The sequence below is a fragment of the Notolabrus celidotus genome, chromosome 7, assembly GCF_009762535.1.
Source record: "Notolabrus celidotus isolate fNotCel1 chromosome 7, fNotCel1.pri, whole genome shotgun sequence".
In the NCBI taxonomy this organism is placed as follows: Eukaryota; Metazoa; Chordata; class Actinopteri; order Labriformes; family Labridae; genus Notolabrus; species Notolabrus celidotus.
Window position 1 is genome coordinate 17,418,945 of NC_048278.1, and position 144,179 is coordinate 17,563,123.

General features: G+C 39.8%; 4 protein-coding genes across 9 annotated transcripts; 1 reads left to right on the forward strand and 3 right to left on the reverse strand.

The window, feature by feature from the left end:
- Positions 1–22,933: 22,933 nt before the first annotated feature.
- LOC117816051 lies at positions 22,934–26,865 on the reverse strand. The gene is made up of 4 exons (XM_034688140.1): positions 26,701–26,865; positions 25,263–25,743; positions 24,227–24,363; positions 22,934–23,868 (listed from the first exon to the last, which is right to left on the reverse strand). The coding sequence occupies exons 2-4, from the start codon at positions 25,733–25,735 to the stop codon at positions 23,693–23,695; spliced, it is 786 nt and encodes a 261-aa protein (XP_034544031.1). The 5' UTR covers positions 25,736–25,743; positions 26,701–26,865; the 3' UTR covers positions 22,934–23,692.
- Positions 26,866–28,768: 1,903 nt separating this feature from the next.
- rab11fip4b (RAB11 family interacting protein 4 (class II) b) lies at positions 28,769–96,843 on the reverse strand. The gene is given in 17 exon segments (XM_034688780.1): positions 28,769–31,066; positions 31,747–31,890; positions 32,352–32,432; positions 33,976–34,134; positions 34,308–34,445; positions 35,588–35,669; positions 35,947–36,087; positions 36,423–36,526; positions 36,949–37,048; positions 39,326–39,361; positions 44,034–44,168; positions 45,673–45,858; positions 46,286–46,536; positions 89,184–89,233; positions 89,236–89,262; positions 91,712–91,799; positions 96,517–96,843. Coding segments are annotated over 17 exon segments (1,992 nt in total). The 5' UTR covers positions 96,670–96,843; the 3' UTR covers positions 28,769–30,949.
- Positions 95,977–109,589, forward strand: LOC117816493 (leukocyte immunoglobulin-like receptor subfamily B member 3). 6 transcript variants are annotated; one of them, XM_034688782.1, is made up of 14 exons: positions 95,977–96,064; positions 96,680–96,859; positions 100,425–100,455; positions 100,842–100,905; positions 101,344–101,492; positions 101,591–101,753; positions 103,718–104,095; positions 105,348–105,629; positions 105,720–105,743; positions 106,154–106,255; positions 106,379–106,409; positions 106,787–106,836; positions 106,997–107,031; positions 109,018–109,589. In XM_034688782.1, the coding sequence occupies exons 2-14, from the start codon at positions 96,762–96,764 to the stop codon at positions 109,114–109,116; spliced, it is 1,506 nt and encodes a 501-aa protein (XP_034544673.1). In that variant the 5' UTR covers positions 95,977–96,064; positions 96,680–96,761; the 3' UTR covers positions 109,117–109,589. The 6 variants fall into 6 exon arrangements, with proteins under 6 accessions (XP_034544673.1, XP_034544672.1, XP_034544675.1 ...); XM_034688781.1 differs by lacking the exon at positions 95,977–96,064 and having other exon boundaries at positions 96,246–96,859; XM_034688785.1 differs by lacking the exons at positions 95,977–96,064; positions 100,425–100,455 and having other exon boundaries at positions 96,248–96,859.
- A 6,367-nt stretch (positions 109,590–115,956) lies between these two features.
- On the reverse strand, positions 115,957–122,409 carry si:ch211-207j7.2. The gene is made up of 3 exons (XM_034688582.1): positions 121,181–122,409; positions 118,791–118,864; positions 115,957–116,598 (listed from the first exon to the last, which is right to left on the reverse strand). The coding sequence occupies exons 1-3, from the start codon at positions 122,310–122,312 to the stop codon at positions 116,512–116,514; spliced, it is 1,293 nt and encodes a 430-aa protein (XP_034544473.1). The 5' UTR covers positions 122,313–122,409; the 3' UTR covers positions 115,957–116,511.
- Between the last annotated feature and the right edge of the window lie 21,770 nt (positions 122,410–144,179).

A 144,179-nucleotide genomic window follows, 5' to 3' on the forward strand; every position in this document is an offset into this window, starting at 1 on the left:
AAAAGGCACATCAGGTGCATTAAACACAACAGTTAGCAGAAGCCTAGAAGAGCTCTGTAAAGTATTTTCATGCATTCATGCACAACTTAGCACACATACATACACTCCAAGGTTCTATGCAACAAGATAAAAAAGACAGTATATTCTTATTCTCACGTACACATATTTAAACAGGCCGGGAGGTTTTTCTCTTTCCCTTACAGGCAACTGCTTCCTTAAACAGATTTATCACTAGCGTTGCACAAGCCATTCGACTAGCACTGTTTGTGTATGTGTGTGTGTGTGTGTGTGTGTGTGTGTGTGTGTGTGTGTGTGTGTGTGTGTGTGTGTGTGTGTGTGTCATTTGCAAGACATAGTGACCAACTGGGCCTCTGTGATATATCTTGTCTTTATGTGTCAGAAGGCTGTAGGCTGGAGCTATTTTGATCAGCACAGTGGTTAGATATGTGATCAGCAGGATGATACCTTAGAACAAAGCAGATGCTATTCTAGAGAAGAAACTGTGCTGGGCCAACATACATGCCCTGAGGGATCCCCTCAACAATGCTAGCTTTTAAGCAGACATTTAACTAGCAGGATATGACTTACAGCCAACATTTTGACCTAATACAATGAGAAGTATGCCAAGAAAACTTGCTGTGTAATTAACAACATATTAAACCATCTGTGTGAAGTTAGTCCCAATCTCTTGTTTTCGGTTTTTGTCCAATTCTATATTCACAAAGTTGAACGCTCTCCAGAGAGAGGTGAATGTGACAAAGAGTTGATATCTCTGACAGCAACTATCAGGACTGTTTTGTTATGCTCTGTGAGATCTGTGCCACACAGTACAGGAGGCGAGTGATGAATAAAGAATGGAAAGTAGTAATAAAGCAGAGAGGAATAAACGTTGAACAGAGACAGAGACTACAAGATCACACAAGATGGGTCCTACAAAACTCCCTTTGCACTTATTATTCAGAGAAAGATCAAGTGCTGGATTGTTAGAGAAGCAACAGTTAGGAAGATGGAGGAATTATAGAGTAAGATAAAGAAACTAGATGAAGAGGAGGAAGGAAGAGATAGACTGGTGGATGAAGAGAAGGCTTCTCATTCACTGGAACTTGAAGTACAAAATAACACCAGTGAATATAGAGTTACCTGCATACGTGCACGTCACACAGTACTCATACTATTGCATCGCGTGTAGTTCAAATACTGTTCCTTTCGAGTAGCTCAGAGAGAAAAGTCGAGATTGGAAGCTGTTCAAGACATGAATATGCTGAGGTTACCATTTGAATGCTCTGGAGCGACGTGATGACACATAAAACCTGAACGAAGAGCCAAGTGGTCAGGCATGAAACAACAAGAATGATAAGTCACACAGAGAACCGTTGGTGAGTCACTCTGCAAAAATCAGTTCAAAGCTTCAGAGAGCCTGTGTGTTTATCAATATCAGGTTGAAATGATTTGGAAATAGTTAATTCTTTGATAATGAAGAACAGGTAGTGGACTTTTAATTATACCAAAAGTAAGAACTAAGACCTACGGTGATGCAGCTTTTTATTATCACGGCCCACACCTGTGGAACATCCTCCCTGAAGATCTGAGGGCTGCACAGAGCATCAACATTTTTAAAGGCAAACTCAAGACCTACATTTTTAGTCTCGGTTTTAACAGAGTTTTATTTTTATTCTTCATAGTATTATTTATTTATTTATTTATTTATTATCTATTTCAAATTTTAGCCACTTTTATTCTACTTTATTTATTTATGTATTTTTTATTTATTTTAAGTATAGCATCTTATGTTCTTTTAATGGTTTAATATTTTAGTGTTTTATTATCTAAGAAATGTATTTTATTTTGATGATTTTGATTTCCTGTGTTGAGTTTTAACATCTTGTTCTACCTCCAGTGTTTCCTCATCAAGATATCATGAGAGCGTTCCCTCAGTTTGTTCAGCAACTTCTTTTTATTTTTTCATTTATTTATTAAATTATTTTATTTTTATTGTTTTTAATACTATTGTTGCATATATTGTGTTCTTAACCTTAAGATTGTGGGGTGGATCAGGGCTGGGTGTGGGATCTTTTTCTTTTTCTTAATTTATTCTATTTTAAGTTGTTTTTATGTACAGCACTTTGTGTTACAATGTCATTGTATGAAAAGTGCTTTATAAATAAAGTCTGATTGATTGATTGATTGATTGATTGATTGATTGATGATATGATAGAAAATAAGAACTTCAGCAAATTGTGTTCATTATAAACCCTAAAAGAAAAAACTTCATATCGGCCTTTAACTCTTACTTTGTATAAAATTTAAATTTACTGAATCACTCATCTGATTATAATGGTTAATTTTCCCTTTCATATTGCTCTCGGTATGTCAGTCTTCTTTCTCTAAACATTCGAACAAATAAAAGAACAGTTTTCTCTTTTATATGATTTCAGAAAGGTGATAAAGCGACCATGACAAAAACATTTTCCCAACCTTGGTTTTCATGCTTTTTTTCTTTTAAACATGTTTACACTTGTGTACTTGACACTTTGCAAAAGTTAACAACGATGGTTGGATTAAAAACAAAATATATCTAATTTGAAACTTAAATAAAGGTTATACAAATAAGTGTTAAATGTACTTAAAGATAAATATTTAATCTGGGAAAGCTAGTGATATCATGGGTGTCAAAACCAGAGGGAACAGTTTAAAATATTGCTTATTGTTATACTGAAAGAAAAAATAATGATATCTGTTAAAATAAATCGTAAAAGACAATATAGTTTGAAAAACCTTTGAAGAGCAAACAAGCAAAGAGCTGTACTTTTTATATACGTCATACGTTTTTTTATATTGTACCAAAATCATTTCCATTTCAAAAGGAAAAGTTGAGTTAATGTGAGGAAACATTTAATAGTAACAGAAGTAACAATTTTATTCACGAGGCTGCCCGACAGACTGGAGAGTCTAATGCATGATTTCCAGCTCTACGATTAAAACATCTGAAGTGTTGAGAAGTTGAACAATCAATTGTAAGGAACAAAATGATTAGATTTGTTTAAACTTTTACACTTCTGTAATAGCATGATCTGGATCAAAGTCTTTTATAAAGTACCAATCAAAACCAGATACAAGATTGATTTCTTCATGAATTTGTTATGTCAGTCTAATAGGAAAGTAAATATCAAGTCAAAGCCTATTTTTCTAATAATGACAATAACAATAATGGTAATTCTAATAATAATAACAACACAATAATATAAATAATAATGCTTAAATTAAATAAATACTAAATAAAATACTGATTATTATTATTATTATTATTATTATTATTATTATTATTATTATTATTATTATTATTATTTTTATTATTCTAATTGTCATTTTAAGTAGCAGTAGTAGTATTGGTCGTATTATTAGTATTTTTATAGTATTATTATCATTGTCATTATTATTTGTAGATCACTTTAAAAATGTTAGGTTGCAAAGTGCTTTACAAAGGCAACAAATGATAAATCAGGAAGGTCAAGTGTAATGGGAACCCAAGAAATAAGTCCTATAAGAAAAGACATGAAATTTGTAAGAAGTCTAGAATACAACATTTTCTTGAAGGAAATCTAAAATTTAAATTAAAGTAAAATCAGGTACAGCTCTTTCATGAAAGTGTGTTTTCAGAAGGGACCTAAAAAAAGTCCCCTGATTCAGCAGACCTGGAACCCTTGGGGACATTGTTCTAGTGTTATGGACCCCACACAGCTGTCCTCTTAGTTTTCATTCTAGAGTTTCCAACACAAAGAAGAGCCCTGCCCGAGGATCTCAATGTGCATTTTGACTTGCTCAGTCCCAACAGGTTTGATCTGTAGCCTCGAAAAAGTCACGGGACAGCTCTGAAGGGAGTCAGGCAAATCTTAGAATAAAAGAGTGATGTGGTCATGTTTTTTTGGTCCTGGTCAAAAGTCTGGCAGCTGAGTTCTGTAAGTCTGGAGATGGTCAATAGATGTATAAAATTGAATTAATTTCAAATAATTAAATGTAGATATTTTACCACATGAGGACTTTTTTTGTTAGTCATTAAGTATAGTAACCCCTAAGATGATATTGTTTTTGTAGGCTGAGTGTCTTTTAATAAAAAAGCTGAAAGAAAAAGGAGAGTTGAAAGTGCTCACTGTGGCAGAGACTTGATAAATTCAAGACCATTAGATTGGTAACATACAGAATTAATTCCATCAAAATCTTATCAGAATATTTTTGGACTAGTTCAGAGACTCTAAATACGGCTATGATCTCTGAACTGCTTGGCAGAAGCATGCTGCCTTCAACCGGCTCCAGCACAACATCGCAACACATGAGCATGTATGACTGGCTACATTTAGAAACATAAAGCTATTCTGTCTATCTTTAATACGTTTTTCACTGTAATTGCCCCAGTTCATCTGAAATAGAATGAATAGAATCATCCAGCCAACCAGCCAAGTTCTAATAAAGGAATCTTCTGTCAGTTTCACTGTTTTCATCAGACCTCAGTTTGAGCTTGGAAGTGGGAGCAGAGCCAAGCACATTTCTCTGAGTCATCAGAAGGGGGGGAGGAGAGGGAGAGAGGGAGGAGGAGAAAGAGGAGGAGGTGGAGAAAAAGAAGAAGAGGAAGAAGAAGGGGGAGGAAAAGGAGGAGGAGAAGCAGGAGGTGGCAAGTCTGGAGTTTCCCTCTCGCTCTTGCAGTGCGAAGGCCGACACCAAGCAGCAATAAGCGAGAGCTCTATTGTTTCAGGCCCACTGGCAAAGTGAGCCTTCCTGAAACCCAGCAAACAGCTATCTCACACACACACACACACACACACACACACACACACACACACACACACACACACACACACACACACACACACACACACACACACACACACAAGGGAGACCTGCCAAAACGCTGCTCACATAGAAACCTGCCAAAATGGAAGAAAGCTGTTGTGTGAGAAGTTTACAAGGACTTTCGTAGAATCTGTTGTTTTCTTTGCCTGGCAGCATGACAAAAATACTCTCAATACGATCTTTAAAAAAGAAAAATCGAAGAGACAGAGTGGTATGCAATTTTAACTGAAACATTCAGAGCTCAAATAAAGACCCAAAACCTATAATAAATACTGACAGTTCTAAAAACAAGCAAATTGTGTGTGTGACAACCAGTAATTACCAAATAATACACTACTCCGTGTCAACAAATGACACCTTGAAGAGAATTTGTGGTCTTATTATGACACTTGTCTAAACTGCATGAATATATGTTTTCAGCCGTGGTGTGAAAGCTGCAGGGAGTATCCTGGCAGCTTTCTTATGCAGTAATGGCCTGTGGCTTGACGTGGAAAAAGGCAGTAGGAAGTGTAACATAGACAGGGAAATGGACTGTGTCGTCACATGATAGACTTTCTGAGAAGAAAATGTCTCTCCTTCTAGGAATCAGAACAGATTTGTGGAGCTGATTTCACATGAAAGGCACAACTGCTTGAAGCAGCATATCATCGGGTTGAGGTTGACAGGTTGGCATCACCTACCAGTTTCACTTCAAATGATGTATAACTGCAGGTTGTGATGTAAGACAGCATCAGTCTTGGCGGATGACTTACAGCCCTGTTTGTGTAACAACAGGTAGAGGACAGAAGAAAAGACAAATGAATGACAAGGCAGGACAAAAGGAAGCGCTGAACTATGAAGAGCAAGCCTTCATTTCTCGTCTTGAGCTCTATCCAAACACTCCGCAGGTTCTCATGTCCCGCTAGACCAGTTGGGTAGCTCCACTGTTTGTTTTCCACTCCAACGTGGGGACACATTTGGACAAGGGTGACAGCAGAGTCTATTTTCTCCACCTGGAAGCTTGGAATGGAGCGGAGGGGAAACTCAAGACTGGTTTTACCCGCTTCCTGGAAACAGTAAAGTAAGCAGGAGGCCCGCTGTCAGGGAGAAGGGTAGGGAGAGAATGTGAGGCATAGAGTTTAAGAGAGGGAGAGAGAGACCTAAACCACTGGATGACAGATTAGAATATGTGTGAATACATGAGGGGGACTGTTATGTGCGTGCCTGTGTGTGTGAAAGAGAAAATGATGGAATAGTTGGAGCACGTGCACCAGCCACGAGATGTGCTGATGCCCACAAAGATCTGTTTACAGTGAGTGCCCCTGATGACCCCCCAGAGGATGCAGGAGCCACTGCCAACACACACACACACAAACACACACCCACACATAGACACTCACATATCACCCAGGCCACATATCTCAGCAGACATGGATACAGGGTGCCTGAGGGCACCTGTTAGAAACATCCGGAAGGCTAGATTCCAGACAAAGCTTGTATCCCTGTCGTAGCTCTAACTAACCCAGCCTGGAGTTAAGTGTTAGTGGATGAGCGACACGGCAGAAAGAACGAGACTAGAGAGGCGATGCAGCCTTGCTCGCTACAACACAGCACTGAATAGCTTTCTGAAGTATTGTACGAGCGGATAAAACAAGCAAAACAAACTAGGGAAGCAATGGAGGCCAAACAGAAGTGCACGTGTGGGAGATGAAGGCAAGAGAGGACAGACAGATGACAACAGCAGAGCAAAGGTTGAAGAAAAAGGACAGAGGGAGAAGGACTCAAAGGGCGATCAGGGCATGAATCGGAGATGGGCCTAAAAGCTGTAAAAAATGGAAAAACTATAAAAACCCTCCCAACAATGGTTCCACTGTTGTAGGAAAATTGTAGCATTCTGGGAGATACGCCTATTGACTTTATTGCTGTTAAATAAGACTGAAACCGTCACATGTTTCTATGCTTAATGTGAAGCCACAGCAGAAGCTTAGTGTAGCTTAGCATTAGGACTAAAAATGAGGTTTAGTTTGTCTCGATCCTCTAAAGATCCTCTAAAGATCATTTATATCATCTTGTGAGTACACTAAACAACGAAGGAGGACTGTACTGCTTCTGCCAACAAATAAAGGGGTTTTTAAAAACAGACTTTTCTTGTTATATTTAGACCTGCGTATAGTGAAGGTCAGAGTTCCTCAGGCAGGTCTCTCCACAGAAGTTTGGAAGAGTCAAAACAGCAAATACTTCTTAAGTGTGAGATGGATACTCTCAGCAGGTTTGTACAGTATCTCAGTGCACTGGTTGGTAATAAACAGGGGTTCTTATTTATTCTGGGGTCAGGGCATCAAATGCTTTAATATGTCTGTGAAGGTTCTCAGCCATCCAGGTCATGATAATTCAAAGCTTGATCCGTAGGGCAACTGGACAGGTACAAAATCTTGAAGACATTTCACCTCTCCTCCGAAATGCTTTTATACTAATGAGTAAATTAATAGCACAATATCACAAGAAAAAGAAATATGCAGCTCTTGTAAGGCCATTAAACCAGATGTGATCTCTTTGTTTTTGTCAAGAGTCCTCCTGTCAAATTTAACAAAACTTGGAGTCTGATTGTTGATTTCTGATTAATCTGCTAAAACACCAAGACAGTAGAAAAATATAAATAACAATTTGTATCATTTAGAGGTCAGCACTGAATGTATTCTAGTAATATTTTGAGTTATGTGGTAGCAGGACAGGATGGCTGAGGCTGTTCCACCACCATCCAGTCTCTGCACATACACACTGAAGTCTGCACAGCATCATATTGGTGTCTCCGTCTGTGATTTCACATTGTGTCACAGCGTTGAGGAAGCGTGAGCAGTATGGTGTGTAAACACACAGCAGGAGCTCCACATACACACAGCGTTGTTTCAACCTGCCAGCTCTGACGCTTCACACTGTCACCGTCTTCCACTCAAGCGTCTAATACAAGGGAGGACTGGATGGCAACGAACAACCTATCTTATTCATTACTAATTATTAGGAATGCTGGCTTGTCTGGGTTGAAATGAAGAAGACTAGAGGAAATCTATTCGAATAATGCATCTAAACGGGAGCAAAAGTGACAGATGATAAAGTCAGTCCTATTATTGTCCACAATTCACTGTTGAGGTTATTTTTGTTAAAATCTATCTTGAGCTGACTTATAAATCAGTGATGTCATCACAATGTATGTTTAGGAGCTGATTCTGAAGAAGGCGCTATGGCCAACATGTCAAACAATGTTGCACATATCTTTTTTCACCCACAAGGAAATCCAGGTACAGGGAACATTTTTAAACATCCATACCCCTAGACTGTATAAATAATGGACGTAGTATCCGTGACGTCACCCATCTGTTCCTGAGTGCTGTTTTGAAGCCAATCGACGGCAGCAGCCATATTGGAAATGCCGAACTCAACCAGGCATAGTGTGACAAGACGCGGAGTTTGAGCCTCCTAGCCAACAGCTATCTGTTCTCGTCCGGGAGTCAAGTCAGTCATGTCCTTATTTGGGCAAAACTCGTAATCTTAATATCTTCTGAACCGTCACGTTAGAAAAAAATTCACCCCCCTTACAGTGTGTGCCGATAGAGAAATTATCAACATAGAGCCAAGCCGTTTTTTGAACTAGGCTGTAAACATGTTTATTAATGCTGCAAAGACTGTCTGTTTTGAATTGGTGTGTATGTGGTTTCTGGTGTTTCTGCAGCCAGCCTCAAGCGGATGCTTTATGAATTGCAGTTTGTAACACTTCCGCATGGACTTCATAGTTTGAGACCGGAGGTTTCCGCTTGATCCATACCAGTTGAGTGATTCTAAGAGTAATAAAAAGGCACCATCATAGGTTCAGGATCCAAGTGGTAACTTGAGAACCCATGACAATGTAACACTTTTATGTTTTTATCAATTAAAACAAAGGAGATTTAATATGTTAATTTCTGACTTCTAAAATCACAGATTTTGTTACTTTGGGCAAAGCCAGGCAAGCTCTCCACTATACTTGAGTGTATCATGCCAGTGGTCTCAATAATATGAAAAGGATAGATTTAAGAATGTTGAAACTTTTCTAATCCGTTTCTTTGCAAGAGGGTAGGCACAGCAGGCTAGCTGTTTCCACCTGTTTCCAGTCTTTGAGCTAGGCTAAGCTAAGCAAGTTCTGTGGCTCAATATTAAAGCACAGACCTGAGGGTGGTATAAATCTTCTCAGCCAGGGAAAAAAGCAAAGAAGCTTATGTCCTTAAATGTTGAACTATTCCTTTAAATCCTCACCTCCCTCTTCCTCCTCCTCTTATTCCACAGATCAGCCCTGCTGTGCTTTTCACATTTGCACCTGATAGCCAGGTTTTAAGCCTGCCTGCTACATTTCAGCGATGGACCCTCTTGACACACATGGACGTGTACGCCTGCTGACTCACCAACCTGCTTGTCTGTCACTGTGATTAAGTGTGATCAATGCTGAGCCACAACCATTTCTGTGCTAATGTACGATAATAAGACCTGCACTAAAAGAAAGCTGGCTGTGATAAATAAGGCTGCTGAGACAAAAGGAAACTTAATGCGGGCTCTGAATCACAGGGCAGTGCTTTGATGCTATATAATGAACAAGGTTAAGGTCCAGGGTGTTTATATGGAGGCACACCAAAGTACACAGAAAAAACAGAGTGTAACTGTGTCCTTATAAGTGTGTATACAGCACTGTGTAAATATATGAGTGTATGGGAGCAAAGAACCTGTCTGTGAGTGTGACCACAGGGACCGAAAGAAATAAAGAGAGAGAAAGTGGGACAGACAGCAGCGACACAAGCTCTTAACTCCCTCCTCTTCCCTCCTGCTTCATCCTCCCCTCGTCCTCCTCTCTCGTCTGCCACCAAGGGGAAGCGAAGGAGGTCACCCACTCCTACAAGCACTCAATCAACCTGCCGGCGACCTTGCTCGTCCCGGATACAGTGCCCGCTCCCTCTGTTTATCTGCTGCCATCCTGCTGCCATCTCACTGCAGCCGCTGCCAGCTGATGCCGCCATCAGCGCAGAGGTGCCGTTCCACCAGATGCCCGCTTTTCTGCCAGCGTCGTGCCAAGTTTTAGAGGCAGACAGCTCTGTTTAACATCAGTGTAAAGTGAAAGGAGAAGTCTATGACAGGGAACATACCCAGGTTAATTAGTATGTGGGGGATCCTTTCTCTCTGTATTTGCATGTTGGAGGGCTTCTGGACATGGATTCATTCAAACTACAGGATGATTTCAGAAAGTGGACATTTGCCAAAGCAAAATGAACAGAATGAGCAAGAGCTGATCCTGAACGTTGTTGTGCATAATTCAATGCATATTAAGAATCATTCAGGAAAATCTGAAAATAACAGACACAGCTAGTTATTGATAACCTTAACAGAAATGTGCTGGGCTGTATCAGAAAATTAACTTTAAATTAAAGTATTTATCAAAATAAGTGCTGTAACTTACACTTGTCATAACTGATCAACATGACTTTCCTGATGATCAATTAATTGAATGGTATTTAGATACCAAAAACAAAACGATGAAATGTGAAATCTTTTATGTTTTTGATCAGATTTTTTGTGAACCAATTTAAAAAATATGTAAAACAGAGTAGCAGAATCTCCAAATAACTGAGAAAAAATAAGAAATTAGTGTTTCATATTTTCACTTATATTCATATTCAAAAAAATCTATCAATTTTGTGTTGATAAACATTCTTTGTATCAGGTCTAATCAGAAAACAACAAGTGCGGCTACAATAAGCTGACAAGAGTAAAAATGGCGTCACCTATGTGGAAGTTTTTCCCTTTTTTCGAGGATAACCCGACTGCACTTTGGAAAACTTGAGCTGCAAGTATTCCAATGGGAGGAAAAATTTGTCATCTGAAAGTCAAAAGTCATCTGAAAAGTCATCATAGAAACAATGATATACTGAAAAAAATGTGCTGTAGCTAGCATTAGCCAATAAAACAGTGAGCGCCAGAGTGTCAATTTGAGAACTGCAAAAGGTTTACCAGAGCTAAAGAAATTACTGACAGTAACAGAACTTGATGACCCACCTTTTCCCCAGTAGAAGGCCAAGGATTTCACCAGCTAATGGAGTATTTGGAACAGCATCATGAGTCCCTTTTACTTGAAGGCAAATCCCTACCTGCTCAGTATGATGAGATCTCTACATGCATTCACAGTCTGACATAAGTGACATACATTTTACCATGGACTTCTGTTGTAAGTGTCCATGCTCAGTGTCTGGATAAAAACTAAAACCTGAAAAAGACATTACTGCTTGCACAGGAGTACTCTGGTTCGCTGTAAAAAGATAAATAGATAAATAGAGAAGAGTGAGAACTTTATTTTTGGTGTTAACAAAGGTATTTCAGTTAGAATTAGTAAGTATAAATAATTTATTAGTTTGCATTTTGTAAAATGTGAAACAAATGTTGGTCTACTTGTCAGTATTGGCCATCAGGAGCAGGTTATTATTGGTTATTTGTATCAACTCAAAAATCCAGTGTTCTTACCCTAGACTGTATAAATAATGTATGTAGTATCCGTGACGTCACCCATCTGATCCTGAGCGATGTTTTGAAGCCAATCGTTGGCGGGAGCCATATTGGTAAAGCTGAATTCAACCAATCTTAGTGTGATGTAAAATGGCAGGGTTTGAGCCTCCTGGCCAACAGCTGTGTTCCCGCCTGTCAATCAAGTCAGTCATAATAATAATAATATTTAATACATTTTATTTATAAAAGTGCTTAAAAAGTTTCTCAAAGACACTTCACACAAAAAAAATTATACAATAGATAAACAAAGGAAAGCAAAGCAAAAAGAAAAAAAGTAAATATCAATCAATTATATGTTAAAAGCCTTTCTAAATAGGAGGGTTTTGAGTCCGGATTTGAATGTGGTGAGTGAGGGAGAGAGTCTGAGGTGTTGGGGGAGAGAGTTCCAGAGGGTGGGGGCAGCGACAGAGAAGGCCCTGTCCCCTGAGGACAAGAAGTCATGTCCTTAAATTGGCAAAACTGGTAATCTTAATATCTTGTGAACCGTCACGTTAGAAAAAAATTCCTCCCTAGTACAGTGTGTGCCGACAGAGAAATTAGCTGTGTAGACCCAAGCCATTTTTTGAACCAGGCTATAAACATGTTTATTATTGCTGCAGAGATCGTCTTTCTTGAATTGGTGTCTGTGTGGTTTCCGGTGTTTCTGCAGCCAGCCTCAAGCGGATTCTTGATGAATTGCAGTTTCTAACACTTCTGCATGGGCTTCATATTTTGAGACCGGAGGTTGCCGCTTGGTGCATCCCTATAAAAAATAGTACTACAAATTTTCCAAAGCAAATTCTTTTCAGAAAATAAAAATTATATAAATAATCAAAGTAGTATGCTTTATTTTTAAATTATTTAAATTAATCTGAAAAAAAGACGGTCCTGAAAAGGAGTAACAAAACAAACGTATGTGATGTGACAGCAGCTTCTGATTTCCCTGAATGTGATTGACATGTCATGAGCTTCACATTTAAGTCTTACCACAAAATCCTGGCAGCTTCCCAACACAGCAGACTTCTAAAAACAAGCTGCCATGTAGGATTCTGCATGGCATTGCTACATGGAAGGTGCCGCTTATCAACTCTTAGAATTGTTTTTTTTTTACGAGCTAATTCCCACACTGCAACCTAACTTCAACTTAACTTAAGACCAATAAGCAAGAGCTGTTGTTCAGCGTAACTAAAGGGGAGTTACACAACTACTGTAATATCATTATGTCAGACTCGTATAACAAGACAATTACCCGATACTGTACAGAAGGAATAAACAGCTGAGCTCCACCACAGCTAGTACTAGGGTGAAAATTATCACACAGCACTGCAGATCTCTCTATCAGCTGTGACAGTCCGGTCACATTCCTTTGTTATGTGCTGTCCGATCGGTCTTCCCCTACGGAAAGTTAGTTATTACTGTGGATACAGCTGCAAAGATGGCTCCGCTGACCGCAGCTACAAAAGGCATGGAAAGACAACACGGGCCGAGACAGACCGGGGAGGAGGGAGGGCGGAAAAAAAGGTTGGGTTTTTCTGAATGGATGGCAGGAGGGCTGAAGAACCTGAAACTTAGCCGTGCATTAGCCTGTTTGTATATTTAGTGTGTGTGTGTGTGAGTGAGAAAAGGGAGAGGCAGACAGAGACAGGAAAGAGAATGTAATTCATCTCTAAAAGGGCAAGGATTCCTGGATGATGTATGGTGAGCAGAGTGCGAGTCTGGGTTTGTATTGTAGAAATTTTGGCGTGGGAGGTGTGAGCTAGCTAGCTACATCTCCTCTTATCGCTCCATGGAGCAATGTGGAGAATGAGGATTCTAGGCTCTGCCCTGCTGATCAAAGACACACAGAGAGGCTGATACAAAATCCTCACATTCCCCCCTCCTTCTGGCCTGTCTTCCTACTCTCCAAGCTCTTTCATTCACACACATGGAGAATCACATCTTGAGGAGACAGCATGTCACCTAATTTTACGAGCAAATGCTCTGCTCAGAATACAGAGAATGAAGTTAAGCTAAGCTAAGTTAGACAATTTAATGACGTAGTATTAATATGTTTATTTTTATTGGCTCTATTTATTTTATTGATAATGAGTTACTTGTATGGTCATGGACCAGTTTCTAGAGTTTTGAAAGTGAAATGTTCCATTCTTGCCTGTTTCAGGTTTTCAGCAGCTCAACAGTTCAGTGTCTCCCATGGTTTCAATGGGTAATAAGTTGGGACTGCAGGTAGTCCAGTTTAGCACCAAGACTCTCTGACTTCAGAGCTATGCAGTTGTAATACTTGCAGAATGTGGTTTGGCTTTGTCTTGCTTATATGCAAAATCTTCCATGAAAAAAGCATTGTCTGTGTGGCAGCATATGTTCCATATCCAAAACTTGTATATATTGTTCATCATTAAATCTGCCTTCACAGATGTGTAAGCTATTCATGCGATGGGCATTTCTGCATCCCCATACCATAGAGGTGGGTGATATACCGGTTTCAATACTTTCGCTGGTGTCACGTTTTGGAATAACAAGGATTTACTGTTGCAATAAACACCAGTTTAAAAACAGGTTTTGTTTTAGTATGTACAGGCTTCAACTTCGGTGCACACAAAACAGAGATTTACTTTCCCTAACACAGATGTAAAAAAGTAGTGGAACAAAGGGATTTGTGACTGACAAATCAGTGTTTCAGTGTTTACAATGAAAGACAATTTTGGCACAGTGATCAGGTAAGCTTGAGCTCCTTTCTCGCCATTTTGATGTCGGCAGATAAGAGCACTTTATGGATTTCCATCTCTAGGTCTGTACACTTGAATTTTTAATTTTAAGGTCATATTGCCTACCCCTACCATAACATCACAAATGCTGACTTTTGGACTGTGTGCTGATAACAAGCTATGGTCTCTTAAAAGAAGATGTATCAGTCATTCCCAAAAAGAATGTCAAATTTTTATTCTTCAGACCACAGGATAGTCTTTCACTTCACCTCAGTCCATCTTAAATTGGCTTGGACAAAGTGAATTCACCGGCGTTTCTGGATCATGTTTAAATAAGTCAGTTTTAACTTGCATTTGTGGATTCTGTGACAAACTGTGTCCACAAACAATCATGTTTGGAAGTTATTTTGAGCCCATGCAGTGATTTCCACTACAGAGTCATGTCTGTTATCAGTGCAGTCCCAACTGAGGTCTTAAATATTGGGGCCATCCAGTATTCCTCCAGATGCTCTGAATCCTTTTATGATATAGTTAATGATGTTGATGATGAAATCCCAATATTCTTTTCAATTTTACACAGAGGGACAATATTCTGAAATTGTTTAACTATTGGCTCTCACATTCTCTCTGTATGAGCCTCTCTGGAATGCCCTTTTTATACCCAGTCATTTTACAAACCTTCAACCTTAGATGTTCCCCAGTTGCTATCTTTATTATCTTTGTTTTTGTTGCATTAAACAATATTTTCAGGGTTTTGTTGTTCCTAACCCAACTTTTTTAAAAATGTGTTGCTTGAAATGAAATTCTAAATAAGCATTTTCATAAAATAATAACCATTTCAATATCAATATTACATATGTTGTCTTTGCACTATTTTCAATCAAATATAGGGTTAAAATGATTAGCAAATAATCCAAATCAGTTTCTATCAACATTTGACACAGCATCCCTACTTTTTGGAAATTCAGGTTCTGCAAATGAGCTGTATATTTGTAACTCTCAATACAGTACTCTAAATTGCAGACTCAGGAGTCTGACATTACATGACTGCATGTGTGTGTGTGTGAGGGTGTAAGCGAGACAGTGTGTGTGTTTTTGTGCTTATGAAGTCCCCATAGAATCCCAGCTCTGCTCCCCAGACCAACACTACATCTGTGTTAATTTAATAAAGAAACAGCAGCAAAATGAAAGCCTCTTAATAAGAAGCACGTCTCTTCTCTGTCTCAACATCTCTTGTCTCACTACTTCTTTCACTCTGCTTTTCCACCTCCCTATCTGCTCCCTTCATCACCTCCCTCTGTTCTCCCTTAATGCACATCTCTCTCCATGTGTTCATTTCTTCCCAGCCTCTCACTCATGTCTCTACCCACCCTCTCTTACAGTATGTGCATCTTCCTTATTCCTATTTCTCCATTTATCTCTCCTTTCATCTGTCACAGCCTCCTCCTCCTTCTCATTTCTCCCACCCTCCCTCCATGTCTCCTCTCTTGCATGCAAGTGGTGGGTCCTTGTTATCCAGCACCTTACCAGACATCCCTCGGCTGGAAAGCCAGACACCAGACAGCCAGACAGACAACCGCATAGACGGGACTACAAAAGAATGACCAGAAAGGGGAAAGATTGACAGCCCAGCACCTGACAGGCAGGAGGAAAAAGCAAAAAGATGTAGCTGGACAGAAGAGAGGCAGCACTGAGACGCCCAAGCGAGTAGTCTGACAGGAAGACAGAGAGGCTGTCAGTAAGTGACTGCTGAACAGGTGGGAAGGCAGGCGATCAGGAGGCAGACAGGTAGGCAGAGCAACCAGACAAGCGGGTCGTCACAGGCCGATACGTAGCAGCCAGCCGTGCTACGAGCACAGCATCCAAACAGGCCACAGGGTCAGTAGCTGTGCAGCTGACAAACACTGCCTCTGTCTGGGCCTGGCATGTCACTACAAGCATCATGTGATAACCTGCATGGAGGCGGATAACCCTTTAATTGCTTAGGGTTCAGGAAAAGACTGAAAAATGGATGTTACTCTTTCAACCTAAATAGTGGAGAAGAGTATAAAATAGTACATCTTTAGGTCGATATAGAAGTTAACGTATATAAAACATTAACAAACGTCAGTAGGAAATTTGCTACTTAAATTTTAGACTCTTCATTTTGTAAAACTTGGTCAAAAAGGCTTTTCTTTTTACCACCAACAAATTGTCATTTGTTATGTTTTTGAGCCCAGGTACCAAAATCAGAGCAGTTCAGCTTTTGAACTGTGAATATATGCGCTTCTTCTTTTATAATGGTTAAGTAAATACTTTTTGTTGTTGGGCAGTTTGTTCCAAATATAATGGACTTAGTTATATATTTTCTCCTTCCATGCCTGAGTTAATCTCATATTAAACATTCTGTTATATTTCCACCTCGTGTTATTATACATGAGATGGTTCTGATCAGAGGCAGATGTGAGAGCCAAATAACTGCACTGTCTATGTCTCTATAATTCAATGCAGGAGTGATTTCTGTCAGGCAAATGTATTTCCTTTACTGTGCCTTAATAAAAGCCATCATGTTACAGCAAGAATGTCTGAGGAATTGCAAAACAATGACATTCAGGAAGTGAATTTACCAGACGCAGGCTTGTAGGACTGGTGCAGTGCTCCAGTTTCACCATATGGTGAAGATTTCACTCCAGGCAAACGCCCTCTGATTCCAATCACTCTGACTCAGCAGAATCTGTCACCCTTCCTCTGTTCACCAGATGTGGCAACGGTTTCTGTCTTTCTAAAACATAAACAACCAATAAAGTGGCTCAGGGTCGAGGCCCAGAGATGATTTTGTGAAAGCAGACCTAGTTGGCCGAACTGACAGGAGCATTGCAGCTCCTTATTGTTTCATCACAAGGTTGAGAAACAGCTTGGCCATCAGGCGATTGTAGCCTTTACAGTCCCTGCTGCCAGCTACTCCACAGGCTGTTTTTTTTTTTTCCCTCGATGGTCTGTCACCCAGATCTCTACACCCTGGCTGTCTTCCTACTGGGTCGGGTCACATTGACAGGAAACCTTCATAAACCTCCTTAAAGAACCTCAGAGAAATCAATGTGTTCACATCCTCACAGCATAAAACAAGCCATTAAATGCCATCCAACATTTCCAGTTAGGAGAAGTTAAAGTGCAATGGAGTCGTTAAATTTAACACTGCCAAATTTTTGTGTAAAAATCCTGAATTAAAGAATACTGGCAAGGATCTGGTCTGACGGAGGCAAATCTTTGAAAAGGGCCTTTTAGTTTCCATCTTTTACCAATTTTCACCAGTGGACTGCAGATAATTGTTTTCAAATTTACCAGAATCCCTGCTCCCCAAACAGCCAATTTATTTAGGTTTTCGTGATGGTTAGCTCTGGCTGTGGTTAGCTAACCACAGGCATCTTCCTCAACTTGCCAGCACAGCATCACAAGATCAATGTAGGGAAGGCGCAGAACAAGACCGGACACACTGAAAAGAGAGGGAAAAACCATGACTGAATGTGAGTCACAGAGGAGAAATGGAGATCTAAGTGTCCCCGTCTGAACAGGGAGTAAAATTTCTCATACGCTGCAGGAGGTCAGTAAAGATGGAGAACGGGAACAGGAACTTTTTGGTACAGCACATTTTTCTTGCTGTTTCTATGTAAGTATGTGAAGGAACAAAGGAATGTCTTTTGTGGTCATTTCCTCTCAATGTTGGCCTAATTAAACCCTGCAGTCTTTCTGCTGAGAACTGATGCATCTTGTTAAGAATTAAAGAAGTACAGAACTTGAGTGCTGAATAGCTCTGGCTAAAGTGAGAGACTTTGTGGGAAGATTAGGAGGCGGTTTCTATTATGAATGTGATACTTCTAATGTTAAATCCATCTATTGTTGAGGCCATGAATTCTGCAGCTTTTCAGGCATCAGATTTCTTGACTTTATGGGGTGTTTGTGACCATGCCCTGTTTTATTCTTTCAAAACTGGAATAACATTTGAGACCTGCCTAAAACAAAATATCAGTTATATGAATATTTATCAATAACTGATCAATTAAAGCTCCTGTGAGGAGCTTTTTTAGCAGGTTGTTAATCAAATCGTAAACTATCTAGAGAGGACAGATAGCACACCTTATGAAAGAACCTAGGGACAAATAGATGGCCCTCTGAGATACCCACCTTAATATTAAATGCTGGAATACTAGACTGTGATGTAGCACAGAACACTCCACATCTAAAAATCCTGTCATAGAAAAATAACTACTTTGCTTAATCAATTAATTTATTATATCTTATTTTACATATTATTGTCATGAATAATAATAATAATAATAATAATAATAATAATAATAATAATAATAATTACTATTATTATTTCTTTCTCATAACTCTCATTTCTATATTTTTTATTTGAGAGACCACCTGTGTGTGGATGCAAGATGTGTTTAGTTCTTTATGTCCTTTATTATTGTATCTTAGATTTTGTTTTTGTTCTGTACTGCATTTGTGCACAGAGACATGTGTTGATATATGTGTATAAATGTATATGTCTAAAGTTGTTGTTAAAATCAATAAAAACAATATTAGAAAAAACAAACGAGTGTTACCAAAAAGAGTGACTATTTCTTTATTGTTATTTTTGTCTGAAACCATTGGTGGGGGGTGGGTGTCAAACTGCTGATACAGCCCTCTTTTTAAAGTCCCATGGCACATATTCTCAACAAATGATACATTTGAATGTAAAAAGAAGATGACAGCATCAGCACAGACCAAAGGTAACTAAACAGGAGCTTTAAAGCACTTCACCTGTGGTTTCAAATGAGCCAGCTTGTTTGAGAATCTCATCAGAAAAGTTTAGAATTTTTATATTACAGTAATTTAAGGCAATCTTATTGAAAAGCCATGACATTAAGAGAACATTCAGCTGTATATAAGTGGATATGTTGTTTTTTTCTTACTGTCACCAATTCCTATGAAAATACCAAAATAAAGTACTTCTTTGTGTGTCTCTCAGTATTTGCCGAGTGACACGGTGACTGTTCCCCATTTCTCCTATTTTCAACCATTTTCAAAAAGATTCAAAATATGTAGTACCTTTAAAAAAGGCTCTGAAATTATCTGAAAATGTAGTTGTAAGCAAACATTACTTAAACAGACTTTTCGGCTTTCTTTTCATCAGAGACTAAATAAAAAAGTGGATAAATAAACATTTTGTTCTTTGTTTTTACAGTGGTAGTATGGAGACAGAACCTGCCGAAGAAACAGAAGATTGTTTTTTTGTTGCCCTGATATTATCTTACATTAAACTAAATACACTGTATCATATCGTGTGTATAATTTGTCACTCGAGTTGAACATAGTCCCCACATGTACCTTCACTTAGGTCGACTATTTGGCTGCAACTTAAGCGTAATGAACGGGAAAGATTAGCATTTTAGGACAGCTGGAATAACTGTGATTTCAGTGACAAATGTTCATCTGTTTGCTTTGGTCAGCTGAAGGAGGGTGAACCGACCACAATATTCCTTCCTGTCTCCTTCTGGGTGTCTTCCTGTGCCAGGCTAACAAACCATTACATTGCCAGATCAATCAGACACGTTGAATGCTAAATGAATAGTCACACTGGAAAGAGATGAAATAAGTGGTGGTGATTCACTTCCGAGAAATGTGGCACTTAAGGCCTGAAACAGATTCTTCTTCCAGCACTGGAAAATATAACTTGTATTAGAATTTGAGTTTATCTGGCTATCAATACAACAAATAACAGTGTGCTGCTAATCCAAATGTGCATGCGCCTCTCTAATGTACTCAACTTCAATTAGAACAGGAGCTAAATGAGCTAAGCTTGACCCCTAGTATTACTGCAGGGTGGACGTAGGAGGGCAGTCAGTACAGACCTCCAGCACGTCTGCTTATTTGTCCAAACACAGGATGTGGAAAAAAGCTCCACTGAGACATATAGGGGCATTAATCACTCACCAGGATTACAACATGTATGAGACACAGTTTCTTAACTCTGATACCACCCCCACAAAATTATAATGCAGAAATTTAACAGCTTACTGCAGACTTCATTGGGAAATCCACCCTACAGCAAAAGCACATTTATTTTTGTTTAAATGATACTGGTTTATTCAGCATTTGTGAATTTGAAGCAAGCTTTTTCAAAGCTGGAAGTGAGGAAAGCACAAGCAGAGCTGTTTTGACAACAATGAATAACAGATGGGTTTTTGTCAACAGATTGATAGCGTTGAGAAACTTCCAATGAGCAAACAGGCACATTTTTTTATTGAATGCCATCTACTTTTTAAACAAAAGAGTTCACATGGAAGAGAAAACAGTGACAGTGCAGCATTTCCGGTCGAAAAAAAGCAGCTAGAGAGTCAATATTTTTCTGATTACTGGAATTTGGAGAGAGTTATGCATACTCACAAATATTTATTAAACTGTCTCAGATCAAACAAATAACATATGGGAATTCTGCTCTGGAGTGCATTTTTATCGTAGGGCAAGTTGAGTTCGCAAAGAATGATCATCGGTTCAGTAAATTAACAATGACATTACATTTGGGTCAGCTTCCTGAAAAAACTGATGCTTCAAACAAAAAAAGAGAGACAAACTAAGAGCGCCATTCATTCATTCTGAACCAAACACTCTGCCAAAGAGAGACTAGTGTGAGATCCAAGATGGCAGCTACCAGCTGCTAGATTGTACAGACAGTATTTTCTTTTCTCTTCTATGAAATAGCACCTTCTTTTTTAAAATGGATAACAATAAGTGACAGATCTGGATAGCCTTGAGGAATGAGAGAATTTCACCTCAACCACATATCCTGTGCAGGGGTTATGGGGTTCAAATCTATACAGACAGACACATAGACAGGCGCATTTACATTCATCCTCACATTCTTTCAGTGTAACAGTTTTCAGTTCACCTAACCCACTTCAAGAAAACCTGCCAGAAACACTGCAAACACTCAATTGTTCACATACAAACCCAAATCCATAGAAGTTGGGATGCTGTGTAAATGTTGATGAAAGTCTATTTTGACGCTTTACAAATCATTTAATTCTAAATAGAAAATATCATAATGTTGAAACTTTAAAAAAAAAAATACAATTTAGGAAAAATAGATGTTAATTTCAAATTTGACGTCAGCATTATGTTTTTAAAAAGTTGGGGAAGGGGCATGTTTATCCTCGTGCCATATCACCTCTTCTTTTAACACCATTCTGTAAATGTTTGGGAACCAAAGAGACCCGTTTCTTGATTTTTGTAAAGTGGAGGTGAAATTTTTGGGAGCTCAACAGATCGGGGTCTCCTTTGTCATATTTTTCATTCATGATGTGCCAAATGTTTTCAGCTGGTGACGAATCAGGACTGCTAGCAGGCAAGTTCAGCAGCGGAACTCTTTTACTATGAAGCCATGTTGCTTAAATATGTAATGTCTTTCCTGAACAAGGCATTATCTGGATGGCAGCATATGTTGCTCCAAGCCTGTAAATAAAACATAATTAGTGGTGCCCTTCCAGATGTGTAAGCTACCCATGCCATGGGCACTTATGCACCCCCTACCATCACGAATGCTGGCTTTTGAACTGTTTGATGATAACAAGCTCTGTGGTGCCCCCCATCTTTCGAATTGAGGAATTGGTTTGTCAAACCGCAGGACAGTGTTTCACTTCCCCTCAAGCCAGTCTGAAACAGTCTTGGGCCTTGAGAAGTTGCTGGATCATATTTATGTATGGTCTCCTCTTTGTCCTCTGGCATTTGTTGATACAGCGACAAACTGTTCACAAACTATGATTTTTTTAAAGTCACTTCAAGACCATGCAGTGATTTCCACAGAGTCATGTCTGTATTCAATGCAGCGCTGCCTGAAGGCCTGAAGATCAAAGCCATCCAGAATTGGTTTTTGGCCTTGTCCCTTTTGTACAGAGATTTCTCCAGATTCTCTGAACATTTTAATGATATTGTGCACTACAGTTTATGAAATCCCCAAATTCTTTGCAATTTTACACTGAGGAACATCAGTCTGAAATTGCTTAACTATTTCCTCACACTGTCTCTCACAGGGTGGTGAACCTCATCCCATCTTTACTTGTGAGCGACAAGTAAAGATTCCTCTCTGGAATGCTCTTTTTATACCTGCTCCTGTTACTAACCTGTTGCAGGTTTTTGCACCTTTCCTTCTCCATCTACATCACTCTGTAGTTACATTTGCTCTTAACATCAACAATGCAATTCACATAGAAGATGGGGGAACATCAAACGCTGCTTCATCTCTTTGAAAGTGATGGTTCTGATGTTGAATACTTTGGTTAAAAAAAACCCCAAAACAAACAAACCCAGAGCTCTGCTTATAACTCAACTACAAAGTCTCATCAGAGCACACGGCTGAGGATTGCACCAAAGATTATGACCTCAATCTATTATTGACACGGTGTCTGTGGACATGAATGATTAAGTATTATTAGATGGCATTAATCAGCTTAGTTACAGTTGTCTGCAACCCCATCAGCAGTTGCACTCTGAATGATAACTCGGGGGGTAAAAAATGGGCTTTGAACGCTGTGCAAGTAAGTGCTTGTGCCTCTCCAGTCCTTGGGAATGAACCCACTGAACTCCCAAAGGTGTGTGGAATAACTCAGAGGAAGCAAATTCTGATACCAACTGCTCCATCTAGTGGACAAAAGATGTCATTGCTTTTAAAATTGCCTTAAAGTTACGATCTTAGCCTGGTAAAGGTATTGCTTTATGTACTAAAATGGGACACAGGTGTAAATAGAGAAGCTAACAGATACACAGATAAATCATGGTGACAGATGAAGTAACAAGTGTAGATTAACTTGCAATTACTGACCACAAGGTAGAAGAACATTGGATTTATTGTGTGAAAATGAAACTGAATTTTTGAACAGGCAGGTAACTATCTGTGTTTGCTGTTACAATTATTTGTTCCCCAAATTAAAAAGCTGCTTCGTGCTTGTTGTAAAAATTTTCAATTTATAATCAATAAAATTAATCTGACAACTCAGAAGTTAAACGTATTCTTGGCATTTAAAAACAACCAAATACAAAACATTCAGATTAAAACATTTGTTTAGTTCTTTAAGTTTAGACTAGTGAAAATATGAAAGAATGAGATGGAAGTACAGCCAAAGCATTTTCAGAAAGCAGCAACAGAAACATTTAGTAGAAAGCTAAAATCATTTCTTAAGATCACATAAGCTCAACAGATTAATACAATGTTAAATGAATGTAAAATCTGAAAATAAATTACAAAATAAAACCTACAATAAAAGAATCAGCCAGACTACAAAGCAGACCCCTCCTACGATTACAACAAGCGATTTGATTTTGAAGCTTTGCAAAGATGATAAAAACTTAAGTATGTTCTGAAATCAATGGCTGTCACCGATGCTTTTGAAGAGGAAAAAAACCCTGATTTAACAAATATCCGTAAGTGTGGGAACTATCCAGAATCCCAAAATCAGTCATACAACCAGAAAATCTGCACAACGCCAAAAAAAGTGAACCACATTAACAGCAGAACTTCTAAGTTATTTTTTTGTATGTGAACATCATTGCTTGTTAAAAAACCTTTAACATAACAGCATACATGTGGCTTACTCATCAGCATCTGCAAACTGCTCTGGCTCGGTGGGAATGTTGTAGTGGGACCATTTGAGTGGGCGTGGGTGACGTGCGGCTGGGTTGTATTCGGCTGTCACTGGCGGGGGGACTGTGTCCAGTTGCCTTAGTGTCAAATCCCGCAAATTGAAACTGAGCAAATCGTCTGGACCTGCACGAGACACAGAAGATCAGTGAACACTTGTCCTGCTGCCTACACAAAGCTTCTTTACACTTGATCCTGTGATTTCCACTGAGTTCTGGCAAGGTAAGACATAACATTTTCCTGCAGCAGGTAAAAATCAAGGTAGACTTTAATAAGGTTGAAAATGAATGTGTCTTGTAACAGTGTTTTCTCATTTCTAACATTTTTACAGTCTCCTACCTTTCATTGCCGGAAAATTACAACTGTAATCATCCATGGATTCATGTTTTTTTTTATACATACTTTCAGCAAACAGTATATACTGACAAAGTATCAGTGCTGTTTAGGAAGTAAAGGCAGTAAAGTCTAGGTGTGTTTTCTTTACCATAGGGACAGATCCCAAAAGACATCTTTTCCCAGTTGGTCACAGTGATCTCCTTGATGTCCTTCTCCCAGTCTTCTTCCTCTTGTGGCGCCGTCGGTGGGGATATGGGTATCTTTGGCTTCTTGACTTTAGGGCCTCTGTAAAAGGTGTATTGGTCTCATATAAATTTCCATGATGTTGAATAATTTTTGCAGAGATAAAAAGGGAAATCAGGAAAACCTTTGAATCTAGTATTTGAGGTTATCTTACACTGTAATAGTTTCTTGTTAATACATGCTTATTAAATATTACACCACAGGGCAGAGGGCTCAATTATAGTTGTTCTACATTTTTGGGAATATTTTCTGAGTAGAAGGAGAGTAGGCTACAGGCTGTAGAAGGTAAGCTTGGCTTAGTCTGAAAACCTGAAAAATGGCTAGCCTGCTTCTGTCCAGCAGCTACAAACACCATTTAGACTGGCCGTTTACACCTTGAATCTTGCTTCTCTGATGCTGTTTCTAGTAAAATCCATTTGTAGTTTTACCCGGGGTAATGTGCTGGATTTCTTTTCTATGACTTGCTGCTCCCTATTTTCAGCCTTTCTGCTAAGCCAAGATAGCAAGCTTGAGCCTTATGTTTTATAGGCAGATGTGAGACTGACATACTGTATATCTTTTCCTCTATATATAAGACTATAAATATGACAGCTCTAAGGTTTTTGTTTTAAATGTCTATTCCTTAAAGATAACACTGCACAACTCCTTATACAGTAGGTAGTGAGAAATACAAACTCAGGGATCTAATGCTCTCTCCTGACAGATGAGGCTCATTTAAAGTTGGCAAACTCACCAGAGAAATCCTGTCTACTGTCAGTTTTCTGTGTCATCTGTCAGGCAGAACGGGTACACTTCCATTTTAACTGATGCAAATACCTAAACCAGCCTTGTCACAGCCAACACTAAGGTCATGTAGGTGGGATTGGACTGACAGCTGTGAGTAATTATGTATTAATGTGCACTTTGATTTATTCAAAGCAGCTGTGAGGTAGGTCTCGCACCTCTTCTTGTGTCTGAATCTCGTCCATGTTCCCCGGTTCTTTGTGCCTTCTTTGAAACTCTGCTCTGGATTCATTCGATAAGAATTACAGGGCAAAGCGACTGCATCCCCATTCACTGAGACACCACCTGGAACACCTGCACTGATGACCCTGCCAGATGCTGAGGCATCATTGAAAGCTGAAATCACCCTTCCTTGTTTCTTGGTTGTCCTTCGTGGCACTCTTTTTCCACCATAGTCCTTGCACTCATGGTTAATATGACCATTAACCATGCACTGTGGCCTGTTAACATTCTCTGTGCCATTTGATGTCCTCTCACTGGTTTTAGTAGCTGCAGTTGGGCAGCCATTGTGACCAACTCCATTTACCAAATCTGTGCCTGGAACCTGACCATTGACTTGGCAGTTGGTTTTACAGGAGTAAGGACGTGTTCCTCTTCTTCTGCCTTCATAGTTCATGTTATACTGAGGCATCACGTCACCTGAAATGCATAGGTCAAGAGTGTTATGGAAGTGTAAAGAGTGACAGAAAAAAGCAAACTTAATTTTGACAAATCTAGTAAACCATTATTTATTGATCACAATCAGTTTGATTGGGGTAATATTTAACTCAACATTCATGTTTTTGTTCTGGAATGAAATAATTGATTGTTCAATAATATATCTAACACTTCATAAAGTTCTATTTACAAAGAAATCTGTTTTAATTTTATTATTTTGGATGGATGTCTGCTTATAACAAAACAAATATTTATGTTTGGATATAATACCTTTCCATTCAATTACCCTCAATTCCCAGTTAATTCCAATTAATTCCCTTAAATTTCCATAATTCCCATGGAAAGTTTCCAATTTGGAATATTCCCAAAATTCCCCAGTTTAACTTCCCATGACCCCTTTGCAACCCTATTAGATACACGCAATGAAATGTAAATACATTGTTTCTTTGAGAATGATCTTGTTGAGATGTGAAGCTGACTCTGAAGCTTTGTAGAACAGACTCTCCTGTCGGATTTAATCCTATGATTTAATCCAGATAGTTTTTCCCCACCTTCTTGAGAGGTTCAACTCTGACCTCAAGTCAACTTTCTCCGGCTTGGCTTAGTTTAGCTTTTCCCCATAACTTCTCATTGTGCTTACTTTGATCTCCCTTTTGATAAAACTGTTCATTGTGTTAGTCTTAAAGGCAAAATGATTGTTGACATTAAACTTTAAACACTGATACAAACCGCTCTCGTTACATTGGCTCTAGCTAACTAACAGATCTCTGCCTGCTGCAGCAGCTTGCTAACGACTACCATTCGTTTGTTTCACACGTGGACAGAAATATCAAATCACTTTACAAAACACGAATTGGGATCACGCTTTCATAGTGACATACTTCCATATTTAACGCTATCCCAAAAGTTTTTAAACAAATTTAGCATGCTGCCGCTCACCTGTACCAGAAGCACGCCTCCCCGTGAGTAGCACACCACCAACCTGTCGACCAGCACGAGCAACAAACTGTAATCCGACAGGAGGTGACGCCAGAAACCACTCAAATACAACGCCATGTTGTTTCAGGGAATGAGGCACTAGAAGAACCCTGTAACAACCAAGGAACTAGCCCCTTAGATTAAACTTTACATTGTACAGAGTGAACAAATGCTGGAAAAAAAACTTTTTTATTCAGAATTGAAACCCATGAAGACTAACTAGAGAAGCAATGCTGGAAAGTTTGTGATCCATGACGCCCCCCTAGAAAATAACCTCTCCAAAACAACTAAGGCATCAACACATTTCCCTGATGCTCATGGACTCTCCAACACCATTATTTGTGCTAAATCGTAGCTATTTAAAGCTGCTGTTGGTAGTCACAGAGTAATTCAAGACACTGCAGCTTGTTTAAATTAATTCTGCTTTTGCAATCAGATAAGCCAAAACTTATCTGTTATTTAGGAGCTTTTCTGAAGAATGTCCTTCCAGTGTTTAAGTAAGATCTGTTGTACTTCAAACATGCCGTGTGCCATCATTGTATTGTTTTGTTTATTTGTAATTTATGTTCTGTGGCTCCATACCATGTGCATGGTCTGAGCATCAAATTAAAATGAATGAATAAAATGAATGAATTTAATGCACTTTTAACTTTTGGACAACTCAGAATCCTAATTTTTAACCTTTCAACCCCGCACTGCAACTTTTTTAGCTAGGTTAACCTGTGTATATTATTCTACCATTTGTATTGCCGGCCCTTCTTGTTTTAGTGCTTTTATAGTCAATCCCCAACACCTCCTTTTATTATTTTATTTGATCTTTTAATTGTTTTTATATCCAATTCAAAAATGCATTGTTGCTTGTTTGTGTCTGTTTTTTTAAATGTGACTGTAAATAACTCGATATCATTGTAAATGAGGGTTGCCCCTCAATGATCTCTCGAGTATAAATAAAGGTTCATTGATTGATTGATTGATTGTTCAGAGCAAGCGGTCTAAAAATATGAGTCCAATGCGAAAGTGTTAAAAACTGCAGTTCATCGAACATCCGCTTGAGGCTGGCTCCAGAAGTAACGGAAACCACATACACACCAATTTAAAAAAAACTATCTTTACAGCAGAAATAAACATGTTTACAGCCTGGTACAAAAGACAAGTGTAGTCTGGATAGCTCATGTCTCTATCAGCACAAATTCGAAGATATTGAGTTTCTGAGTCTTCCAATGAGAGGCACAGCTGACTTGATTGACAGGCGGGAACACTGTAGCTGTTCGATGGAGGCTCGAAGCCCGCCTCTTTACGTCACAATCGCTTGACACCAGCAATATGGTTGCAGCCGATGATTGGCCTCAAAACAGCGCTTCAGAAACAGTTGGGTGACGTCACGGATACTACATCCATATTTGATACAGTCTAGGGTTCAGGGAGAGGGACTTCGAATGTCAACACTATCCCTCCCAACCAGACTTCCTCTTAGCCCCCCAACACAGATCAGCGTGTGCAGTCTTGATAGTGCCGGAATCATAATCAATCTGAGGACATAGTTGGGGCCGCCCCTTAACCAATCAGGGCAGAGGATTGGAGATTAGCTATAATTAGTCAGTCGTAACGGGAACGAGGGGAATAATAACATTACTTGATACAAAGGCATTGGAAAAACGCAGAGATTTCGCAATAGTCTCAAATTACTCCACTTACCGTTGAGTACCGTTGGGCATTATGATCTTTCTCCAGACCCGGCAGAAAAAAAGCAACATTTTTTTTACATCATTCCTGCCAACAGCAGCTTTAATAACACCATATGCTTATCTTTAGTATTGTCGACTTAGCTCTCACACAAAGGCATGGATGTACCAACCTGGGTCAAAGCTTAGCAACGTTACTGCACACTTCATACTCAGCTAGTTGCTTACTTTCTAAACACACCTGAAAAAAACATTGAAATAGAAGAAATATCACAAATATATCAATAAATGGTTCGCTCTTTAAGTAAAATGAGACATGGAGACTAAAATGACAAAAACACAATGAATCAGGATTGCCACCAAAGCAGTTTTATTGCTATTAATAGTGACTACATCGCATTGGATAGTCCTAATAAATTAAAATGTAAGAGCTACAAGAAATGAGTTTGTGACACATTTTACAGCTTTATGTACCATTTATTCATTTCCATCCAGCTAGAGTCAAAAGATTTGTGAGGCAAAACAAGACACAAATCAGCAGGTACTGTTATAAGTTAATATTGCTCATAATGCTCACCATTTAGCTTAAGTTAGGAAGACAGTTTACTACCATATAAAAGCCAGTTTGAAGCAAGATGAAAAGCAATGGACTCACCGTGACTAACAAAAAAATGAGAAATGCATTAAAACATTTCCCATTGCATTAAAAAAATCTTCAAAGTATTTCCAAAATGCTAGCCTGGCCAGTGTACCATACAAAGCATTGTGCTCTACTGCTTTTCATAAAGGACACCTAAGCAATCACAAGTTCTTTCTTGTTAAAACTGTATAAAATAGTTTTCATAGTATCAATTCAAAAAAGACTGGTGAGTGGCACATGAATACAAATTATCACTATATAATTACAACATTTACAAGTCGAGAAAATATGTCATACATCAACATAGAATGTAGCTTCAAAAAACTGTCAATCATTAGCAACATCGTTGGGAAAAATGTCCTCAAAAGGCACAGACAGAAGAAAAGGTGAACCATGCAAATGAAAGAAAAACTCATTTTTGTGCAAGGAAGCAAAACTCAAGTTTAGAATCATTACATAATACAGCAGATTGTAATTGTTTCCCCTCTTCAATACAGTATTGAATACTGTACATGAGTTGTACAATGTATCTCATCCAATTACAGCCAATTTAAAGTCAGAGAATGTGAAATATCCAGATTTACATTCATGATATTTACAGTATCAGAGAGTTTCAGAGAGCCGTCTGGACTATAAACACAATCTGCAATTTGTGGGCTTCAATGAGATACCTAATCAAGTTCAATGTAACAAAAAGTGTCTCCTGTGCATGCTCACATACAATATCTGAGATGATTTTACAGAGCATAGAGACAATGGCTACCAGTAATCCACCATACACCCTATACATTCATAACCTTACAGTTCTGTGCAACATCATTGGGCTCATTGCTGGCAACAGTGTAGCTTTTCAAGCTAAGGCATTGCTAGCAAATAGCCACCATGTAAATTTAGAGTTCAAAGACACTCCTTGGTTGCAGCTTCTGTACCATACAGTGACACTCGACTTTTCATCTGAGCCAACTGAGGGCCACTTCTCAGTTACAAATAAAAATACTAATGTACTGATTGACACAGCAAGTGCTGTTGCATGTTTACTGGAAGACATGTTCTTGAAAAATCAAACTTCTCACCTTCGCTTGACCATCACCAACTTCACTTAAACCCTCGATTGCTAACACACATTGACCATCATCAGAATCCACTGCTTTTTCTTTTTTGATTCCTCTACCTTTAGACTTATCAGCTTCAAAGAGCTTTACACTTCTTTTTTTCTCCAGGCACTTCCTCTTCTTCTCTTACAAACGTGCCACATTCCTTAGAGAACGTCTATATGATGAAGGAGAAAACATGTTTATAGATGAGATAAAATGTGACTGGTCTACCTTCATGTCTCTTAGGGTCAGAGTCAGGTTTACAATCTGCTTTCAAGCTCTCCGTCCATTTTCCTAAAATGATTCTCCCTACATCATACCAAGCTGTTTGTCTGAGGATAATAGACTTCTTGTTATACCAGGATACAGTAGAACCCACATCAGGCTTGTTACATTATTCCAGCTTTATGTCAAGGTACGTATGTCCAGCCTACTACAGTGAGTAACTCTGTTGATCCTCAAAGCATGTTGTTCCCAGTGGATTCCCAGGGAAAAAAATCACCAGATCTGTCCTATTAGTTCAAATGGGTGACAGTAGCTATAGTTCACAGCATAGACAGCTAATAAAGACACAGTTGCTTTTTGAGAGAAACTCTCTTTAGTTCAGCAGAGTCGCACTCTAACTTCTCTGCAAGAGAAGCTTTCTTCCTGCCACGAACAGCAGGGGGCGATGAGTGTCTATTTATATGTTCCATATTCCTGTAGAGTATCCTGACGTAGATTCCAATCTAACAACTGTAATGATCCTCAATCTCCTGAAACTGGGAGTGATTTTCATTCCAGTTGAGTTGATGTTAGTTCTTGATCTCCAGGATGGACGGGTTGTGGTCCAGGATGGACAGGATGATTTTGTCCATGTACTGCCGCAGACGTAAGTTAATTTCTTCCTGCTCCTTTAGGGCTTCCATTAACTAGGGAGGGAGAAGAACATCAAACACATTATCATTTCATTTTGTCAACAAGCTCAGCCATCAATTAATAATTTCTCAGGTATTACAATTAAGAGCATTCTTAGTTTTACTCTGGGATTCGAGAGCAGAACATCTGTACTCAATACTGACTACATTAAAGTTCTTGTATTGGATTCACCTGCACTATCTTGTAGATTATTTAACATATGCATAGAGCTGCTACTAAAGGCTAAATGAGATTCTTTCTAAATGTATCGGTTATTATAATTCAACAATATAGCAAACAATGTCTGAGGTAATAGTGTAAAAATGTCTTGTCCCACAAACAGCACAAACCAGCCCCCAAAAATCAAGTCAGAAAATGTTACATTACTTTTAAAGACCAGATACATAAGATGGAAAATGGAATAAAAACAAATTGAAAATAAAGGAAAAAACAGACCAGAAACCCTCAATCAATTCAATATATAGAAGGCAGAATCACAGTAGTAGTATTTGGTCAGTACCTATGTGTGGGAAAAAGCAGAGGTGATGACCTCATTATGCAGATTAAATTCAAATCCACAATTATGTTAAATTTAGAACACTACCCTGCTGTGATTTGCCCCAGAAAAACAATTTGACATTAGAAACTTATCCAGTTATAATCAACTTTCTTATCTTCCCAGTCTTAATTTTACCTGGTCTCTGGATGCGTTGTCTATCTCTGCAGCTAAAGACTGTGCCTTGGTCTGTGTGGCGAACAGGGTCTTTGCTTCATACAGGCTGAGGCTGAGGATCTGACCGTTGAGCTCATCATTCTGCTCCCTCAGCTTCTGGTTCTCCTACAGTACAGAAATAGGTCAGGAGGTAGAGAAAAGAACGATGAGAAAGGAGATACCAGTACATGGACAACACATTGATATCAGGAGAGATGATGCTTGGGAAAAAAATGCAGCTACTTAAGCCTCACTCATTCCATACAACATAACAACACGTGGTGCTTCAGCCAGCAGCGAACGCAGCAATGAACGTCTATTATGGCAACACCTACAGGACATTACACGGGTTAAGCGTGTTACAGAACAAACTGCTCCCCTGCTTGTCTGGTGTGTTATAAAAGCTCCATGATTAAGTTGCCTCTGAATGCTGACAAGAGGTCAGTTTGCTTTCCCCTTGTTCTATTCTTACTCATTAGTGAGGGAACAGCAGCACTGACCCCAATTCAGCTCAGGCAGGTTCGCTCTACTCCATTGTGATTAGTTGTTAATAATCAAGAGGTCAAAGTTCGCAGAAGCAATTTTACCATCAGACCAGGACGGAGCCGAGCCCCAGACAACACCAGGTGCTGGAATTCAGGGGGGAGAAAGTCCTGGGACACAAATCGCTGGACACACACACATACATAGACATTTATAGAGGTGTACAGGCAGACATAAAATAGTGAACTAATCTTTGTGGATGTCACGGGTGGTGTTGCTCAAATTATGGCGTTTATCAACACAGTGCAACAAAACTTGTCAGACCACAGACTAACACAGGGAATAACTTTTAACCTAAAACTGCAGAAAGAAGCTATACCAAAAAAACTGAGATGTTAAAAGAGGAAGACAAGAACACCTAACATAGTATTATTATCATTCTCCTTCCTGCATTAGTGCTCTTTGGTTTGCTCTGAGGTTACATAAGGATCATTTTATCATGTAAGTTCCTGATAAGACACAAACTGTACAAATTAGCAGTTCTACCTGAGGGCAATGCATCATTCACATGGTTACAAGTTACAAGGCGGGACTTCTTCATTACCTTCTGCCTTCTATTGATTTTGTTTTCTTCACCTAGCCTTTATTACTGATGCATGCAACTTAAAGGGGCAAAAACCTCCTCTTACACCAGTCTTATCAGGAGGGACATCTGAAAATACTTATCTACTCTCTTATCTTGAATGTTTACTCTGCATCAGGTCTGTTCACTTTGCACAACAGTAAATTAGTAACAGCATTTGAGTTTCTAACGGGGGGAGATAAAAAGCATTGTGCCTGAGGAGACTGAAATTAAAGAATGTAGCACTCTGTGGCTGATGTTCTCATAAACTGCAGCTAAGACAGGTGATGAGAAGCTCAGCTCGGCTCAGGTCTGGACCCTGACTCCTTGGTAAACAATCAGAACAACATATTTGGAAGAATGTTTTTTTTATTTCTTTAAAGGGATTTTTAATGAATGAGAGGAGATTATGTCATTGATTTAACCCACTGTTTCTTCATCCCACTCTGTTTTAATGTATGTCCTGTTTTGCTGCATCTGCAGCCATCAAACAGCAAGAGTGGCTTCATTTAGGAAATTAGTGCAACATATGTTCCCCTGGCAGCAGATATTTACATATGTATAAGCTTCCTGTAAGAGAAACCTTTAGTGCATTGAGTAATGCAGAAATAAATAAGCCCACGGTGTAACTCTTTGTTCCATATCATCTTAACCCCTGGCTTCATTTTGCCAAGTAGCTTGAGAAACCTAAGAAAAATTAACACAATACTTGCTGTAATACAACTATACCCTTAAAAAATAACAGGTTAGTAAAGCTACTTATGCTTGACATATATGAAAAACAGGATGTTGAGTATTCTGTGAAAATTGAATCATTTAATTCAGTCAATGGTATAGTTATAGAGCTTGCTTTGTGCCTCAGAATCTCTGTGCATCCCAAACTCTTAATTGCATCAAAAACAAGCAATCATCCATCACAAGTAACAGTTTGACCCTCTGTCAAGAGATTAAAAAAAGTCAAGTGTATGTTACCCTGTTTAGAGATGATGGATGGGGAACAATCTTTCCAGAAAGATGTACAACAGATGCTTCTCTGCATTGCAAGCTTCCTTAGTAGCTAAAGTATCCTACTGCACAAGACATCTGAATGCATCATTTGTCAGTACCTGCTTGAGCCTCTTGACCTCATGCTCCAGCTCCACCTCCCTGGTCCTGCAGTTGAAGTCTGCCAGACTGGTGGAAGAGCTGCGGCTGCGTCCAGGCCTCTCTGATTCCAGCTTGAAGAGCTGCAAATGCTCCAGCTCGCGACGCAAGTCCTCTATCAGCTGCACGCAGAGAAAGGACGAATGAACAATGTTACATAATGGCAGTGCAGTATTTTGGGGGTGTGGGTGTATGAGCCAGTAAAAACGCAGTGGGGGAGAGAAGAGTAAAAAAAAGAGGAAACAGGGTGCCCACTCTGTGCATGTGTCTGATTGCACAATATAGTCCCTCCTACCTCCTGCATGCCTTCTTTTTCTTTCTGGAACTGGTTTCTGTTCTGTCTCAGCTTGTCCATCATTTTCCTGTAGAGGTCCATCTCATCCTTCAGGCGTAAACTGGTGTCCTCCAGCTTGTCTGTCATCCTTTGCTTCTCCTGAGGGAAGACAGACACACGAATGAGAGGGACTTTCCTACTTGTCGTATACAAACGTAGATGTACACCCATATTAATACTGATGGACTACTTTAAATATGTACTGTCAAGAGCAGCTTTTTTTCTGAGGTTTGCTGAAAATGTTAATTTTATTTCAGTGCAGAATTATGCTCCTTTTTTCTCAGACATCTTGGTCACACATTCTAATTCTATGAGTTGGAGCCGACAGCTGTCGAGTGTCATCTACATAGGTCTCAGAATAGAGGTGTGGCTCAGAGCTATTCATCACAGCTCATCGTGTGAAAACACTACAGTTCCTCATTTTTATGGGTTGAACATGTTAAATTTACTGACTGGTTATTAACTCAGTTTTAATCAGTATTAGCCTGGGTTTCAACAAACTGATGCTGACTCAGGTGACATCAGTTGAGGCAATTTATAAAGTTTTAGGGGGCGTGTCCACTGCCGCCGTTTTTTGCGCTGGCAGCGCCTGTTCTCTATGCAAACTCTGTTCAGCGTTTTCAGTGCCCTAAGCGCAAAAACGCTCTGAGCGTCAGCTAATTTTTGTCGCAGCGCTCTAAGCACTCTCAGTTGAAAACAGTTTAACTTTTGGAACACCGCCATGCTCATCAATGTCACCTCTTGATCACTGACCAATCAGAAACAAGAAGGGGAGAGACTGCTGCAATCATCACTGTCAACACAATGGCGGAGGTCCGTGCGGAGGAGAAAAGTTAGCACACTTGTTTTTTGGAGATATAATTTCCTGGTTTAGAGCTGCTGCTGATGCTCTTACATGATTTCTATCAATATTTTTTACAGTTTCATGTTAAAATGCCATTGAATGAAAATATGTTTGAAGCATACAGAGCATTTTAAAACAGACCTAACAGGACGTGGAATTGTCGCAGGACGACCTTCGTTACCTAACAACAGTAAATGCTGGTGGGAAGCACTCTGAAATTGAGGTTATGGGCGCTCCTAGCGCAAAAAACAGCAGCAGAGGATACACTACCTTATTCAGTTACATTTAAGGCCACAAAAATGTTTTTAGACATTTTTTTCGACATGTAAAGGTTCCCCTTTAATGTTATAATGAGGAAAGGATCAACAAGTTAAAAGAAAGCATGCTTAAAGCTTACCTCATCCAGTTTCTCCGTCTGTGATTTGAGCCGGCACATGTTCATTGAAAAGTCGTTATTCTCGTCCTCCAGCTGCTTTGCTCTAGAAACACATAACCTTGTATATTAGCTGACTGTTATTTATAAATCTAGTGTTTTTCTTAGTCAGCTAAAATACTGTTTAAGCAAACGTCCACAATATATGCTGAAGCTCCAGAGAAAACTGACTAACCCTAGGAGGCTTCTCTAATCTTTGATTAGCATAAAGTTTTACACTCTGCATCTTCTCTTAACAGACAGGCATGGCAGTGTTCATATCCAGGGGATTTAGGAGCAACCTTGTTTGATTTTTAGCATGATTGAGTATTTGTGTCTCTTACTTGTTGGACAGCAGCTCTATCTGTGTATTTTTGTCTCTTTCCATCTTGCTGTAGGCCTCTCTGTGTCGTCTCAGCTCTGCCTGCAGATTTTGCTCTGCCCGTGTCTCCTGGTCCTTCAGCTGCTCCTCCAACTCATTAACCCTGATCATGTCACAAAAAAATCAAAGGCTCATTATTCCAAACTTGGGACAATAAATGAAACAATAAGTATCAAATTAAAGGTGCAGTGTGAAGTATTTTGCAACATTAAGCAGAATAAACGTTGAAGATTCTTCTTGTCCTTGAAGGCCACTGTCATTTCACAAAAGGGAGGGGTGAGCAAGGGAGTGTTTCAATCTAGAATATGGCCTCTGAATATCGCTACATATTCCCATTTCTACACACTGCACCTTAAAGACTAAAATCCATCATATTGTCTCCAATGTTATATTTTAGAATAAAAAGTGTATTCCTGAGATCCATGTTTCTGACTTTACCTGTGTACTAGCTGTGTGTTTTCCTGCTTCAGCTTCGACTTAAGATCACCGTTCAACAGAATCTCATTCTCCAGTTCAGCCACCTTCTTCTCTAGAGAGCTCACCTGAAAGAAACAGATACAGTTGAATACATATGAATAAGGGTTTCACAAAATTACAGGAAAAAAATACAGAATTCCACGAAAGTAATTTTGCATACCCAAAGTTTCAAAAGCCATGAAAATGCTAAGCCCTTTCCTTGAAATTTGCAGACGTCAGGGAAATCCTGACAGGGCTCATGCTGTGAATTAGCATTCTCAATTTAAGCTGTGCATCCATAATGAACAGCTCTTCACTCACTCTGATTTAAGTACCAACAGTGCTCAAAATGCTGAAGGGGAATTTTCAGTAGTGAAAAGGAACCAGCAATGGTCATTATTACTAACTGCAAGTTTTAGTTTGATGTTGAAAAAATGTGATACATAAACTTCGAAACAGCTGCATACAAAACAACAGCACACACAAAAGCCCACAAACACATCCTTACCTTCTCATTGATGTCGATGTCACAGGAGTCGATGCTGTCTCTAAATAGGTCTTCTGTGCTGCCGTTACTGCTGCTAAGGTTGCTGTTATGAAGCAGCTGCCTGCTCAAAACACACACACACACATTTTAGGAATCCATGGAAACATCCAGGTGAGGACCAGCTGGTTCTGGTGCACTTGCATTTGTGTGTAAGTGTGTGTGAGTATGTGTGTGTCTGAGAGTAAGACAGATCGAGGGACTGTAGGAGGTTTGTTCTGTCCTGCTGCTGCGAACTAACATACTATAGATGATATAGGACAAAGAGGAAGGTATCTAGCAGAGAAGCTGGTGCAAACAGTATCCAGACACACACAGACACACAAAGGCTCGATTTAGATGCATCAGACAGACACCCACACAGGTGTGTCTATCTGACTCAGTCACACAATCAAGTGTGACATTCATGCAGTGATGTGAGTACAGCTGCCCCCTCTCACACTAATGGAATAACTTGAGAAAAGCTTCTGATCCATTACTGAGATTAGCAATGTGGAGAGGAAAGACGCTAACAGGAGAGAGGAGGGGAGGAAGTGTAGAGGAGAGAAGGGGAGAGTGAGGAGAGGAGAGGAGAGGAGAGGAGAGGAGAGGAGAGGAGAGGAGAGGAGAGGAGAGGAGAGGAGAGGAGAGGAGAGGAGAGGAGAGGAGAGGAGAGGAGACTGCCGATGTGGTGAGGATAGAGGATATCGTAAATTCCAGAATATAGGTTGTACTGAAATATAGGACACTGTTTATTTGGGTATCTCCGAGAGGGCAATTTTTTTGCAACAGCTCCATATAATAAAATATATATCAAATAAAATGCACATGTTTCTTCAACACTATTTCAACTCATTTCCATTTGAAACACAATCAAAACACACAAATTATACTGTCTTGGCTTCACCACTTGATCAGACCCAGTAACAAAAACATTTCTAGTTGACATTTAACAGTCTTCCCCTGTGTGTCTCCATATGAATGTCCACGACATGCAGTTTCTGTGTAGCTCTTTTTAGTACCATCTGTGTTTGCCTTGTCAAGTTGGCAATCATGCAAACCACTGGTCTGGTACAGAGACCGAGCTCAGCCTACAGTAATGTTGATAGTTGTGATGGTGACGGATACTCTGGTGGTCATGACAGCACAATTCAAATTAAATTCAAACAACTTTATTAATCCCTCTCGGGGCAATTTGTAGTCCACCGCGTAGGTTTGGCTAGATCTTAGCACTAATTTCTGAGTCAAATATTGTAAAACAAATAACCTCTCTCTGCATTTGGACTTGTGCACCAAAACTTTTCAGAAGACAAGGGAGAAGCAAATAGGAAAATAGGTGAAAGCCACGGGGGCTGTGGTCAGGCACACCAGCTTGAGTCGAAGAAAAGGTTAAAAAGCCTTTAATTCATACAGGGCATAACATATTAAAAGGTAGTGTACAGAAAAAAAGGAAACATCAACCATGGCGTTTCCTTTTTTTTCTGTACACTACCTTTTAAAGGCTTTTTAACCCTTTCCTCGACTCGAGCTGGTGTGCCTGAAGACAGCCCCCGTGGCTTCCCCGTTTTCCGAATAGTTTTTTGGAGTTCTTCTTCAAGAGCGCCAACTTCTACCTGGAGTTTACCACATTACCTCCCTGAGCACACAGTAACTTTGTTTCTTTTTTAACAAAATAGGAAAGTTAAAAGGAAGCAAGGAGAGGGACATAAGGAAAGGAAAAGAAAAGAAAAGGGAGTTGAGAAGATAATAAAAGAGAAAACAGAGAAGAAGAAAGTACAGAAGATCAGCTAAAGAGAGCAATAAAGAGGAAGAAGAAATCAAACTAGACAGAGGGGACAGTAGACGGAGCAAGGGAAGAGAGCCAAACCTTATATTGAATACATAGATCAGGTCTGGCAGGCCATTTTCACTCTGTCACTATAACTCAGTTAATGTGGGTGGAAATAGCGCAAAGGCCTCGATACATAAACACTTCACCCATCCCATGGAAATAGAACATGAAGAGCCTGCCACTGACACAGTACACGTCCACAATCTGTTTCTCAACTGGAGGGGCAAAAACCAGAAGATTTCACGGCACACAGATTAGACCAGATTGATTTCAACAAGATTTTTTTCCTGACATAATTAGTTAGTAATTAACTTTCCTGTTGGAGCTCAATGGCTGGCTGGCCAACTGATAAAGAAGCAGTGCTTATCTTGTGTGTGTGTGTTTGTGTGTCTGTGTTAACAAATAGAGCAAACACGTGCAGCACAGGCTGTGTAATGTAAAAACAGCCAGAGTACAAGTGGATGACCCTTTTCAGGACACAAAGAAGCTCACTCTGACTGACAAACATGCACATACACATAAGTGACCTACCTTCCAAAAGCAGTGCTGGAGATTTTCCTGTTGGGGCTACAAAAGAGAAAAAAAAGAGAAAAATGAAAGAAATGTTATTTTTATCTCAGTGAGTTGCCATGAATATGTCTAGATTCACAGCTCAACACTTCACAGGGACTAACTGCTGATGAAAATTAAGATTTGAGCTATTCAGCTAGGTAGGCATGTAGGGAAGACATAGACAAAGATAAAGAAACACTAAAGGACAAGTCAATGATAACAAAATTCCCCACTTGGTTCAGTGAGCGGGATTTCTGTCAGCTCAGCGGCTGTCTCAGGGGGACAAAAGCCCAAAGACACTTTCAGTCTGATGTGTCTGCCTGAGCAGGATGTCACATTGGATTAACAATAATGAGGAAACAAAGTGTAGGCTCACGCAAAAGACAGCTGATGTTGGCAGAAAACAAAAATCATTAAAAAATCATGGTTGGGCTACAGTATTACAGTACAGTAGTGTAAACAGCAGGAGCATAGCAGAACTGTGCAGTTAGAGAAGCGTTTTTTTCCTAAAAATGATATATTCCACTCAAAAAATGTTAAATATCTTGGTGCATGTTTCTGTCTATGACATGTCATCCTAAATTTGTTGGCTACTTTTGATTTTGGTTGTTGTGATAGTTTGTCATATAGAATTTAAGAGGGACCAAAGATTTCACAAAATCCTGTATGTCAAATCCCATCCTGATTCAAACAAGACACACAAACTGTGAAGAGAGATATATAGCATATTCAGTGTGGACAGGAATTGTGGAAAAATACTCAAGTCGTAAAATTAAACTCATGGGAACCAGAGTGGTACAAAGAAATAAGTGATGAGGGTGTCTGACAGGCTGATCTTCCTGGAGGACCATCTCAGCATATAGATAAAGCAGAGAGTGTATAACGGAGTGACAAAAAGATTAGCCTGCAGCTAATGTTTCAGTTCAGCCAGTGTCCTCTTTGATGAACACTGAGAGGACAAACTTAGCAGAGAAAGACTACTTTGTTTCTTTTCCCTTTGAACTGTCAACAACATAATTTGCATAATATTTACAACTGGATAATGTTGTTAGCATCTGAAAGCATGGCTGCCTGTAAACAAGTCAATCAGTTATTGCTTTTCTTTTGTAAAAAAAAACAACAACAAAAAAACAAGTTAGCAGGTTAGGGGTAAGTTTGTGTTTCTGGATTTATGGGATGTGCATCTATTTTTCAAAATTTTATGCACAGACCTGTAAACACATTTCTTTTTTTAAAAATTTATTTAGGGGCTTTTTTGCCTTTATTGGATAGGACAGCTGAAGAGAGACAGGAAATGTGGGGAGTAGAGAGTGTGGGATGACATGCAGTAAATGGTCGACCGGTCAGGAGTCGAACCAGCGACCTCTGGGACGAGGACTATAGCCTCTATTCGTGGGACACTTAGACCATTAGGCTACCAGCGCCCCGTAAACACAGTGTGAGATACAGTTATCATTTGTATCTCTGTTTGTTAATGTGTTTTTGTTGACTAGCCTACCTCACATTTTATTAGGTTTTATTGTAAAGATGCACTTTGTAAACATTGTTTAGAAATGCGCTTATTCTTAAAATACTTTGTTATTTTGAGGCTATATTTGGGGTTATACAGCAAAACTTGAGCTCCACACACAATGAAATATTATGGAATACTTCACATAAATATGCCTTAAATACTGATTGTCTATTAGACTAAAATGTCGTTTTTTTTAATGGACTTTGGTTTGCATGATTGCATGTATGTCTTTCTCATCCATACCTGATTTTCAAATGAAGCCCTCTGACTGAGTTCATATTGGTTTGCATGCCTGATTGTGGCAAATTTAATTAAAGTAATTGTGTGTAAAGGAGTTTAACATGCTCAAGTGAGCCTTTAAATACTGCATGCTGCTTAGAGGCCAAATCTCTGTCCTCTTTCCATATACAGTCCACTTACCTACCTAAAGTCCATCATTATTTGGCTTGATCCACATGGTGGCTTGTATCTATTTTTAACAGATTCATCTGTATAACCTGTTAAGTATGCTTAATATTTATCCTCCACCATCCTATTCAGTCTGTATCTTAGGAGCTCACAATTCAAAGTAATTTCTACATCGATAATATCTCTTTCACTTTCTCCACTCTGACTCTTCTTTTTTGCTCATCACTACTCTATTATTCATGAGGGGAAAGCAGAGGTCTAATTAAGAGAGACATGCTGGATTATAGAGCCTATTCCCTCCAGAGAGAGAGAGACATCCTGCAGAGTCAACCGAGGGTTGAAGTAACAAAAACAGAAAGTTTGCACTATATTTAAAACATTATTCAACAACATTTATAGTTCCGAGATCACTCCTGTGTCTATGTGTGGCCACTAGTGTTTGCAGGAGTTTGGATAGGAGAGCTGTTAATGATTACCTGGGATTATGCCTCTAATAATAGATTTCCCATTATAATAGTGATGAGGTAAGCACAGGAGTGACTGCCTTATATAACAATCAATTAGTGTTTGTGGGCATGTTGGGTCATGTGTGGAACAAAAGAAGGAACATCTAAACACATTGCAGCAATATTACATCACATTATTTCATCATACTTAAAACTTCATCACTTCCTAAATTCCTATAAATTGACTAATATGTTTCAAATCTCTGGTTGTGTTGTGTATAATGTACATCAAAGATAAAGGAATTTGGTTTGGACATACGGTGGGGCAAAAAAGTATTTAGTCAGCCACTGATTTTGCAAGTTCTCTCACTTAGAAAGACGAGAGAGGTCTGTAATTTTCATCAGAGGTACACTTCAACTATGAGAGACAAAATGAGAAAAAAAATCCAGGAAATCACATTGTAGGATTTTTAAAGAATTTATCTGTAAATTATGGTGGAAAATAAGTATTTGGTCACCCACAAACAAGCAAGATTTCTGGCTCTCACAGACCTGTAACTTCTTCTTTAAGAAGCTTTTCTGTCCTCCACTCGTTACCTGTATTAATGGAACCTGTTTGAACTCTTTATCTGTATAAAAGACACCTGTCCACAGCCTCAAACAGTCAGACTCCAAACTCAACCATGGCCAAGACCATGGAGCTGTCGAATGACACCAGGAAGAAAATTGTGGACCTGCACCAGGCTGGGAAGAGTGAATCTACAATAGGCAAGCAGGTTGGTGCGAATAAATCAACTGTGGGAGCAATTGTAAGAAAATGGAAGACATACAAGACCATTGATAATCTCCCTCGATCTGGGGCCCCACGCAAGATCTCATCCTGTGGGGTCAAAATGATCATGAGAACGGTGAGCAAAATTCCCAGAGCTACATGGAAGGACCTGATGAATGACCTGCAGAGAGCTGGGACCAAAGTAACAAAGGCTACCATCAGTAACACACTAAGCCGAGAGGGACTCAAATCCTGCAGCGCCAGGCGTGTCCCCCTGCTTAAGCCAGTACATGTCCAGGCCTGTCTGAAGTTTGCCAGAGAGCATATGGATGATCCAGAAGAGGATTGGGAGAATATCATGTGGTCAGATGAAACCAAAATAGAACTTTTTGGTAAAAACTCAACTCGTCATGTTTGGAGGAAGAAGAATGCTGAGTTGCATCCCAAGAACACCATACCTACTGTGAAGCATGGGAGTGGAAACCTCATGCTTTGGGGCTGTTTTTCTGCAAAGGGGACAGGACGACTGATCCGTGTTAAGGGAAGAATGAACGGGGCCATGTATCGGGAGATTTTAAGCCAAAACCTCCTTCCATCAGTGAGAGCATTGAAGATGGAACGTGGCTGGGTCTTCCAGCATGACAATGATCCCAAACACACCGCTCGGGCAACAAAGGAGTGGCTCAGTAAAAAGCATTTCAAGGTCCTGGATTGGCCCAGCCAGTCTCCAGACCTCAACCCCATAGAAGATTTGTGGAGGGAGTTGAAAGTCTGTGTTGTCCAGCGACACCCCCAAAACATCACTGCTCTAGAGGAGATCTACAGTACATGGAGGAATGGGCCAAAATACCAGCTACAGTGTGTGCAAACCTGGTGAAGACTTACAGGAAACATTTGACCTCTGTCATTGCCAACAAAGGTTATGTTCCAAAGTATTGAGTTGAACTTTTGTTATTGACCAAATACTTATTTTCCACCATAATTTACAAATAAATTCTTTAAAAATCCTACAATGTGATTACCTGGATTTTTTTTCTCATTTTGTCTCTCATAGTTGAAGTGTACCTCTGATGAAAATTACAGACCTCTCTCATCTTTCTAAGTGGGAGAACTTGCAAAATCAGTGGCTGACTAAATACATTTTGCCCCAATGTATCTAGAACCAGCTCACTGTATACAAGTTGTTCCAACCAAGTAACTTGATTCTAAAATACTCTGTATAGGGATGGTTTCTAAAAATTATACACTTCGATAATTAACACTTATTTGTAGCATTAGTAGGTCTGACTGGATGTTTTCAACTAGAACTTTTTGGACTTTGTCATTGTGTCTTCATGAAAACTTATTTCAAGATGAATTTGAATTAAAGTGACAGGATATACTACAGTCAGTGAATTTGTCTTGTGATGGGATTAGATTTGACATTTGGTGGACTAAAAATGTCTTAACTCGCTCAGTCACTCCAAACTGAAGTTTTACTAACAGCTGACATTTGGAGTGTGTTTATCTTGTGTAATACTAAGGTGTGTGTGTTTGTGTGTGTCTTACCTATTAGCCTTGAGGTTTTTAAGGCGAGCCTCCAGGTCATTGAGCAAGTTGACCTTCTTGCTGCATTGAGAACAGTAGACGTCCATCAGTTCACCGGTGTAATGCTGACGCACCTTACGGGGTGTCTGGCCGGCACTGTTAAAACACAGACATAGGCACACTTAGAAGCAGAAGTAATGTAAATCTAACTGGCTTGTATCACGTCTGCAAATAAACAACTGTTTGAGACAGCATCTTAGTGAGTAGAAAAGTGAGCCTGATTCAAAACCGTGGAGCCAAGACGCAGAGAGAATTGATCAGCACTAAATATCACAAATAAAAGCTGAAAAGTAAAATGCTGTGACCATCTATTATATGGTGTTTAATGTCTGGGCAAAGCCTGTGTTTAAAGGAAATAGATGCATGAAATTATAACCTGCAGCTTCCACTTAGTTTAGAGTTGAAGTAAGTTGGAACAGGGCTGACGTAAACAGCAAGACAGCCTCACAATGTTGTCGCTACAAATTTTCTGCCATAAAAAATAAGAAAATATTTGATTTATTAGCATTTTGAGGGTTTTACTAGCACAAGAGGATACACTTCCTATTTATATATTTACAATTCACGAAAGACACTTAGTTCAGGGACCTGAGTGTTAAAATTCCAAACGTAACACTCGTAATTATTTGGGTTTTGGAAGACCCTGAAGAAGTATAAAGGACTGTACCTTTAACCCACTTTGTACCGTAGTAATTCAAACTTCTTTCCCATGCTGAGTCGTCTAAGGCTTCCTGTAAATCCGGGGCCTCATTTTGAATTTAAATCTCCATGCCGACTCCATTTGGTGAGTTTTGTCTGCTTGGTATGCGTGGAAGGAGCATGGAGCAGCAATGCCTCTCTATCAGGCAGGAGACTTAATCCCATTAAACACAGGCCTATGATGAATATTAATGTGGCCTTAAGGGCAAAAACTCCTAAGCTACACTTCTGCAGTCAAGTCTCAGAATAATACGAATCAGGTAATGACTCTGGAGCTCACAGACTGCAGCCTCAAGTCTGTAATTGTTGGGACTGAGGCTGCAGTCTGGTCAATGTCAGTTTCATAACTTAACCTGTGAGGAATGCCAGGAACGCTCATTCATCACTGAAATTAATTGCATTCAGTGACACAGTGGTGCCTTACCTATTGTTAGCAGACTGATATTGGGCGGCAAGAATAGTTGCAACTTTGCTTAAGGAAAACACAATGATTCATCATGTAGATTAATAATCATTACAACAGTTTAAAGTTAATTTGGCTTATTGTTGAGTAATAAATATAACCTTGCACATTCTCTGTCCTTAGATTTCCCACTCCCTGCCACGCCCAAAACAATAAAACAATGACTCTCAACTAGCTCATCAGTAAATTAGGTAATTAATTTGTTCTTGTTAACTTAGCAAACACATGTAAGCTGAATGCTACTGTTGCAAAAGATAACTTGGATAAGTCCACAACAACACTGTCTGTTGTCAGCGTAAAATCAAAGGCTGGGAAACACTCAAGTATAAGATCTAAACATAGGTTAGTTTTCCCTCTCAATACTGTTGATCGGGATGAATCTGGTTCCTTATAACTTTATGTAGCAGATGACATTGCTTCTTTTTCCAGCTTTTTTACCTTGAAGGAACAGATGAGCCAAGGTCTGAGTACCCGTTAGTACGAGTCTCGTCGTCAGGGCAGGGGCTGCTGGGAATGTAGTCAGGTTCCTCTCCTTCCCCGTAGTCCTCAAACTGCTCCTCGTTCAGAGAAGCCGAAGAACGTGTCGATAGATCAGAGGTCACAGAGATGCTGGTCTGACCGATTCTGAGGAAAATGAGGGAGATTATTGCTGTGCTATGTTTATTTTCATTCTGCATTTATCTTTGTATTGAAAGTAGATTGAAAGAAAGACACTCCACAAGGGATGATGCAAGTCATGTTTCATTGATGACAGAAGGAGCCTAACACAATAACACATTGGAAATAGGAAAAAATCCACAGAGCAGACTTGGGTATTTATTAGGAAATAATGTTTCTGTATATGTATATCTTTAACTTTTAGTCTGACAGAAAGTTATAGAGAATATGGTTGCCCGAGGACCATCAAACTGAGTAGAAACAGGCAGACAAACATTTGTCCCCATGAGATTCCCTCTGCACAGCAACAAGGAGCAGATCTGAATGTGGACTAAAGTAAAATATAGACAGAGTGAGCAGGATAGGAGCAGAAGTTACAAAAAAAGATGCTTACTTCTCGCCAGGGAAAAACAAATCCCCCAGTGCGTCTTCCTTGTCTCCTGGTCTGATAGGCCCGTCTGAGGTGTCTGACCCTTGCGTGCTTTCCACGGCACTGTCTCTGTCTGATTCTCTCTCCCTGCCCTCGTCTGCCACCTCCTCCTCAGGCTCGTCCACCTCTTCTGGGAACAGCTGGCACTCAGGGACGGGGTCAGGATGGGCCCGTGTGCACATGATGACCGGACACAGCCGCTCCTCCTCAGCACCCTGAGGAAAGAAAGAATCAATGAATAAATTTGAAGATATTTTGAAAGACACAGCCTGAGCATTTTTTTGTTAAGTTTCAGAGTTTGATTGCGACATCTTTCCCTTAAGAATATCCTTTTTGGAAAAAAACAACAATATCGTTTTGTGCCTAGAAAATGCAAAATTTTAAATGTATTATATTATATTCATTATATTTTTCATTGTATTACATTATATCATGTTTTTATTTAATCAAACACTGTTCAAGGAATTGGATTTCACAACTTTTATGTGAAGTGATTTCTCTGTACTCTAACTAGCCCTGAAAATATTAATATTCCGAATGTATGCAAAGCCAATTCAGAAACTTTGCTGTTAACCTGTATAGAGAATTCAAGTAGGCACAGGTTTGAGAGCAGGACGAAGATTTATGTTGGTTTAAGCGTGAAGAAACTTTTGTATCGTATAAAAACACACATTATCAAATTAACAATATTTACCTAATGAAATTCTAATTTGAATAAACTTGAGTTCCATCTGTTCACAAACGAAAAATGTAGCTGTTGTTGTCAGTGTTTCATGAATTCCTCTATTCATTTTGGATTATTCCACTTGGGAAATTCCTTCACTGTGGGAATGGTCTTAAGTTGACTGGTTAGGTCGGAAAGCTAAAAGGGGTGTATTAGAGCAAGGAGTCAAAGGTCACATGCCCTGCTACTTCTAGTTTCATTCTTCCACGGCTCAAATCCAATACAACCGAGAACAAGGACTTATCTCAGCATGACTGCACAGCTGAGACACAGAGCAGCGTGAAGGAGGAGGGCAGGTGAAGAGGTAATCAGAGAGAGAGAGAGAGAGAGAGAGAGAGAGAGAGAGAGAGAGAGAGAGAGAGAGAGAGAGAGAGAGAGAGAGAGAGAGAGAGAGCAGGATGAGTAATACCTTCGAGAAGGTGGTGGAAGGGAGTGAAAAGGGCAGGGTGGAGGTGTGGAATAAAAGACAAGAACAAACAAATGTGGAGAAGACAAAAACGACACGAGGAACAAAGCCAAGAAAGAAAGGAAAGGGATTAGAAGTGTGAGGTTGAGATTTTAAATCTGAGAGCTGTAAGGAAAATGTAGAGGAGACAAAGAGATAACGGAGTAGACTGGGGACAGTCAGATCAGTGTTAGACAACATTACAAAGTAAGTCAGGAATAATAGTGAGAGGGTTGTTACAGCGAACTGAAACCTCAACAGAGTGAGCAGGACCCTGAGGGGGTTCTATATTATCCTTCCTAATAAATGGCTACTTAAACCAATATTGATTTGAACACGATATTGTTGATTTGGAAATGGTTACACTTCCCTAGTTGAAAATAGTTTATTACACTCACAGTCTGAGCTGTGTACATAGTACTGGATTACTGCAGGCTTCTTAAAATTAGCTAACTATGCTGTTCTTACTCACATTCAACCAAATAAGTAAACTGATGGTGAAGTAAAAAATAAGGTGTCAGAGCCTGTGACATTTTTTATTCCCCCTTCTTCATTTTTGTAGATTTATTCATTGCAGGCTCGAGGTTTCGTGTCTTCAACCTCCAATTACCAGTGGTAATTGAAAAATATCGGTTGGCTGCCATGGAGTATTGACCAATCATAATCAAATATTTAACATAGACATGCCATCAGTATCTTCTTTTAAATCACACCTGAAAACATATTTTTATCGAAAGGCCTTCCTGTAATATTGTTTTATTATGTTTTTATCACATTCATTTTTAATCTACTTTTATTCATGGTTTTCTTTGGTTCACTCATTGTTTTTATTTTGTTTTACTGATTTTAATTGTTTTATTGTTTTAATGGCTTTTAGTAGTTTCTCTTTGACTCTTTATTCAGCTGTTCCTCTTAAATTGTCTTGCCCGCTCATATACCCCCCCCCATGCTTTGTTCTTTTTATTGTGGGTTTTTATGATGTAAAGTGCATTGTAACGTCTGTTTTGATAAGTGATTTCTAAATAAACTTTATTATTATTATAATTATTAATGTTGTAAAATATCTTATTAAATCAGACCTGGACGTCTCTACAACAGACACATGCACACTGCTCACCTTTTCATCCTCAAAGCTGCACTGATAGAGAAGCTTAGCTGAGTGATAAAATTTAAGTTTCAAAGAGGGGTTTAGCTCAAAGCTCCAACCTGTATCAATGTAGCAATAATGTGTCAAGACCTACAGTGGGACGAGGCAGAGCACACACCAAAATCAGTTGGTGAACGTAAAATACAGTATGGTGACTTATTAAGGCATATTGCTTGATATAAAAAGGGGTTGTGTGTTCAGGTCCAGCTGAAAAAAGTGGGTTTTTAATTTTCACCAAAGACGTTGTGTGCTGTTCTGTCTAGAAAGTTTGTTTCATATCTGAATAGTGTATTTATAACCTTTTCTCCAACACCAATGCCCAAAAACAACAACCATGCATGCCTGTATCACACTAAATTAAAAAGCACCTATTCAACTCATAACCTGCATCTTTGTTCTGTAACAAAGAGCCAACATGGGGTGTGACGCTGAGCCACACAAAGTAATAGGAAGGATAAAGGTCTCCTTAGCATTCCTCAGACCACTCTCCTTATTTCCCTGCAGCACAAAAAAGGAACAGTGTGAGGTCAAGAAAAAATAGGCAGACCCCCTGATGTTCTGCTCCAAAACAATTCACGAAACTGAACAAGCTAACACAGCAGGAGGTCTGACACCTGTTGTGCTCGCTCTGAGGAAAACAGGAGTTAGCTTGGTTAGCATGTAAGTATGTACAGAGCTAAGTCCCTTAGTATGGGATTAAGGTGAGAAATCCTTCTTATGCAACATATCTCCTGTGTGATGCAAGAACTGCACTGCGACCGTTTTGAGTTTGTTCAACATTGTTTTAACTTGATGTCCCTTAGTATTCCTTATCTTAACAAACATTATTGTTTTTAAGTATCCTGTTGTCCTCAAACCTTCCATGTTTTCTTGATCATGGTATATTCCCAATAATGCCTTTTGGAGGCTGATATGAGAGTTGGTATTAACACACCATCTTTATACTTGTTTTGATTGACTTGTTTTTGGTAGATCTGTTTGAATGTATATGAAAAGTGCTATAGAAATAGTTTTAGTATGATTACTGTTACTAATAATGTGATAACTCTAGAATATTAAGCATTACATTTTTGCAGCGTAGCAATTCTTCATTCAAGACAATATATGCATTTAGCTGTAGCAAAAAGTCAATTTAGGGTTAAAACTTTTACCTCCCTTTCTATGTATATATTTTCTCAATAGCTCTGTTATACGTCTTTTACAGAATGTGATAAGCTATTTTTAATTCGGGGAATGCAAGGTTAGCTTCAATGTTTGCAAGCTGTGTACTCATTTGAAATTTGAAGGACAACAGGAGCAAGCGTTCCATCATTTAGACTCTCATTTTAAGCTTTTCTGACAGCTTCTTTTTCAGGCAGACATTGACAGACAGTCAAATCAAGCAGTGTCTCTGTGCGTGTTTCTGTATACATATTTTGAAATAGAAGCACGTCGCACTCTAGCAGTATCTTTAGCTGCTCTGATGAGAACAGCAAAACAGTAGTGATTGTAGAAGAAGAAGCTTTGTGTGCGTGTGTGTGCGTCTATGTGTGTTCATTGTACAACTCTCTCTGCCTGCTCCAGAACAGCCCGGGGCCTGAAACTGCCAAAACATGAGCCTACAGTGTGTTTTGAGGAGCTTGATTCCCTGGAGGACAAACACAGCCAGCCTGCCAAACAGCGTCCAACCTGCCGCTGGCTTTGAGCAGAGAACGCTAAATACTGCTGTGCTTTTAACTGCAGCAGCTCTGCCTGAAGTCTGACACGTCTTCACATCATCCTCTGGCCCAGTCCCAGCCACAGTTTATTATTTGTTGGTATGTTTATTAAAATGAATTATTCTGTGATTGTCTAAAGCCTTTCTTTCATTTAATCTATTACACAACATTCATTTTATAATTTCATATATATGTTTAGCAAGATTAGACTTTATTACTTACAATCAGCACTTTTCAAAACTCAATGCAACCGCTGTCTTTCTGGTCATTTCATAGTTCAATATATCAGTTCACGAGGTAAGAATTCAACATTTTCAGTCTTATACACGTTGTTTAGAAACTTGATGGTTTGGAATTTGCTGAAGTTTATATCCCATATATAGATTTTAAATCTTAAAACAAATAAACATTCTTTGATAAACAATATTATCCATGGACTTCCTGTCTCAGATCTAAAGACATAGCTAGCGAGTGCAGGAAAGATGTAAGATGTAAAGTCTGCATCTTACCATCATATCTCAGCACAGCATGCACTCTGTTGAAGATATTTTCTTTTCATATTGCACTTTAAAAAAAATAGGAAGAGGATTTCTGATCTTTCTGTGAGTCCGTAGCTGCAGGGTCTGACCCAGTTATGATACAGACTGTCTTCATTTCTTTCCTGTGTTTCTTCCCTCCCACCCACCCTCCCTCCCTCCCTCCCTCCCTCCCTCCCAGGTGAGACTGTGAGGGGAAAACAAGGTGGAAAGAGGAGAACACAGGTTGAGAGAGCAGACAGTTTCTGTGTTTTTGAGTCTTGATACATGTAACTGGTGTAGGCAATATGATTGTATATGCCATATGTAACTGTATGTGTGATATCCCCAACAAGTACCTGTATGTGTCTGTGCTCTCTTTGTTCAGCCTAGCCACCTGTCCAGGTCTTATTCAAAGTAGGCCCATGTCACAGATTTATCACCTGTTGTTTAATATATGTCATGCCTGGCTGAGTGAGCACACTCTGTACACTGTCTCTTTAAACTTACAAAGGGTCAGACACCTTTAGTTGCACTGCCAACAGAGGCTGTCAGCCAAGATTTTCCAGGTAGGGAATCAGTTTGCAGAAAAACTAGTTTAATGCATTCATAAAACCAAAGACTCTGACACAGTCAGGTTTCCTGGGAAAAATATATTATTTACATCCTCTGCAGCTTGAATAGATAAGTAGTGAGGAGAAAAGAGGCAGAAGAATGGAAATGAAAGAGGAAGGACACTTGTCACTCTATGACGAGAGGTTTAAGAAAGAGAAATCATGTTAAGAGAAGAAAAATATAACAGGGCCGACAAAACAGGAGCAGCTGAAGTTCACTTCTAACAAGTTATGCTGTGTGTCTGTGGCACATTAAAATTTAGTTTGAAGGAACAGATAAATAATTAACTAGTTAAGCATAGCAGCAGTATCGGTTTTTCAGATTTGAGTTTTTGTAACACAACTGATGACGAGACATCACTATGTTGACACAAGCGTGAAACTCAAAATGTTTAGTAATGCATTTGTCTTGCTACAGTTGTTGAGCAACACTATGCAAAGCAATAGTAAGATGCATGTTGTTGCAGTTTCCAGCTAATACTGGTTGCTTGGGAGGCAAAAGTACAGTCATTTTTTGTTACAAAATAAAGAAGTATGTGTTAGGTAAGAGAAAGATTTAGAACAGACCAGGTGAGTAGGAGGAAAATGTTAACTCAGAGATGCACTGAAAGGTTATCCTGGAGTTCTTCTACCCATATTCACTTGTAATTACCCCGATCAGCCATAACATTAGGACCACTGACAGGTGAAGTGAACATCGTTATTATCCCTTTACAATCAAAACTGTAGGTGGGTTGGATATGTAAAGCAGTAAGTGAACATTTTCTCCTTGAAGTTCATGTGTTGGAAGCAGGAAAAATGTGAAATTTTAAGCATGTGAGTGACTTTGACTACATCAAACTAGAGCATCTATAAAACAGCAGCTCTTGTAGGATGGTTCTGGTATGCAATACCTATGCGTCACAACACACAGTGCATCAAGGTTTGTTTGCTGCTGTATAACTGCAGATCAGTCAGGGTGCCCATGCTGTCCCCTGTCCACCACAGAAAGCTCCATCAATGAACATGTGAGAATCTGAACTAGACCACTGAGCAATGGTAGAAGGTGGTCCGGAGGAACACAACAACAGGTTCAAGGTGTTGATTTGGTCTCCAAATTACCCAGATCTCAGTCCCATAGAACATCTGTAGGATGCGCTGGACAACCAAGTCTAATCCTTGGAGGCCCGCCGCTCTACGTTGCAACTTTGAGGACTTTAAGGATCTGCTGCTTATGTCTTGGTGCCAGAAAACACAGCACACTTTCAGATGTCCAGTGGAGTCAATTTCTCATTAAGTCAGGACAGTTGTGGCCCTGAGACGATGAGAGGGGGCCCACGCAAAGTTAGGCAGGCGGTCACAATACACTTAAAAAAAACAACATGGGTGTCTGTTTTATCAACATAAGTATAACATGTAGCTTCTATTATATTAATTCATGTTTAGTAGTTAAATATTTTTAAATCATGTAGTTTTAACATGACATGCAAAATCCTTAAAACTACAAGATAGCTTTATGTCAACACAACCTAATGGGTTTAGGAATCCCATCTGCAATACCTCTCCAGAGCAGAAGGTGGCAGTAACTTGTGACAGGCCCTATTCATCAGCCAAGGTAGCGTGATTCTGGCAAAGAAGAGCCATTACGGGGAGTCGGGAAAGATCGCCTGTGACCGACTGCAATTAGGGTGCTGGTGGCCTAGCAGTCTATACGCCCCACGTAACGAGGCTATAGTCCTTTCTGCAGAGGTCGCCTGTTTGATTCCCGGCCAGTCGACCAGCCCCCCACCCACACACACACACTTTCTACTTCCCACGTTTCCTGTCTCTCTTCAGCTGTCCTGTCAATAAAGGCGAAAAAGCCCAAAAATATAACTTGCAAAAACAAAAGCTATCCATAATCATATCACACAAGTTATTGTAACCCAAGACAATTAAGTCCGATCCTACCTTGGTAAATATGTTGAAACAACCATTACAAATTAAGTTGGACCCAAACATTGCAAATAGGTAATGGTAAAGTCAATACTTTATGTTCACTCAACATATTTACAATTAGTTGGTTCAACAAAATTGTGTCTTGCTAAATGAAAGCATTTTAGTTAGGTGGAAATTCTTTCCATAATTTTATTACGTTAACCCAACAAATTATTTCTTTGAGTGCGCTATGGCTGATGGGTATATATTTTCTCTAACAGTACCAGTTATCCAACTACTAACCCAATGCTCAAACAGCAAAGGTTATTAAGTGGAAGTTAAGTCAAATTGACACTGTTATTGGTATGGGAAAGACAACAGGTTAGGGCTGCACAATAAGTCAAAAAAGACTGAATTTGGTTCAGTGTTTACGATAAATTATCTTATGTAAACTGGGGTTGGGCATTTCAAGCTAAAATACTATTCAATAATCAATGGCATCCATTTGACGATTAGTCGAATAACCCCCCAACCCCCCCTTATGTTTTCTTCTTTTTTGTTATTTAATGCAGTTAGCATTCTTCTTCTTCTGTTGTTTAATGCGGTTAGCAAACAGCTTTAAGCCACTCTGTGGCTACAATCTGGCGGGAATACTGTATTACAACCAGATGCCAGTAAAAACAATGAAAAATTGTACTTTTAAAATGAGAAAATATTTGAAGTAACTCAATGATTTTTACAAAGTGGACGAATTTTGCAAAAACTATTGCCCATCCCTTATGTAAACATGGAATCATAATCACACAGCATGCCTAGATTTAACATGTTGGATGTTAGATGAAGCTCAAGCTAGCAAACAGCCACCCTCAGGTAACTGGTGCCAATATAGTGACGACATAGAACTGATTGTTTTTCAGATTAAAATGAGAATGGATATGCTGCAAATCCTGCAAAACAGACGCACAAAGAAACTGAGTTATAGCTAATATCCACTCTTTAAAACTTGGTTATATATTGATTACATATTTTGAAATACTGTGCTGGCCTTGCCGTCAGGGTTTGCCGTTAACCTAACCAAACCTCAACCTTGTAAGACCTCACAGAGCTGAGTTATTTGGCAAGAGTGTTAACTTGTAGTTTCGAAAGGCAAATTTATTCAAAATCAATTCCTGCAGTGTTCTTACACACAGTGCCAGTATGTTCTCGTAAACAATAAAAGCATGCACGCACGCACACACGCACACACACACACAAAAGGGTGTGAGGAGCAGAGTGACATGAACTAAACATTTCCTGAAAGGCGAATCAATTCCATGTTAGTGTCCAATCTCAAACTCATCAAAGCCCCAAACTCAGGTTGAATTACAACATCATTGTTGCAGCCATCGTTAATGGGATAGACTCTCCATCCAGCTCCCCGCACAACCTTCCAGTCCATGCTGAGTGCTGAGAGTCAATAGCATTTTAGTGCTGAACAAATCATTAATCTGCCCTTCTGGCACAGTGCAGAGTTATGAGCGTGACGATGCATTCCAGGGCCCGGTACATCCAAGCGTGAAAAATGGAAACAAAAATTGAGACAATAGAAGGAGATTTTCATGTTTGTTAAATGTAGGTTCACTTGTTTATCATAAACTTGCAGAAGTACATTTCCACTATTGCATTTAAGTTGCCAAACTAAGAATAATGTCAAAAATATTGATTAAAAAAAGAAAACAATCTGAAGAACTATTGAAGGAAGTTTATCTGCTTTTAATAGTTAATCCTCTAAACTTTTTTAAATAAATCAAGTTAAGGCTTCTTTCTATAAAGAAATAAATACAACTGTGTGGTGAAGATTTAGAGGAGCTTGCAACGCCCTCTAAGAATATTTGTTTTGCACCTTTGACGAGTCATTTGACAAAAAAGATTAAAGAGATTAAGAGATTAAAAGGATTATACAGTTTATAGGTGTCTTTTCTGTTGCCTATTTGTTGTATAACAAGTTGGACAGTAACCATGTACTTGCTGCACAATAATATAAAACAAGTGTTGTGCAGGAGACTGAGACAACAAAACAAAAGATGGAGAGCTTCATCTGTGTGGGCTGGGCTGAGATGAGCATGAACAAACATTGACTGGATCGATCCACACTGATGAAGCTTTGATTTGGTGAGTCAGCAGGAAAGGGACCAGAGGATGAGCAGAAGAAGAGAGACAGAAGAGTGAAAGGGGGGACATAGCATATGGAGGAGGAGAAAAAAGGAGAGAAAGGAAAGAGAGAGAGAGAGAGAGAGAGAGAGAGAGAGAGAGAGAGGAATGCAGCAGAGAAAGAACAGCAGCCTCTCTGGTTGTGTTTATCAGACTGAGCTCCAGAGAAACGAGGCGTTTCTCTGCAGAGGCTTTACATCTCTCTCTGTCTCAGTCTCAGTCTCTCTCTCTCTCTCTCAGTCTCAGTCTCAGTCTCTCTCTCTCTCTCTCTCCCTCTCTCTCTCTCTCTCTCTTTGTTCATTTCATCCTCTTTTACTCTTTGTCCTCATTCTTCTGAGCTGTGAGCTCCTCAAGTGCTGCCACCACAGAAATATTTACCTATGAAGTGTCTCATTTAATGCCTCTACTATGATATTTAGCATTTTGACACTGTTATCAGTAGGGGCTTCCGTCATTCTCAGTCTCTGATCCCACCAGTGGGTAACAATAAGCTCTGAAACGGGAGGGCATAAGAGGCTTTAAAGTCATGGAAAAAGATGTCTGAATTTGCAAAAAAGGAGGAAATATAAGTCTTTTATTTGATTTGTCAATCATCTGACTCATTAGTGAAGCAGAAAATGCAAAACATTTTCAAATTCTAGCTCCTGAAATGCAAGGATCTGACACAAGTAGTGTTGTTTGAAGATGTCAGCTTGAGCAATGAGAAACATTAATTGTCAAATCAGCAACTAAATGAGAAAATTAATCTTCAGTTATTTGTGAACAAAATCAAAGCTAGTTGTAACCCTAGAGGTAAACTCATTATGTCTGAATAGTTCTAAGTTGCTGAATAATGTTGAAACATGGACCGTTTTGCTACCACTTTTGCAAGATATCATGACAGGGGAGGGGTGTATGTGTATCAGCCTGAGTGTCTGTATTAACCAACACTAATGGTAAGCGATACTAGTCCTACGCATGCACACATTCACACATTACACAAAAAGGAAGTAATGACTCATAACTAGGAGGATTTTAAGTCAACAGTGTGAGAAACTAATAGGCTTTAGTAAATGACACACAAGCACAAACACACACGCAGTATGAAAACACCTGAGACTCCCTGGTGTAAGAACGTTTAAATAAAGCCTCTCTTCCTTCCTGCTCATTCATCTTTAAGTCAAACTGAAACAGCAACAGCGGGGCTTTCACAGCAGCTTGACACGCAGAACTACACGTCTATAAAAACATTACCAATGCACACTAGTCTGCACAGGTTTCAATCACACATACAAATACACACACACACACACATTTGTTTCCACCTGAGTCTGGAGGGAAGCTGGTAGCTGATTGGATTACCAGGAATGCTTTTGCACAAAGGACAATGTAGGGAGGGACTGGATCAGCACATTGGAGACTGTGTGAGAGTTTCTCAATGAAACCCAGCTTATATATACACACAGGAAACCCCAAGTGGCTAAACAGTGTGTGTGACTGTGTTTTCAGTTGTAGTTCTTTATCTTCTCAAGGAACAGAAAATGTCTGAGCCCTGACTCCATCAGCAAGGTTTTTAAAGGTAAAAATGTGGATTTAGAGAGAAGATTAACCGCTAGATTAAGTTGAGGATTAAAGGGTTAAAATTAGCTCCTTGTGACATTTTAGGTCACCGGTAAAGAAATGAGTGAAGTGATTCCAGCTAAGTGGCGTGTTTGCTGGGTGTGGGTATCATCTGTTGGCCCATGAAACAAGGACAACTTGAAATACATCATTGAACTACAAGTCATGACAGTGTTCCTTTGGATTGTTGTTGTGTTCCCATCGGTCTAAACCAATGACTGAAAAGGATCTTTAATAACAACAATTACAGAACTCCTGAGAACATGACAAGACAATTTAGCTTCATTAATTGAAGATCAGAGGGCTGCATGCAAAGCAATCATTGTATCCTGCTGACAGCTGCCGGTGCACATCGTTTCATCAGTTGCTCTTTATGTGCAAGAATGTGTGTCACTGTGTCATTGTGTGGCTGTAGGAGGGATACAAAGTGAATGTTAAACCTATTTTTGTATTGCTGTGTAATTGTTTGAAGTCTTTTAAATGATTGAAGTGACAAAAAGCATGGAGTTTTTGAGGGCATGTGCTAAAAACCCAAACAGTTGGGCGCCCATGTGGATAATTTGGCAGAGGTTGCACTCCGATTCAGGTCTGAGTCCTTTTTGCAGCCATCCAGGATTCATGTATTCCCTGTCTTTCTTTAGCTGTCAAGTTATCAATAAAACCACATACTCCCAAAAATGTTTTGTTTTTTAAAGTGTCTTCAACATATTGAAAAGTGGTTAAGAAACACTGTCACATAAATGCAACAGGTGTGCATGTGTGTGTATGCGGGGGTAATTACTTTTGTTTAGACTGGAACCACCTGTTTGAACTCTGATGCCTTTGACGGTTTGTTTGAACAAAAAACTGCTGCTTGTTTTACAAAACAAGGAAGTCAACACAACTAGTAGGAGTCAAACCAAGGCCACAAGTTTGCCAAACAAAACAGACCGTCCATAACTGTACACTGGGTCTGCATAGACGGATATGTTTCTTTCAGGGCTGATACCGATACCGATTATTAGTAGTCAAGGACGCCGATAACCGATATTTGGAGCCAATATTCATTTGCAGTAAAAGGAAAAATATTGGCGTCAAAATTTTGAATACAAACTCAAACACTTAACTGCATTTAAATGCCTTTAAGCATATGTTTATTAAACAGCTTTTTTGATTTGCAAAATGTTAAAGGTTTTTTTTTTTATCTTAGACAATAGACATCTTTGTTTTAGAATTATAACAAAAAGTGCAGGGAGCTCCCAGGCTCAGCAGCATGTCTTACAAAGTTAAATGAAAACTTAAACAAATAAATAGCTCCCTAAAGTTTTCCACAGTAAATAAGTTGCAGACCTGAACAGCTGATCAATGCGCTGCAGGCGAAAGAGCATTTCTGTGTTGGGGCCGTAAATAGTGCAAAAACGAACAGGCTTTCTGGCGGCAAATTAAAGTGCATAAAAAAATCCAAGTGGAGCGTGCACCTAAACAGAAGTGAGTGTTCGGGTCGGAATCTTTCAAAATGAGCTAAATCACGTGGCAGAAATTACACCGTCTGTAGAAACCGTAGCCCAGGTTGCGTTCCATTTCTCCCTGCAGTTTCTCATTGGCTGATTGGCTGTTACCCGTGATGTGGGTGGGACAATGCTGGAGACAAGAGTAGTGACAGCAGACAGAGAGGCGCGGCTTCTTTGCTTCTTAATTGATATTAACACTGTTATGAACTATACAACTTGAGGTCTACAGCCCACTATTTCAGCAGATTCATCAGATTTCCTATGAGCTATCATAAACAGTACAAGTTTTGCAAGAAGAGAAGTGAGACTCATCTCCTTGAAAAAGCACAAATCCCTGATTCATAGGAAACAGCACAAAAATGTAACATCTCTGTCTGATTCATTGTTAAAGTCTGTTGTCTCACAGCTAAAGTGTGATGTGTCTACACGTTCAATGTCCTTACTGGCCTTCAAACTCATGTCCAGCACTGAACAAAAAGAAAACCCGTTGCTGTCTTTCTCTAACAAAGCGCATTGTGTTCCTCTTCGGGGACTGTTTGACAGCCCTCTCGCTCTTGTCCGTTGAATGGAGACACATCAGTGTGTTGTTAGCGGCAGACCCTCAGCAGGTGGTGGTCTGGCCCCACTCTGCCTCTCGTCAGCTGCGTGTGAACTTTGTGATTCAAATGTTGCAAGCAATAACTGAATTAAATACTAATTTAAAGAAAATACAAAAAGAGCGCCTGCAAGAGACATCATTTGGCTCTAAAACAACAGTCCATTAGAAGGTGTAAATGCCTTTGTGCAAGTTGTGTACTTGTTTTACTGCAGGTTATTCCTTCTCCTCTCTCAGTTTCAATGCATTAGTACAAAAGAAATCAAAGAGAGGAGTGACTGTTTCACCTGGTGGGGATTAGCCTCCATTCATCCAGTACAGCTCAGTACTGCATGCTAATCTAGTTATTCTAGTCCTGGTGTACATACTGTGCGTGGACAAAGAAACTTGGATGAAAGTCAATCTCTTTAAGGTACAAAATTAAAGCAAGCAAAAATAATTAAATAATTAAATGTAGTTAATTAGACACAAATAAGCAAATGATTTGAGTGAATAACAAAAGTCTCCTAGGAGTGTTTTAGGGCCTGGACCATGGACAGAGAATTTCCTGTTGGCTGGGGAAGAGTAAATCTCATTATGTAATGTCCAGTCACAGACCAGGAGTATTCAAAACGACTGCGGAGCCTGACGTCACTGGTTGCTATTGAAGACTCTCACAACACTCACCTTGTGTGTCTATTTTTGGAGTAATGAATGAAATTTAAGCGGGACACAAAGTACTTGACGTAGCTGTGGTATTGTTAAGAGCACAGTGCAGTCACAGTTTTTACAAGTTTAAAGTTTGTGTCTTATTATTGTGTAATACATGTGTTTATAAGCCCGGCCCGCATGGCCTTACATGACACTCCCAAACTATACAGATTTTCTATTTCTGTAGCTGGTCTGTTGACATTCAAAAGTTTGTTTTACTAAGATGGCTAAAATTTCCATTCTTCAATACTGTATTTTTTCAATTCCTTTCTATGTCCCACAGCTCATGCAGGTGCATTGCCATTTTTTATGTGTGTTTTGTTCAAAACAATGTGTTTTTTGTTTTGGTATAAACTCCTCTTGTTCACTACACTGTGAAAGGAAACCCTTTCATAGTGGTCTTACATTCTTATTAAATGTGATTTAATTCACCTTTGTCCTGATGGACAGAAGACCTGTTGTGCTTGCATTGTCAGTATTCCTCTCTTAAATCTTTACCATGAGCATGCGACATGTTTCCTGTTCCCTGCACACTTCTTTTGATCACACCATCTCTACTTACAGCTATCCTGATTTCCACTTAATCCAATTACCATCAGAGAGATGTTGAATCACAACAGAGCCAGCAGCGGCTGATGCAGGGGGAGAAATTGATAAGACGGGATACTGGAAAGCAGAAGTGACAGGACGGTGCAGTGTGATGACACACAGGCCAACAGCTGATCAAGATAGACACAGGCAGAGAGACAGACAGACAGACAGACAGACAGACAGGGAAGCTGTGAGGCAGGGTCAACTGCATGCAACACTCACACACACACACACACACACACATACACATGCACACATTCAAACACAAACTAGGGGACAATAGACTCTGCACAGCCCCTTTTAAACCAGGCAGTCTCCTCCTTTAACTCAAAACTGCCCCAGCTTTTCTCCTTTCGTTCACAAAAACCCCTCACATCTCTCTCTGGAGTCATGTCTCTGTATTGTTCTCATTCTGTCAAATTATCGTTCATCACCCCCCATTTTCCAGCCCATTGGGTGCAGTCTGGTTGCTTACCCCGTTTACTAGTGAGGAGGGGAGTCCATGGTCAGCAGTCCCCCTTGTTCCACCAGCAAAACCCTCATCCACTGAAGTCATCCACTCGCCCTGTTCACCAGGGCAAAGTCTGCTGTCTTCACTCTTACACACACTCACACAGACACACTCACAACACAGGTGTTCCCTTCAAAGGCAGCAGGAGGAGGAGGAAGCGTCGGGATAGTCCAAAGGGTGAGTCCCTGGTATAGTGGTATAATCCAAAGAGAGGCAGAGGAACGGAGCAGGATGTATCGTTCACTTTAAAACACAGCACCGGCTGCCTGGCTTCTGTCAGAGAGTCTCTCTCTCTCTCTCTCTCTCTCTCTCTGGAACACACAAACACACACTCTCAGACACACACACAAACAGAAAACACAAGCAGGGACTCTGGACCTCACACTCACACTCTTTCCCTCTCTCGCTGACTGGTTCGCCGGCTGACTTGCATTCACACAGTGAGAGCTCAGATCAGGCAACAGTTGTTGAATTCATGGCCCCTCCTCCCCTCTCCCTCCTTCCCCTTTGCGGGTGGTTGCTTGGCAACTAGCTTCTATGGGCGGGGCTTGTGAGAGTCCTCACATTGCTGCACACCCTGCTCTCTGCTGCCGCCCACTCAGGCTATATTTGCATATGAAGTCCTGCCTGCCTCTGTGTTGTGTCCCTGCTGTAGAAGAGGTTACCGCCTGTGTGGGCTGAGGAGATGTAGAGAATGGGGAGCAGGGGGATTGTTGTCACTTTAACCCAAACAGTTTGTCTTCAGTGATGCAGCACATTTAACAAGACGAGTCAGAGAGAAAAGAGGTTCACAAAGAAGGGGAGAACAGGGGGAGGGAGCATTAGAGAGAAGGGGAGAGGTTATGGCAAAGTAGCCAGATGTATTTGTTGTTCATTTCACTCAGCGAAAACAGTCAATCAGTTCAGAAAATCCCTTTTATCTGCACTGTGTTCTTTGAAAGCAGATAAAGAACAACTATTAAGCGGCATGATAATACTTACAGCTGTCACAATATCCCAGTTAACCAGTTAATCATTACAGAGAGAAATCTTTGAACCTTCTGAATATTGTTCGGCAACAGCAACTTCTAGGGACTTATTATATAGCTTATGATTAGTGATTAGGGAATTCCAGGCAAGACTTTCTCTTTCATGTATGCCTTTGTTTACAGTCTGTCTCGCAACTTGAGAAGCAAGAATGGAGTCAGAGTTGAGAAACAACTATAAAGACTGGACTATTGGCTGTAGTTGCATAGCAATAGAGACTTCATTTTGGTTAGATGATAATGATGATGATGATGATGACAGATTACTTGATTGCATAAGTGAGGATTGAGTTCCCCCACTTTTGCTCTCCACACCGAACATTTTTCTAAATGTCATTAAAATGCTGGTGGACGATGCAACTCTGACTGCAAACAAAAATCAGAATATGAAAAAAAGGTCCTGCGGCTTCATATTCTTCATTTTTATGCAGAACCAGCATTAAGAGACTAACAGAGAATATAATATATAACTTTTTCAATGATCACTTGTGTCTTATGCAGAACTCTACACGTCTCCACTGATAACATGTTTGATCATTTTTCAGAAAACAAGCAACTTAACATCCTAACACTGCCATCTCTGATATAACCTTATTACAATCCCCCCACTCTCACCTCCCTGCAAAGAGGACATATTAGCACTTTGGGTGGAACTCCGATTATTCAGTGTATCCATGTGGCATCTCAGTTTGAGATTTGTATGATTTGAAGTTAAGAAAAAATATAAATCCAATGAAGTCTGCTAAAAAAAGGATACACATGAAGTTGTTCTCTGTGGTTATTTGAACATTAAGGCAATCAAAACTATGGTTCCCATAGTGTTTTTAAAAACTATTTTGATTTTCAGCAAAGCTATTCCCTCCATATTCTGATATAATTTCACAGAACTTAAACACTTGCTGGCCTGAAGCATAAGCACATAATTTATTCCTCAAAGAGCCAACAGAAGTTGAAAATAAAAGTAGGGAAATCTTCCTGGAGTGGGCTCTCCACAACGATCACCATTATTCATCTTCTGGCTCTTATCTCAGCTCTGCTGTCTGCAGGGCATTTAAATCATTCTTTCAGCTACCACTCCAAGCTTTACTCCCCGGCTTATATCTTCAAATTGCTTCGATTTCAGTCAGAGGCTGACCTGGCACTCTCATTGGAGTCAGAGATTCAGAAAACAAAATAAAGCCAGTGCCAGAGAGCCTGGGTTTCTAATTATAACTCTGGAAATGTGGTTGTTATGTGTCTTCTAACTGTTTGATGGTCTCAGTCCTGGAAGTCATGGAGCTATCTTGCATTCATAATGATTGCCTAAAGACAGCCTATCATGTTACGTTAATGTGAAGGTCAACATGGTGGGAGATTTTTTATGAATTCTCTGACATTATTTCATCATAAATCCAACCAAACGCACACCCCCTATAGCAACAACTGAAGTGTAAAGGATTTGCATTGACAGGACAGCAGTGCAGACTTCCTTTGAGTTAGACCGCAGCATTAGCAGATACCAAAATACCTGTGTTTGTGAGATGATACATTTTTTACAAGAACAACTAGATGACCTGGTTTCAGTTGTGTTGCATGCAGACATCTAGTTAGAGGAGGAGCACTGAGGCATTTAATGTGCACTACCTGAGCTATATTTGGCACAGTGACTAATGGAGAGTACTTAATATCCAAATGGTGTTTTAATGTAAATGTGCAGGGTTGATACATCTATGTGTGACAAATACGATCTGAATGAAAAAGCATGTTATAGGACAGAGTGGTAATGACAAAGAACATGACAGGTTTAGAGTAGTACCTCATATGTAACAAAACACAAAATTACATATGTCACTGCAGATAATTTATCAGATAAACAGATATTGCTGTACTACATCCCGACTTTATTTTTGCCTGCATGAACAAGCCAGGATTGTGATACGCTCTGTCTTAATAATGTCATCTGAGAACTTCCCTGTCTCCCATGCTGCTGTTGTCCTACTTATATTTGAAGGACCTGTCCCCCACGCTGCACAAACATAAATCACACACTCTACTGCCCCCATAACAAATCCCTGCCTGTTTCTGAGCTACTTGGAATAAAAACGGCTTTGCTTTTATTTTCAATTCAGTAACCTATGAGAATGTCTGTCCTCACAATGTTTTACCCAAAACACTACAATAGAGTGTTTTATTATTTTCTGATCCTATGTTGTTAACTAAGGTTAAAATCATGATAAGAAAAACATATATATGGGTGAATAGATGTGTTTTGTTGCTTCTGTTTGTATGTTTATAGCTCAGGCTTCTCCACATTATGTTTTGTTTCTGTAACTTGACTCAGCAGCTTCTGGCAAGAGCTGGCGGTGCCTCAGCCAAAACATAATCCTGCTAAAATTACAAGAAAATGTCAGTGAACTTATTACCTTTCAGCTATCTCTCTCCTTCTCTCCTCTGCTTGTTGCTTGTTGCTGAATTCTCAGCATTTCTGTGCTCATTTCATGACTCATACTCTGCTTGCTGCTCAAGTCCTGATGCTCAGTGTGACTGCTCTTATGCTGACTGAGTGATGAGGAAAAAAGAGGGAGAGGTGGTGATGGAGATGAAGTGGAGGACAGAGATGTGATACCAAATGAAACCTAATTATGTGGAAAGGAATGCACCCTTCTTGTAGTCTCCTTTCTCTCTCTCTCCCTCCCTCTTTCTCTCCTTCTCCGTCACTTCTCAAAGATGTTGGCCGTGGCTCAGCCAATAGCCTGAGGCTATTTGTTTATGTGCAATTTGTTAGAGGGCTGGCCTCTTTCCCCCTTTTCAAAGAAGCCATTTACAATTCTATTCATGTCTACCTGCCTCATTCAGACAGCAGCACACAGTTATGGAACAAGAGCAGAGTTTTTTTTACAACAAGCTTTCACAAAATGTTAACACAGTTATGTTAATGCTATTCAGAGAGGGGCTGCAATACTTGCTGATGTGTTAGAGATGAAGCTGAGAGCCAAGGAGGAAGTTGTGTTTCAGAATCCACATTATACTCCTCACTGATGAATGGACACAGAGCAAGAACAAACACACACACATGTTCAGACACACACTCTTACACTCACAGTATCATTAAAAGCACAAACCTAACAAATGTGCATGCTGCGGAGTTCAGCTGAAACAGATCTGTGGGGATTCTAAACCAGCTGCTGGGGTTCGCAATGCAGCAAGACGAATGATAGTGAGGACGAGGGTGAGGGGTGGGGGGTTGAGGGGTGTATGAAGAGAGGAGAAGAGAATGGAGGTAGAGAGATACCCTGCAGACTAAAAAGAGGAAGAGAAAGAGGAGAGTAGAAGGAGCTTTAAAGAAACAAATGAGGCAGGGATGCTCTTCAGGGGGCAGTGGGTTGGTAGGCTGCTTATTTAGGCCAAGTGCTGTGAATGCCAATAACTCTGCCGCTGCTTTCTGTAGATATGCACACTTTAGACAAATGAGAAAGACGATGGTATACTTGCATATATTTGCATATGCTGCAAAGATGCATGGTGCACTGCCACATGTGATCTTAATGTTTTGTTTGACCTCATTTCAGACCATTTGGCTGGCAGGTCTGCCATTTGTCCTCTAGCTGCTCGGTCCATCCATCCCTTGTTTTCAGTGCTGCACTCTGCAGTTAATTCCACAGCATGCTCAATTCGTGCTCCTTCACAACAAAACACCAGTCTAAAAAGCACCACAGAGGATCAAGACAACTAAAATAATATTGACACATTCATAGATCAGATGTTTTTAGATGATTTGTAATTTCAAGAGAAATTAAGACCGACACATAATTATGAAACTCAAGCTCTAACTACCATGATTATCCTTTAACATTATGCAGGGTTGGGGTCTGGAGGAAAATACTTAAAGCAGAGATCTATTACAGAGCCTGAAACCTGTCAACACGTAAGAACCAAGCACACCACTCTGTGAGATTCACTATGATGTCGTCGAGAGGATGGGGTCATAGAAAGTTTGAGCGAGCAAAATCAGTGAGCTCGTCAGTGAGTCCTAACAGCCTTAAATCTGCGGCATCTTTTCTGGTGCTATCTCAAGTTTTCTGCTGTTAACAGAAAAAGTGAGCCTGTGAATAACCAAGTCTGAGAATGTGCGAATGAAAAATGTAGAAGATTGATTTGACTAGAAATGAACACAAAACACACAAGTCTGTTGGGAAGGGTATAAAAAATACATGTGTGCATCATGAAAGTTTAAATGTTGTGTTACACTTCATAACTACACTATGTTGGAGGCAATACATGTGTACAAATATCTTGTACAGATAAACCCCAAAGTAAAACAATGATATAAATACATACCAATAGTAATTTATACTTTGAATACTGATCGCATCTATTTCTAAGGGATTATCTACACGAAAAGAAATCATTACAGCTTTCACAGAGTTGTAATATATAACATAGTAAGATGTGATGACTCCAGAGACAGAGAGTATCTTCTAAAGAATAATGTAGATTCAATTAGTCAAAGATCAGCTGCTGTCTATCTCACACATCCACATATCTCTCAGTAACTGTATGGCTGTAATATGAGTGAAACCAGGCCACTGGGTTAGCCATGGCTGCAGGGAAAGTTCACATATAAAAATGTGGAGGTATTGATTTCTGTGCACATGGTGAGAACGTATCTGTTTAAGGCAGGCATAATGTGTATTGTGATGATTACAAAGGGCAGAAGAGTATCTGGTGAACAATGAGACGTAAACTTCCCTCAGAAAAGATGGTATGCACAGTTCAGGATGGTGCTCAACTCAAAATAGTGATACATGTGAGAGAGTAACTTTAGTAAGTTAACAGACTGGAGGTGCTGTTGGATGTTTAGTTTATTACACAGCTTCAAATAACTTTTTTCCAAATTACACTGTAGTAGGGTTCGACCGATTATCGGCGCTGATATTCGGCATTTTGGCACATATTGGCATCTGCCTTTGTTTAAATCCGACGGCCGGTAAGAGATCAATTTAAAACTGGGTTATTTTAGCTCTGATGTAGCCGCGCCTCTCTGTCTGCTGTCGCTACTCTGTCTCCAGCATTGTCCCGCCCACATCACGGGTAACAGCCAATCAGCCAATTAGAAACTGCAGGGAGAAATGGAACGCAACCTGGCTAACGGTTTTCTGCAGACGGTGTAATTTTCTGCCACGTGATTTAGCTCATTTTGAGAGATTCTGACCCGGGTACTCACTTCTGTTTAGGGTGCATGCTCCACTTGGATTTTTTTATGCACTTTAATTTGCCGCCAGAAAGCCTGTTCGTTTTCGCACTATTTACCAACACAACACAGACGTGCTCTTCCGCCTGCAGCGCATTGATCAGCTGTTCAGGTCTGCAGCTTATTTACTGTGGAAAACTTTAGGGAGCTATTTATTTGTTTAAGTTTTCATTTAACTTTATAAGACATGCTGCTGAGCCTGGGAGCTCCCTGCACTTTTTGTTAGAATTCTAAAACAAAGATGTCTATTGTCTAAGATAAAAAAAAAAAAACTTTTAACATGTTACAAATCTGAAAAGCTGTTTAATAAACATATGCTTAAAGGCATTTAAACAAAGTTAAGTGTTGGAGTTTGTATTCAAAATTTTGACGCCAATATTTTCCCTTTTACTGCAAATGATATCGGCTCCAAATATCGGTTATCGGCCTCCTTGACAACTAATAATCGGTATCGGCCCTGAAAAAACATATCGTTCTATCACTACACTGTGGCTTTCTGCCTTTTCAATTTAACTTTGTGGTTATATCCCAGTGTGTCTATGTATCTACTCCTTAGAAGAGAAAAATAAATCATGGGTAAAAAAAGGGAGTATGCAACACCCAGAGTCTCTTGTGTCAGGGTGCTGAGCAGGTCTGACTAACAAGTGACTGACAGCAAATCAAAGCCTGATGATCAATGCATGACTCCACCATCCATCTGTCAAATCATTACCAGACAACTGGGACAGCAAGTGACAGAGGGATCAACGAGAAAGTGAGGAGGAGGAAGATAGCGACAAGGCTGATTACAAACTGAGATAGGATGAGAAGAGATAGGGACTAACAGAAACAGAAAGAGAGAAAATGTAAAGACAGAGAAACAAAATTTAAGAAAAAAATAATTCAGACTTGCGTTAAGAGGTTACAATAAAGCTTCGAAGTTTAAAACTTCACCATTATGTCAACCCCCCTGTGTATTTGCTGATCAGAGCTGAAGAGGAAGTGCCACAGAGCATCGGTTGGATGTTCAGGGCTTAATGTTCTTACTTCCTCTATTAAAGGTTACAGTGGTTAGCAATGTGAGCTACACTGGAACAATGCAAATAGACAATGGATGCTAATTAGCTTGACAGACTGGACAGGACACACTGAACCATGAAAGAGGTTATTGACCAAGGTCATGGAATATAAATGCACTCTGCAAAGACATGAACAAGCACAAGAGACGCAAACAAATACCACACAGTCACATGCATTTGAATTTAAACCACTATAAAGAGTAACTGTGTCATCACAGCCTCATTATCGACGCAATATTTCATTGATAATTACACTGCTGAGGGCCGGTCCACATGCTGACATTTCTTTACTTTACTTTATAGCTCTTTAAAGTTGTTATAAAGTGGAAGAAGGGGCACACTGTAATAAAACACAAGCATGAGTACCACACCACAGAGCCCATATATCAAACATGCACGATACAACTATTCAAACTGTGTTACATGTGATGAACTAGGAGTTATATAAGCCTAAACCGATGTGTGAGATTCTTAAGCATTTCCCCTGATGCATGAAAAAGCAGTGCAGCAGAGTTGTGGTTAAAGAGCACCCAGGTACTGACACAGGAAGTTAAGTCCTCGCAAACATTAACACCAAATGTCCCTTTTTTCACTCACAGTTCTTGTCTATGTGGAAAAAAAGGATTATAGTTGGCTGTGAGGTTGTAATGGTTAAAGTGTTTGTGTGTCTCTCTGTTATGACACAGTATAGAGAATAAAGCTCTACTGAAGCACCTGTTGAAACAGTGTATGCAAGTCTGGCTGAACTTCCTTTATGGCTGCATGGCAACCCTGCGGAGGCGGAGGCCACAGTTATGTGTGAAATTGCCTTGTAAACCTGCAGTTGATCCATCTGTCTCCTCACAATGGGAACAATGCAATGCTAGAGAAAACATCACAATAAAAAAATAGGAAGAGCAAAAGCATGTTTGAATGTATCCGACTGTGGCAAAAAAATAAGAATAAAAACATGTTTAACAAGTTAACTGACCTTTCTTTTGAGATGAGATGATTATCTAATTCATTTCTAACGTCCAATTTCAAAATCAATTCATACTTCTTAAATGAACAATGGATAATTGTATCTCTAAAATGTTAATGCTTGGAGTTGGTAAACTACTCTTTCTTTGTTCTTACTTTCTGCAGCCAAATTTCACTGACAACCACGCTCATTTGCATTAGGCTATGAAATATTACGCTTGTAAATATCCCTCTTTCTTCAAACAATGCAATCCCATACAGGTTTATGTTAATTTCCAGTTTGTTTTGAGACTCAACTCTGAAGTGTGAAGCAATGCCATAACTCCCACTGTGAGTAGCACTGTGTATATCTGTTGTTTATGAAAGAGGGATCCAGAGAGAGAAATAAAGGGGGAGAAGGAGGAGGCAGCCATCCAGCACTGAGCTCCTGTGACAGCTTTTCTATTCAGTCCTAACATCACAGGACCATCAGCGACCTAATTAAACAAACAGAAAGAGAAAGGGGGAGCAGAAAAAGAAGAGAAAACAGAGAGAAAAGATGAGGGAAAGAAAGAGAAAGTGATGCTGGAGGAGAGAAAAGAAAGATGGTGGAACTGATTGAAAGCTAGTGAGAAAAACAAGAAGAAATGGGGATCAACATAAAAAAAGAGAGAAAGAAGGGAGAGAATTAGAGGATGTAAAGAACTGGAGGAGAAAATCAATGATTAAATCAGGCAAGGCCCAAACCACAACATGAGCAGTAGTGTAAAAAATAGAAAAAAGAGGGGTGCTAATGGAGTAGTGAGGAGAAATGCTGTGCTATACATGGGCCTTGAGCTGCTTAAGAATAATGCTGGCTCAGATTTGGAGACAGGGAGAAAGAGAGAGAGGTTTGGAGCAGGAGTGCTGCAGCAAGAAATTCAGAGTATCCACTCTGAGAAGAGGAAGATAAGGTCTGGACACTAATTATGGATAATAAGCCAGACGGATGGGCAGCAGAGCTTTTCGCAGACCTCCGGCAAGAGTCAAGGGAGAAAACAGCAGTGAGAGATGACTGCAAATTACCAAAGATGGGACAGAGAGTAAGAGGGAGAAAGTTAATTATTTATTTAATAAAACTTGGGGCAGACAGATGGCACATGGGTAATGTGTTTTCTACCACTGCAAAGACCTAAATGTGTCTTTCTTTCCTTCTGCAGACCAGCAATGGAGCATGAACAGTAGAAATACTCTACTGAAGACCAAAGCAACTTTCACAAATTAAAACGAAGAAAACGAAAAACGAAGATCATTTTCAGATGATCAAAGTTCAGACACTTTCTGGTCTAGCCCTTCAAAACTTGTCCCACACAGCGGGAGATGTTTATGTTAGACAGAGATTGTCCATATCTGAACACATACTCAATACTGGAAATGTTGATTGTTGTTTGTTTGTTTGTTTTGGTGAGGGGAAGTGCATCAGAGCATACAAGAGGAGTCTTTGCGGATGGTGGCTGTTTCTTGGATAATATCAACATCACTTTTCAGACCATATCTGTCATGTTCGTGCATCCGCTCACACCTGTGTGCAGACTTTTACTGAAAAGCCTGTCAGAAAAAGACTCTGCTTTGAGCTAGAAGTACACTCATTTGTCCCTTTCATTCTCACATCTAGCCTGCCTGAACAAGGTAACTTTCAGGCATTTTCAGGAGTGCAGTGCACATGTGAAGGAGCTGAGCCAGTTAACATGTTTCTGTTCTGTCTGCACTTTATCGTGCAGATAATGATGAAAGAGGTTCCCAGGCAGACAGAGAAGTTGTTTGGAAATTAGCAGCTAACAGTGATGGCGAAGCAGAGTGTTACTTGGGCTGTCATCACAAAAGAAAGAGCCAAAAGAGATTACTCATGCTCATATTGAGATGGACATCTCATTTTATTTTATAGTGCTTCATTTTGCTTTGCACTTCCTCTTGTTTTTATTGCCCACTGTAAAGCACTTTGTTACCTGTATTGAAAAGTGCTATAAAAATAAAGTATTATTATTATTATTATTATTATTATTATTATTATTAGTAGTAGTAGTAGTCATAGTAGTAGTAGTAGTAGTAGTAGTAGTAGTAGTAGTAGTAATAGTAGTAGTAGTAGTATTGAGGAATGAACAGTTGTATAAGCAAAAACAGTTAACTATAACATACTGTCTTTATCCCCAAAATCTTTCAGATCCAACGCTAAAATAAGTATTTAGTCTGTGCCCTGTACTTTATTCAACTTTAATTTAGTTGTAATAATCTCACAACACATTTTAGGACAGACCCAATTCGACTGGGTTTGGAGAAAGATCATGGTTGGGGGTTTTGTGGGGCGATCTGGGAAACATTTAACTTTTATTAATTAAAAAGGGTTCTTCTTATTATAAGGATACTTCTTTTACATGCCTATATAAAACAGCTTCAGAAGGGGAGAGCAGCATCACAGACCCTGAAGTATCGACCACAACATCAATGACATTGATGAGCCAGATAGGGTGTGAGAAGGAAGAGCCGAGGTGGGGGTGGCAAAGCTGCTTGCAGGAGCATCAGCATTGGTAGGCAAGCTAGAGCAGTTTGAATGAGGCATCTTGTTTGAGATTTGCCAATGGGTCCAATGGTTTGCAGGGAATCAGCTGGGCCGTCAGCTGATGAAATTAGTTGCTATTGGCCGTTACGGGCGGGCTCGAGACCATCAGCTTTTGGGAGCTGGAATGTGGGGCTGGGCTTGGCCTGATGGCTTGCCTGAACCAACACAATGTTGACTAAGAGCCGTAAAGGCACCACACTGGTTGATGCAGCTGTGTGGGACAGGGGGGAAATACTCACATGATGGGGTGTCAATTTTAAACTGCATCATTTAGGACAGAAACCCCAATGAAGTATGTTAATTGAGGGATCCTATTGTTTGGAAATAAATTATTAGTCCAGCAACACTGTCTTTTGTTGAATGGCTGTGTGCTTCCCCAAGCAAACAGCCATTCAACCTAAATTAAGGATAAAATAGACAGTTACAAAAACAGCACATTCAATGCTTTGTGCCACATGTGACATGAGCACTTGGGATCTTTCCTTATTGTTTATATACAAATTAAATTCCGACTAAGTAACTAAAAAACCCACTTTACAAACACTATGAGATTCCTTGTACACATATAAATAAATACTACATGCAAGTTAATGTGTGTATGTGTGTGTGTGTGTGTGTGTGTGTGTGTGTGTGTGTGTGTGTGTGTGTGTGTGTGTGTGTGTGTGTGTGTGTGTGTGTGTGTGTGTGTGTGTGAGTGTATATGTAATAGCCCATGCCCCATGTTCTCCGCCCAGATGCTCATGGCTGAAGGTGACCTCTGTCAACCAACAGACTGTCTGGACCTGTGGCAACATGACACACACACACACACACACGTACATATTAACACATATACTCACACAGGGACACGAGGAAAGAGTAAAAGCTTGCTCAAAGTCAGAATGAGGTCTTGGAGACTTACACAAGATCTAGATTAAGAGGAACAACAAAAATACCAACCATGAAACCTCTTTCTCTTCCTCTCTGATTCCAGCCTCGCTCACATTCATTGCAGCCCTCTTTTGCATGCTATATAATCTCACAACACTGCCTCCAGCTTGAAATGTAATATTCACGCATCAGCAATATGAACATTGCTATATAAAGTCCTTAATGGAGGTGTTAAATATTGTGGGTCAGATTTAAATAACATGGAAGAAACTGCCTGGAAAACACACAAACACACACACACACATCTTACTTCAACACGATGGGACCCTCTGAGGCAATAAAAAGCCAGTGAAAAGCGTCATTTATCAGAGAGTTGAAACAGAATTACTTGCGTATTTTATGTTTGAAATGTTGCTTTGCAGTCTGACTTCAAAGTGATGAGGGTGAAACGAAAGATACAAAGACAGAAGTAGGAACATGTGGTGGTTTACACCAAGAGAACATATACGAATATTCCTGAAAAATTAACACGGATAAGAGGGAATATGTTAATGTCCAGGATATACAAATGGGAATGAGTAAAAGACAGTTGTGTGTGTGTGTGTGTGTGTGTGTGTGTGTGTGTGTGTGTGTGTGTGTGTGGTTGTGTGTGTGTGAGAGAGTGATGGAGAGAGAGAGAGAGAGAGAGAGAGAGAGAGAGAGAGAGAGAGAGAGAGAATGGGTCTCAGGGTAGGCGAGTGATGTGTCTGTTCATTAGCAGTCCTGCCTTCTCGCTGGATAATCATGTCTGCTTGGTGTGTCCTTGACTGTTATTGGTGGGAGTCTGCTGCGGCTTGTCTCTATTCCAGATTGTGTGTGTGCGTGTGGGGTGTGGGTGTGGGTGTGGGTATGTGTTTCTATGAAAGTCTTTCAAAAGTTTAATTAACCAACTGAGCCACAGACGTGGGTGCCAAAAAACTGTGCGGCAGCAATGTTTGTGCTCTTCTAAATAAACAAAATATAATTCCCCTCCTTTCCCATCAGCCTATTGTGTGTGCTTTTCCAATCCTCTGGGGATCTGATGTAAAACTGAGCCAATAGAAACAGCAACCAGTGCCAAATTCTGAATCTAACATTTTAAATAGCTTTTTTTGGAAACTGAAAATGAGAATTGAAAAAGAGAAAAAACATAACAACAGTCCTTAAGGAAATTTTGTATCACAGCTATATGCAGCTTGTCCAGGGTTTAGAAAGATGTAAAATGCAGTTCTTTATTGATAACATCCATTGATTAGTCACTGCTTGAACAGAGGGGGAATGATTTTGCAACTCTGCAATACTTGGTTGACTGGCTGCAGCACAGTGATCGACTGAGAATATTTTCCACAAAGCTGCATTAGGCTTACTGTTCTGACATGTGAATGTTCAAGTTTCTAGAAAATTCTGGATATACACATGGACAGTGTTTCATGAGTAAGATGGGCGGACAAATGTACTACAGAAAGCTGATAATGAACAAATCAGCAACTAAAAAACAAACTGTCTTATATCACTATGATATAAAAAGCTCAAAATGAATTTACCATCTTGCAGACCACAAGTAATGCTTCAAACTTTAGACATTTTAAACATTAAATTGAATATTTGAATGTAAGAACATTTTAATTTTCTACTAGAATAACTTTTGAAGTAATGAAGTGTATTGTAATCTTTCCCTCTGTCTGACCTGTCACAGAAATCTCTCTCATGACTTCAATGAAAAGGTTTACCTACATTTCTGACTTTTAAGATCCTCAGTGAACAGAACTTCATTATAAATATTATGCATATTCTTTTTGTATGATCTGTAAACCAAGTGTTTATTATCAAAGGGCAGAAGACCCACCCATGTTTTTTTCCTGGCTCATCCTGACCACATGACTCGTTCAAGGTTCCATCTGCAGAGGGTGCAAAGACTGGCTACTGATGTAGAAATGAGGTCTGATGATTGAAGCAGATAAACAACTGTTTTCTGTTTTGTGCGTTTATCAATATCTGTAAATGTGTGAATTCTGCAAAAAGATGAAAAAAGCTAAGAAATTGTAAATCAAAAAAAAAAAGAAGACCTTCACTAATAAGCCCTGTCACTCACAGCCACAGGCTAAATGGCTCCTTCATTAATAAATTAGATAACGGTGCAGCTTCATTTATCCGACTTCTGTTCCCTCTCTTCATCCACCTCTTATCTTTTCTTTGCTATCCCTGTGTTTTCTCTCTTCTGCTTCCCCTTCATCTCCTCAGACTCCCTCCCATTGTCTGCATTTTCTGCCGCTCTTATCTCTCTCCAAACTTTCATTCCTTCACATCCATCAGCTAACATTCAACCCACTGCATCCCATCTATCTTCACCTTTATCACTGTTGCCTCTCCTTTAAGTGCCTTGATATTTTTCCTCCTCCAACTTTCTTATTGTCATTATGTTCTTTCTTCCTCTGTGGCTGCAATAGGGGTAAACAAAGCTCACAGTGTTCACCTACACACATCCTTTCCATTACCCCCTTTAAATTTGCTCGAAGTCAATATGCTGTCATCATAACAAATTCAATATGTGCTACAGCTAGTTAAGTCGAATACTATGCCCCTGCCACAAACCATGCCGGAAATGCTGCAGTAGTATGAATTTTATACAGGGGTCTGCAGTATTTATATATTGTGTACTGCTAAAGCCAGAGCCCTGTGATTTATATTACTCTATTATAAATGACTGAAGTATGTCTTATTTAAATCTTCACAGTGATATTTCAGTTTTTTGAAGTGGGGTCTTATGAGTTACATTACACTAGTGCTCCTGCTAGCCACATGAGTGCCGGTGTGCTCTTCCCCTTTAATGAGAAAATTCCCAGATGACCGGCAGGCAAGCTAGGCTACAATTCTCTGTGGACGGGACACCTCTTTAAGCGTAATTTAGCTAAAGAAAGTATGGTCCAGGCGCTCATCACGGTGGAATTGCATGCTCTACTAGAAGAAATTGCAGCTCTTGACTTTGCCGCCAGAAACCCCCTTTCTTTTGGCACTATTTTTGGGACACACCTCACAGACCCGTGTTCTTCCGCTGCATGAGCACAGATACATGCCAATGAGTGCCGGTGAGCTCTTCACGGCACTCATTGGCATGTATCTGTGCTCATTGTAGCTAGCAGGACCACTAGTGTAATGTAACTCATATGACCCCACTTCAAAAAAACTGAAATATCCCTTCAAGTAAAACATTCACCTGAATCCTCAAAACATATTAAAGATGTTACTGCATATTTTGAAAGGATAAGCAACTTAACATGGGCTTCAATAAGCTCAGTGTAAAATTTAACACTGGCTTTGGCTCTTCTGAAAGCTATCTTAAAGCTAGGGTTGGTAGTCACGGAAAACTAGCAGGAATTTGAATGTAGCATTTCCTCAGAACTCCATCTAACCACTCCCCCCTTCCCCACTGAGCTCCTCCAAACGACGCCCCCCGCTCACATGCATGAGTGCTGCTGATTCACGACCATATGATCGTTACTGATTCAAAACCGGTCTTCAGCACATCATTTGTGTTTTGCACTACCTCAACTCATGTCTCACTCAGCGGTAAGAAAACACCAAAACATTATCATAGTGAAAGTTAAAAACACAAACAAACATGGCTCATCAGGTCAGAGGGGACAGGCCCGAGGTCGAGCGAGAGGGACAGTAAATAGAGTCAGGGGAAGCAGAGGCAGGGGACGGGGAGTGCACGCCGGAGAAATGTACGCGCAGGAGGCGGGAAGAACGGCAGGACGGGAATTGATTGGTTTCATAAATTGGCTTCTGATGACAGGGATTGGTTGGTATTTTCCCAGGTTTACTCCGGCTGTAGATAGCAGCTTTTTTCACATCTTTTTTAAGAACACATTATGTATTGATTGCCATCGGGAAAAATATCATTTTAACCAATATAACAAAAAGTTTATCTAAATCTGACTACCAACCCCAGCTTTAAATGTAATTCCACATGTGGTTTAACATGAGCAGCTCAAAAAGGTCCAGGTCATTGAGCGATGTCACAGAACAGAGAGGCACTGCCAGCACCGTCCTCTGATCACAAGAATAATGGTAAATCTAAAAGACAGCCCTTCATGATGTCCCGTCAGATTACATCATACCAGATGGTTACAATGTGGCATCACATATCTTCTTTCATGGCTGTCAGCAGGTTTATCAGTCAACTGTGGAGCCTTTGAAACATTAAGTTCCTTGTCTTGGTTTGGAGTATTTGATACATCACAAACATACAAGACACTCACACTCATGCTGCTCCACGTGTGCTAAAGTTAGAAACATACAGAGGTACATCACTGAAACGTGTCAACCTTAACAGATTAAGTCAGATATGACTTAAAACATAAGGAGAAATACAACCAGATCAACAGTGAAGCATTGCATCTGGCCATGGAAACACAGGAAAAAGACACATTATTTTATTTTTAACCCCTTGCCAAATGTTTCAACTTTATGACAAATTCAATTTAAGCCATCATATTTTCAAGTTTCTAATTGTGAGTCAGGCAAAGTTGGCAATATGCATGTTCAATCAGTGCTTTGCCAATCTTCCCATGAGAAGGCCTCTCATGACCCTCTGGGAGATACGTCCATTCAGTCTTTTCAAGATCTGCTCTACAGCACCCATCAATAGGGTCGTACATTAATTAGGCAACAGGTCAGCCAGCCTGTCATAGCAACTGTTGATCACTCTACCCAAATAAAGGTTACAAAAAAATCCACAGAACTCAGAGTGTTTTTCATTGGTGTCTTTGTTTCAGCAAACAGTCCCAAGCTTTAATATCTTTATTTCAAAGTGAGCTGCCCCTACTTCACTCTAAAAACATCATCAAAAAATATGTTTAAGAAAAAACCTCAGATAGATGGGTCAGGGGGGAGACGGGCTAATGGCTGTGGGGCCTCTGAACTTGCAACAAACAAGTCCCCTGCTGCCTTCCACGTAAACACACACTAAAGCCTTTTAAGATCTAAAAACAAGACAACACCATACATAACTAGCCACAAATGCATGAGATGGTTTTGAAAATGAGTATCTTGTAGATCTGCCAGAAGATCGGAAAGGTTTGGTACATTTTGGACTTCAAGTGTCTTTTTAAGGTTTGTGATGGGCTGTGATCATAGTTAAAACTAACTAAGTTTGACTATAAACAAGTTACACAAAATTGCTTTCCAATGTTTAACTATGTCTTTGTGCCTTACCACTAACCAAGACCTCCTGGTTAAGAGGTTTGGAAAGGCCTTAATATCCACATATTTTTACCTTTCTAAAAGAGAACAGTCACAATCCCCATAGACACAGGAGCTCATTGACAGGAATAAAAGAAGAGAACTAAGTAACTAATGCAGCTTAAAGGCATACTACAAAAAATACAGCTGATAGCCTTTAGGATGTTTTAAAGCATCGATTTACACCAATCAGTCAAAACATTGTGATCACTGACAGATAGAGTGAATAAGAGATTATCTCTTCACAGTGGCATCTGTCAGTAAGATTCTCACATCAGGATTGCCATTCATTGTGCAGCACTAGTCAGTAATTACCAAAGTGGTCCAAGGAGGAGACTGGTGAACCAGCGACAAGGTCATGGGTGGCTAAGGCTCATTGATACTTGTGGGCAGGACAGACTGGCCCATGTGGTCCCATCCAAGAAGAGTTACTGGTGCTCAAACTGCTGAATAGTTCATGTCCATTCTGATGGAAAGGTGACAGGACACACAGGGTATTGCAGTTGTTGTATATGATTCCTTAGCTGCAGGGTCGGGGGTGCCAATGCTGACCCACCACGAAAGCGCCTCCAATAGGAACATCAGAAGTGGATCATGGAGCAATGGAAGAAGGTGGTGTGAAGGGAAACACAACAAAATCAAGGTGTTGACTTGGCCTCCAAATTCCTTTGACTCAATCTAATCGAGCATCTGTGGGGTGTGCTGGACGAACAAGTCTGATACCTGGATGCCTTACCTTGCAGCAACTTACAGGACTTAGATCGAACAGGGTTCTCACCCTTTTCCAGAGATCATTTTCCAGGACATTTCCAGGACATTTTCATTGATGATCAAGCTGGTATGACCGTCTAAATTTAGTTCCTAAATAGAATATGAAATATGTTCCCCTCAGTGGAAGTCTACATTGAAAGACATGTAGTCTATGGCTATCAATGAAATCCTCTCTTACATACTTAAAAATGATGGCAAATTGATAATAGAATAATGCAACCACAGATGTACAGCACTTCACTTTATTAGTGCAACCAAGTAACAATGATGGGCAACATCTCAGCTTTCTCTTTTCTTAAAAAATATAAAATGAGCTAAGAAAAAAACAAAAGAACCTGCAAAGGAATCAGGAAGCTTTAGTTTGGTTCTGGTTCTGTTTGGTTCTGGTTCTGTTTGCTTTAGTTTGGTTCTGGTTCTGTTTGCTTGAGTTCGGTTCTGATTCAGTTTGGTTCGTTTCTGGTTCGGTTTTGGTTCGATTCGGGTTCGGTTCTGGTTCAGTTCTGGTTTGAGTTCTGGTTCGGTTCTGGTTCCGTTAGGGTTCGGCTTGGTTCCGGTTCTGGTTCGGTTCTGGTTCGGTTCTGGTTCGGTTCGGGTTTGGGTCGGGTTCTGTTTGGTTCCGATTCTGTTTCCTCGAGTTTGGTTCTGGTTCTGTTTGCTTAAGTTTAGTTGTGGTTCCAACCCTAACCTTAATCATAACCCTAACCCTAACCGTAATCCTACTCCTACCCCTTACCCTCACACTAACCATAACCCTGACCCTAATCCAAACCCTAACCCTAACCCTAATCATAACCCTAACCCATGATGACTGGTCCTCTGAAAGTCAATATGACGAAACCGAGAGCCCAATCTGAACCCTCCCCTAAAAACCGTCTCGCTGCCCCACTGCCAGGCTGGGGCCCCCTGAACCTTGGCGCCCCTGCAACCCAGAGCCTCCACCCACCACAGACAGACTCACCACCACAAGCACCCTCAACTTCTGGACCCTTTAAACCTACATAGCACCTCGCTCGCCCCCACAGGAAACTAACAGACTGGACCATAAAAGGGAGATAATCAGTTTTGGTCCTGGGGGACTCTAACATCAATAGGATTCCACCGAACAATAACCCACTAATACAGTTGGACAGTTATCCCGGAGCAAACATATATCACCTCCTCAAAATCTGTGAAAAAAACCCTGGCACACCCTACCACCAAGATAGTCATCTCCATTGGAATCAACAATAAAGACCAAGACCCTCAACAAACCTCCACCAAACAACTCCGAGCCCTCCATTAACAGCCAAGTCTACCTTCCCTAATGCAGACATCTACTTCCCATAATAAATTACTCACCTCACCTCACAGCAACACAACAGGCAAACCTCCAAGCCATAAATAAAACCATCACCGACCACCTCCTGTCCCTCCAGGACCTGCCAATAGACTCATTCAGAACAGAAAAAGATAAAATACACTGGACACCATCTACAGCCACAGCAATATTCAACAACTGGTGCACCCAACTAAATTTACAGTAACTCACAAACCGACCAAGGCTCTCCCCCACACACCCACTTCCCTACCAACATCCACCCCCACTACCCCTTCCCAACCAACCCCTTCCTCACCCACCCCTGGAGCGAACCCTCCAACCTGTATCCCAAGATGGCGCGTACCTCCATAACTCACCATCCAATGTACTCAACCTCTCCAGACTCTTCACCCCCACAAAAACACAGGTACAGTTATTAGAAAAGGTTTAACTTTCATCCCATGTCCACGCAAATGCGACTGGGAGGAACTTCAAAGGGACCTTCACAAATATCACAGACGCATTAAACTCCTGGATCATTTCCACACAAACCAAAACACATTTACACTCCTTTCATACACCCATCCCCCTGGGAACCAAACAATCCCAGCTGGACCCCAAAATCCTATCGCTCTTTCAAACAGACAGAAGGGCCCTGCGTAGACACCAGCCCCCGACAGATGTCCCTGACAACATGTCGGGGGACGAACGCAGGGCCCTCAATCAATTAAAACAACATCCAAACATCATTATCAAACCGGCAGACAAAAGCTCAAAAATAGTCATTTTGGACAAACAACAATACCTGCTAGAAGCCAATTGACAACTAACAGACACTAAGTATTACAAACCCATTCCCAACAGTATCCAACTCCCCACAGTTCCCACTGGCCTCCAGGCCAACGATCGCTGGACCAGTGGACAAAGGAAAAGATCTGAGAGCATCTGGATAAAGAGACTGGGGACCACCACCCCCACTGGACTCAACGTCCGACCTTAACCCCTTCCTACACAGGTCCAAATCACCAAACATTACATACTCCGGTTCTGCTCCAGTTCTGATTCGGTTCTGATTCGGTTCTGGTTCGGTTCTTTTTCGGTTCTGGTTCTGTTCTGGTTCGGTTCTGGTTCTTGTTCGGTTCTGATTCGGTTCTGGTTCGGTTCTGGTTCAATTCTGGTTCGGTTCTGGTCCGGTTCTGGTTCGGTTCTGGTTCTGTTCTGGTTCGGTTCTGGTTCTTGTTCGGTTCTGATTCGGTTCTGGTTCGGTTCTGGTTCGGTTCTGGTTCGGTTCTGGTTCGGTTCTGGTTCTGTTCGGGTTCATTTTGGTTCCGGTTCTGTTTGCTCAAGTTTGGTTCTGTTTGCATGAGTTTTGTTCTGTTTCTGTTTGCTTAAGTTTGCCCTATAACCCTAATAACCCTAATCATAACCCTAACCCTAATCATAACCCTAACCCTAATCATAACCCTAACCCTAACCCTAACCCTAATCCAAACCCTAACCCCAACCCTAATCCTAAATCCAACCCTAACCCTACTCATTACCCTAACCCTCATCTTAACCCTAGCCCTAATCATAACCCTAACCCTAACCCTAATCACAACCCTAACCCTAACCCTAACCCCAATCCTAACCCTAATCATGCGTGGGAACCCTGTCTAATGCTGACATCTTGGTGTATAATACTTAATGAAACATCAACGGGATATAAACCATGCTAATTGAGAGGTAATAATTGCTACTTTTGACTTTAAGTTAAACAGCTACTTCACTGACTTATAGCCATCAAACTGCTTTGAGGAAGGCGTGTTGATCGTTAGCATGAGGAAGTTTTGCAGACTGTGATAGAGATGTTCCCTGTAACATAATCTGATTTATGTTCCCACAGTGCTTTATTTGAAACAATAGTGAAAAACAATCATGGCCTTTGTGGTGCTTCTTTCTGTGTCTTGTTGGTTTTGTTTTTCTTCCCCTTTTTGTTTCTCCATTGTTTGGACTGTGTTATCACTCTCCCACGATGTTTCGTTAGATTCTCGACTCTAAGGCTTACGTTGCTCTCATCTCACTTCTTTAATCAGACCGTGAAATGACTGCAGAGGCTGACAGAGAAATCTCCTCCTCACTGTTCATCTGAAGTGCTATTGTGGAAGGAGGGAGAGGAGGAGAAAAAAAGGAATGATGTAAAGGCAGAAAGATGGTGAAATCAAAGGAAGAGAGAATGAGAAGTAGACAAGCAAGGGGAGAATTGAGTGGAAGCAAGAGAACAAGCCAATGGATGAAAGAGAATACCCAACATTGTACGAGAAGAGCAAAGTACAAACAAAACAGAGTGGAGGAGTGCAGCAAAAGGCTGGAGTGATGGATTATTTATATAAGAGATTTGCTATCACCAAATGCACATATGAAAAGGATAATGAACTAAACAAGAGCAGAGCATGAAAAATAGAGAGCAAAAGAAGGATGTCTGACCTTACTTCTGCACCCCAAATGCACACACACAACCGCACACACGCACGCCGTGCACGTGCGCGCACACACACACACACACACACACACACACACACACACACACACACACACACAAATAATCTCTGTTGATAACCAAGGTGAGGATGTATGCCCTAAGAGCAGAGAGATCAATCCAAACCAGCAGAAGATGAAGGTAACACACTGAGAAGGAGCAGAGAGCTTTGACGGGGCAACAGATTAGAGGCATAGAGCTGGGATGATTCCTTGGACCTGCTGAAAACCCTGAGGAGACCAACATGAACATCTCTTCATGAGAGGACAAGTAATGTGTGAATTATTGATTATTTTCCTGTAGATGCTGGGTACATCTGGGCACATCTGGGCCAAACAGTTTTCACATATTTTCAGGATCAGTTTCAATAAGGTTTGCTGCCAATGAGGGAGTATTGTATGTAAGTGGTTACAACATGGGTTTATTCTCAGGGGCTTAAGAATCTTTTGTGGAAAAAAAGCGGGATAAAATATGAAAGCTACTGAGATCCTGTCCTGCAACCCAGGCATCAACAGCAGAGCTGGTGGATACATCTCAAAGTTACCACAAAGTAACTGAAACCATCATGGGTATTGATAATAGCAACAAAGCTAAAAGTTGGATCATTAGTCTCGTATATCTTTAAAGCTCTGTCAACCGCAAAGCACGAGAAGAAGGAGAGCAGAAGAGGACAAAATGTCAACAGAAATATTTCTGCAGAAGTTCAGTTCACCATCACCTTTGATGGAAATGTTCAATTTAATATGCGTTAAATAATCACATTGATGCCTGATTCGACCGTGACTCAGAATGTTAAATTTAATGTTAATTCATCCTGCAAGAATACTGATGAGAATCTGTTGGTATAGAAGCACCAACTGTGGAATCAGAGGACTACATTTTTAGTCGTACAGTGATAAATGTTTTTTTAAGTACAGTATAGTATGTAGACATTAACATAATTTAGCAAAACAGATTTGGTATTGTTTATAACATTCATCAGTATGTTTAAGTGTATAATCACCTGAATATAAAGATCTTTTTGTTTTTGTTCCCTTAGAATAATCCTTTTATATCTACGTAGGAGCTGGTCCGCTTTCATGGAGGCCGTCATCTTGCACCATGTTTCCACTCCAGCACAGAGCTTTTTTGTATATAGCCAGTAGCCGTACGAAATGCACCAGTTGAAGGAAAAAGGAGAAGACGAAGAAGAATCACTAAAAGACTAATTCCTTATTCCTTACCCAATTCCATCTCTGTCAAGTCTTCTAGTCGGAGGATTGGAAGTGAGAGTGGATCACTGAACCTAATTTTGAACTATCAATAGGGAACATGAAACAGGACTGCCTTATAGTACCAATAATGCAGGAAATGATCACCTGACTGTACAGCTACCTTGACTCTATGAAGCACTTCAGGATCTTCCCCAGTTTATTGACTGTTAAGATTTTTCTCATCACTTGAATCTGTAACAGTTGGCAGATGACATGACAGCAGGAGCAATTTAGGGGGTTCAATGTCTTGCCCAAGGACACTTCAGCATGTAACTGCGGGAGCTGGGATCGAACCGCCAACCGTCCAATTGATAAACAACCGACTCTACCCATCAAGCCACAGCCACAGAACAAAACAACCTTATACACTGCCTGCCCTGCATCAGGCAGCTTAAGTGTGAACACATGATGGCTATGCTTCAAACATCACTGCTGTTTTACTGAAACCTGTCCTGCTACCTGCTGAACACTCCGTTTAAACCACTTAAAAACTAAAAGACTGATTAATTTTGTTTCTTATTTATTTCTTCAGCTTTTCCTTTCAAAACCTGGTCAGTAACATTCAATTATCTGCCTGAACACATCCTGTGGAGACACAGACTAAAAGTGAGAGACTAAAGCTGCTAACATGCTTCTTACAAGTACTTCTCCTGAATATACAAGATGTCAGGGACTAAGAGGCAACATAGTGGTAGCACTTAGCGGCTAAAGAGACAGATATTTCCCACAGGGGTAGCCAAAGTCAAAACATAGAGCTCAAAGGTGTTTGTTGCACTTGTGGTTTTCAGGTAACTTTAGAGATGACTCGGGACAAATTTAAACGCTGCTTTTCATCAGCCGGATTGTACAATGCTTTTTCATTACAGATTCATGAGGTTGTAATATGTTGATGATGTTTTAAAGCCCACACAAGGCCAACAAAATCAACTGATCCTTCTTATATAGAGTCACATTTTTTATTTCACACCTTTGTTTTTGGAACAATCAATCATCTTAGCTATTAAAACAGTATCATGTTTGATCCTTTCCTCGAGTCTATACCAAGCGGCAACCTCTGGTCTAAAAAAAAAAATCAAGTCCAATGCGGAAGTGCTACAAAGTACTGGAAACCACATACACACCAATTCAAAAAAGCCTTCTTTAGCCAAAGCCAATCTTTACAGCAGAAATAAATGTCTAAAGACGAGTGTAGTCTGGATAGCTCATTTCTCAATCGGCACACACTGTACGAAGGAATTATTTTCTAACGCAGCAATTCGAAGATATTGAGATTACGAGTCTTCCAATGAGAGGCACAGCTGACTTGATTGACAGGCGGGAACACTGTAGCTGTTGGCTAGGAGACTCAAAGCCCGCCTCTTGCGTCACAATCACTCGACAGCAGCAATATGCTCCTGTCGATGATTGGCCTCAAAACAGCACTTCAGAAACAGATGGGTTACATCACAGATACTACATATCTACTTTATACAGTCTATGGTCTATACAAGTATCATCATTTACAACCTTACCCCCCTGCTCTTCTGTTGATTCTGCTATGTTGTGTTTCTTAGCCTATAGCCAAGCATCTAGGGCAAGAAATTCTGGCACACATAAAAAGCAGACAAATATACACTACGGAAAGCAGTGGGGGTGGGGGGGTGGGGGGTGGGGGGGTTGTGTGTTTATATGCATCTAAGTGTGTGAACCCAAGTACCCAGAAGGGCAAGCTAATAATCCTCTCCTACTACGTCTGTTGCAATAATGAGGACACCTCTCACCTTTCCCACTTCTCTTTCTCTCCTTCTGTCTCCCCTCTCTCGGACACACACATTCACACCAAAAACACACACACCTCAGCAGAGCTATGTGCTCTAGGGAGCTCTGGGATTCCTCTCTCTCCTTGCCATGGCAACACAACTTTCCTTTGCAAAAATTTTCCACAATGGGACACTAAGCACCCAAATAGTTGAGCTACTATGGGCCATAAATCTACATAAAAAAAACAGGCTTTATAGTTTAATCCAAGAAAGAGAGAAACACTTCTGTATAGTGAAACTGTGGTAAGGAGAAGCAATCTAAATACCTCTAAGAGATAGATGTGGCTACCGGCATTAAGAAGGAAAACACCACAACTATCTCTTTTCACCACAAGGGGAAAACAGGGTAGACGATCTGCATAGGCAGAGACTGATAGATTATACAGTTCAGAACCTTCAAAAAAACACAAACTGAAGCATTAACAGTGCAGTTTATGGATCAGGTGATGAAAACAGTTTTGTACACAATACTGTAATACTGTTCAAGCAGCACCATACCGAGATTAAGTGTTGCACTATGCTGTAAGGTTGTCAGAGTTTAGATCCTTTGATACTTTTCAATACCAAGTACTTAAAAATGATATCATTAGTTTTTTCCACATCTGATAGTATCCAGAGGTACCTGTGCCTATGAAAAAATTGATCTACACACATATTTTCAAACAGAAGCTGCTGTAAGCAAATACAAGAGAAACGAAGAGAGGTGGAGAGAAAGGTAGAAAGAGAAAGCAGCAGTGGTCAACTGACGAAGACATAAATTTCAGAGGGGAAGTGCCGTTACAGTAAACAAAGCAGCAAAACTGAAAAACAAGAGGATACTTTCGGATTGTATCACAGCAAGTACACTCTAAAGAATTAATCAATGTGTCCACATCTCCAGACAAATGTGTGGGACAACCCTAAGTTTGGCTTTGCTTGCAGCAGAAGTCAGACTTCTTTCTGCTGTCTGTGTGTCTCTCTGCTCTGCCCTCTGTCACAGATACCACCCTGTTAACTCTCCTCCATCATAAGCCGGCATATCCAGGGTTTTGTGACATTCTTTCAGCATCTTATAGAGACATATAGTTATGTTTGTGCTGCTACAGACGGACAGTGCAGAGGAGACGATCAGTGATGTCACCTGGTCCCCATTTATGTCTATTTCTCCTGATCTTCATACTGTTCACAGGGAGCATCACAATGACCGATGCCCATTGCATAAAATTACCAATTGGGAGGAAAATTGAAATGCAGACGGAGCACACACTCTGCCGATGCACAAACCGCCACAAACCTCTTCTGGATTACAAATGATGAGTTTGAGGAGATATTTATTGAGGGCATACATTATTCCAGGGAAAATAATGTCTATTTATGTGCCACTACTGTGTGAAGGTTGGAAATGAAATGTACTAAAAAACTCTAAACTAAAACTCTACTGAGCTGTTTATATAAAAATTACATAATGAATACCTAATGTTTTCTTTTCAAATCTCTGGAATTTTTCCCTTATCATCAGCATTGCCATTAGCCTTATCACATAGAGCTAGATGCCCTCCTTCACTGAATACCTGACTTTATATTGCAACATAAGGTTGACCTCCTCCACACAAAAATACCCACCCATAACCTCAGGTCCTCCTCTTCCACACAACTCACCCTCCCACCTGCTCGCTTGGCCACCATGGGGTCGAGAGCCTTCAGCCGCTCGGCCCCCCGCCTCTGGAACTCTCTCCCCCAGTATGTACAAAAATCCACCTCTCCCAACACCTTCAAATCCCGCTCCGAAACTTACCTTTTTCGCCAAGCTTACTCATTTTAATCTATCTCTATAGGACTGGAATGCCCCCCCCCCTGATTTTATTAGTATTGTATTGTTATTGTTGTATTTATGTATGTTGTAAGGTGACCTTGAGTGTCCAGAAAGGCGCCTATAAATACAATCTATTATTATTATTATTATTATTATTATTATTATTATTATCCAACACACTGCATTGACAAAACACGTTTTATCAACCTGTGAACAACAGGTAACAGTAAACAGTGAACAGTGAAGGGGTTAGATTCAAATGTTCTGATGCTTTAAATAGTTGCCTGATAGACGGGTTAGACATCAGGTATAAAAAATAATCTATTATAAGACTAGTAGGCTTGAAACAGTTCATAATGAATTTCAAAAGCTTCTCATTTGAATCAGCATTGAACATCAAAGGTAACCGTGTGAAAAATACATTCTGTTATTTACTATTACTTCGTCTTCATGAAATTCTGTTTCTTCCATGTCATTGCAAAGAAACTTGAAAGCTTCACACCCAGTCAAACACAACTGAAGCCACACCTTCAACTACCTGTTTGTATGGCAAATCTCACTTACCTTTTGCTGTCTGCAGGAAATTCTAAAATAAATCTTGTATTACAGCGCACACCACCTCTTGGAATATGTAACAGTACGACTGCTACCAGAAACTCCTTTATAAGCCATGTGTCAAGGGGAAGTGCACAAATGAGACAGCATTTTCGAAAAACAAGAAGTGTTTTGTGCTCCCTTTCAGATACGCAGTAGGTAGCGACCGTATTGCATTTCACCAGTTCTGAATATTTCAAGAGCACTTCTCCATTTGTATAGTGAAATCTTACACTGCACCAGAGGCAGTGATAGGACTCTTCACTTCTCTGAGTCTGGGAGTCAGGTCAGAAGATAAACAATCTAAAGCAAGAGTATTGATGCAAACTGTTGCAAAAATACTCTGCAATAGACAATGTTTTAGTGTGGAGCTGAGCTATCGCTGCTTTGCAAAGTATCCATGTAACTCATTTTAGAGGGACTGCTATGTACCAGGTAACAAATTTCCCAAGAGATAGGCCCCAGGACTTTATGAAACATGTCACACCTTGGGATCATTCCTCTGGGTTAGAGGTGATATAATGACCAGTTATCTCAAGGTGCTTGGACGCAGTTGGAGTCAAATAAAAGACACAAAAACACATCAACCTAAAAAAAAATCTGAAAGCCACAAAAAGGAGAATCTATTCATTTCTAGTGAAAACGTTACAATAAATAATGAAATTAAGAATAGCAAAAGAAGAGAATTTAACCCAAAATATTTAACTGAAATGCACACGTCCAACCATCCAGATGATGTAGTAAAATTCAGTCATCAGGGACATCTTTACTGATATCGAACTTATGTGTATTACTGATCTAACTTTGCTGAATGTTGTCTGTATGTCTGCTGTATTTGACTGCCAGACTGCGTGACGCAGCTCAACACTGCCACTCAGTGGTCAAAACAGTAAAGTACAAGCCACACCTACAGCTACACTGTTGTTGCTGCCGTTTTAAACCTGAACATGGCTTGTTTTTCTGTAAAATCCATCACACTACCTTCAAAACACAGTGCAAAAGGTCTGATTCCAATGAATATTCACACATATCCATAACTGATTTGCAAAGTGATCACTTTAAAACTATACTTCACTCCTCTATCCATCTAAAAACTTATATCATATTATCAACATATCATCAAATTGGCGGACAAGGGACAATCACAAACTTACCTCATAGCAGCCTTTAGCTGTTTCATATAGCCCTGTGATGAATTGTGCCCCATTTTATTTTTTAGGATCCCAACATAACCTGAAAAGACAAGAGGCATGCATTAATTTTTGATACTCCTTGCTACCTTTACACTTTTTTTCTCCTAAAGAAAAAAAAAAGATTAGGTAAGTGGTGTAATTTATTAATCTAATTTATTATTTTAGAATCCAACCCCTCTGAGAGATGCAGGACAAAAAGTACAATACTCAACAAGGGTTGTATTAACAAAACTGACATAAGTTGCCAGGTTTTAAGCAGCAGCTATTTACAAAGTTGGAGACAAATTTTCATTTCGGAAAACATTTTTACATTTTATAAAACAAAATTACATCAGCAAAACACTTATACCAAGGCCAAAACAAATTTACATTTAAGAAAACACATTTACAAAAGATGAAACAATTTACCATTTCTGAAACAAATTAACATTTCATTTTTACAGAAGGGGAATGTACCATATACCGGAAGTGATTCAGAAGTGATCATTTAGTTTGTTTTGAAGGAGAGAAACCGAACGAAGATGGACATGGTTTACATATTAGGACATCCTCGGGTCTCAGAGAGAGGTGTCAGACCTCAGATGAAAAAGCATCATGTCTCTGGAAAAGCTCCGTCATATCTCCACAAAACCTTCATCATGTGTCAGAATTCAGATGAAAAGGCCTCAGACCACATAGCCTCAGGCTAAACAGAGTCAGGCTAAAAGGAGTTAGACTTAACTGTAAAAGTGTTCTGTCGTTTGTAAAATTGTTTTCTTAAATGTAAATTTGTTTTGGCCTTGGTAAAGTGTTTTGCTGATGTAATTGTATTTTATAAAATGTAGAAATGTTTTCCCAAATGTAAATTGTCTCAAACTTTGTAAAAGTGTTTCAGCTTTTGTAAATTTGTTTTGTCCTTCAGGGCCACCGTAGCAGACAGATAAATAACCTGATGTGAATAGAAAATTGCCCTTGAGCTTCCAAAATCCTGAATTTAGTTTTTGAGACATCCTGAGGGACATAACCATCCGTTAAATGCTGCACTCTATTCACTAGTTACTGTCAGCCTGTTGTTTGGAGCTGAGCAAGTATTAGGCAGTTGATTTTTGAAGCTTTCATAGAAAAACAATTAATAACAGCTGTATGTTGAAGCAAAAAACAACACAATAAAAGCTGTGAGTAGAACAGTTTGTGAGCCAGCAGCAAGCTTATAACAGTGAGCTCAAACTTGTTAAAAGCTTTGTAAGGCTGAGGGAAGCTGGCAGATATAGGTAATTATTTTCTGCAGGTTCATCATTATGGGCAACACATTACTGACATTAACAGTCAGAAGTTACTGCAACAGAATCATTTTTATAGCTGCTTTAAATGTACTTACAATTGATCAGGCATTCACATAAACGATTTAGAGGGGGAAACTTCCACGGATTTGTAGATGATCAGTAGTGTTTTAGTGTGATACAAGTCTAATGGATGTCGCATGTCCTAAATGTAACATGTTTTGTAAAAAGGATCATCAACTGACACCATCGTTTTTTATTGAATAACTTATTATTATTGCCAGGTCAACTCTAACCACCTCTAAACAATGCTAGAACTAGAAATGGCCCCTTCCTGTGCCCTGGTTTGCTTCAGTCCACTGTTGTGGATAAACTGACCTGGTTTAGAGAGACTCAATTACAAAACAAAGAGATAAGGACCGTGAATGAGGAAAGATGAGGAATTGGCATGAATATCACTTTGCTACCCTTGGATATGTGAGCTAACATTATAGGGCTACACTAGATTAAATCATTAACATCTATATATAGTATGATTATATAAATGTAACTATGAGAGCATTACCTGAAGTGTCCTTATTTTCTTGTTTAAACAAAAGCAAATTTCTAGTATGAATAAAAGTAGCTGAATCAATATGATATCCTAAACAAACTTTATAATTTACCTACAGTGGTATTTAGACTTGTTGACAGTTTTTGTGTACAGATTTTTAAATATTTGTCTTCTTGATTCATGCCTACACCAAATATAGTGTGTGTGAACCATAGACCATGTACAATTAATGGACGTAGTATCTGAGACGTCACCCATCTATTCTGAAGCACTGTTTTGAAGCCAATCGTCGGCGGGAGGCATATTGGAAATGCTGAACGCAACCTATAGGCTGGTCATAGGCTGGTCTCATATTTTGAAACTGGAGTATCCCTCTTGGTGTGAACTGGAGGTGTGACTGATATCAAGCAGAATAGCTTTTTTCTGGAAAATGTGAAATCAAAAGATATGCAGCCTATGACAAAATATTGTCAAAGCCACAGTAGAAAGGAGACAATACTAACAGAGCCACAGCATGCTCAGGTTACCAACACAACAATTCTCTCCACTCTGACTTTATTCCTTTTTTGACACTTGTCTTTCTAGTATACCCCTCAGAAATACCAGAAATGGTGTTGCATTCACACATTCTCAAAAGAAACTCTCAGCTACCATATTGGATTGGAGCTCCTTCTAACCTTTCACAGTGAGGACTCCGCAGCAGAAATCTTTGAAGTTGATCCTCCCGTGAGAGTCGCAGTCCAGACATTTGACCAATTTCTTCACCTGGTGGAAAGTACAGAGAGCACATGAAGAACATCAGAGCACAACAGACGCTTCTCTGGTAAGTCAGAAATAAGTACAGAGGAAGTAGTTTTATTCTTTGATTAAATATTAATGTCTGTCTGAGGTCCTGCAGTGAAATCTACGGGAACCATGATGCCAAAACTGCACATGGTCAAAATGAATAATGGTCAACAAGTTACTAATTTGATACACCTTTGTAACTTGTGACTTTTTTTTTTAAGATAAAGAGAGTTTGTGATAATTATTAGTAGATTCTAATAGAGCATCCACTTGAGGCTGGCAGCAGAAACACTGGAAACCACATACATACCCATTCAAAAAAGACAATCTTTACAGCATTAATAAACATGTTTACAGCCTGGTTCAAAAACGGTTTCGGTCTGAATAGCTCATTTGTCTATCTGCACACACTGTACAGGCAGTGAATTTTTTTATACCACGACAGTTCAGAGGAAATTAAGATTACAAGTTTTGCCAAATAAAGAAATGACTGACTTGACTGACAGACTGGAACTCTGTCGCTGTTGGCTAGGAGGCTCAAAGCCCGCCTCTTTATCTCACACTAGTTCGACAGCAGTTTGATTGAGTTCAGCATTTCCGATATGGCACCCGCTGACGATTGGCTTCAAAACAGGGCTTCATAACAGATGGGTGACGTCACTGATACTACGTCCATTAATTATATAGTCTATGGTAATATCGTCACCTAGCATTTTAGCAGGGTTTAGGTGGAACCAGTCTGTTTGGGGAACAGAGAGGTGGAATGCATTGGTTGTAAAGTAACCTCCAATCCCATCAGCTTGCATCTGACTTTTATTAATCTCTCTAAGCAGACATCAAACAATGCAGGAAACAATCTGGTCTTTGAGGTTGTTCCTTAACTCCAATTCCCTTCTTGCTTATCAAGTTATTATTTGACAGCCCAGTAGCTGAGGGAAGACTTAAACCAGAAAAAAACATTACTGTATGCACCGGAGGGCTTCTGTTTGTAGTCCGACAAATAACAAACAACAACAAGTGATTACAGTTAGAATTGGTAAGTCAAGATTATTAAAATATGTGCATCTCTGCTCACTAAATCTCAGCCTTCCTTATGCTAAAGCGTGCATAAACTACACATTTTAAAATACAGAAATGTTGCGGTTGTCATTGCTTATTGATGTCGGCTCAAAATTTTCAGTGTACAGTCTACTGTAGTGTTTTCCCTGATTTTCTAAAGTGAAAGTGGAAATTCTATCCTGATGGAGACATTAGGTGAAAGGATGAACAAAGTAAACTTGGCAACTACACACTGCTACCACTGCTTGTTGTTTTCTCTCTGGAGGAAAGCCAACAATTCTACCTCCAATGCACTGGCTACTGTGCATTGGAGACTACTGTACAGCTACCTGCTTATTTGGGCTGTCATACAAATACTCCAGTTCATCCACTGAAACAACAGCTAGAGCTCAAACAAACCACAAAACAACCACTTGTTTAATGTTTTGTTAAAAAATCCCCCAGAAGCAGCTCTAACACAAATTTGGCTGAGATGTTGTAGATGTTCATTAAACAGGGAATGAACATTTCCTTAATTAGGACTGAAGACAGAGGAATAGCTGAATCTAACAAACCTTATGTGAAATATCACACATTTGTACAGTGGATGTGGCCAAAGCATGCCCATGGTCCTCCCACATTCACATCACTGAAGAGTGCTGGAGCCTTTAAGGACACTCCACTGTGGTTGAATAATGCATTTTCCTCTTTGCCAGCTCCTCACAGCCAGCATAATTTGAACAGCACTATTTATAGCAAAGGTTTGTGACCGTATTGAAAAGAACTACAGGATAGTATCTTGTTAATAAACAACTCTGAAAAGTAGACATATTACTACAACAACCTATGACATAAAGCATGAAATTAATTAAGAGTAACTTCATCTTTTGAAAGCTTTTCTTGGAAAGTCTTATTCTCTATTATTTAAACATACAAGAAACACTTACGTTGATTTACACCCTTGTAGGCACTACCCGTGCATCTGGGCCACATTAAACAGATGATACAGTGTTCAGAAATGTTTTGAAGTGAGGTCCCAGGATTACAACTGAATCTTTTCATATACAACCACATTTAAGCTAGGGATGGGTACGAATACTCGAGTACTTGGGTACTCGCCATTGACCCCATTATTCGAGTAGCATTTTGTTACTGGCGCACCTGGCAACATAACTTGAACTCATACGGCTTTTAGTAGTCGTTCATTAGGTAATTGGAGTAATCGAATACAAGGATTACTGTAAATTCCCATCCCTAATTTAAGCCCAATGAGAGGCTAATTATTGTTTCTTACTTGGCCCCTTTTTCTGAAGGCAAATTAAAGGGGGAGTAAAGAGTTCAGCGGGGAAAACTGTAGGATTATATGAGAGAACATTTGCATGTGACTGTACTACAGGGAAGGGGAGTCACCTACTGCGTTCTATTGTAGGTCAGGTTGTCAAGAAGCAGCCGCTGGGATTCGCTCATGTAGGACAATGACATGAGAGGACAACGCATGTAGGAGAACGGGGAACTGCTTGATATGGTTCACCAAGCCGATTTGGTGTGTGAATGCCGGAGTGTTTTTGTGTAGATTTGTTTTCACTTCAAGTAAAGAGTACGAGCTTTATGATTAATCACAAGATTCTAATTGTCCTGATTCAAAACAAGTAAAAGGCTATAAATGGTGATGCAGTACGTAGTCAAGTCAACATGTTCTTCACGGGTTCTTGAGTTGGCAAATTGCATCCACTTGATCCTACCAACCCATTTCCCAGGTCAGTGAAAAGCCTCCCGCAGGAGCTAATAAGTGCATCTGCAATGTTCCTTCTGATGAGCCACACAACACAGGGGAGCAACTCAACGTCAGCAAGCAGTTACCCTGACATGCAGTGAGACACAATGCCCCAAAAGGGATGTGACAAACAGCTAAAATATGACAAATAATGTCCAAGATTCATGAAAGACTAAGCACTGAGTCAAAAGAGTTGGAACACACGTGACAGTATTTTACAGAGTGAAGGCGCATGATCTTTCATAAAGAACTGTGCCTCAAACTGAAACGTTCAATAAGATGACAGCTTAGGGGGTCCACTGAGCTTCAGCTTGATGTAAGGTGATTTGGCCTCACGATCAGGGGCATCTCAGGAGAGGACATGAGGTATAAAGAAGTAGAGGAAAAACTCACTGGAGCACACAGACGGTTTGTGCCTTTTATCGAAGCAATAAGAGATAGAAACTGTAAGTGTGCTCCAGTGAGTTTACAATCAACTTTCTGATCGATACGATGAAAAAGCAAACTGACTGAGGCTTAATGAAAAACCTTTAGTAGAAAATGTTTTCACTTGAAGAGTTTTTCAGTTATTTAAAGATTTGAACTCAAATACATCATTCTTACTGAGTCACCAGGTCAGATGAAACTATTTTTAGCTAAATGATCTTTGAAGCTTCTCCAATATACTTTTTGATATCAGTGACTTATTGTAGACGTAAGAACAATGCACTATAAACATTCTCCATCAGGTTAGGATCGGCATTTCTAGCAAATGTATTCTATTAGTCAGTCAAAGCATAGCCATAGCATTTCATTTCACATACAGACTCAAATTCTAATTTTAAGACTTGAGTCCAGATTTTCTTATTCATTCACGTGATTTTATAGTTTTATTGGTTGACTGCTTTCTGATATGCCTTTTATATAGAACCTTTGGCAATTTTATCATTTCATCATGTCTATTGATTTCATCATTTTTATTGTTGTATTAGTTTTAGGATATTTTAGCACATAAAAGTTGTTCGTTCTGTCTGACATCTGTCTTATAACTTTGTATAGGATCATATATCTCACTGGCTGCAAAACAAGTTTACCTACAAATAAAGTAACCTGAACCTGAACGTGTAACTATTCACTGATGATTCGAACCCCACCCCCACATAAGACAAGACAGCAACATTTTTTGATTAAAATAAGCACCCCTTTCACCAGCAATTGGCTTTCTTTTTCTTTTGTTATTTAATGGAAACAGCTTTCAGATAGCCCACAACCAATGTCTGGCGAGTGTACCGCATTACAACCTACAGCCTATTTACATTTATACAGTCTATGTCTACAACCAACCCTTACAAATAGTTGAAAAATTTATTTTTTAGAAAGCTTGGATTACGTCAACTCAAAAAGGGATGATGGCTTTTTCACCTGAATTACCACGACACCTAAGGACTGCAATGTAGGTCATATTCTGACATTACAATTAAAATGGAAAATGTGCAAATATATGATATGTTTCTCCTTTAAAACTCTAACACTTAAACATGTTATTTCACGCTGCGAATCACAGGGCACAAGATTGGTAGATTCCAAGAGGATCAGGCTATTTGCTGGGCTCATCTATTCCCACCGTTCCCACTGCAGTGCAGTGCCAACCTGGACAACTTTAGGAAGCTTTTAAAGTTGTCTAAGTTTCGAGTTTAGCTCTTAAGGACCAGCCTCAAATGTGTCAAAAATAACGATTCAAACAAAAGGGGCGACGTGCAAGTTCTATATTTTGAAGAAGCTTGAAAACAGCCTACAGTACTCCGCTAAATTCAAAAAAATAATGAAGTCACGTGGCAAAGTCTTGTCTGTAACATGAATACGAAAAGAACCGACACGCAACATAAAGTGAAATACACCTCTCACCTGTTCTTCTTCCCCAAACTGTGAACCTGAGTGCAGCAAGTCTTTTCGGTGAATGAGACCGTCCGAGTCCCCGTCACACACGTCAAACACTTCTTTGAGTTTCCTCACGTAAGTCAGCAGGTGTTCCGACACAGGTAGAAAGTCCTCCTCCATCTCGTTTCAGCGTTGTTATTCCACTTTGGAAATTTTTTTCCATGGCGTGAACCTCAAAAGCACCATGTTGTTTGGAGACTGTTCGGAACCTGATGGATGCTCATAGACTGGATGCTGTAGCTGTGCGTGAGGGGCGGAGTGATACTGGTGAGTCGAAGTCCCAAGCTATGGTCCCAAGCAGGAAGCAAAGGTTAGCAAAGCAATGCTCTCCACCAACACTTCTTTATAGGCTTCCTGTTCATTTCCCTTCATCTCCCACACATTTTGTCAGCATTATTTTATGCTTAGTGTTTGTATGATATAAAAATGCTACTGCAATAACTTTGGCTTGTAGTTTCTCAACCTGAGGTCAGGAAAAAAAACCAAGGAGTTCATTTAATGCATATTCATATCATATGGCATTTTCTTACAGGTTGTATTACCTGACATACAGTTAAAGCAAACACAGGTCAGACACATGTCAAGGAGATGCCAGTTTATGGATAGGCGATAGAGGTATAAAAACTAGGTGTATAGGAGTAGGAATCACAGGGTAACCCATTATACAGCACCTGATATTACTCACGATAATGACAATATAGCCAGTGGTGGACAAAGTACACAGCTTCATTACTGAAGTCAGAGTATAGATCCTCCTGGTCAAATATTACTCCAATACAAGTGAAAGTTGCTCTGTCAAATTATTACTTCAGTTAAAGTCCTGGATGACTTGCTTTTAAAAATACTCAAGTACTCACAGTACTTTTTAAAATATCTCAAAAAAAAATATTTTCAAAATACACAAGTGCATTCAAAAATACAGGAGTGCATTCTGTCACATTATGTTTTTTTAGAAACCATTACTTGAAATCTCTATAAACTATACCATGGAATAATAGCGGCAACTAAGTTACTCCAAACACAGACAACTTAGTTTGAAATGTTCATCTGGAATGAAACAAATGTTACGTAGCTCGACATGCTTTCTCAGGTTGGACAGTGAATTATTGTATGTTTGGGCAGAGTGGGAAACAGGGAGAACATTTCAAATGATATGTATCATTCTTCATTTCAAAAACCTCTAACACAGGCTGAAGATATGGCCATGGGTGCTCAGGTGGAGATGTATAGCCATCATTACCACCTCGACATGAACTGCCTGATCTGAGTGAATTTGCTCTGTTTGCTCCACGTTCAACCGTGGAGATGCATGGTATACAGGTACGACTAAACCACTGAGACAAACAGAACTACACAAACACATTTTACTGTCTTAGGGATCAGATTTCAGAAAAGAGAAGGAAATTCATGAGCTGACTTCAAAGCAAAAGTAGTGAGTAACTAGAGCACTGCTAGAAATTATGTGGAGTAAAAAGTACAGTAATAATCTTCTGAATGTCTCTGTTACTGTCCACCACTGAATATGGCCTATGTCAATAAAGCTTTTATGCTAAGATTGATTAAGTGCTAACAATCTTATAATCATACAAATTATAATATCACAATAAATGGAAAGAAATGAAAAAAAAATGTCCCTAAAAAGTAAAGTGCAGGATTAATGTTATTCATGCCACCTCAAAAAGTAATGAAGTAGTGGGGCAGTGAATGAGAAGATAATTTAAGAGCACCATATTATTTTTTTAGTTGAAATGTCCACTCTTGGCACCAGTAAGGCGATAAATCCACCACACAAGACAGTACGATACAGTGCTGTTTGATGATCTGCCCCTGCCCTAGGGAAAATTCTGTGCCAAAAAATCAGAGTTCTATTGTCTTCACCCAAAGGCAAAGCTATGAACTACAAACACTCTTAACTACCCCATCTTGTGGCCAGAGGTATCATACACTGACATCATGTCACTTTGCGTAATTAAACTTATCAATCTATAAAAATTAGGTGACCTCTGTCCACATAACATATGCTGTTTCCTGTTTTGAAACACAAGGCATTCGCTCACAGATCACCAGTTCAAGGTGGGATATATACGCCCCTGTTACACATTAACTGCAATGTACAACACACTGAGGAGAAACGGCAAAGCGAAATCATTTTGCCTCTGATCTGCTGATGGAGGTATGACATAGGTCAAATGGGAAAGGACAGTGGCAGTGTGTAGCCTCAGTGCCAGCAGGGATGTGTGATTTCTGAGTGTGTTAGTATGTGGAGCTCTCACTATATGTTTGGGGCGATGCAAAAACCTGACATCAGGGTAATGTCCAAATCTATTCTTAGACTAGCATCACGGTCTAATGTTTGGCTGATGTAAATACCTGACATTGGGTTGTCATCAAAACATGACGAGGGGCTGGGTTGATGTCAATATCTGACATTGGGGTATCATCAAAACCTGATGTTGGGTCAACATCAAAATCTGACTATAGGTTGTTGTCAGAAATGATGTTGGGGTGATGTCTGATTACTAACTTGTTTAGTTTGTACATACATTTCTTAGAAAATGCTCATTTACTTTTTTAATTGCTAATCATTTTTAATAACTACTATTTTATATGCTCTTTGTTGTTTGTACTATCTACTGCTGCTGTAACACTGTACATTTCCCTTATTGTGGGACAAATAAAGGAATATCTTATCTTATCTTATCTTTTCATAACCCCACATTGGTGTGATGTCGCATTCAGACAATCAAGTCTCACATCAACACTTGACGTTTGTTTTATCTCAACACATTTAATTATTGTGACCTCAAACAGCTTGTTGAGCTAATGTCAAAAACGGATGTTGGGGTTACAAGAACACAGGATGTTGGGTTGACATAGAAACTTGATGTTAGAGCAATATAAAAAACTGACATGTGGTAGACACCAAAACCTTTGTGGGAGTAGTATCAAAACCTGATGTTGGGTTGACATAAAACCTGACATCTTGATGTTGGAACATGATGTGGAGTTGACTCTTAAATACCACCTTGGGTCCATGCCAATACCTGAAATTGTCCTAAAGTCACAACCTCACATTAAGTTGGCATCAAAACTGTCATTAGTTGATGTATAAATCAGACACTGGGCTGACATCAAATCTGATGGATTCTGTTGGATTAAAAAAACGAATATTTTGTCCCCTGTTGTATGCGTCTGCTATTTGTGTATTGTCTATTTGTAGCTCTGTAACTGTGCTGCTGCCTATCTTGGCCAGGACTCTCTTGGAAAATAGATTTTTAATCTCAGTGAGCATTTCCTGGTTAAATAAAGGTTATAAATTAAATAAATAAATAAATAATGTTGGGTTGATGACAAAACTTGATGCTGTGGTGACATCAATATCTGAAGTTTGGGTGTTGTCAAAACCTGGATTTTGGTCCAATAGAACCTCCCTTTAATGTGGATTATTTGAATTGATCACTTGAGACTTTGTTTCAAATGCCCCATGAACAAAAAAAAAAGGATAAATCTGAGAGTTATGCTCTCTCTGTGAACTGATGGGCATTACAGTAACCTGAAGTTTGTTGAGCTCTAAAAATAGGAGCACAAATAGCAGTGAGGCTGAGCCCAGTTGAATATTGTTGATAGTTGATGCACAACATGTTCAAAAATGGCTTTGTGGTATGGCAAATTGGTAAATCCTCAGAGACCTTGCCTCTGTCAAAGAAAATGTTTTGATGTTTGTGGGGTCTTAAAATATATGTGTTGGGCTCTTTCTAAGGTCTTAAAAAGCAATGACTTTGACTTTTAAAATAATTCAAGAACCCTGAAAACTGACTCATTACTTTCAGACCACTGCATTTATTTTGGCCATTTCTTCTTTTTTTGTATCGCAGAAGAAAACAAAGAAGACACAGAAGAAGAAGGGTAGCAATTTTTCTCTGTAATTTTGAATTGCACCAAAACTTTGAGGAACTTGTGAGCAAATCTTTTCAAACACATGTATCCCAGCCTTCTGTCACAAGATAATCTGTTTGTAAATATATCTCCATTTAGATGCTGACGCATACATATTTCTTCATGTGGGTTAGCGAGAAACATGCTTGCTGTTATTTATGATAAACCACGCATCCGAGCGAGGGACTCCAAAAAAGGAAGTGTGTTTACTGCTTAGACTTCCCATAACGTTCTGTCTTCAAGAGGATGTCACACATACTAAGAAAACAGAAATAGAGAGAGGGGGGAGAGAGAAAGAGCCTGTAGGTGTGTGCTTATTTGAGCCGTTCATTCTTCCTCCTGTGTCAAACATGCAGGTTGTTAGTGGCGGAAAATCACTTTGGATCTACACTTCACTACTTTTGTTTCTACAGCTTTGGGGTAAGCATCATATAATGTAGATTTTGCTAAATATATTTTTCCTTTGTTTTGTCTAAACTAAAGCAAACATTATGGTTCTACGAAATATGTCTTTCTTTGTTACAATGTCTTTGTAATATTTAGTATGCTTTTTGTATAACAAAAATAACATTTTTTATGAAATTAAAATGTAGAATCCTTTGACTAACAACAAGAAAACTGTTGTTGTCCTTCTGTTGAAAGCTGTCTTATAGCTGAACTCACAGGCAAGGGTTAAAGTTCCGATTGAGCTATCTAATAAACAGCAATCTCCAGTTTGGTACAAATGTAGATCACCACATGAAGCAATCACAGGACTGTTTTTTTTTAATTCCCTCTTCGAAGCTCCACAGCTGCTCAGAGCCCAAAGAGGAATTTGTGAAACTCAACCAACTGTACCTTTCACTCTCCTGTCTATAGGAAGTCTATCAGCCCCTCCATCCACTCCTACTCTTCCTGCTCCTGAGCTTGACATCTACCGGAGGTCAGAGGACTCAGTGGTCTTGGTCTGCCGAGCCCCAGAGGGCCACTCTGGGGTTATGTTCATGTTGTATAGATACAGAGAAAAGGTATTAATTTCGAGCGTATGTTTGTTTGTGTATTTCTTGTAGCACCACAGGCTCCTGTAAATTTATTTTGCTCTGGTATTTTTTTATTTTGTATTTAGGTGGACTCTCTAGCAGTGCAGTCAGGTGCAGAGGAGGTTCAATTCACTGTGAGGATAGAAGAAGGGGATTCAGGCCAACAGGAACTCTTTTGCTGCCTGTACAAGGATCAGTCCAGTCGATACAGTGCCTTCAGTCCTTATTTGCAGCTGGAGCACCAAATAGGTATGTCTGTCTCTTGTTTATCGACTCATTTCACACACTTTATCGTTGTATGAAGCTGTAGCTCCCTGTTTTATTATAAGTGGGACACAAGAATGGAGGTTGTAGAGTTAATGTGTGTCAGTGTGTACCCTGTCGTTATTCAACATGTGGTATAAAATAATAAACACTCCCATCCGCTGCTGCATGCAGGTGCTCTCTGTGGCTTCTCATTGTCCTCGGCTCGGTGGGTGTGTGTAGTGTCGTTACATCCTGTGCATTTCATATAGAAACTACACCCAAACACACACACACACACACACACACACACACACACACACACACACACACACACACACACACACACACACACACACACACACACACACACACACACACACACACACACACAGACCACCAAAAAAATGTTCTTACTCCTGGTATTGATGGTTACAGTACAGAGGGAGATGTGGCTAGCAGCTGTGGCATACCCGAGTTGTTAGCATTTACCAAAAGGAGATGCATGTAGTCGATGTGATTTCACAGTCTGATTTATTGAGTGCCTCTTTGAGGCTTGGGGTTCCACATTTGCCTGCAACCATCTTGGTTGTCTGAAGCCAAAATTAACCAAAGCAAAGGGTTGGCAAATGTGTTTACAGTTGTTTACGACTGAATAAACACTAAAATCAAAAGTATTACACAATTATCAAAACCTAACACTCAAGGAGCAAAACATAGGTGCAGGTCTGCACCACTATAAGCACAATGTCAGCCTCACACTTTTTGCAAAACAACACACACAGTGATTTGCAAAACACTAAACACACTTGTATACATTAGACACAGAAGTACATCATGATGTCACTTCCTTGCAATTCGAAAGTACTGACTGTCACATTACCACACCTATGAGCCAACTGGTTAAACACAGCCATCAGGGGCACAAACACACTATTGCTTTACTGTAGACACACCAATCAGGTTTAAACACTATAAAAATGCAGCAGGTGAGCTCACCTGCAACTGGATACAGTATTTTATGTTTGTCTGATATTTACTGAGCTTACAGTGTTATGCACACTACTGTAGTAGCATGAAAACTGGTACATGTTTCTGTTGCTAAAAGTGTTTTAGGTTAGCAACAGCAGTGTGTAAATGGTTCAAACAGAATTCAGTCATATGAAATGTGTGTGTTTCATATGGTAACAAAATATGGTTTTGATAAATTAGGGTATAGTTCTCATAAGAGTGTTTCATTTTGCAAAGGATCTGAGGTGTTCTGCTACTTGTGTGCGTGGTTGTGTGAATTGTGTGTAGTGTTTTGACAAAATGGGCCCTGTATTCAAAATCGTGTTTAAGCAATCGAAAAAAACTGTAAACCTGCAGTATACAATCTGTATACAGATACACTCTGTGCCCATTGCTTAAATGTAATCAGGGAATGGATCAGTTAACCATCATACTTAGTGAGATTGAGAATCCATCTGTGGTGCTAGCTGACCAAAGTACTTTATTTATCAGACTACACAAGCCAAGAGAGCATGATGAAGGTGGTTGACTTGCACCTTACTGAATCATGGTGAGGGAGTAGCTGTTGTTTGTGGTGTTGTTTTCGATGACAGTCCAGCCAATGAAAATCCAGTTTTTGGGTTAGCCCACAAAAAACGTGTGTATGACAGATACTATGTGAGTTAATATGTAAGTACAAATTTAATGTTCTGCTTTACTTAGCCTAAGTAAAAGTTAGGTTAGTTGTAATGAAAACGGAAAAAACTAGAGACGAAAACTATTTATTGTAAAAGGTTTTAAGTGTATTTATCTCTGGTATTTTGATATGAAGCCTAATAGAGATTGACTCTCTTTTGGAGCCAGCCTCATGTGGCTCCCTGAGGAATTGCAGTTTTTGGCACTGACCTGTTGGCTTGAACTTCAATGAGTGTGCTGAGGAGTGAAATATAAATTATTTTCTTCTTTCTCTACTTCTCTAGATGCTGACCCCACTCGCCCCGTGCCCTCATTCCCTCCTCCTGTTCTGTCTGTGACACCCTCTTCTAGTGTGGTTAAATGTGGAGACATGCTAACCTTCAGCTGTTCAGTCCCTACTCCCCTTCAGTCCCTGTCTAGCGATAACAACAAACCAGTGACCTTCTTTTTGCTGAGGACCATGGAGAAAACAGGGGCTACATCTTTTATCCTCCAGCCTAAAGCCAGTCGGGTAGCAAACCACGAACCTCAACCGGGGCTCTTCTCTGTGGGGCCAGTTAGGGTAGAAGAGGGGGGCGAGTATACCTGTCTTTACCAGGTCAACAAGAAAAATGGAGTGGTTAATTCAACTGTTAGCAACATGGTTCATATCACCGTAACAGGTGAGGATGTTTCTTTTGTTACCTTATTGACTAACTCCAAATTTATGTTTTACACCTGAATTTTTACACTTAACTGTTTTATTTGTTTATTTTATTTATTTATGGTTTATTTGTTAAGGACATATACAGAATACATAGACAAACTGAAAACAGTCATCCAATGCAAGTATCCTAGTGTCTGTAGCCAAGCAACTTTGCAAAACCCGTTGCTAAAAGGGCTTTTGAGAAGTAAAAGATTAAAATGGTAAAAGATTTAAATGGTAAGTTAAAATAGAAAATAAAAGGTATGTTAAGTACAGCAAGATGCAATAAAACAGACATTTGGCAGTGACAAAACATAAAGAAAATCAGACATGAGTGCAGGTTTGTTGCTCAATTAACCAGGATTTGGTGACTCTCTTAAACGTGGTGAAGTTTGCAAGGAGTTTCAGGTGATCAGGCAGAGAGTTGCAGGACTTTTACTCCTTTACAGAGAAAGCTGTTTGAGCAACAGATGTTTTGCAGAATAAAACTTAACAGTCACCACTTCAAGCTGCTAAGGTGGAACTGCCCCAGCTCTTTAGCCTCTTTATTTATTTGCTGAAAGGCTGATGGGCAGGTTCATTTAAGCATTTGGACACAAACTTGACATAATAGAAATCAATAAAATTACTAAAACTTAAAACTTAGTGTTAACTTAAAACGCAACAGTGGTGGTGTCTGATTAGTTTTTTTTTTATCAGTGATTATTTATTGTAAAGGCCCTCTAAGGATTTGATTAGTGACCATGGTTTGCCTGTGAACAAGGCTGTTAAACCATAAGACGGATGTGAAAGTATAATTGTATTTAAAAATAGAAAGGCAAAGTTGAGTGTCAAGCAGTTTCTTCTTTTAGTTGTTATGGTTTTCTGGTTTCAATCCAAGTCAGTCAAACTAATGTGTCTTCGCATTTTTGCAAACGTTTACCATTTTACACTTCTAATTACTTCTTACACACACATATACATGCCTTTAAAAACATGCAGAGAGTTGAAAACTATAGTATAACAATACTCACAAAACTGGACATTTTAAAATGATTGCTCCATCAAAACAACTGTTTCCTTTGTTTATTATTAAAAGTCTAGGCCGGAATTAACATTTAAATTACAGTAAATTGAGAAAAAAAAATCCAAGTGCAATCGATCGTGTCATGTAAGAAATTAAAAAGTGAATTCATAGTTGAGAAGTTCTATCCATTGGATGAAGTTCATTTGATTGCTTCTGTTGCCAGATGCGTTGCCGGTGCCGACCCTTGTTTTCCAGCAGCAGACAGATGTGTGGCATCTGCTCTGCAGAGGTTCTCCTGCATACCCTGGTGCTGTGTTCTCCCTCTACCTGGCTGATCATGAACTCCCTGTAGCCACTCAACATGCCACCTTGATTCACCATCAGGTCACCTTTCCATTGCCTGTCCAGGACACTCAACTGGCTTTGTACCAGTGTGAGTACAGTGTCCTCCTGGGAGGGACATGGAGCAAGTCTGAGCGAAGTCCCCCACTGGCAGTAACAAAAGGTTGGATTTAAAGTCAGGCTGTATGTGTGGTTTGGTTAGACTGTATTTTGACCCAAAATGTAACTTTTTGCTTCTTTTCTCCTCTTTCAGGAATACCCCCTCTATCATCACCAGGTAGGCACATTGCATCAATGCGTGTCGTTATTTCATGCAAAGTTTTACCAGTGAATTTCATTGTCAAGGAGTAAAAAAAAAGACTTGTAGATCTGAAAGACCCAAAATACATTGCTGTTTTCAAACAACTAATTATTTTTTGATATCATCAATTGAGCTGTCTCAGAGGGTTTTTTTTAAGTTTAAAAGCGTCTCAGAATTCAAGTTTTAAAGCTTAGTGGAATTGTAATTTTCCATTAAGGGGGCAGCAAGAAGCAGGAAGACGATGCAACAGCTCACGGTGTGACGAAAGGATAATATAGCACACAATTAAAAAAATCAACAACAACAACAACCTGTTAGATTCTGCTGACAGCAGTTTTAAAAAAACATATACAAACGTCACAGTAATGGAAGTGTTATATCCACAGATGCACCCAGTGTGGACTGGCCTCTTGTGCTGGGCTCTTTCTCCGCTGTGGTTTTGTTCATCTGTTCGCTGACATTCGTGGTTGTGGTTGCACACCGGAAAGGTATTGCACACACGAATCTCTGACTGCTTCTGTTTTCTCATGAACTCATTACATTTTCATGATTCTTTTTCTGTGTGAAATGTAACATTCTTCTCACTCTTCCCGTTTTTTCCTTATGTAAAGTAAAAGCAGCTGCAGAAGAAAAGAAAAAAAGGTATTGTCCTGATTGATGATAGAATAATTTTGAGTGAATATAAACGACTGAGATTTATTTGAGTACCCTGACAGCTATGACACATTTAGAGTAGGTTAACTGCAGACATTTTCCTCATGACTGCAATGTAATAAACTATTTAATCTTAATTATAATCTTCTAGAATATGATTTATATTTTGAAAATGCCTAATGGCCAGCAGAGGAAAATTAGCATGTGAATTATCCTTGTCCTAAAACATAAATATCTATTCCTCTTTGTGGGCTTGCTTTGATAGAGATCTTTTTTGAGGTTATACATTGTATTGTTGTATATTATAGTACATACTAAGAATGATTTAACTGGAGCGTTAATGTTGCTGTGTTTTACTGTTTCAGACAGGACGCACAGTTCTGGACTCAAGTTCATGCTAAGGATCATATTATTGGTGAGTCAACAGTCATGTTTGTAGCTATTTTATTTTAATTTAAGCCAGCTTTCTTTGTCATTTATATCAAGGCAATCATATTAGTGCAGATATCTGCACAATTATCCTGATGCAAACCAAAGCTTGACAATGGGCTGTCTCATTTTTTTGTTTTTTGCAGACCTGACGCTCAGGCGTACAAGCTTCACCCCTCAGGTAAATATTGATCAACACCTGAATCTCCAATTGCTGATAATCATTCTTACAGGACTTGTACACTTGATAAAGCTGGCAATGACTTCCATTTCATCTTTTTTCTTTCCTTACATTTTCAAAGCTTTGAGTTAAGGCTGGCTGGCTTTATGTTACTGTAAATATCCCATGAATGGACTAAAAGTTGTGTTGGGTTGGTGGAATCCTGAAGACTTTCTGACATACTAGCTTTGGGAATCAGCCTTGAGTCTATTTCTTTCAAGAGGAAAACTGAGTCTTCAAAATTGGTCACAACTTCATCCTTACATATGAAAAAACAGCCAAATGTTTTCATGGAACAGCTGGATACAGAAGTTGCTTGCAAATAGCATTTGAACAGAAACAGTGCAAAAACTCATATCAAATCCCCAAGTGTATTTGTCTGGTTTCAGGTCAAAATATCTCATTACTATTAATACACTCCACATTTGCCTGACACATCCACATATAAACCTGATTTCAAGATATTACAAACCAAGCATAAAACCTTCATTGATTTTAGTGAGTAAAAATGGCTGCCAATGCAGAAAGCACACTGTTCTTGATAACAAGGTGTAATATTTTATTCAACTTATGAAGACAACTTTGCTTGCAGCTAATTTTGCTCATACCAAGGAATTTTGTATCTTTGGTTTGTAATCAGTCTAGTCAGGTTAATGTGGCCATTAAGTGTAATTAGATTTTTTAACTTATAATGAGACGACTGCACTAGTAAAACTTTAGTTTTATTCAATGTACTATTATTGTGGATCATTTTATAATTTGGATCAATTTATTGCTGAATCTGGCCCTTTTTTAAGATTTGTTGACAATAAGTTAAGCAAAGTATCACACCAAACCTACCCTTGGAGCATGTTGAACATTGTAGGAGTAATGGTGTTCATTTTGACACAGAAATCAGGCTGCTCATCCGCAGTTTTCTGGCATAAACCACCCCTCTCTTTTGGTATTTGTGGTATTTGTGGAGCCTCCATGTTTCTCCTGTAGACTTACTTTGACAAATAACTGTAAACTTCCCTGAAGTCTGTGCTATAAACACATACAAGCACAACACAGGCATCCATATACAGACACAGATATGAGCACACTGGCAAGTATTACATGCTGAGTCTAGAGCTATTTCTTATTATGCCTGTCTGCAGGGTGGTGATCTGCCTTGCATGGGTTGTAATCTCTTTCATTAATAATAAGCTGGATGGAGGCTTTCTCCAGGCTCTCGTCTTCTTCCTCTTTGTGTTACTGAAGAGCCACCTCAGAGGACAGAACACTGTCGTTGCCAACTGACAGAGAGACCAACCAGTAATCATGAGACTCCCTTGACAGGAGCTGCATATTTAATATCAGATGTGTCTGAATCTGGAGTGTCCTTGTGTTACCTTGCTCTCAAAGAACAGAAAATTCATCCAGATATGCAACATTTTCTCTCAGATTTCAGTCAAAGGCAGCTTGTTTTTGTACATACTGGTGCTGCACTGCAAAGGGACTCAAATGTTCCTATCATTTGTCAGATGGCATCTGTAAAAAATTCAAACTTATTTTACTCTGGCCTCTACAGAGAGCAGTTCAAAGGGAATTACTTCATTTTTGGAGCTGGCTAACACAGAAAGACGACAGCAATTACAATCTGAGGTTAAGATCTCTACATAGTCTGGGGATGCTGTGGCTAAAAGAAACTTAATGGTGAATCTCACTGGATATAACGAAGGTCACTGCTGTGATGGCTTTCTGACTCGCTCGAAGAACTCAGGCAACACAATTTTGGTGTGAAATGCTGTTTTTTAGGAAACAGCATAAATTCATCCAAAGTCGCAGAGTCTAAGAAAAAAACATCACTCGTAGTCCCCTCTGAATGAAGCAGTAATATGAATATGATATGAACTATACCACAGCAAAGAACGTTATGCAGCAATCTCTAACAGCTTGCACTTGTGTGTTTATATTTATGTGCAGGAACGGGCCACTACTGACGCAACTACAGGGACAGACTCCAGATCCCCTTTGTGGACCTCACTCTCTACATTTACAACCCCAATTCATCAGATCCATTAGAAATGTTTGGTCACCCCACTCCCCCCTCTCTGCCTCTCTGTTTGTGTTTATACTTTATGTCCGGTTTATCAGTGTAGCATCAGTTGAAGTTGCACAGCATGACAGGAAAGGCTATTTCCTCAGTTCCTATTTCATGTGTAGCTGCAAAATTGTGCAGTTTGACAGGACACGATGTTTGTTTGATCTTATGCCTCTGAGCCAGCGAATCTAAATACAGATGTAATTCTAAAAATATATTATTATTATTATTATTATTATTATTATTATTATTATTATTATTATTATTATTATTATTATTATTTTCAAATAACTTGTTTTACTTCAGAAAATGCAGATGACAAGCCATTCTTACCACAAAGTCTCTTTGCATAAGGTTATATAATTTGATCTTTATAGTGCATTTAATATGATGGCATGACATTTTTGGATACTGAAGTGTTTTGTTTGGTCAAATAATCAATTTGTTTGACTGCTTTGGCCTCACGACCATTTATTTTACTGATATTACAAAACTATAACAAAAACTAAGTCTGTGGACTTTTAACTTTATGAGCATGACCATTATGTTTTGCAGTTACATAGTAATAATACCAAAAACTTTTTGAAATATATTATTCATTGTATTAAAACTAGAGTTTACATAGAATTAGTAATATTACATAGAAAAAGGGGGAAAGTACAGGATAAAAGTCATACATTTTAAAAAGGTAAGCACAATACAAAACATGCAAGACAAGCATGACTGCAACATATGCATCTAAAAAAAAAAAGGCCACCCAATGAAATTCAATGACTCAAAAAGCCTCTCAGTAAAAGATACATTTATTTAAGAAGGAGTAGGCCACTGCTCACACTGCTTCCTTAGTAGATACAGCAAACAGGTAAGCCTCTGGACCTCCGGAGACTTTTAGGATACAAAGTGTTGTGATTGAGAAATCACCCTGCTGTAGTGCTGCTCAGTTTTCTGCAGAGGGCACCATTAAGACACAGTTTGAATGTGGAAAACACACCTGCACCAAGGCTTTTAAAACAGCGTTTCATGCATGAAGCCAGTAATACAGCAGCCACTTAAAAGGGCTTTTTGCTTTTACCTGTTGGAACAAGAATCAGCTCTGAGGACAATGCGTTGTAACACTTGTACCTTCTCTTTTTTCTTAATATTTCTTACATTTTTGGGGAATGTGCTGAGACTTCACATCTGTGTGAAAAGTAAGAAAGTAAAAGGACTCAAGAGGGAGAGATATGCCTCCCACCTGTTTATGTGGTTTTATGGTGGACAATAACTCAGCAGAGAAAAGCTGTCATTGCAGGACAGGAGGCTACAAAAAGCCAACTCTGTATTAGCACTGAGTTTTATTACATTTTACTGCACAGGGCTTTCTATCAGGAGCAGACCTGCACACAGGGATCTATTTATTCATTTGTATGACCCAGACACAGAAAAAAACAAATGTCTCACTCATATTTTTGAGGTAGTCATTGTGTGATCAGATGCTCACACAGTGAGGATATTCAGGTCTAAATAGTGGCTGATCTGTTTGTATATGTGGCAGTACAATGGTGTGAGAGAGAGATGGAGCCCCATATGTTGGTGAATCTGAGTGGCACCTTCACTTGCACCCACAGCACACATGCTTGTTGCAGCATCACCCTGTGTCTCCAAGTGTGTACATGACGCACTTAATTAGTCATGTCTATATTAAGTGACGTTTGCAGTCTTGAATTCATGAGACAGTAATTGCCCCTTTAATGCTGTGTTTCTGATGTGAAAGTTGGAAGGATATAGGCAGAGACTAAACCGAAAAGGTGTAGGTATTTCATTAACACCCTGAACATTTTGTAGTTAAATGTAATCTGATGCAATGCCCATTATTTGTATATCATGACTTAAATAAGGATTTGATTTGGCAGGCAAATTAGATCTTTAAGGTATCAGACTCTCCACCTGTCTCTGTCTGTGCTTTTCACATTAACAATATCTGACAGCCTTGTAAAATAACTCATCTTCATCAATAGCAACTGTAGTTGCTACCACTCGTAGTTTTTTGTTTTTTTTAGATGCACACGGCTTAAAATGTGAGCACCATCTTTAAAATCACCTTTAACCTCTCAAAGACAGCTAGTATCTTTGACCCCTGCACATTTTTCAAGTGTTTTGTCAAGTCCCTTTGAAAAAACGTGTGCTCTTTTGGAATTACAGAACATCAAAATTATTTAAACTATAATTAGTCAGCCTGACAGTGTCAGCAGCTTGGTTAGATAATGGCAGGCCTATAGTACCTCCAGTTACTGACACTTTGGATCATGTTTAGTTCATGGCCTGGTTGAGAAGCCTTTTTGTTATTATCTTTTATAATAAAGAAACTGCAAAATACAGGTGGTGAGATATATAACCCATAACTATTTGGCATTATGATCCTGTCTTTAATTTTCCTTAATAGCTTGTTCCTTTAAAGACACCTTAGTCTTCAAAGAAGGCAATTTGGAGCAACCACCATATTTCTGTCTTTTTTATATTTCATGCTGAAGCATAAAACATCATATTATGCTCTGCTATAAAGATATATTTGAACCACTCAAAAAAGACAGACAAAATCACATCTTATGTGATGCAAGCTTTACAGTGAACGAGTGGTAAACAGGTGCTCCCCACCTCCCCATACAATACATCACAGACTGCTTTGAATGTGTTGTCACAGGTTTATGTTGATTCTCTGTGACTCAGCTCTGCCATCATATGACCCCTTCTCACGAACATCAAAGCAACAGAACGCCCACATCAGGCATTATGCTATGCAGAAAGGATAATATGTGAGCAAATCAAAGGTATTAGCTCTGAGTCTCTTTTATTGTCCGTTGACAGGAAGCAGACAAATGACTCAGTAACTGGAGATCAAACACACCTGAGTGTCACAGCATTATGCATATTAAAAAGGCCTACTGGCACATACATAAAGGTATACATTATGACTAAAACCATGCAGTGCATTTTTTAGCATTGTCTGGGTTATATGGAAGCAGTAGTGGAAGAAGACTCCAGATTCTTAAGCAAAAGAAGCATGCTGCAGCAGAAGAAGCTTACCACAATAAAACCACTCATTTGATGCCCCTGTGAGGAGTTTTTCACTGTTATGAACTGATTGATTAAAATTAATAGTGATGCCTCTCTAGACCTACAAAAATAAACAAGACCATTAAGCACAGGACTGAACATTTCTGTATTGTAATTTTGAATGCCTGTATGGGGGTAGGTGCCCGCCAAGACCATTTTAAGGACTCTGAAGAAACCGCTTTTTTTGTTTCACCTTCTCCATAAGTATTCAAAGTGAGGGATATGTATTTGAAAGTTTAAAGAAATCAGGGTGCGTTTTTTTTTGTTGTCAGAAAACGTTACTGACATAAATACAGGAATAAATCAGCAAAGATGGAAGAGGTACTTGTCCACAGGGGGTGCCAAAGTCAAGACAAACATAATGTTCCTCATAGGAGCTCTACTTCCTTATACTCAGGTAGCATTAATTAAAATGTCTTAGAAATAAGTAACACAACATACTGAGAGAGATGTCTCGTGACTTCATTTGTTAATTGTTGTGGATAAAGGCGGTACCAAACAGAAAAAATAGAAAAATGTGTTTATTGGTTTCACTTTGGTTGAATCAACTGCAATGACTTCATGTTGTAACTTGTAGAGTAAGTTCTATCAGGTCAATGAAAAAAGCTAAAAAGTGATCATTCTATAAATATGTAAAATTTGAGTGAAGGATTGAGTGTAAAAAAATTAACATTGGTGTAATCTTAGCTTTCTATGTACAAAGAAATTGTCACCAATTTTCCCCGTATAAAAAAACACAGCTGTATAAGCAGTAACTAATGGTTGCACTCTTTAGTTTGTACAAGTACCTCAAAGTGATCCTTAATAAAAGTGTTTGAGTGAGATGACTCGTAACACAACACCACTTTAAAGGAGAGTCTATTTTGAACAGACACACTTATTTGGGTATACAAAGAACATTTAATGCACACACACACACACACACACACACACACACACACACACACACACACACACACACACACACACACACACACAAACACAAATCAGACTCATGGAGCTGCTCGTCTGAAAACAAAACTCACACACAAACACACACACACACATCTCCTTCACTTCCTCTCATACTTTTGTCCTCGTTACAATGAGGCATTAAAAGAGCAGCTGCTAATCCTCCGAATGCTGACTGTCTCACACAATGCTGCCAGGATGACTTTGAGCCAGCAGGACTTTGGATGCCGCTGATAATGAAATATCATGGAAATAAGTCTGGAGCTGAGCAGGTGATAGACAGGTGTGCAGGCTTTTTGCTGGGTCACCACATCTGAAAAGCAGCCAGATTAGATATCAAAAAGAGAGACAAACCAGGAAAATAGAGTCTCAATGTTCTGTCTGGATGGGTTGATGGTCTGAATATAAAAGAATGATCTTTGATCTTTGACTCTAGCTTTATTCCTAGATAACAAAACAGAAAGCGTGCTGTGTGTTACTCTTCTCCTCAGTGTCAAGCTTTGCTCTCATGGGGGATGCAGTTTTTCTTTCTTTGTTTTTAGTAGTATATAGTATTTACTGTATACTATTCTTCATTTACGATCAGTAAAAGACCACACATAGGTTGCTATAATACATAATATATAACAAGGCTTCTGGTACTGTGTGATTAGAGTTGGCAATGTGGCAAAATGGGGGAAGTTGCCCAGTGAGGAATGGAGCTTATTAATAATTTTGGGCTCTTAACTGGCTGCAGCTCCACCATAATAACGTAGAAGCAATGTGGCACTGGGCTGCGTCCAGTCAGAATAAGCTGATGAATTATTCACAGGAGATTGGGAGGTCACTAAAGCGTGATCTGCTGATCTTACCCACACACACACAAATACAGACACACAAACACACTTCTCCAAAGGTCCACAGAGGAATTATATGTGCTTAATTCAACATCTTCCAAAGCTGTTTCCATGGTGACACATTTCTGTTTGATCCCTGGCTGTTCATGGGACCAACATAAAGACACAACATGAAATAAATATTTGTTCAGAGGATCTGGAGCTGATAAAAGCATAACTTGCAGTTCAGGCACTTCTGGAAATATTAGACTGACATGTCTCGATTACAAACATCAACCTACTTTGAATAGTTTGATTTTGGGCTTCTTTAGAACATGAATTTGGACATTCACACCAGCTCGAGACTATATATAACGTGTGTACTGCCCTGCAATCCATATCAACACTACACATTGATAAGGATGTGCTTTACTGAACTTAATTACACAGCTGAATACTTAATTCTGATTGGTCAACTGGAGAATACCAAAGGCTGCTTTTGATAAGAATGACCTGTACCTTTTGGAGGAAGCAGTAGGTCTAAAATGACGGTGGTAAATGAAAATTTGTAGTTGGAAATTTGCTTTAAGTCTGCCTCCATAAAACTGGACTGAGTTATTGCCATCCTGTGACCGGAGGTGTCATAAACAGACATCCCATAACTTATGTGTGTATTTAAATGTGTTGCCTACATTATATTTAAAAAAAACAAACAAAAAAAAAAAACTGGCACTTCTTCTGGCACTAGATGGCAGAACCTGTAGCCAATCAACTTGAAGCACTTTGTTGCACTTACTAAGGTTTTTCCCTCCTAAATTCTTGCTTGTGTTGTACGTCGCTTTGGACATAAGCATCTGCTAAATGAAATTGTTGAATTGTAGAATTGTAGAAATAGTTTCTGGTGTTATACAGGGCTGTAATATAGTGATAAATATGGCTGTAATTTGAGAAAAATAACAAAGACAATAACATAGTGTATTTCATGACTTACCCATAAAGTTTGAATTAACCATAAAATAAAAGGTAACCTGGATGCTATCTTTATACATATTTATTAATACATGAAAGGAAAGAGATGGAAGCTGTTATGTTTCTATTTTAGTGTCACATCTCCCGGGTGATGCGTTACTTTTTGTCACTTCCCTCATGTTTCATGTCTTGTGTTTCCTGTTCCTCACTTCAGGTCTGTTTACTTCCTGTTCCTGAGTGTCTCCCACTCCCCTGATTACTCTAATTTGCCTTCCCTTGTTATCCTCACTCCCCTAGTGTATTTAAGTTCCCCATCCCTTCCATTTTTTGCCAGTTTGTCTTGTTCCCTGTGACTACGTTGCAGCATTCCATGTGGTTTCCTTAGTGAGTTTTGACCAGTGTTTCTGTTTTTGGACTGAGTTTTTTGCCTGCTGATTTGGATACCTCTGCCTGTACTGTTTGTCTTCATGGGCTCTCTTATGAAACAGACTTTGGACTTTGATCCAGTTTAGACTTGTACTTGTCTCATTTCATGGTTCAGTGTGATATTTAGCTAGTTTGAGTCAAGTACATTTATACAATTATTTTTTTATTTTAGCAAGCCTTTGGTGTAGTGCTCCATTATAGTGATATACTGTCAATCAGATGTGATTAAGAACTTGCAAAGCTTGTGACTTTGTCAAGAATCCAGTTGCAGATGCAGTCTATGGGTTCTGCTGTCTGCTGTGAATGGGAGCATGCACACCATGATCAAATGCAATGACACCTAAATGCACTGGCTCTGTGAAGCTTGATCCTACTATGCTCAGAAGTGCTTCTTACTTTCTGTCCCTTCATGTAAAAGTGATGAAATTATTGTAATAGTGCAATCAAATGCAACCCCACACTAACTAGAGACCACAAAGTAAAATAAACAACTCTCTGACACGGTGTGAGACACAAAGGCACTATTTATTGCAAGGCTGTTATAAGGTTATGTATTTTATAGTACGATTGTAATAAACTAGTAACTCATTATAAGACATCATTACAGGAATAAAACTGGTGTTGATACAGTATTTTTAGTACAACATACAACCTACTTACTTCATTGAATAAAAACTATTGCAAACTTAGAGAAAACTGCGAACTTCATGAAAGTTTCTCATTCCTACTAAATTTACATTTATTTTCAATATTGCAGTGTTGTTATTAGTTTTTGCTATTTTACATTCATTAGTCTCAACGTTTCCCAGTACCCTTAAGCAGACCAAGTATTATACTAATAGGTGGCCTCTCTCCTCCTTTTCCTCTCCTCTGTGCTGAATGACTCCTCAGGGTTTTGAGTTCACCATCAATCCTTTTCCCTGCTCCCAATTCTCCTGACCCCCTTTGAAGCCTCAATCCCTGACCTCTTTCTTGCCTCATATTCTTTCTTTCCTCCACTTCACTACAGTTCCCTCCTCTAGTCTGTTCCCACTTTTCTTTAAACAGCTCCCATTTTTATCTCACAATCCTGTCAGCCCTCCACTTCAAAAAGTGAGGGTCTCAGTTAGCCTTCATCAATCCTCAGACGCCATCCTGGTTGGGTCCGTTGATCAGGCCCGCCTCCCAGCGTTGCACCAGAGGAGTCTTCTTTCTAGGACTGAGGAGGATCTGGGTTTAGAGAGGAGAATAAAGAGGAAGTGAGTGCTGATTGCAAGGTGAAGGGGATAGAGAAGGAGAGTTGTCGGTGAAAGTGGGAGTAAAAAGAAAAAGCCTTAAACAGCCTTAATCAGGTGAGGGGAACAGGAGGCAAAATGCCAAACAGGAAAAGAGGAGCAAAAAGATCAAAAGAGATGGACAATTGTATTACTTGCAGAGGATGATCATCATTAACTCTGTTACTCAGAGGGAGATTAATGCGGCTGTGATCCAAGACCATGTTCTGTATGATTTAGTCAAAAAGTGAGGCCAATATCTTCTGCAATCCCTCATTTACTCCTGAACTGTAATTTGGAACCTGAACGTCGAAAGAGAACACATAACCATCCAGTAAAGCGAGAAAGACAGAGAGAGCTGGAGATGCGTGATCCAAGAGAAAGAAGCAAAAAGGGACACAAGGGAGCTAGAGAGAAGTCCCTGCTAACATTTTGTTAACTAGAAATGTATGCAGTTGAATAAGTTACTGAATTGTAACTAACTGTTGCCTTACTTTAGCTAATGGGGTATCAAATATATTATACCAGTTATATACCAATCAAGAGTGTTGTTTTTCTGGAGAGAATAAAACCACAGAGCACACATACAGAAAGAAAGAGAGAGAGAGGGAGAGAGAGGGAGAGAGAGAGAGAGAGAGAGAGAGAGAGAGAGAGAGCGCATTTTGCTGTGTTCAAGGATGTTAGTCATAAGTGTTAAGAATCTGATTAATTGATTTACTTTCTCTGCTTTCCGATTGATAATCAGCTACAAATGGAAACTCTTAATCCGGACGGACATTGAGTTATGTTTCGAGGTAGAACATATAGGTATATTTGATTATCCACTAGATAGCATCAAGACACAGCTAACGCTAGTATTCAACCACTCCTAGCTAAGATTTACATTTGAGAATCACAGGCATGACAGAACAGGGGTGTAGCTACTACATCTAGATATTAAAAATCACTTTGAACTCACACTTCCTCTCGACGTATTTTAAAAGCTTAAAATTTTACATTAGCTGTGTAGCTGTCCGTTTAAGCTTTACTGTAATTTCACCTTGCCGTATAATCGATGCAGGCATTGCAATGAAGTATTTATTTTGTTATTGGTTATTGTTGCGTATTAACCAAGAGTGTGGAAACAATAGTTATATTTTATAAAACTTCAATTTTACTTGCCTTGAACTTTATAATATGACATATAGCAGATTTTATGCTCAATGTCCTAAGTATGAGGTTATAGGAAAATGATGTCTGGTTTCATTCATTTTTTCCCCGAAACTTTAGTCAGATGCAAGGTTTTTACAGTGAGCAGATAATTACTCAGCAGAGAGAGAAAGGAAGAGACACATGAGACAGCAAGAGGAAAGAGAACAAAATGTTACCAAAGCTAACTTCACACTGAACTGTGCAGCATAATAACCCAGCGTATCAATGCCAAACTGAATTAAGAAGCAAAAGCCACGGAGCGGCACTCAGCTCTAATCAGAGATAGCACAGTTTCAAAGAGATGCAAGGCAGGTAAGGGGATATTCAATTGAATTTTCACTTTCTCAGCTATTGACTGCACACTCACAATCCCGCCCACACACACACACACACATGCACCCACGCACGTGCACACACACACACACACACACACACACACACACACACACACACACACACACACACACACACACACACACACACACACACACACAAAGCCACTCAACAGACTCAGCCTCTCTGTCTCAGGGCTGTTTGCCTTCTTCTCCTTATCTATAAAGATAAGCTCCTTACTGTGTGTTCAATATGTTATCAGATGTTTGTGGCCCACATTCACTGCAAAAGAGATGCTAACATCCTCCTCCCAGGAGCCTTTCTTCATCCCTTTACAATCCAGTGCAGTTTCAAACATACGTTCATATTCATGCTGCTGAGAGACTAATTGAAGCCCCTTAGCAGAGTCGCAATTCATGTGTTAACTCTAAGCTAAAACAGCTTTATGATTGTGCAACCTGATATCCTTTAAGCGGCATTCTAGGGAGACTCAGAAAGCTTATTTGCCTACATTTTCATGTTATGTCACCAATTCCAGAAAGTTGTAAGCAGCAGTATCAGCTCTGTAGCAAGTTTTAATGTTTAAACTTCATTGCAAAACAATTACTGGCATCGCTGACTCACCTCTGGACGGCTAATCTTCTCCTCTTCAGCATGGGCTGGGGGCCACATGCCCAACTTGCCAACTGACTGGCGTACTGCAAGAAAGAACAACAACACTGTGGCTTAGGGCAGAATGAGAAGGAGTAAAGTAACAATGAGGCAAATGTGTTTCTGTGATTTTGCTCCATATTTTGGGCAATAAAGCCTCCTTGACTCATATTTACACAGATAGATTTAAGGGAATGAAAAGTTTCTAAAAGAACGTGAATTATGTGGTAGGAACAAAAAGTGCTAGACATTGAAAGAATATGAAAAGGTAATATGACTCATTTTTGAACAATATTAAATGAGTCATGGGCATTGAGGTCCTGTAGTGGCACACCCTACAATCACACATTGTCATTTTTTGTTTGTAACTCTTTACTTCGCACACAATACTCTCCTTAAAAGAAAAACTGGCAACCCTTCCTGCCAACAAAACACACCCAAACATGTAGTCAAATTTCTGTACAGCAGTTGTTCCCTACCTCTTTTGTATAATGTACACTCCCCTACCTGATGAACTAAAGTTCTCCTTTACTGGCAAAATGCATTCTTTTCAAAATATGTTTATTGACTTGAAGTACCCAGCTGTGTTAAATACCTGACTCTGATTGGTCAAAGCCCTATAACAACAGTGACTAATTCTCAACAGCAAAAGCAACAACCTTCTCACGTAATTTGAGGTAATTCCCCTGACAGGAATCCAGCATTTCACCACTGCCTGTTGACTCTGTGGCAAAACATTTACTATTGGCTTTATACATGGGTAAATATTGAGGCAGAAAATTAGTTTCCATTACAGGCAGGTCTTGAGTGTCAAAAAATAGAGACAATTACCAAGTGGGAAGCTGAAATGTTCAAGTATTAAAGTTATACTACTGACTGTTACTGTTTGCAAGTAAGTTAAATCATGAGGAGTTTAAGGATTGTTGTGGTCCATGCTTTCTTGATGAATTACCAACGGAAAGACAGTTGATGATGAAAATAGGCTATAGTCCAAGGAGGTTAAAACATATTTGACAATCCGTGAGTTACTATTAGACAACTGCTAACGCTAACATTCAACTTCAAACGCCTAAATTACTAGCTAACATTTTGTTAGCTAGTAATTAGTGCCTTACCTATTGTTTTGTGTAACACTTCAAAGCAGATATATTAGCTTTTTAAAATTGATGAATTCTCACTTTCTTGATGCAGCTAATTGATGCACATATAAGTCGTCCAGACTTGAAATATGACTTCATTTCTCCCTAGATTTTCTTGTCTTTTCAGATTCTTGTCAATCAAGAAGTGCTGAAATAGTACCAATATGTAAGATACCTCAAATGTATTCAACTTAACAACAAAAAAAAAAAAACAGTTATACAACAGCATTTGATCTTTGTGACATGAGCTTGAAATGAGAGCAAAATGGAAGTTGTGTGAATATGGTCAACATGTTTCACACAATTCAACCGCCAATATTTGGTTCTGTTCGATACTCTAGTATTAATTTTAGCTGAATTTGTAGTTGAAGCTATTTATGAATCATTTTCAGCTAATTCACTGATTAAATTGGAGTGCTTTAGTCTTTTAACCATATCCAATGTAGGCAACTTTTCATCTGTTCATTTTAATTATTTGTAGCCTGTTTCACACTACATCTCTTTGTCATTCATCCAATTGTTAATTTATCAGCTTGCTTTTGGCTGATTGATTTTTGAATGTTTCTATTATCTATTACAGTATTTGTAGCCATTTAAAACTATTTATCCACACTTTTAGCCTAATGACTAACTTTTATATATTTCACAAACCCCCAGCATGCTTTGTTGTGGTGTAAGATGTACATACACTTTGAAAACTTAAGCAGAATTCTAAGGTTGCATGATTGCTAACCCTGCAGTAGACTTTTTAAAATATGCTCTTCTTGTCATTAGTTTTTGCTCACTTTATCATCAGAAAGAGCAAAAAACAAGTTGTATGCAGTTATTAAATGCTGAATTCTTTCTTGCTGAACAATAAAGTGTCAAGATATGACTCAGGACTTTTCCTGTGCCCAGGTTTTGCAATTAATATGACGGATGAGAAGCTTCATTTATTGTACAGAATTTTATTTTCTTGTCGGCCAGCTTATGGTCTTCGGTGTAAAATTATTGCCCCTAATGGCTAATGCTGGTTTCGAAAAGCTGTTGGAGGTTTTCCACTGACCGTAAGAAAAATAAAATAATGTGCTCACTTGGCTGTTTCAGAGAGTTTTCATCATCTCACCACAGATGTAAAAATTACACACATACACACAGAGAAGCATCCACACTTACACATTGTCTGTGTGTGCTGTTGTGCCTCGTGCACATACTTAAAACCCTAAAACTCAACACTGCACTAACCTGCTGGGGATCCAGTTATGGGCCTGGGTATTGAGCCAGATGAGTCAGTTTCAAGAATTCTATTCAGGGAAGAAGACCGAGTTAACCTGGTATTCCTTCTCTCTATGTTTGCCGGTCTCCCTCCTCTTCCTCCTCTTCCTCCTCTTCCTCCCCCTCCTCCATATAGACTTTTTCTCTGCTGAAGAAGCTCCTTCTCTCTCTCTTGAGCCTCCCGAATGTCCCTCTCCACTTTGAGTAAATTTGTTGAGGTGCGTAGCTTGAAAAAAGGGTTTTCCTTGGGTGTCAACTCCTCCTCCTCTTCGTTCTTCTCTCTTTCATGCTCACCCACCTTGATCCCATCATGTCCCTCCACCCTGTGTGATGAAATGCTTGGCCTTGCAAAGTCGACTGCAGTAGTGGCTTCTGCTATAGGTATGGTGTGGTAGAGATTCTGTGCTGGGGCACTCAGGCTATTCTCTATGATGATGACCTGACAGCCTGTCCCCTCAGAGAGTCCTGGTCCTCGAGGAGCTGACAAAGTAGAACATTCTCCTTTGGCTGAGTTTGGGCTCCTCTCCACATTTGAGCGTCTCATGGTGGATGTGTCCTGGTTCACTAGGTTTGTAATGTCACTTGTCGAGGAGAAGGGCCAAGATCTCGCTCTGGTCCTGGTTGGTGGAGGCAAAGTTGAGATAGTAGGCGCCTGAAATGCCTCAAAGAGCCTTTTCCTCTCTTTGAGCTGGCGGACTGTGCCTTTGTGGTAGAAACCTGGAACTTTTCCAAGCTTGACCAGGTCCTGCTCTCTCTGGACCTCCTCATGGATCTCATGCTGCATCTTCTTGCCTGCAAACTGCCTGTCTTTGCCTGGACCCTTCTCAGTATTAGTTACTGGTGGCTGAAAGAGCACATTTTTCTTTACAGGGATCTCTACATACTCAGGCAAGGAGGGCTGCTTCGGAAGCCCTCTGGACCTTCTTAGGCTGTGTTCACGCTCTACAGCCCGTCGGATCTCCCTCTCAATGGGAGTCTCCTTGAGAGCAGGAGCTGGAGTGCCTGGAGAGATGTTGGTGTTGCCATCCAAAGTGCTGCAGGGGGAGAAGTCTGCTGAAACTCCGCTGTCACTTTGGCTATCGTCACATGAGTCACTCTCCATCCTGGTCTGCTTAGAAGGCACAAATCTGTATCTTTTTGGCTTGGGCTTTCGTGTTTGGACTGCTTTAGTAAAATACAGTCCTCCACTCTGTTGCTTTTCAAGTCCACCCTCAGTCTGCTCTTTCTCTTCACCTGTTTGTGTGCTTTCTCCCTCTGCCCTTTCCCCCGCCCTGCTCTGTCTTTCTCTCCCAGCTACAACACAACCAGAGCCCTGAGAAGAAGCTGCCCCTCCCTCATTGGACAGCTCCATGGTAACAGTTGACAATGGTAGAAGGGCCTGGCTGAGCACCTGTTGTGCTGTTTCCTGGTTTGCTCCCCTGAGGGCAATTTCATGCCGGATCTGGGCCAATAGCTCCTCCCTCAGTTTTGCAAGGGTCACTGCAGGTGTGTTTGATGTTGGGTCTGATAATTTGGCAGAAGTTAGGGATCGGAGGAGCTTGTTTTTTAAATCTAGTTTGGTCAATTGCTGCTGACAAGACATAATATCAATGCTCACTTCTTTTTCTTCCTCACTTTCATCAGCACAAGGAGGAGAGCATGTAGTATTTACATCATCTGGGTTGTTTTTGTCAGAGGGAGAATAATGAGGAGCTGAATTTATTACTTCAGCTGCAGGCTCTTGCATATTATTTTCAGCTTTATTGTTGTTAAGACCATCTGGTGAGGAGTTTGTTGTCATATTATCATCTGTCAGTTCCTCAGACACTGAATCTATGTCTTGATCAACTGGTTCTGTTATAAAAGGTGTTTCAGGACAATCCTGACATTTCTGGCTTTCAGGACTTAAATGGTCTTCACTTGGATCTGAGATCATCTGGGTATCACTGGTGCACTCTGCCTGTTCCTCCTCTGGGCTGGACAATCTTTCTTCCTCAAGGTCATCTTTTGATAAAGCAGTAACAGGAGAAGAAGGAGGGGAAACTTCCTCTTTCAATATCTCTTGTGTTTCCCCATTGGTGTCCAGACTCATTCCTGTTGTTTCCTCGTTCTCCAATTTGGTAAAAGCAGCAATTTCAGCAATTTTCTGCAGGATGTCACCATCCTCTACAGAATTTGGCCCAGGAGTCTTTCTGTCTTGCAGAGGGGACTTGTCGCTTATGTTTGAGCCCACCTCACCTTGATTCTGGGACTCACTGACCAAATCATCCAGTGGGTCGACTGGCCCCTGATCCTGACTGGTCACAGACATTGTTGCCAAGTCTTCTGTTTTAGAGCAGTGAGGTTGTTCGGCCTCCAGGCGGTCAGTCTGAGTAAATGCAGAGGGACACAGGAGACAGGTGAACAACAGAATGATAAACAGAATTCAACATCCAACAAGACAACACATTTCATATCCCATTATTCCAGAAAAGCAGATGCACCTATGTCCTTCAGTGTAACCAAGAGAATGAATCATCAAACTGTATTAACTGTGACATTTAGTGTGGAACAGTTTTGAAATGCTAAGTGCTATATTGTCCTCGCTGTTCACAAACCTTATTCAACCTTTGTTGTACTACTACATCTAATATAAGGGAACTCACATTTTAAAAGAGACTTTGAAATATAATAAGTTCGAAATACCAAATAAATAAAAAAGTTACACAAACAGCTGCTCTCATTCAGTCAAGATGACTGGAACAACACTTTACTGATATCTAGCCAGCCCAATAGATGTGTTTTTTATTTATGTTTTTGATATTCCATGAGGTAGAGGCATCAATGGAAAATGTTGATTTACTGAGTTCAGTGTACGCTTGAGGGGCTTTCAGAACGAGCCAATCAGAAGAAAAAGGCATGTAGTATCCATAATGCCACTCAAACAAGCTTTCCTGTTAGGGCTTCAAAAACAATACTAATGTTTGCTTCACCTCTGATCAAGAGAATGCCAACCAACCTTCTCATAAAGGACACAGTGATGAGTGTAATATCTGTCACCAGTTATGAATCAGAGCAAAGTGGTATACAGACTCCAAGGGCTCAAAAGGTTGAAGCTGCAGCATGCCTTATAATCACATCAGTATAATGTAAAATAGATAAAAAACACTGCATCAACAACTCTCCTTCAAAAAGACAGTGGGAAGCTGGATTTACTTCTGTACAAGAAGCCAACTCTCTGTGACAAGTGTTTTTTTTTTTTTTCTAAATGTAAAGTCCTTAACAAGCCATATTCCAAGTTATTTAAACTCAGTGACTCACTCAATTCTTATGCCATTTAAACTGGATATATGTACATTTTAATATTCAATATTTCTGGCCCCAGAGAACATGAATTTTGTTTTACTTTTACTTTTTACTCAAGTTGAAGAGTAATGAGAGACTCTTGAAGATTATTAAAAGCAAGTTGCAAATTGTCGATAGATAATTGTACAAAATCTGCAATACAATAAACAACAGCATCATCTGCATAAAGATGGGCATGACAACCATTCAAAGTGAAAACAATGTCATTGATGTAAAATAGTGAAAAGCAATGGTCCCAAAACAGAACCTTGTGGCACATCTCTATTAATCAACAAAAATTCAGATTTGGTCTGACCAAATTTAACACATTGACAGTAGCTACTGGAGCTAGGCCCAGCTAAGAGGTAGGTGTCTTTGCAACATCTTAGACATGACAATAAAATACAATGAATTAATACAAGTCTGCTTATCAATTTATTATTGCCAGAAGACATGAAGTATTTGATTTTAGCTGTCATCTGCAGCTTGTCTGCAATATGAAGTAAGAAATATTAATCTTTCTAATTATGTGAGTAAATGGTTCCACAACCAGTGAGAATATTTCGTGAATTCTTTTTTGAAATTAGATGATGGACCATGACCACTGCCTCATGCAACCTCTAAAAAAATGTGATGTGTCGATGGCAAAAGACACAAAACTTTCTCATTAGATGCATGTTTTTTGAACCAATTCAAAACATAGTCAAAAAGATTGATAGAGGTTACTCAAGATGTTCGGTCAAGGTATCATATCTACCACATCAAAAGCTGCACATATTCTAAATGGGCAAAAAACTGTGACCTTAATGTATCAGGTAGGTACTCCTGTGATCTTGTCATTGGGCAGGCTGTTTATAACTGTGCTTGGCTTGTAAGGTAGCAGCTACTCCACTGTGCAGCGAATAAAGTTTTTTGCTGAAAAGACCTTTCTTTGATCAGCTTACAGGCTTGGTAAATTGCTCAGTACCACACACACACTCACTCTCACACACACACACACACACACACACACACACACACACACACACACACACACACACACACACACACACACACACACACAGACACACACACACACACACACACACACACAACCTCTAATATTCTAAATTCACACACTCTTTAAAGTTTAACCTGTATCAATATTACTGACCCCAAAATCCATTTATAATAACACATATACACACAAAACTCCCGTTGTCTTCGTTTTGGTCTACATCCTGTCAAACTCCAATCTCCCTCAATGCTGACTCATGCCAAGCCACAGTGGCTGGACTCCAGCACTGTGATCATTAAGGGGACTGTAGATCACAGCAGTGAGCATGACTAGATTCTGACAAACTGGAATAGATTCAATGGGCAAATAGTTGGATAGATAGAGCAAATTTCCGTCCTCATGTAGAGTTAATAGGGGCTGACAGCATGATATGGCAGGGCGAGTGGGGAGTGCTATATCAGTAATTACAGCAGAGCATGTAGGCATCGCAGCAAAACAACATGTCCTAGTGCTAGTAAAATAGGATAAGAACAGTGGGTACAGTAAGTCATGACAGCTATGACAGGCATTGTTTACTATCAACAGTGGTTAGTGGGGAACCATTCACCAACAGTGCACCCTCACTGTGGCCCATATTGGCTGTTATTTCTTATTTTCAAATTCCAGCCTTTTCACTCTGACATTAGTTCCGTTCGCATCAAGACAATGTGGCTAAAATGCCAGTTTCGGTTAGCATGTTAAATCGGCAGGCTATAGACATTTTCATATTGGATCCTGACCAGCAACATTAGTAACGGCAGTGGAGCCAGTGGGTGCAACTTTAAGTTACCGGTCCCTTCAAAGAAACTTAAACCATGAGTGGTGGTGATGATGTTAGCAGTTTTAAAAGTAAAGACATTTACTTGGTATATTTTCAAAGTTGTGTCAACTGCAGAGCTCAGAGAAGAAAGGGGGGGAGGATGAGGACAGTTTAAAGTTAAATGGACCCCAAAATGCAGATAAGAATCCATCGTCACAACGCTAACTGCTGTGGAATCACTGAAATTATTTTCTTAAAAACTGTATACATAAATAATTCTAAATAAATTAATCAAGTTTTTTTGGAAATGTGTTTGTATCTTAAGTTAGATCCTGGATAATAAGTGGAATAATGTATGGTTAGCAGGTAGTTATAGAAAATAGAATCCTGACAGGGGGGAGAAGTCCCCGACGTGAAGCATAACTTATGACTTGTTGGTATGCTGTATACACTTGGAATATGGCTATATCCCCCTGTCTATTATTACTCTTAATTGCCCATTTAATTGTTGATCAATGAAGAATAGAGAGACAGTTAGGACCGTGTAATACCCTAGATGTATAAAGATGTATGTATCATAGTATTACCATTTGAACTTTCCACCCTTAGGTCTTATTGACATGAAACAAGCTGTTTTAGGTGGCAATGTGAAAAGCTATCATTTTCACATCCATTCCTGTTCGGATGTATAGATACTGATATCAGATAAAAGTGCTTGTTTTCTGTCCTATGTCAACATGATGAACAAACAGCTCATTAGAGCAGGCTCAGGACTGGCCATTGGCTCTATGAAATATATCCTGGCTGCTGTCTGACCTGCTGATTTCCACAGTTGTTTCTTTTTCTAAATGAGACCCAGCCTCAGCCCAATAAATGAGTTAATCCACATTGTACCTTGACAAACATACAGGGAATAAGTGGAGAAGGCTTTAGAGTTTATATTCAGGTATCACTTAGGTAAACTTCTAACAGCTCTGTTGTATAATAACAACCACACTCATGTCTCTTTATAAAGGTTGCACAGTTTGTCACTTATTCACTGTGTTCTCAACTTGAAGGTTTGTTGTGAAATGGAGCATGAAAAAGTCTTTCATCACAGTGGGAGGGGATTGGTGTAATAGATTACACTCTGACAAGAAATCTTTTGCAAATCTCTGCTTAAATGGTTCTATTTATAAGCAGTCTTATGGAAATCCTCTGAAAACAAACAAGCTCAAACCATTAATGCAATGATCCGGCAGTACTACAGTAGTGACCCAATCTGCTCATTTGTACAGTGATGTGTATGGTAACGTAATCTGACTACTTTGAATGAAAACTTTTCCTAAAACTTCAGTTAACATATATTTTATAAGACATGTTCTGTTTCATTTTTGGAGTTAGCCGGTATAATTAACCACAAATGTCTCTTATTCTCTCATTGGGTGAGAGGAGTTGCAAGAGATTGCAGATTAAAACTACCGTTACATAACAGACTTATGTTTTGCTCATTATTTACAAAGGGGCTCATTTTGTATCAGAAGCAAGGCAACATCATGATCATCATTAAAAATACATCTGTGATGGCCCCTACAAACACACACACACTTTTTTTTAAGGTCTGCAGTGTCCTAAGGTACTTTAAGATCTAAGGGCATTTGTCAAAAATGCAAATGAATTTAAATAAATGCAGCCAAGTTCATCCCTAATTAGTATTAGTTCTGTTGTTCTCTAATGGTTGCTGACATGGTTCTTTGCACAATGTACAGCCACTCGCTGTGATATGTTTTAGTCATTGTGGCAAAAAGTAACACCAGGGAAAGCTGGTCTCTGCAGGCTTGGTTGTTTAAGATCTTTTCCATTGTGTAGTTGTTTCATAACCTCATTGTTAACCCAGTTTAAATCAAATAGATGTATGTGTTCAAGAATGTCATGTTTTAAAAAGCCCATAAAGTGACGATATACCTCATTTCAATGTAGCCCATCTGAACGTGTTCAAGAATTTCAACAAAAGCAAGAAATGTACACAGTACAAGCCAACGCAATTACACATACGTACCTGTTTGAAAAATGCTTTGAAGTTTCCGTCCAATTGTCAGACACTCATTTCTAAGAAAACACGCTTCTCTTACTTCATGTTACTGGTGGTCACAAAGGTACTCTCTTTACTCACAAAACTCACTGCCTGTTTTCCCCCCTTGTGATCACTAACACCCTCAGTTAAATCCTTTTCTGCACACCCACATTTGCAAACCGTGCTCACATTGCAATCATATGCTTAAACACACACACAAGAAGGAACATGTGTGCATGCATAAACACATGTCCTGGAGGCTTACCCTATTGTTGTGGGTTTGAAAATGGATGGTGCTAATCCAATTAGTGAGCAACACACATTCATTTTTGCACTGTGCGAGTGAATGGAGAATGTCCCCAAGGGGTAGTATGATGATTTTATCACTGCACGCTCTCATTTTGACCTACATCTGTGGAATAAACAACCAGATTTTATGAAACATTGTATGCTTTCACCTTTTTTTGACATCAGTGGTGTGTACAGATTTTTTGAAAGGGGTGGCCCAGCTGGGACACTGACCTATGCAGGGGTGGCATGTGTGTGTGTGTGTGTGTGTGTGTGTGTGTGTGTGTGTGTGTGTGTGTGTGTGTGTGTGTGTGTGTGTGTGTGTGTGTGCGCGTGTGTGTGTGTGTGTGTGTGTGTGTGCATACTAAAATGCTAAATATAGAATGCTTGCCTACACTAAATAACTTCAACATCTAACATCGAGACGGCAAACAGTTGTAACATTTCTGTGTTTATATTATTTATTTCGTAAACTAACACAACAAAGTGGAAACACTTCAATCTTCCATGCTTCATTGGCACCTGGGGTGGCCAATCAAATATCAGGTGGTGGCGACTCTCTGGACACGCCGCTGCTTGCCATCATATTTTAGTATAGAATCACAGACATCATATTAAAATTGGGGACCATTTTTATTATATGATCTCATAAGTAACAGTATTGGTTTACAAAGCAGTCAAGTCAAGCCTGTATGTTTCATTCATATGGATCACAGTTCATAACTTTGTCTCAAAAATACATTCAAACAAATAGATCCCATAATGCAGTGCTCTTATGGTGGCATCCAACAGTTGATTTAGACTGAAATCTTCCCAAGGTTGAAAAAGTACATGTTAAATCTGTTAACATATTTTTTCAAACTGTGTGACTGAGTGTCATGGTCCAAAGTCCCATCATGACTTTGATTCCTCTGTTTTCTCTTCAATCTGTGCTGCTGCTGGTAGGGTTGGTCGGGTCCCGGCCTGCTCAGGACAAAGCTCCTTAGAAGGATCCATCACAACAGGTGGAGGCATCTGAAAACACTCCAGCTGTGCCCTGAACTCGTCTATCTCCTGCTGCCCCACCTGCCTCCTTCTACTCAGCAGGTACAAGTCCTCAGAGTCCCTTCTCTTTGACCTCACAATCCACCGCATCACAATACAGTCTGGACAGGAAGTAAACAGGAAAGATCCAGTGAGGTTGAACCGATATTGCACGTCAAAGGTGAAGGTGCTGCCTTCTACAGACATGTTGTAGGGCAGCTGCTGACACTGATCAACAAAGCGGTTGATTTGGGTGTAAGAGAAGGTGGAGGTTTCACTGGAGTTGGAGAAGTGCATGGTGATGCTGTCTCTAAGTCTCAGAGCCTCCATGGCTGGTGGATGGTTTATACTTCCTGCAACTAAAGCCCACCTGCCATCTAAATGATGAGGCTCCAGCTGTTCTAAAGGCTGGCGCAATCTCTCGCACACAGGAGGAGCAGAGTGGCTCATGGATATCAAGAAGAGGAAAAAGACAGTAAACACAGCAAACATGTTGATATTATACTGATTCTGCTTTTATATCTACTACTCTTCTTTAAATCTGTGGTTCTTCTCTCCGCAATACTGCTGGATCAGGAGCCTTGACCGATTTTATAGTCTGAATTAGTTGGAAAAAAAGCCCAGTCTTGCAAAACAGTGCAGGTTCATCACCCCTTATCAAAAGTAAATTTTGGTATTGTGTAATGAAGGAAAGTTTTAACATTTGCATTGCTGTTTTGTAATTAGTAGGTTAGGTTGTAGGTTAGTGTAGAGGGTCATTCATTTTTCCTCTGTTCAGCCATTTTTGATGAATACAAGATTTTGCAATTGGAAATTGATCAGCGATCGGAACCAAGTATCTAACACAGCCAACTTATTAGTACAGAAGTTGGGTAATAAAAGGAATTGATTATAACAAGAGTTGTTTTTTTTTTATTGAAATTAACAAATCAGTGGACTCATTTAAAAAGGCTGTAAAAAAATCAGGTCATTGAGAATTTATTATATAAATAAACTCAAAATTACATGATGATATTTAAATCTGTTGTAAATTTGGTATTCAATATTTCCCAATATGTACCAAGTGAGTATACTTATAGAATATTTTTTCAGGACATAAATAGATTAAAAACATTTTTACCATATGATGCAGTGTATGTTGACTATTGTATTATAAGTCCTTTCATATGTATGTTTCTTGTTGGTTAATGAAGGTTTATACACTGTGTGATTGTATTAATATGATGAGAGTCATAGAATATCATACAAAAATTAGAGGTGTTTCTCTAGAAATTCACAGCTTTTCTTTTCTATCTGGGTTTCTCAGTTAGTCCTAAAAGAGTGACAGTGAGCAACCTTCACAATATCAGGACCATGAAGCCCAAGCAGCCATTTGGAAATCAGCCATTACTAATTATCTTCTTGAAGCCCATGTTTATCCCACCTGGACAAAAATCACTGACAATCCCAAAAACAATTTTGGCATAGATGTGGCAAATATGCTCATTTGATTTCTTGCTGTAACACGGATGAAAAGTTGGGACTAATCTCTGAACAGCACACTAGATATGTAACTCAGCATTAAGGCTTAAAAAAAATGAACTAGGCCAGAGAAAACACTGCACAGTAATCTTTTATCCACCAATTGCATCAATGATTGTGACTTTTAAACAATCTTTCATATATTAGCAGTGAAGCTTAACTTGATAAACATGATATTCTGGACAGACTAACAGAAACATGTAGAAAATATCATTTCAACTCTCTTGATAATCTTCCTTTATTCTTATTTGGAACAATTTCAATATTTCAGTAACACAATTAGCATTATATTCAACATTTACACGTGAAAAGCCTTAACCTCAAATCTGCAAGATGATTATTATTTTCAAATCTCTGTCTTTGAGCCTCACTTAGATTTGAAAGATCAAACAATAATATGGTAAATGTGTGTCAGGGATATTGTTGCAGAATTTCATATTATGTGCACTTTGTTTTTTTTTGCTTGTAAGCCAAGTCTAAGAACATTTTCTATGAATTTGTGACACACAATTAAGTGTATCTAACTCTCAGTGTTTGGTATGAATGGTTTAATTAAAGTTATCAGAGAATCATGCTCTTACAAAGTGTGTGCGTGCTAGTAGCTGCATCCTGCTCAACTCGCTTTAGATATTTAGAAGCTATATGAAGTGAATAAATCACCCCCTTTCAAAAATCATTTGGGAAATAAAGCTTTCACTTAGGCAGTGTTCAAAGTTCAAATTGGGCATTTAAACTGTTGGCATTCATTTATTCACCACATACAATTGTGCTCATAAGTTACCCCAGTTACCCCGGCAGAGTTTATGGTTTCTTGGGTAGTTTCTGTTGTCTTTATGATATAAAAAGGTAAACACAGTTGTTTAATAAAAAATTTGCTTCACCCAACCACTAACCATGAGTGAAAAAAAGTTTTTCTCTTATCATTCATATTCTCAGAAAAATGGCCCAAAAAATCCCAAATTCTGCCAGAGTATGTAAACTTATGAACACAACTGTACCTCTATTTTTATGGTTAATTTTGTATTGTTTATTTTTGGGGCTTTTGTTCCTCTGCTTAGAGACAAGACAGGGGATAGAGTAGGACACTGGTAAGAGAAAGCAGGGAATGACACACGGAAAAGGACAGCAAATGCGAACCAAACCTGGGATGCCTGCTTTGAGGACTTTAGCCTCTGTACATGAATAGTATTTTCATTCTTTTCTTGAAAGTCAGTGATACAGAAATACAGGCCCTTGGTTAAAACATGGAAACAGAAAACTAGAATGACAATTTTTTTTAAAGGATTTTATTGAACAAAATTTTGGTAGGCTGTCATTCACAGGACTCTTGCGTATGTCCAAAACAGTTAAGCTTTCACACAAAGACCTCAGTGATGATTCATTAGCAATTCAAACAGAAATTGTCATCATATATTTGGAGTCTCTTAGGCCTTTTGTGCCTCTGTTTCCTCTTCGGTTTGAGCTGCTGGCTGGGCAGGGGTCTGATCTGGACAGAGCTCTTTGGTGGGATCCATCATCACAGGTGGAAGACTATTTGCACACTGTGCCTGAGCCTTGAACTCGTCCATCTCCTTTTGCTCCAGCTCCCTCCTCTTGCTGAATAGGTACAAGTTCCTCAGTTTCCCAGCATCATCAAAGCGCAGTAGCAAACAGTCTGGACATGATGTATGGATGAAGGTCACAGTGATGTTAAACTGACTGGAGATGAAGCTGCTGCCTTCTAGTGTGACGTTTGAGGGAAAATATTCACATCTTTCACCAAAGCCAAACATTCGATCCATCAAAATGTTACCGGTGTCACTGGCATTGGAAAACTTTATCCTTGCACTGTCTCTACTTTTGAACCTTTCCAGGTGTGTTGGGTCCACCAGACTGCCTTCAACCAAAGACCATCCGTCCTCTGATTGAAGGGTCACATTATCCAAAGGCCGGAGCAGGTCTTCACAGCTCAGAGGAGCTGAACAGCTCATAGACACCAAGCAGAAGAGAGTGATGGCACATGTAGCAAGAAACATGATGTATTCTTTTGGAACTGCTTGCCGGGATTGGTCTGTCAGTACCACCGAATGCAGTGAATGCAGGCAGAGAACAGATCCTGCTGCTTTTTAAAGTTGCGGCAGAAACATTTGATTTGCAACATCGGAAATTCCAGAGAGCAGAGTCCTCTTTTCACTTTTCTGTCTGCCAAATTAAACAATACATTGAGTACCCTCTGTGACCATCGACTGTTTACAGAGGAGCTCTCTGACTTGTGCTAACTTTATGTGTACACTGTAAGAAAAACATGGAATCCATTGCTTATTTATCTTTACTTCTCCTGGTTTTGAAAATTAGGCATTGATAGAATACTGTTAAACAATAAACTGCTTTACTTGTGGCAGATGGTTTTCCTCTTTCTCATGGCATGTTTGCAAACTACTTTTTGTCTAAAAAGGACCAAAGTTATGAAAAATTTGCATGGATTATCCAGTTTCCACTTAGAAAGTCAGTTATTTAGAAAGGGGCATGCAAACAAAAAAAATCTTGGCATTAAAACACTGTAGTGTACAGTGACCAATAAAGAAAAAACGAGATACAGTAGCCAAACTTTTCAACAGGAGAAAACGTCTGCAAATTAAAAACTGTCCCAGTCAATACCCCTGCCTGCCACTGCTCCCAGAAATGGGTGCTGCTAATACCTGATAATGGTCTTACCTCCTGCCATCCCCAAAATGAGTGCCTTTAAATGGACTTGAGAATCCTGTTTATGAGCCTTATCCCAGTTTTGGTCAAATTTAGAATGTGGCGTTTACATGCACAGACTTTTTTAAATCTGAGAAAAATGAGACCACTGTGGCTTATTGCAGGCTTAGCACCATTAAATGCCAACATCGCATTGCAGAAAGATAGAACTTTATTTCCTCAACGCTCCAGAACTAAGACACTCTTGTTGCCACCATGTTGGTTTTACTAATACATCACTTGGCTGAGGTCGTGCCTGCACATGTAGTCAGCAGCTTTCAGTAACCAGGGTAAGGTTTATACATTGTATCCTTTATCTTTTTTTGTCAGAGCAGGAAATTGAGAGAAATTGTTGGGAGTGATATGTGGGAAAGGAGACACGGCTTGGAATTGAACCCTGACCTCCTTGAAAACCTTGAGGGTTAAAGCCTTTGTAGGCACGACTCAGCCACTATAGACCAACACGGCTCTCCCCCCTCTCTCCCGCCTCCCTTCCACCCCCCCTATTTTTATGCACCTCACTAGATACTGATATAGGTAAAGATTTTTGATGCAGTAGTGCACTACGGCTCTCCCCCCTCTCTCCCGCCTCCCTTCCTGCCCCCCCTATTTTAATCCACCTCACTAGCAAACATACATACAACAAAAAAAATAAAACAAAACAAAACTCTGGTCTGCGGCTGCCCTCGGGGCCGGGTTTCCCGGAGGTTCCCTCGCGGTCCTCTTTGGGGGGTGGGGTGGCACGCAGCTGGGGGGGTGTTACTACGGCAGCCATTGGGGTGTCCCTCCATGCCCCCGCGGCCTGGTCCATCAGTCGCGGGACGTGGGTGGGGGGCGTGGCTGGGGGGAGTGGTCGGACAGGCTGGGGGGGCGGGGGGGATTGGCCCTGCCGCCTCCGCCCTCCCCCCGCTCCGGCGCGCCGGTTGGCGGGCTCTGGTCCTGATCCTGCCCGGCTGCCTGGCTGTCTGCTCCTGGTTGCTGGGCCCCCTCGGCCCTGGTGGCTCCTTTGGCTCTGTCTTGGGGGGCTGTGGGGGCGGTGTTGTGGAGGTGTTCCTTGGGGGGGCTGCGGGATCTCTCCCCACTCGCCCCCCTTTCCTCCTGCTGGGTGACCTGGGGGTCGCCCTGGGTGCTCCAGCGGTACCTGTTGGTTTCTGGTCTGGGTCCTTGGCTTGTCCCCTGGCCTGGGTCTCCCGCAGCGGGTTGGGTCCTTCGGTCTGACTGCTCTTGCGGCCCGGGTGCTGGGCTGAACCGCTCGGCTGATCTGACCCAAGTGGTTTCATCTGCACCAGTGGTGGTCTTGTTACACAAATAGAACACAGCACGGCGGCAACCCTCTGTGACCCAAGCTTCAGTAATGATTGTGGACACTAAGGGTTGCTTAATCATTAGTATCACCGCACAGAGTTTTTTTTTTGGCTTCATGGTGAGATGGTCCCTCTCCATCTAAGTGTCTTAGGTCTCTCTCTCCTTCTCTTTCCCTGCCCCTTTGTATATCCTTATGTAATCTTTCTTTTACTTTCTCTTATTTTTTTTTTGGTCCACCTAGGTGTGCACGCCCTCTTTTACAGAACATGATATTAGCTGTCAATAAAAGATAGGCCAGAGTTCTAAGAGGGATGGTGATGGTCGCATGCACACAGTCACAAGCACAGAAGAAAAATGTTTTCTTTCTTTTCTTTTGCTGCAAGAATAAATTGCATTAATATTTGACAGTTTGTGACAAAAATGACACAAACCAGAAATATATATGCAGACAAGAAGAAAAAGAAGAGAAAAAAAAAAAAAAAAAAAAAGTTGAAAAAATTACTTGGATGCATTTTTCCTTGTCTCCATAATATTCTGCATTATCTTTTTATCTTATTTTATTATGTTATAGTTTTATCAAATTTACCTCAGACAACAGGAAACAGGTTTAAAAACTACAATAACAGCATATGTTTTCCAAAATCCTTTATTTATTATTATTTTCTCAGACATTGTGTATAAAGTCTCTTAAGTGCTTTGACCATCCGTCTCCACCTCAGGTGTGCCGGCCATCTGTTCTGGACAGAGCTCCTTGGCGGGATCCATTATGATAGGCGGAGGCATCTTCAGGCACTCCACCTGTGCTTTAAATTCCTCCATATCCTTCTGCTGCAACACCCTGCTCCTGCTCAACAGGTAAAAGTCCATTGACTTATAGGTTGTGGACTCCATAACGAAGGTAAACAGAGCACAGTCTGGACAGGAAGTAGCGAAGAAGGTCCCGGTGAAGTTAAGGGGCCCCACCTGTATCTTTATATTGTGGTTATCCATGGAAATGTTTCGATGATGATACTGGCACTGGCCTTCAACCATGTTTGATTGAGTGAATGAGGAATTGTAGAAATCAATGGTCACACTGTCTCTTCTTTTCACGATGTCCTGAGCTGCAGGTTCTTTCAGACTGCCGGCGACAAAAGCCCATCGTCCCTCAAAATGACGAGGATCCAGCTGGTCCAAAGGCCGGAGCTGGTCCTCACAGGATAGAGGAGCTGAACAGCTCACAGATATGAAGCAGAGAAGGCAGGTTATGAATGCAGAAAACATGTCTTTGTCAGTCTGTTTTCCAGCTGATGGAACAAAAATGATGTCTCGTCAGCACTGTGGTGTATCACCTTTTATGTGTCTGGTGAAGAGGCTTCACTGGTTAAATAGTTGTTTCAGAAAGGCTAATTTCACAAATCAGACTTTTCTCAACCTTTGGATTTTGTGATTGTGAAATGAAACATTGTGTAACATTGTGGGCTGATTGTTTAAACTGGATGTGCTCTGGTTTCTCTTATCTGTGGCAATGTGGGAGGCTTATGGTCAGTTACCAATTGTTCATCAAATAAAAAGATTAAAAAAAAACACGTATTTAATCTTTGACAAAATGTTTCGTTTCATTGTCTAATAAATGTTGTGGCGTTGACAGATTGACATCCTGTTATAGCTCTAATGTAAAAAAACTTTAATTTTTTCATTTCTGGGAAAGTAAAAATATTAGTAATTAAAAAACAGATGCTGTTGTGTTGCATTTGCAGATCAAACTTTATTGTTTATAAGATGTATTAATTCTATTTTGAATGTTATATGTTGCTGTTGTTGTTGTTGTTGTTGTCAATCCTTTTTTATAGTCAGTCCCCCTCTTTTGAGTCTTTAAAGAATTAAGCTTAGAACATTGCAATGTTGCCACTGTTGAGTTACTTATAAAAGTTAAAAATATAGACACATGATATCTAGTGATTTAAGCACTGAGGCTATAGTCCTCACCACAACGGTATACTGGTTTGACTCTCGGCCAGGACCATATGCTGCATATCAGCCCCCACTCTCTACTCTCCACATTTCCTGTCTCTCTTCAGCAGTCCTATCTACTACAGGTGAAAAAATAACTTAAAGTAAAGTCTGTGTCTGCCCCTGAATAGGAATCTGACAGTAAGAAACCAAGGCCAATACCAGGACCTGACTGAAGCAGCTCTTTTAAGTACCCTACAGCCAAATGTATCCAATTTTTACAGATATTTTATAATTAGTTTGGGAAATACATTCTTAAGAATTTCACTGAGTAAAATTGTATTATTTGCCTCTCATTTTTTTACCCGACTGATGATGTTTAAAAAAGCATAAAAGGGTCAGATAGAGGAAGGCTTATTGTTTTTTTTTTTTTTAATGTTTTATGACAACCTGTTTTTCACAAGTTACTACAACCAAAATTATGAGAAGAGAGAGAAGCAGGGGGCCAACTATTGGATTTTCAATGATTAGATTCAGTTTTTGTAAGTTCTTACGCATGAATTCTCACACCCCCCCTGATGTTGTCAGTCTACTATCTGTAAAAAAAAATCAAGGAAACCAAATGTAGTGACATTAATTTTATTCTGTTAACAGATATGCCACAATCTCTTGAGCCTTTGATTCTGTTTTATCAGGTCTATTGCAAGGGTTTAACAAAGCTCCGCGTTAGGATCCATCACAACAGGTTCTGGCATGTTCAGACACTTCACCTGAGCCATAAACTCCTGCAGCTCCTTCTGCTCCACCGCCCTCCTCTTGCTGAACAGGCAAAATTCCTCCGATTTACCATAGGGTGACTCCACGTTGAAGCTCAGCACCACACAGTCAGGACATGATGAGTAGAAGATACCTCCACTGATCTTCATCATCTCTCCAACATCCAAATTATAGTTTGGGCCTTCCAATATGACGTTGCGGGCGAAATAAGAGCACTCAGAGCCGATGAGATTGGCCCTGAAGAGAGTGGAGTTGTAGAATTCAACAACTATGCTGCTGCTTAGTTTATCAGGCACAGTAGATTGAATGGTGTTCAGACTTCCTGCAACCATGAACCACCTCCCCTCCAAGACAGAAATGTTGGTCATAGTCGGACGCTGGAGCATGTCTTCACAGACCAGAGGAGCCGAGTGACTCACAGACATAAGGCAGAGAAGAGTGAGGGTGCAAACAGCAAACATGTCTCTGTATGGAGAAGTCATAACAGCTATAGAGAACAAAGTCAGTCACACTGCAGCGTCTGTGTCACAGTGGTACACATGCACAGTGGGGTCAGGCTTTATAGTCTGATCAGAAGAGTTGCAGTTTCACAATACTGATAAGCAGAATAAACATTATCTCCATGACACCAAACAAATGGAATAATACGTGTTTACTGTCAAAAAGTTTTACTGGAAAGTTTCTGTTTTCTCATTTTTAATCCTGGCATTTTGTAATCTCAACAGCAAATGACAATTACTTGGAATGTTTATCTCAGCCTCAAGGTGAACGCTTATCTCCAGCCTTTGTCATCTCAAATGTCCTAATATCAACATAATCTTTCAATTGTTGAAATATTTAGACACTTGTCTTTCCTTGCCAAGTTAAGTGAAATTGAAGAATACCTTAGTTTAAATATAGATTAAAAAAGTAGGCATAAATATGCATTTGTATCAGTTTGTGCATTCAAATATGAATATGTACAGATATGTGTATTTAAATAAAGATATGTGCATCCAAAATTGAAAATATATGAGTCATAAACCAAACAGCATCAATCAGAATTGATGATACAAAAAAACAACTCTCATTAAGCTAAACTAAAATGGTAGCGGGAATCAGTTTATCAATGAGAGGGGGGCTCTATTGTCCCTCTTGCGGTGGAGGAGATTTTTTTCAGTGTCACAATTTGAAGGCAAATGAGAGGTTGTCTCACCCCTCTTGTCAGGTGTGCCCTTTAAAATAAAAAACTCCCTGAAACAGCTGGGGCGTAATGTGGAAGGCCGGAAAAACACTTCCAAAGCACTCAATTCCTCTACAAGCAACTTCTGGCAGTAGAGAGGCAAGGAGGAATTGGAAATAAGGGGCTTCTTGTCTTTGGCTGCATCATAGGGACCACCTCTCTAAGAGCTGTTGTACAGAGAAGCTAACACTATAAGCCTATTAATGCTAATATGACAAAACCCTGTAACATGCGGGCAAAAGTCTGGATGAAGCCATTTTAAACTTTATACCAAAGTTTAATTGTATTGTAGACCTTCAGTTTAACATAACAAACTATTAATTTCAGAGCGCCTTAGGCTTTTTTCCCAGCAGACATTATCAGGGATTAAAGTTATCTTTCACTGTGATGGATTTTCTGTCAATTTCTGAAGGAGAAAGTAAAAACAGGGTTGGTTATATTATTAAATTGCTAATTTTACTTTAAGGCAGGTAATTTAAATGAATCCTGTAACACTAATGTTGTAACCTGATGTCATTAAAACTTGATGTTGGCTGCTCAGTGATGTCCCAGGTGGCAAATGACATTAGAAATAACGTCAAATCAACTTCGAACTGTCAACATTAATAGTGTTGAATCAACGTCAGAATCTCACATTGATTCAACATAATTTTTGCACCATCCATTTATAGTGGAACAGTGTTGACATCATAACTACAGATCAAATACTTCAACCGTCAGTCAACTAAAATCATCCATCCATCCATCCATCTTGACTGCTTATCCTGTTCGGGGTCATGGGGGGCTGGAGCCAACCCAGCTGACTTCGGGTTGAATGGAAGGGTACACCCTAGGTCGCCAACCTATCACAGGGCAAACATAAAAAGACAGACAACCATACACACACATACACTCACACTTATGGGCAATTTAGAGTGACCAATTAACCTTGTGAGCATGTTTTTTGACTGTGGGAGGAAGCCGGAGTACCTGGTGAGAACCCACACATGCACGGGGATAACATGCAACGTCCGCACAGAAAGGCACCTGTCCAACCAGGCAGTGGCAGAGCCGGACAGTGTTGACCTGGGTGGCCAAACTGGGGCAGTGACTGTTAAGGGGTGGCCAGGCCAGGAAAACATTAGGGGCTTACCCCAAACCAAGTAGGGTTACCTCCAATAATCAGATCTACTTTAACTTCTTTTTATAAAATAATTTAAAAAATGTTACATTGTTGTAGATTTCTAACATTAACATTAAAAATGTAACTAGACAGAGTGTCAACATTTCAATCTGCTTAACTGAACTCTTTAAGGACTCAAAATGAAAATGATGTCCAAAGTCAAAGCATCAACAAAAACAATATTCAAATGCAAAGAAACTACTGTCTCTGCAGCTTGTTGAAACACAACAACACAATAGCTGATTACAGTATAAGTAATGCCTCTGGCATGGCAAATAGCCAATCATGTTAAAGAATTTCAGGGTGGCCACTGGGGTGGCCAATCAGTTTTCAGAGGTGGCCATGGCCACCCCTGGCCACCCCCTTGCTACGCCACTGCGACCAGGGACTCAAACCAGGAACCATCTCGCTGTGAGGCAACAGCACTGCCCACTGCCCTACACTCCACACAGCTCAAATAAAAGTGAACCATGACAAATCATTATTAATATATCGAAAATGTTGTGGAACAATATGTCCTGCTTAAACTACAGCCAGGATAAATGTTACAATATATATTAACGGCTCTATGAAAACACCAGGCTTCATCCAAGTAAGGGATGATGTATGTAATTCCACAAATAAATGATGTGGTAAATATACAGAAAAAGGCCACTCTGCTTATTTAATAACATTTTATTTGGTTCTCAAAAGCATAGTTTGATTCTTTTGTAATTTCCAGTGCAAAACCTATCAAGGTTTTTCTGTGGTTTTAATACACTGCTCAAAAAAATAAAGGGAACACTTAACAACCCATCCTAGATCACGATTAATGAAATATTCCAGTTGAAAATCTTTATTCATTACGAAGTGAAATGTGTTGAGAACCAAATAACATAAAAATGATCAATGGAAATCAAAATCATTAACCCATGGAGGTCTGGATTCAGAATCATACTCAAAATCAAAGTGGAAAATCAGATCACAGGCTGATCCAACTTCTGTGGAAATTCCTCAAGACAATTCAAAATGAGGCTCAGTAGTGTGTGTGGCCTCCACGTGCCTGTATGCACTCCCTACAATGTCTGGGCATGCTCCTGATGAGACGACGGATGTTCTCCTGAGGCATCTCCTCCCAGACCTGGATGAGGGCATCAATCAACTCCTGGGCAGTCTGTGGTGCGACGTGGCATTGGTGGATGGAACAAGATGAAGTCCCAGAGGTGCTCTATTGGATTCAGGTCTGGGGAACGAGCAGGCCAGTCCATAACATCAATGCCTTCATCATGCAGGAACTGGAGACACACTCCAGCCTCATGAGGTCGGGCATTGTCATGCATCAGAAGGAACCCAGGACCCACTGCACCAGCATATGGTCTTACAATGGGTCTGAGGATCTCATCCCGGTACTTAATGGCAGTCAGGGTACCTCTGGCTAGCACATGGAGGTCTGTTCGGCCATCCAAGGATATGCCTCCCCAAACCATCACTGACCCACCGCCAGACCGGTCATGCTGGAGGATGTTGCAGGCAGTAGAACGTTCTCCGCGGTGTCTCCAGACTCTGTCATGCCTGTCACATGTGCTCAGTGTGAACCTGCTCTCATCTGTGAAGAGCACAGGGCGCCAATGTCAAATCTGCCAATCCTGGTGTTCTTTGGCAAATGCCAATCGGCATGCACGGTGTTGGGCTGTGAGCGCAGTCCCACTTGTGGACGTCTGGCCCTCATACCACCCTCATGGATTCTGTTTCTCACAGTTTGAGCAGAAACATGCACATTAGTGGCCTGCTGGAGGTCATTTTGTGGGGCTCTGGCAGTGCTCCTCATGTTCCTCCTTGCACAAATGAGCAGATAGCTGTCCTGCTGCTGGGTTGTTGTCCTCCTATGGCCCCCTCCATGTCTCCTGGTGTACTTGCCTGTCTCCTGGTATCTCCTCCATGCTCTTGACACTGTGCTGGGAGACACAGCAAACCTTCTTGCCACAGCGTGCATTGATGTGCCACCTTGGATGAGCTGCACTAGACGGGGCTGATGTGATCCCTCATCCTGGTACCAGTCAGAAGCCTGGCTGTAGCATTTTGGACCAGCTGCAGGTGGGACATGGCCAACTGACTGATTCAAGAATATAAGGAATTGCAATAGTCAAGGCAGGACGATACAAAGGCATGGATGACTATTTCAAGGTCGTTTCCAGAAAGAACTGGCTTTAACTTTGCGATGTTTCGGAGCTGATAGAAACTGTTTTTTTAACCACTGATTTTACCCGTGAGTCAAAGGTGAGGGCTGAGTCAAAAATATATCCAAGGTTTTTAACAGATGGTTTGATGAAGTTTGATAGATCGACACATACATACTGCTTCACTTTCGTCAGCTGAGGAGGAGAAGAGAGATAGAGGACCGGAGAAGGGAGGCGGAAGACCGTACTTTGGCGAATCGCGACAGGACAAGGGAACAAGAATGCGCAGAACCTCAGATCTGAATCCAATAGAGCACCTCTGGAACATCATATTGTTCCATCCACCGACGACACGTCACACCACAGACTGTCCAGGAGTTGATTGATGCCCTGATCCAGAACGATTGGAATTAATTTAAAGCGGAATGAACGCATATATGATAGAGGAATTATTCAATTCGGATTTAAAATCAGAATAAACCAGCCACTTACTTCGGATTTAAGTTTAATTTGGAATGGTCATTTTCCTTTGGAATTAGGTGTTTACATGTTCATTTTAAATCTTTTTAAAGAGGATTTAAAAGTCTCATGTAAACGTAGCCAGTGGCTACGTTTACATGAGACAGACTTTTACATGTGGCTGGTTTATTCTGATTTTAAATCCGAATTGAATAATTCCTCTATCATGTATACGTTCATTCCGCTTTAAATTAATTCCGGTCGTTCTGCGCATGCTCGTTCCCTTGTCCAGTCGCGATGACCCACATACTCCGTTGCACTAACCGGCTTTGAATCGCCACAGTCCGGTCTTCCGCCTCCCTTCTCCGGTCGTCTATCTCTCTTCTCCTCCTCAGCTGACGAAAGTGAAGCAGTACGTTTGTGTCGAGCTGCTTTTTAACAACTATAGTCAAAATCAAAGCGACATTTGAACTTATTGTGTGGTCTTCCATGTTGTAACCGAAAATGAAAGAAGCAGGAACTGGAGTCTGTTTTCTTCCGGTAAACGTAAATACGTCACGCCCGCCCATTTCCAATCAGAACCCCTCCCAACCCCCAGACGTTAAGAGGAATTGAATAAAAACAATTAAACGTGTTTTCCATGTAAACCTCAATTCGGAATTACTATTTCCATGTAAACACGAAGGAGAATACTTTAATTCCGAATTATTTAATTCGGAATTATTAATTCAGAATTAAAAAACATCATGTAACCGTGGCCAATGTAAAAGAAGTATGATACTACATCCTGGATCTAATAGTGCCGAATGCCTTTTCTTTTTTTTAATCTTGCACTTTTTCTTTAAACATTTCAAGAGTTTGCTGCGGTAAGGAGTATCACTTAAGTAGCTAGCTTATAGACATAACATGTTCTTAACTGTAGGAAGCCCACGTTAAAGCAACGACAGCAAGGTCATATATGTTGCTCTAGACATGAAACTTTGAAAAAGAATGTATCAGAGTTTTCTAAGATAAAAAACAATTTTAAAGTATTAAAAGGCGTATTCAAAGAGCTCCACTTTAACGTTTTAAAAATGCAATTTTCAGTTCAAAGAATTTTTTTTGCTTTGACTGCTGCATTCTGAGCTGTAAGTAGAGAAAACACTGAAGTTGCTAATTGCTTTACAGTGGCACTAATTGTTTTTAAATTTCACCTTGAACAAAGGGAGTTAGCAAGTGAGACAGCACAGATGGTACCAGGGCCTGACTGGA

What these genes read in the sequence shown, in the direction of transcription:
- LOC117816051 (XM_034688140.1), bottom strand. Translation starts at nt 25,735, where the DNA reads ATGCCTCAGTATAACATGAACTATGAAGGCAGAAGAAGAGGAACACGT. An exon ending in AGATTCAGACACAAGAAGAG is followed by an intron (nt 24,364 to 25,262) that starts GTGCGAGACCTA and finishes CACCTTTTACAG; the next exon opens with AGGCCCTAAAGTCAAGAAGC. An exon ending in TTTTGGGATCTGTCCCTATG is followed by an intron (nt 23,869 to 24,226) that starts GTAAAGAAAACA and finishes TGTCTCGTGCAG; the next exon opens with GTCCAGACGATTTGCTCAGT.
- LOC117816493 (XM_034688782.1), top strand. Translation starts at nt 96,762, where the DNA reads ATGGATGCTCATAGACTGGATGCTGTAGCTGTGCGTGAGGGGCGGAGT. An exon ending in CCCACTGGCAGTAACAAAAG is followed by an intron (nt 105,630 to 105,719) that starts GTTGGATTTAAA and finishes CTCCTCTTTCAG; the next exon opens with GAATACCCCCTCTATCATCA. An exon ending in TGTGGTTGCACACCGGAAAG is followed by an intron (nt 106,256 to 106,378) that starts GTATTGCACACA and finishes CCTTATGTAAAG; the next exon opens with TAAAAGCAGCTGCAGAAGAA.
- si:ch211-207j7.2 (XM_034688582.1), bottom strand. Translation starts at nt 122,312, where the DNA reads ATGGAGAGTGACTCATGTGACGATAGCCAAAGTGACAGCGGAGTTTCA. An exon ending in CATAACTGGATCCCCAGCAG is followed by an intron (nt 118,865 to 121,180) that starts GTTAGTGCAGTG and finishes TCTTTCTTGCAG; the next exon opens with TACGCCAGTCAGTTGGCAAG. An exon ending in AGAAGATTAGCCGTCCAGAG is followed by an intron (nt 116,599 to 118,790) that starts GTGAGTCAGCGA and finishes CTCTAAACCCAG; the next exon opens with ATCCTCCTCAGTCCTAGAAA.